Source organism: Nannospalax galili, unplaced genomic scaffold (genome assembly GCF_000622305.1).
Source record: "Nannospalax galili isolate Female #2095 unplaced genomic scaffold, S.galili_v1.0 scaffold191, whole genome shotgun sequence".
NCBI classification, from domain to species: domain Eukaryota; kingdom Metazoa; phylum Chordata; class Mammalia; order Rodentia; family Spalacidae; genus Nannospalax; species Nannospalax galili.
Window position 1 is genome coordinate 5,798,355 of NW_008331484.1, and position 131,055 is coordinate 5,929,409.

Here is a 131,055-nt window from a genome sequence, read left to right on the forward strand (position 1 = left end):
TTACTGTTGTTCAATGTTAAATGTCAACCTAAGTGGGCCACAGGGTACCCAGATTGAACATTATTTCTACATATGTCTATAAGGATATTCCAAGTGTAATTAACACTTAAATTACAAAACTCAACAAAGATTGACTTCCTCAGTGTATCTTCCAAATTCACTGAGGATTTGAGTAAAACACAGAGAATTGGAAAGGAGGATTTGTCCCCTTTGCTTTCTGCCTGCTTGAGCTGGGAAATCACTCTTTGATGCTTGGGCTGAAATTTATAAAACTAGCTAGCCCCCTTGGTCCTCAGGCTTCTAAACTTGGGCTAAAATTCCACTGTGGGCTTTTTTGAACCTTCAGTTTTCATATAGTAGATCAGAGGACTTTTTAGCTTCTACAGTATGTGTGTGTGTGTGTGTGTGTGTGTGTGTGTGTGTGATTCTATCTCTTTACCTTCTATTAGTTCTGTTTCCCTGGGGAAACCTAATAACTGGATGTTCTCCAATTGAGCATAGAGAAAAGCTAAATTAATGACCATATATCCATACTTTGAGCATGGAAAACTTTGTGATATATTGAACTGGAGAAACCAAGACATCTAAAAGTTCATTATTATGAACGGTTTTCTAGAAAGATATTTTAGAATATACCACATTACAACTTACAGTTGACACTTCATAGATATTTTATATTTATAAGTTTAAGAATTCCTTGGAAAACTGAAGATAATGCCTCACTTTAAGCTGCATGTATACCATTTAAAAGATCTCTTTTTACAATATATAACTGTCTGAACATGGGGTACAAAGTAGCATGATCATTTTTGATTGGATATGAGATTTATTACAGAACATTTTAAGTGTGTTGGTTAAATTTAGCATGGTGTAAGTTCCCATGAGTGCAAGACTTACCACATGTCCAGGGGGCCATGACTGGGGATATATTTAATCCCACAGTTATCATGGTTAAGCCACGTTTCAGCTAACATGTTTTCAAATTCGTGAGCTTTAAGCCTGGAGAAGCCCCACTTCTTTGAAATGTGTATCTTCTGGTGACCAGAGAACTTAAAATTGGCCCTACAGAAGGCCTTAATCACATGTACTTTATTTTGTAGCATGCTTCAAATGGACATCATGACCTGACAAATGTGAACCTTGATCACTGAGCCCTGGGGCTTTCCAAAGTCACACTGAACATGTATCTGGAGCATAAACTGAAATAGTAGATCGTACACTTGAAGAGCCTCTGAAAATCTTTGGCTGCAGCATGCCTTCGGGCAATCCATACAAGTAATTTGCTACATGTACTACCAAGGACACTGCTATTTAAAGTCATTGCACTCAGACCTCCCTGAGGAAAGGAACCTGCTCAGCTCATTTGACTACAGAGTGATTTTTAAATACAATATGAAATCAGTCTAGTTAACATGGCTATCATATCAAATATTTAGTATTTTGTGTGAAAATTTTGAATTTACTTTCTTAGCAATTTTGAAATGCATGCTCTTCTATTATTGGCTATATTCTCCGTCCCATGAACTTCTGTGTCCCTCACCACTATACTCCATCACTGCCAAGTCACTGGTCTACTTGGATTTTTATCATTATAAACTAGTTATATGTGCCAGAACTCTTGTAAGTGGATAATGTAGCATGTATTCTTTTTCTGTCTGGCTATTTTCAATCCACATAATTATTTTGACTTTAATTTTTTCTGTGTATTATTATTTGACTTCTGTAAATAGCTGTTGTGGATATACGATGGCTTTACCACTTAACTGTTTAAATTTGGGTTGTTTTCATTATTTAGCTACCATAAAGAAACTGTGAACATTTGTGTATATGATCAATATGAACATACACATTAATTTCTCTGGGGTTAATACTGAGGAGTGCAATGGGGGATTCTTATAGAAGGTATGTCATTTTTACATTTTGATGGACCTATTTAGGTTGATTTTTTAATTGTTTCTAATTATTATATTTGCATAAAAGAAAAATTAGGATCAGAAAATATAACAAATGATGCAAAGCTTATCCAGAAGCAGATGCTAGTAATTATTCATTTCTTTCTGTGTCGTGCTGTGGATCAGATCCGGAGCATCAGTCATGTGAAGCTGGCACTCCGCTACGGAGCAGTAGCTCTAGCCCAGCTATTCACTTTTGAATTGATGCCATCCTACACTCATTATTGTTGATGAATGTAAGTTAAACCTAATTCTATTTGGTTTGAAATCTTCCAATATTAGTGAATTATGCAATAAGAAATTTCTCCAAAACGAGAGTTTTAGTTTGCTTATTTGTTGTGATAAACACCATAATCAAAAGGAGTTTCTGGGAGGAAAGGATTTATCTGGCTTACACTTCCATACCACAATCCATCACTGAAGGAAATCAGGGCAAGAATTCTAGGCAGGAACCTGGAAGCAGGAACTGAAGCAGAGACTGTGGAAGAATGCTGTTTGCTGGCTCATTCCCACTGGCTTGCTCAGCTATCTTTCTTTTACTGTCCAGGCCCACCTGCTTAGGGATGGCACCACCCCCAGTGGGCTGGGCCCTCCTACATTAGTCAGCAGTAAAGAACATGCCCCACAGACATGGCCCCAGGACAGTCTGATCAAGGAAATCCCTCAGGTGAGATTCCCTCTTCCCAGGTGACTCTAGTTTGTGTCAAGTTAACAAAGATCAATCGGCATAAGAACCAACTTCCAAAAATTATTGACTTCCATATGGCATAAACAACCCCCACACTATACAACATAAAAACTAAGTGAAATTTAAAACAAAGGAAATTCTCCAAGAATTTCCTAACTATAGGAATCATACCAGATTCTTGTATAGAATGAATGAATCAGAGTCCTTGGAACATCTTCAGACCTCCTTATTCAAGAGCACTGCAGCGATCAACTTGAGATGCTGTAACTAGTATCTTAGGTCATTTTTGTGGTCATACAATCTAGAAAATGTGATCTGGTATAGAACCTCCTCTTTTCATTAAATGCGAAGACATCTATAAGTGCAATACAGATATTAATAACAAACTCAGACTGTGATAAAGATTTCACAACATTATGTTGACTAATTTTATAATTTAAAGCATTAGAATAATTTGAGATCCATCTCTATAATTAAAAGATGGATATAGATTGAACGGCAAATAGATGTACTTTATGAGTACATCAATATTTACTTCCTGACTTGTTTCTAAGACATTAAGCAAAATTTGCCACTACATGTATCAAAAGTTCAAATGTGTTCATAGAATGTAACTAAAAATAGTCAACTAAGCAAAGTAAAAATTATGATAAAGATGCTTTTTAGTGCATAGTACATCTCTATAGTCATGTACTATAACACTAAAATGATAGCTCATAATGACGTAAGTTATTACAAGTAAATAAATGTTTTCATCCTCGTGTAATTATTCTGATCCCCACACCAACTACTCTGTATTTCCATGTCAAAACATTGAGAAAAAGAACATATAAGGGAAACATAAGTTCATTTTCCTCAGATAGTTTCACTGTTGGCTGAAGTTTTATTCCTTGATACTTAGACCAGCTGACATTCTCAGATTTTTTCATACCAATTCCACTAACCCAGTTTCATAGCTGTTATTTAGTTCCTTGATGTTTCCCCTCATCATTTTTGTAATAAATAAATATACTTTCCCTATAAACTATCTAGAAGGAAAACAATCAAAAAAACAATGAACCTCTCTTGAAGAGTTAAGAAGTCTAAGGGGAAGCAAAAATTAAAATTGCAGAGTAAGAGTTGCAGATCAAGTTGTACAGGATACACTGAGAGAAAAGATAGAGATAAATTCATAGTCTTATATATATTTTTGGTTTTTTAATTTTTGAGACTTTATACAATATAGTTTGATGTTATTTAAATCTCCTCCCCTATCCGTACCTCCCTCTACTCTCCCCTGTCCAATTTAATGTACTCTCATATACAGAATCTGATCTGTGTCTCCAAATGCCCATCCACTGGGCCCACAAAGATTGCCATCCCCATAAGACAATGTATCTCCCCCTCCAGCAGCCATCAATTGCCAAAAGTTCCTTAGGTTGGGTTGGGATTTCTTAATCACTTCCCTGTGGCTAAGTTGGAATTGTGTCTGGTTTGAGCGTGCATAGATTTGTGTATGTTGTCACCATTGCTGTTAGTTCGTATGATATCTGAAAAACATACATACAATAAATATATGAGTGCACATGTAGAGCTGAGGAATTTATAACAAAACAAAACAAAAACAAACAAACAAACAAACAAAAACACAGTGTCAGGCAGGAGAAACCTCCCTTCGAGTCACTGGTGAGGATAATACAAGAGATCACCAGAATAACACACACTTTTGCCACAGCCCTAGATTGTCTCCCAGAACTTGAAGGTAAAACCCTATTTTGAAGACAGGACATACTTCGAGCACAGTACTAGGAGCAATGGACCGACCTGGGAACCTCCTCCCTGAAGACTAGCTCTAATAGTTTCAGAGGCTACTATGCAAGTTGCTAAGAGAGAAAAACAATCAATGATCCTACTCAGCTGTAAAGTCTTATATATTTTTGATATTTAAAATAAATAGTAAAGATAGATGAAACAAGAATTTAATAAAATAAATAGTAAAGATAGATGAAATAAGAATTTAATAAAGTATTTAGAAATTATTTTATGCAAAACAGAAAAATAATTTGTAACAAAGAACATTGAAAGGAATATACTAAAAATCAAAATAAATGTTTTGAAAATTTTAGGATAGTGCAAATTTAACAAAAATTGAGTCCTTTGATCAAGAATAGAATAGAAACTTTTAGAAAATCAAAACAAAAAATTGAGAAAGAGAAAGTAACAATAAAATATTACAAATTTAAAATATGCATACCAGAAATATTTAAATGCTACATGCAGCAAAATAGATAGAACTGGATGGCATCATGTCAGATGAAACATGCCACACACAGAAAGACAGGTGTTATACATGCTCTCTCATATGTAGAAATCCATGAAGAGGAAGAAGAAGAAAATGATAAGCTGTCAAAATATAAAATATAAAAGAGTTTTCATCACAAAATCACGATGAAGGAGAGTTAATCTTTATAATATCTCATGTTTTCCTGAATTTCCCACTTATACTTGTGCCCCTCATGAACTGATGTTCAAAGTTTTCTGGCCTTGTTCAATTGGAGTCCTTTTTATGAAACAGTGTTCTAAGTACAATTTAAGATTAGAAAATAAGTGTGAAGGCAGCTTGTAATTTAAGTATCATTTTGGTTATAATTAATCTTAATTTTTAAAATTAAAAACAAGGCTGCAGTGTCAGGGCGAGAGCTGGTGAGATTTGGTTTAACAGCCATGAAGGCCTTTAGCACTCATCATTGTGGCCCCATCACCCTCTCTGCACCACAGTGACCCTTCTCTCACACCGTCTGTATCTGACCAAGCAGGCAGGAAGAGCAAGAACAATCATCTCTGTTTCATGAAAAGAGGAAAAGTACGTACGCAATGTTCCGTGAGCATTTGTGCTTATATATTTGTGCTTGTATGTTGATTTGCATTAGCATGTCAAGTAAGAAAGCAGATTAAGCCATGTACAAGCTTATGTGTCTAGATACATTCCGTAATCTAAGTTATTCTTCTTTCATCTAGATACTGAGCTAAAGAAATACTATCTTCAAAGGATCTTGCAGGAAGTCATTAACTAAGAAAACATGGGCAAATCTCTTATTGGGGTAGCTCACAAATATTTAGAGCTCAGTAAATGTTAGTAAATATGTATACAATACCATAAAAATCAGACACTAGACTCTTCACATGTAGAGACTATAGTTATCTCTGAGCCAGCAGTATGCTAGATGCTGTAGACTATTAGTGAGCGCTGTGGCCTGAATTTAAAATAGATCAACATTACATCACAGTCACTCTATATTTCTGTCACTTTCCAATAGTATTTTAATATTTCTAACAAAAATTTTAATTAAATATTGAAAATATTTACCTGGAGGAATGTAAGTATATCAAAGAATCAGTGCTTTTAAGCAGTGATCAGTAACCATCTGCTATTATAGATAGACATTTTAAAGAAACTTTAATAATTTTTGATATTCCCTTTGCTTCACTGCTCAAAATATTTCAGTTTTTCCTTGGCTATTTGGGGTTGGTAGATTTTCTTTGTGACCATAAGATCTCGCTTCAATATTTTCTAATAATGTTATTTTCTTTGAGAATTTCATGCAATGTATTTTGATGATATCCATTCCCAGTTCTTTCCCTTGCCTTCCCAGTTTTACCCACTTCCCTACCCCCACCAACATCATGTTCTCTTTTTTGTCTTTAAAGTTAATAACTCGTTTACTGACTTTAATTTGTGCTGCCCATATAGTCACAGGTGTGGGACTATTCATTGGATGCAGGCTACCAGGAGGCACACCCTTAAAGAAAACAGATTCTCCCTCCACCAGAAGCTATCAACTGTCCATAGTCCCTCAGTTAGGAGTGGGGGTTCATGGGCTGCCTTTCCACTCCACGCTAGCAGTGGAGTAATCTTGATTTTGTTTAAGTCTTTGTTTTCTATCTCTGAGAGATATCAAAATATTTTCTGAATTTTCAAGGGTCTGAAATCAAAGTTCAAAACCAATAGTGACACAATTCAATTTATCACAAGTATTTTCTGTTATCTAGATACTACAGATTCTCTCTCTCTCCCTCTCTCTCTCTCTCTCTCTCTCTCTCTCTCTCTCTAAGTTAAATAAAAGCTAAGGATATTGACACATCACAGTCGTAATAACTTATAGTGAAACCCATTTTGATTGCTTCTCTCCTGTTCTTGCAGGTTTATTCTAACTAAACGTGTCCAGAAAAGATGAGACGCCCTAGGCCAGTAAGGGTCTAGTATCATTTTGACAGAATTTGGGAACTTATGGGTGTTTTGGTGTGTGTGTGTGTGTGTGTGTGTGTGACTATGTGTGTAGTGTATGTTTACGCATGCATGCTGATGCAGCATGATACTCATGCATGCGCCGAGGCAAGAGGAGGACACTATGTATCTTGCTCTATTTTTCTCTCTTGAGCCAGGGTCTCTCATTGAACCTGGAGGAGGCGAGTGGTCAGAAAACACCAGTGATCCTCCTGTTTCTGCTCCCGCATTGCTGAGGTTATAGGTGCGTGTAGCCATACCCAGCTTTTTATGTGGGTTCTGGAGATTCGAGGAAAGGCCCTCATGCTTGCATAGCAAACACTCTTACCCACTGAGCCATCTCCCCAGAAGAATTTAGGACCTGACTCCCCAACTTAGAAGCTTATCATCTCTAATAAGGATCACTAAATTTCTCTGGACTCTAGGCTCCTCTTCTAGAAAATGAGGATTATGATGGTGTGTCCTTACTCATGAAGCTATAGTTATGCTTTGAAAAAGGGAAAAAAAATAACTGGGGCTGGAGACAGGGCTCAGCAGTTAAGAGTACTGGTTATTCTTGCAGAAGACCTAGGTTTAATTCCCAGCACCCACATAGCAGCTAACAGTCATCCTTACCTCTGGTTCCAGGGGAATTTTACACCCACTTCTGACCTCCGTGGGCATTGCATGACATGGGTGCTCTTATGTCATGCAGGCAATTTACTCATACACATAAAATAAAAATAATAAATAAGGGGCTGGAGAGATGGCTCAGCAGTTAAGAACACTAGCTGTTCTTGCAGAAGACCCAGGTTCAAATCCCAGCACCTACATGGCAGCTAACAACTGTCTGTAACTCCAGTTCCAGGGGATCCGACAGCCTCTTCTGACCTCCGCAGGCATTGCATGGCACAAGTGCACTTACCTACATGCAGGCAATACACTCATGCACATAAAATAAAAATAAACAAAATATTAAAAAATAGTAATAATAAAAAAATATTTTCAAAAAAGGAAAATGGGAAAAAATTAAAATACAGGATATTATTGAAACATGTTGTGTTTTGTGGCAGACACATACTTTCCCCTATAAAAGTAAATATGAAGTAAGCAGCTACTACCAACACATCCTGCACAAAATTAATAATGCAATGCTAGTATCTATTGCATTCCTACTATATAACATTTATTACCTGGCTACTAAAAGCCAGAAACTTTAAACACTGGTTACTCTTTAAAATGCGACTCCTACATAGTCATTATTATCATCATTCAAGAGAATAAAAATCAGTAAAGAGCATCAATCCTGTTTCTTTTATCCCCACGTGTCAGAAAAAATACTAGACTGAAACCATAAAGCATCATTATTCCCATTTTACAGATGGAGCTTCTAAGGCTTAGAGGCTAGTAAAGATACAGGTAGAACCTGATGTTGCTTTGAGGAAGCTCTAAAGCTGCTCACCCATGGAGACAAAGGTTCAGACAGGTTAGAGAAGCTACTGTAAAGTTCCCAGAGAGTAAGAGGAAGAGCCGATATAATTCCAGTTCTGTCATCTGTAAGACTGAGTGAGGCTCTGTCTACTACAACATAGTGAAGGATCTGTGTTAGGTAAGCAAACTGCACCTCCTCATTTCACTTAATAAGCAACTGTAAAATAAACCATTTGTGTTTTACAACTTCCTCGTTCACTTTCTCCGCGCTTCCTGGCTATGATGCCTTTTCTCTGTTTTTTTCCCATTCAGTTCGTTTTCGAAAGTCAGGCTTGCTCTATTCTGTTTGCAGTGAGAAAGGTGTATGCAGCATTACTTTTTCTTTTTTCTTCTTTTTAAAATCAGCTCTCCATATTTCACTAAGAGTTCAAGGATTATCTTTCTTAACAAGCCTAGATCTTTGATGCATTAAATTTAGGTGTAGAGTTTCAGCAGAAAGATGAATTGACAAAAAATTTTTAGTAAAGTTCAAATAGAAAAAGTTTGTACAACTGGAAATAATCGGGTTTTTAGCCAATGCTCTTTGTTCAGGTGTCCTAGGTTGTAGGCTTTTCTTTACTGAACCTTCTCCCTAGGAATCCTTCCTTCTTCAAATACCTTCTCTAGGTCCCCCGTCAATGCTTTCACATCTTGTGTCTGCTCAGTGCAAACTTTTTTCATCTCTCTTTTTCTAGTTAGCACCATTGGAAACCAGATGAAGGCGGCTTCTCACTTTCCACTGAGAGTTCATCAAGATAAACCGACAAACAGAAAGGTTACAGAGATGATATTGTACAAGCCATACTAAGGTCAGGTAACCAGAAACCCAATAACAGGGATTAAGGGAAAAAATCAGCACCAATAATCTTCAGCTTCCCATGTGTTCCCCAAAAGGCTCAGTGCTAGCCTATTTCCTTTGCGCTACATAAAAGAACCTTGTTCCACTTTAGAGCCCTTCATTGTCATGAAATCAGTCATTTGAATCAAAGTCCTTAGGGACATTGTCCAAGCTGAAAGTGCTGCTTTGAAAGGTGTTTAATTATCCTGCAGTCCTAGTAGCTACCCAGCATGCCCTAGGACTTTGACAAGTTACTTTCTTTACCTTTCAACCTGATAAGAAAACTCTGGTGTCAATACTGAAGTATTATGCATAGTTTACTAACTTCTTAGCCCATAAATATTTCTACTTAACAGCAAAGAATTATTACAGCAAATGATTATACAGAAAAAAAAACACAATTAGAATGATGGGCTTAGAGTTACTGAAACAGGTTGAATCACAAATTGGCCACTTCCCAGCTCTGTGGCCTGGAGTAGCCACTTTACTATCTTGTGGCTTAGTTTCTTCATTTGCACAACAGAGTAGTAATGTCCACCCCACAGGTGAATGTGAGCATTTCAGTTTCTCCTTCTCTAAATAATGACTACATTGTGCATAAAAGCTACCCTAAAACAAAAATAGTAATGGGAGTGTGTGAATGATGTTATACAAAATATAATGAATACTAAAGAATATATGTACAGTACTTTATGCTTGGGAGGTGTTCCATAAACAATTTCAAACTGACTCCAAGCCCACCCAGTATGCACAACTCTTAGATTCTTTATTGTAGATTATGTGGCCTCCAGATCATATGAAAAACAAATCATGGATCAAGTTTTATAACATATATAGAGATTATAAGTATTTGTGTTTTAAAATGTAAAATATATATGTAAAGAATGCATTAATATTTAAAAATAGATTTCATAACACATTTAATATTTTGATACACATTGAATTCACAGTTCTTAATCCCCAACTTCCAAGGATAAAGAAGTAAGGCCTGGGGCTGGAGAGATGGCTCAGCAGTTAAGAGCACTTACTGCTCTTTCAGAGGACCTGGATTTGGTTCCCAGCACTCATGTGGCAGTTAACAACCATCCTTAACTGCGGTTCCAAGGGATCTCTCCTGGCACTCATGGGCATTGCATGTACAGTTGCACTTAACATACATGCAGGCAAATCATTCATACACATGAAATAAAAATAAATAAACTGAAAAAGTAAGGTCTTTCCTACCATATGATTGGTTAAAAACTAGACTAATGAAATCATTGTAGATTTGGATAAGAGATCTGGAAGGATTTGTATCAGTATGAGTGTATGCAGGTGTGGATAGCCATAGCATGTCTGTGGAAGCCAGAGATCAACATCAGATGTTTTCTTCAATCATTTCTCTGATTATTTTTGAAACAGGATCACTCATCAAAATTGAAACTCAGCAACTAGCTGGATTGACTGGTCAGCTAGCCCTAAGGATCTGCCTGTCTCCACTTCCCCAGTGCTGGGTTGATGTCACTCTATGGACTTAGGTCCTCATGTTTGTATGACAAGTACTTTACTGCCAAGCCAACTCTCTAGTCACCATCAGTGTAGATTTTTAACATATAATGGCAGGTAGCCACAGATTAGGCTATACAAAATATTATTTCAAGATTAATCCCCAGCTCTTGGTTTGATTAAATGCTCCATTAAATTCTTCTGAGCTATTCACTCAAGATAAACATATCATTAGAAATCTTCCCATATCAGTTGTTGGACTATTTAGGGGTAAAGTCATTTCTATTACTAAAGCAAACATGTGGATCTTCTTGAATTCCTACACCTTTCTCATATTTATGCCTCTAAACTGATTTCAGCTAACACACCAATCCCAAAGACTTCTAATTTACCAAATGTGAATTAGTGCTAATGATCAATGAACCATTATTTTTATCCTAAGTAAATATGACCATACATTCTTTTCAAACATTTATTTATTTTCATTTTATGTGCATGAGTGTATTCCCTGTATGTATGTAAGTGCACCCATGTCATTCAATGCCCATGGAGGTCAGAAGAGAGCATCAGATTCCCCTAGAACTGGATTATCAGTGCCATGTGGGTGCTGGGCGTCAAATCCAGATTCTCTGCAACAGCAGTCAATGCTCTTAACCACTGAGCCATCTCTCCAGTGCGACTATACATTCTTATTTCTAATATTTTCCATTTCCATGCATAATCCAGAGCATGAGAAGATGGATTCATATAATAGAACTACTTGCACTGGTGTCCCTTAGAGCCTGGAAATTCTAGTTAGAGAGTTTGCTGGCTACCTCTGGACTGAGATTCTTACATCGAATGCTTACAACACTTGGGATGTACCACAACACAATGCCATATTGAATATACCTTAAGGAAAATGAAAGCTATCATACCAATAATGAATCCAATGTAAGTATGCATGCTTTAGCATTAAAAAACTGTATATATTTGAAAATTGATGGCTATGACAATGCTCACGTTATTTTCATCTGCTGTCTCACTTTGGGCAAAGTCTTCACAATTAGAAAGCTAGTGTCTGGGGTTTTCCATGGAAGCCTCCATGACATATAATGACAATCTTGGAGGGAGTCGGAAAAGAGAAAAGGAGGCAGGGCGAGGGTGAGGGGTTTATGTGACTAATGAGGGCAGTGTCTGAGGTGTAGTGGCCATTCTATGCTTGGAATGCTAAATTCCAAAAGCCATCTCTTCCCTCAAGGCTTTCGAGGGGAGATTCAAAACTGGTCAAGCTCCACATAACCTCTAGAAATGGGGTCACTACAAACAGTCAGTTTCTAACTGAGGGAAAATACAGACAATGAGGTACATTGTTAACAAGTGTCTTTTATCCAAACTTGATAAGTGGTCTGATGACGTTGAAAGGAGACTTGAAAAATATGCTACTTGTCTGAGCAAGTTGTACATACACTAAGAAGAAAAAAAATTGTATCTACAATGAGTGTTTCATATTGTGGAATCCACAGGTTAAAATTCATCTGTGTGTAGCTGCCAGATCTATTCCTTATCCTCTACTGTCACCACTACCCGGAATCGCTGTTAATTTACTACATTATTTATTTATTTGTGTGTGTGTGTGTGTGTGTGTGTGTGTGTGTGTGCGTGTGTCTGTGTGTGTGTGTGTGTGTGTGGGTGTGTGTGTGTGTGTGTGTGTGTGTGTGGAATGTGTGGAAGTCACACTGAGTGTGTGGAAGTCAGAGGACAACTTTTAGCAGGTGGTTTTCTCTTTCTACCATATAGGTCCAGGAAAAGAAATTTGAGTCATCAGTCTTGGCAGCAAGAACTTAACATGCTGAGCCATCTCATTAGCCTGTTTGCAATTATTACACTGCAACCAGAAGAGTTGCATTACTTCTTGTGACAAAACTTGTCTTAGTTTGTTTCTTCATTGCTGTGACAAAATACTCTGATCAATACCAACTTGGGGAGGAAAGGGTTTATTCAGCTCACAACTCCTAGGTTGCAGTTCATCAGAGAGTCTAAGGTAGGAACTCAGGGCAGGAAGGAACCTGGAAGCAGGAGCTGGAGCACAGGCCATGGAGGAACACTGCTTACTGGCTTGCTCCCCTGGTCCCTGCTCAGCCTGCTTTCTTATGCAACACAGGCCCACCTGCCCAGGGGTGGCACCACTCACAGTGGGCTGGGCCCTCCCACATCACTCATCATGAAAATGCCCCTCAGACATGGCCACAGACCAGTCCAATAGAGGCAATCCCCCAATTGAGGCTCCCTCAACCCAGGTGTGTCAAGTTGACAATAAAGCTATCCAGCACAGAACTTTTCAAAACAAGACTGTTGTCTATGCCCCTCTATATCAACTTTTCTATTTCAATAGTCATACAGAGCAAAGTTGTCAATTAAGCAGTAAGCCATGCTCTAGACACTTCTCATTTAAATGATTCATTAGAGGACACACATTTTAAAAGTAGAATTTATAAAAGAACACCGGAACTACAAATCTCTTTTAAACTCAAATAACTGAAAATAGATAATATCATTGCCAAAAAACTACCTAAATTAATTTATCTAATACATGTAAAATTTATGAGGCATATAAAGGCTATAACTTAAAATTATGTAAAAATGTGCAGTTCAATCTTTTACATGGTAACAGAGAAGAGAGATGTGACTAAAATATATAAAAGTTATGGTTAGTACAACACATTAGATCATCCAAAATGCATGTATACAAGTCTTATATACTCTGAGAATATATAAGGGCTGGAGAGATGGCTCAGCAATTAAGAGCACTGGCTGCTCTTCCAGAGGACCTGGATTCAGTTCCCAGCACCTACATGGTGGCTAACACCTATTCTTAACTCAGATTCCAGGGCATCTGATGCCCTTTTCTGGCTCTATGTGTACCAGATATGCACATAGTATACTTACATAAGGGCAGGCAAAACACTCAGATACATAAATTTAAATTTTAAAAACTGGAGAGAGTATAGACTATAGAAAAGTGTATTCCCAGAATACACACATCAGGGAGAAAATTAATCTCATCTTTTCTTCTTTTCCAGAAATTGTTCTCTGAATAATCAAAATCATTGTCTCTTTAAGAATGAATTATTCTTGGGGCTGGAGAAATGGCTCAGCAGTTAAGAGCACTGGCTGTTCTTGCAGAGGGCCTGGGTTCAATTCCCAGCACCCACATGGTGGCTAACAGCTGTCCATAACTCCAGTTCCAGGGGATCTGATGCCCTTTTCTGACCTCTGTGGGCACTGCATGACATGGGTGGTCATGCACCTACCTACATGCAGGCAATACACTCATACACATAAAACAAAAATAATAAATAAAATATTTACAAAAAAGAATAACTTGTTCTTAAGATGGTGAGATGGCTCAGCAGGAAAATGCTCTTGCCACAAAGCCTGACAACCTGAGTTTGGTCCCAGAACCCACATGTTAGAAGGAAAGAACTGACTATCGCAAGCTGTCCTCTGACCACATGTGTGCCATGGAATGTATGCATCCACATCCATGCACACATCCATGCACACATACACACACACACACATACAACTAAATAAACAAAAGCAATTTTTAAAAGGTTCTATCACTCTTCAGGAGTGGAGATGGGGCTCAGTTGTCAGTAGCACATGTTGCTCAATTATGAACATTAGAATTCAAATCCCAGCACCCATGTAACAAGGCGGGTATCCTGCAAAACCCTGTAACTCCAGCTTTGATGGATCAGACACCTTATTCTGGCCTCTGTGTACATGAGCACACCTGCACATACATGTTAGAATATACTCACACATACATGCATACACACACATGAATAAATAAAATTTGAGAAAGAACAAATTCCTTGTTCACATGAATTATAGCAATGGTGACAGCATGCACAAGACACATGCAAGCTCAAACCAGACAAAAACCCAGCATAGAAGTATGGAAATGGGTAAGAAGTCCACGAGGAACTATTGGCAGCTGATCACTGCTGGGTGATGCAGAGTTTGTCTCTTTAAGGGTAACTAGGCTCCAGTGGATGAACTCACATGAAGGGATATCTGGGTACACTAACTTGATTTGATAGGCTTTTACATATAGGACAGAATGCATGAAATCTGGTGTGGAGGGGTTATGAGGGAAGTGCAGATAGGGGATGGGGCCTAAATATGATTACGATATATATTTTGTGTATGAAATGCATAAAATTTGATAAAAATATGTATTGAAAAAAGTGGAACAACAAAAACAAAAATATAAATCCCTATTAGTCAAGTGAGGTGGTGGATACCTAATACAGTTCTACTTACTCAGAAGGTTATTCCTTAAGCCCAGGAATTTGAAGTCAATCTAAGCAACATAGGGAAACCATGTCTCAAAAAGTTTTTAAAAAACAAAAACTTTACCTCTTTCAAGAGCAGAATGTTCACTCTTTCATCTGTACTGGAAGTCCTAGCTGGGCTGAGTTTCTTAAGTCAGGTCTAGACATACGGGCTGTACCTTCATTCCACCATACATAAGCTCATTTGGCTTCTAGTGTGTTTTTGCTGCAGATTCGTTGTGTGACTACATTTTACCAAATTTATTTTTCAGTTTTAAGAATGTATGTTCTTTAAATAAACCAATTTCTAAAATCTGTAAGAAATAGAAAAACAAACAAAACCAAAACCTAATACATTTATTGGAAGCTAAACAAAGTGATCACATTTCTTTTACCTATAAATTTTGTTAAAAAAAAAAAAACACATTTCACTTTTACTAGGGAAAAATGACATGAAGTTAGCTTTCATTAAGTGCTATATGAATGCTCTTTCTAGAATGTTCCTGTCAATTTTCCACAGCTTACTTTATTCTCATACTCAGGGGATCTTGAGCAACACCTTTTTATCCTTCACTGAACGGAGGCTTAGGCGTTACAAATTAATTTTCCCATTAACAGTTAACCTAATTAAGGTTGTAAGGAATGAACAACTATGCTGCTTCAAAGAGGAAGTGATATCTGAGCCAGGCTTTCAAGAATGAAAAGGAGATTTCAGGCAGAAAATAGAGGAAAAGCTACTCCATGCTAAAGGAACAATGTGAGCAGAGGAACAAAGGTATCAAAGAAAAACACTGAGATACCCAATATAGCTTGTTGGAAGGCAGTGGACAATGCCATAGTGAGCCTGGGGAGCTATAAATACTGTGACCGAATTGTGAGACTCTTTACATTTTATTCCCTAGGTACCAAAAATTAAAATACAGGTACAGGCAATGAAGCAGCATGGCCGGATTTTTACATGTGTGACTGCAGCTTTGGCGAAGATCAGAGACATGAAGACATTAATGGACAATGATAACAAGACAATGATATTTGGGGAGAAATTACTAATAATGTTAAAATGTTTTGAAAGTAGCCAGTTATTGACTATTGATAATATTTGCTTGGGTAAAAACAATATTTTAGAAAAATAACAATTCTAGAAAAATTTATTATTTTTATGTGAAAGTATTAAAAATATTTGTCAACTGAGTGAATTAGTGAATGAATAGTAGAAGGTTAAATTAGCACCTGAAAATTCTACCACTAAGACCCATTTCTCCAATGCACAAAGGAAGATATCCGTATTCTGACTTTAATGAAAGAGTCACAAAAGCAAAAATGTAAAACTGTAGCTGTTTGGTGTAAGAGAAGGAATTTGTGATTGAGCCTTATGTAAGAGCTAACCAAATGGAAGGGATCAGGAACAGCTTCCCTGAAAAGGGAACATAGGGTATATCTAATCAGACCTAAATGATGAGCAGCTATTTTGTTCAAAAAGATGAGAGAGTGGAACAGAGTGGTCCTAGGAGAAGCAGGAGGAGAGGGCATATGCAAATGGACTAAGATGGGAAGGAACGATGGGAATAGAAAGGCTTTCCTCTAGATAAAGGGGAGCTCTAGATAAGTCTGGGAGGCTCTGAAGGCTTTGATAAAGTTCTGAATTTTCTATGTCAGGTGTAGTGACAAGCCACCCAAGAGTCTTCAGCAGAGAAAGTTCTATAATCAGAGTGATTCTTTGCTGAGCCTGGTGGCACACATCTTTAATCCCGACACTGAGGAGGCAGAGGAGGGTCAGATCCAATCCAGCCTGATCTACATAGTGAATTCCAGGCTAGCTGGGGCGACAGGGAGACCATGTCTCAAAAAACAAAACAAAACAAAACAAAACAAAAGACTGATTCTTATCCTTTGGCTTTCCCCTCCCTAGTCTTCTAAAGCTGGAAATGGAAGCCATCCTTCTGGTTCAATTTGATCAAATAATTCAGGTTTCAGTTCAGGATGTTATTAAATACAAAGGCACATGGGCCTGGGGAGATGGTTTGATGTGTAAAATATTTGTGCAAGGATGAGGAGGACCTAAGTTCAGATCCTAGCAGCATGTAAAAACCAGGCATGGCCACATGGGCTTGTAATCGCACTATAGGAGTAGGGAAATAGGAAGATCCCTGGTGACTTGGTGGCCAGCCAGTCTAGCAGAAGCTGGTAAGCCTCAGATTCAGTGAGGAAAAAAAGAGAGTGAGACCATGTCTCAGAATAAGGTGGAAGATTCCAAACGTAGATGTCTGCACACTCATGTATGGGTGAGTGCACCTGCATACATTCTCTCTCTCTCTCTCTCTCTCTCAATAAACTAAGGCACACATAAGAAAACGTGTATGTCCAAAAGAGGATAACCACAAAGTGGTAAATAGTACAACGTAGGTTTTGTGTTCAAGATATTTATAGGTTTTATTTACTAAGTTAAATCTGCATGTTAACAACAAAAAAATTGGTGAACATGGTGGTGCTCACCTTTAATCATTGAGAGGCAGGCCCATCTCAATGAGTTTGAGGTCAGCCTAGTCTACATAGAGAGTTCCAGGCCAACCGGGTCCTCCATGCTGTAGGGATGAGAGACCTTTGGGAGATTTGGTCCTTGTAGCTCTATGAATGGATTGACCCACTAATGGATTAAATGGGTTTTCATGGAAGCAGCTTTGATATATGAGCTCTCTGACACACTCAGGGTTTAACCACACGATTGATGTTTTCCATATAAGAAAGCCCTCACCAGATACCAAACCAGTACAAATGCCATGCTCTTATACTTCTCAGTCTCCATAGCAATTAATTAAATCAATCTCTCTCTCTCTCTCTCTCTCTCATTTTAGCAATTACCCAGTCTCAGGTATTTTGTTATAGCAACACAAAATGTATTGAGACAAGAATTACAGATGAGAAAGTCAGTGATTATGTTAATGTTGCTAAAACCACAGAGTTGTAGGGTGGGAGGAAGAGACAAAGATGGTTGGGAAGGATAGAACAGAGGAGGAATGAGACTAAGAAAGCATCATGCAAGATGAATATAGTATGAGAGTGATGAGAAGCTGAGCTGGGGCTGGAGCAATGGCTCAGTGGATAAGAGCATGGGCTGTTCTTGTAGAGGATCTTGGTTCAGTTCCCAGCACCCACATGGCAGCAAGCAACTGTCTGTAACTGCAGTTCCAGGGGCTCTGACACCCTCTTCTGGCATCTTTAGGCATTGCAAGACATGGGGCACTTACATATATGCAGGCAATACACTCATACACATAAAGTAAAAATGCAATAAAAAAGAAATTTAAAAACAGAAGCTGAACTGTATTTTTGACAGATCCACTGCCTGGTTTCTTTAAATCTTGCTCACTTAATAGCCTATCACTTCCTAGTTCTCTCAAAATCAGTGTGTTCTGCCGGGGCCTTGGTAACTTTCATAACATCTTGGTTTTTGTCATATTCTTCTGATTTAGTGCTATTTGTTATTACTTTATGTTATATATTAAACAGTTTAAGTTGAGACTAAACATTTCAGTGGTGGGGGGGGTATGTATATGGTGGTTAAAGGGCACAAAGCTTCATGTAACTTCAGATGAACATGTTCTGGAGGTCTATTACTATGGTGACTATAGTTGATAATAATGCACTGCACACTTGGAAATTGCTAAAGAAGTAGATTTGAAATGTTCTTACCACCCAAATGATAAGTATATGAAATTGTAGGTATATCAACTAGTTTGATTTAATAATTTCACTATATATATATATATCATGATCTACATGATAAATATATGTAATTTTTATTTGTTAAGTATACTTCATTAAAGCTTGGGAGAAATGAAATACTGATTCCAAAAATAATATTTTTAAACATTTTTTATTATTGTTATTATTATTATTGTGTGTATGATGTGTGTGTGGGTGTATGCATGGCACCATGTGCACATGGAGAGCAGAGGCAATTCTGTGGAGTTGGTTCTGTCCTTCTACCTTTATGTGGGTTCCAGAGATTGAATTCAGATCGTCAGGCTTATACTGCAAGCATTTTACCCACCTAGCCTTATCGATGATCTATCTAAAAAGAATCTGGTTTTTAAAAGATTACCGTAATTTGTGTGTCTGTGTGTCTGCCACATACATGTGCACAGGTGCCACAGGGACCAGAAGAGGGTGTTTGTTCCCCTGGACCACCAGTTAAGTCACCGGCAATGGGTGCTGGGAAATGAACTTGGGTTCTCTGGAATAGCAGTAAGCACTCTTAACCACTGAGCTATCTTTCCAGCCACCCTAACTAATCTTAATAAAAGAAATGTTTTCTATGCCTTAGCTATCCAAATTAAGCAATTTATTAAAATCTAATATTTTGTATACTCATACTAATTCTTTTGTTTTCATTTTTGTTGTTTGTTATCTTTAGTTTCATTTTTTGAGACAGTTCCCCTGTAGCCCTCACTGACTTGGAACTTGCTAAGTAAACAAGGCTGGCCTGGATCTCACAGAGATCCACCTGCCTCTGTCTTCTTAGTCCTGGAATTAAAAGGTGTGCATCACTATGTCTGGCTCATATTTATACTAATTCTTGATAAAGACAATGCAGAAAAAGTTTTGAGCATCAATTTATAATCATTTATTATATTCTATTAATCCAATTATAATGTAAAAATGTACTTTTTAGTATATACTCACTTCATGAACAAGTTCACCAATGTATGGCCTAAAGTCATCTCTGGGTCCTTTGTGCTTATGAACACCTTCCTGTGAAAACTAGAAGGCAAGGTTCTACAAGCTACAGACAATCTGAGCGAGAACCAACCCTTCTCAAAATCATTACTCAGTGAATGATAATAAGAAATTTCAGGAACAAAGCTCTTTTGTGCAATTATATATATATGGTATTTGGAAGATTCTGTCTGACAAAGCAAAAAGATACTGAAGGGCTGGCTGTCTTACAATGAGGATTACCAGGGAGGATCCTTAGTTTAATGATTTTCCAATGTTATACTTGGTGCTGGTTTTAGCCTTCTTGCCCTCTTGTTCAAAATGGCTTGTTGGAACTTTTTGGTTGAAAGCAAAAGCAATAATCTAATACTTTGAGCTTTTTCTTTGGGTCCTTTTTCTTTTCTCAAATACTAATGCTGTAACTGATGAAAGGGCTAACCTTTCATCTGGCTGCTCCTCCAGGAGGCACAGCCACACCCTGAGATTTACCACTACTTCTGTTCTTTGAAAAACTGCTGTTGTGTGAAGTGCCCAGGGTATTAGCCCCTCCTTCCTCTAAGATATCCATACCCTAGTCCTTGGAATCTATTTTATGTTCCATAGCCCTTCCATTGAGAATCAAGGGTGTCATTGGAATTCAAACTGCCAACATTGCAATTGCCTTTAAAGTGGCGAGATTAGCCTAGATTATCCAAGAAGGCTAATCCAGTCACCTAAATCCTTAGACGCTCCACAGGGATGAAAGGAAGGTGAGAGTGGATTGATGTGAGGACCCAGTTCAGCCTTTGCAGATAAAGGTGGCTGTGAGTGTAGGAATGTGCATAGCCTTAGAGGCTGGGCAAGGCTAGGAAATGAACGCTCCCACCCAGGCTGTCTGAAGGAATGCAGCTTGCCAACAGCTGATTTCCCCTCAATGAGAATCATTTTGGACTTTTGACGCCCCCCACACACACTAAGATGAATGGGTGATGTTTTACACTGCTTAATCTGTGTTTGCACAGAGCCATACACAACATGGTGAACTTTAAATTCTTCATGGCTAAAGATTTGGTCATTTTTAACAAGGGCAACTGAACTAATTAAGGCAAATTTAGCATACTTATAAATGACTGTACTCCCTAAATTTACATATTATGCTTGCTCCAAAAGATTACTGGTGGTGATGCATGGTTAACATTTTCTTTATCAAGTTAATAAAGTATTTGTATTCTAGTTACATGTAAAAGTATTGAAACTTTTTTTGGGTGAAATCAATTACATTCTTTGATGGATTTTTTTCTTTAAGGCAGCACATCCAAGGTTTTGGATTTAAATTAGAGCTCTACTACTCAGTTATGGCTATTTGCAAAAATTAACCTCTTAACGTTGTTTTGTTTTCTGTAAAATGAAAAGTACACACACACACACACATATACACACAGAGGGATCTATCTATCTATCTATCTATCTATCTATCTATCTATCTATCTATCTATCTATCTATCTATCTATCTATCTATCTATCTATCTATCTATCTATCTATCTATCTATCTATCTATCTATCTATCTCTATCTATCATCATCTATCTACCTACCTACCTACACTCATACTACAGGATCTATATACTAGCTCCATGGAAGACATTGAATGAGATAAGTTATGTAAAGTTCCAGCACAGACCTAGTATATAATAAATGAAACTATCACTTAATGGCGTCAGTTCTTTGGACGTTCTGGTCAGTGCTTTGCCGTTCTGATTTCACAGACTTCCCCAACCAAATAGTAGAGCTTTCAAACCTCACCGGGAGTTGACAGTCTTTAAATTTAGTGACCTACACTTTTTCTTTCAATTCTGTTTTCTAAAGACGCTGGAGTAAACTATTTTCAAAACAGCACATCCCTTAGTAATACTTAACCTTGAGTCAGTAATTTCTTCAATCGTAAAGATACATTCACTTAAGTAATTGATGAGAAAAAAAAAAAAAAGAGTGGATAAGGTTATGGCTAAACTACAGATCCTAAAAAACTTTTTGTTTCCCATTTCCTCAAGGCGGGACTAGGTAAAGTCTTTGCTTGGAAGCAGGTGAAATCTCCCCCACCCAACTTCATTATAAAAGACTTGACTCTAGCTTCTGGTACCACAGGGTGCATCGCCAGTCCCCGGGTGGTGTCAGGTGAGTCTAGGGAGCCTGCGGCGGAGCAGGGACACCGCGCCAAGCCCTTTTGCGCCAGTGGCTGCAGGTTGCTAAGCTTCCCCGGAGGCGCCGGGTGCCCGCGTGGCCTCCCGTCGGTGCCCTCCAGGCTGGGGACGCTCGGGGTCCGACCCGTCCAACTTCTGGGAGGCTCTGCGCCCTCCGGTGCTCTGGGTCTCCCCTCCTCGCCCCTGCGCGCGCCTGGCCTCCCCGGGGCTCCGGAAGGGAAGGAGGCGTGTCCGGAGCCGGCGGGAGGGCGAGGTATAAAAGCGCTGGTGGCGCGGCAGCCGGAGCTTCACTCGCCAAGCACTGCACCAGGAGCGACGCGGGAGAGCACCGGCGGGGACCCACAGGGCGCTGCGCTCGGGCTACCCAATGCTGGAACTATCTGCCGCCGCTGCCCGTGCAATATGCTGGAGCTCCAGAACAGCTAAACGGAGTCGCCACACTGCTGCCTGGGCTGGATCGCAGCGCTGCCTTTCCTTATGAAGAAGACACAAGTGAGTGGGGCACGCCCGGGAGGAGCCCGGAGGCATTCCAGGAAAATCGCGGCTGCAGCCCCGGGGAGGCCGGCGCGCCCTGGGACCCGCAGCCCCGCCATGCCGGGCTGCGGCTTGTCCCGGGAGCCTGGAGGGTGCGGGGGAGGCAGGCGTGGTGTGCGAGCCGGAGCCGCTTAGCCGGTGCCGGGGAGAAGGGGAGCGCGAGGGATGCGAGGGAGCCTATGGCAAGTTTGCAGCCGCAGCACGGAAGTTTGGAGCTGTCAGTCGGAAACCGCATTTCCCAGCCGATGTGAGGGTCGGCTCTTTGGCTTCGGAGTTCCAGTTATCCCCGGAAAGGCATGTCTTTGCAAGGGAGAGATTTCCCCGTGGATGCAGGGCTATTATGAAACAGCTTCCCACGCGCCACCCTCGCTCGCTCTCGCAGCCAGATTTATTTGTGCAGTCCCCAGGTGGGAGCTGGACGCGGCGCGGACGCGGGTGCAGCCGCTGGAGCCAAGCCAGGCCGGAGCTCGGAAGGGGCCGAGCTCGGCGGGTGCAGAACCTGCTCGGCAGGCCCGGGAAACTTGGCTCCCCGCGACGTCTGCCCGGTTCGCAGCTCTGGGTGGGCCCTCCAGAAAGCTCTAGATGGAGTAGTTGTACTTCCACAATGCGTGCACCTTCTAAGACACAAAAAAGAAAAAGTTTTTTTTTAAAAATGTGCACCTCTAATGATAGTTATTGAGATAATGCCCACTGTGGCTAAACATCGCTTTATGCAGAAAGCATTGCCTGCGGGCACAGTTAAATTTTTTTTTTTTTTTCCTTAGTTGAAGCAAATGTCTCCCTGGTTGGTAAAAAAGAGCTACCGCGTTTCCCCTCGGAGGTGCTTTTCAGCCCCGGCAGTTGCTACTTCGCGGTTCTTCCTTTCAGAATTGTTCTGTTATTTGCCGCGGGTTGGGTAAGGCTGCCCTTTCACCCGCCAGAGGTCCTGTGGATGATTGCAATTTCTGAAATGTAGAAGAGGAAATTCGAGAATTTGTACAAATCATCGGCTTTGTTGAAGGCATCAGTGTGCTGCAAATAATTGAAATGACTCCCTATTGGCGTCTTATTTTAAGTAGATGTCTAGGCTTGGAGGTGGACCCATTAGGAAGCTGCAAGAAGAAAGCTGCTTTCCACAGAGTGGGAAGGGGTGGGGGAAGGGACCATGTCTGGCCGAGGAGTTGTTCTCCCTAGAGCACTCTCCCAGAACCTGTAAGATTAGAGAAATGAATGCAGGTGTACTAGCTTGCAGGCAGTTTTTGTTTGTTTGTTTGTGTGTTTTTTGTTTTTGTTTTTTTCCTTTTCTTTCTTTTTAAGCTAAGGCTCTGCACCACACCTTAGGTCACTACTGTGTCCTCCTGAGATGTAGATGTTAAAGATTCTTGCAACAAAGAAAAGTTTTGTCGTGATAGCTTGGTGTGTGTATGCCTTCTGTTTTGTGGAATAATAAACAAGGGTGGGGAACCTGTTTCTTTTTATAGTAGCATCTGCCTGCATGAATAGTTTTGGGTGGAGGAATCTCTAGTTCAGGAAGAGAACCCAAACCTTATTTAAACAAAAAATCAGGAGACAGACAAGGTTAATGTCCGGTGCTCTGAAGCCCTGCTATGTGCTATCAAGTCACTTTGAGAGGCAGTAGGATTGATGATCCTTGCACCCACTTTGCAAAACAAATATGAGCTCTGTAATCTCCTTTCTCGCTTTGATTAAATGACTGTGTAAATAGGATTACATGGAATAATTCCATTGAAAACTAGAAAGAGGTCAATCTAGCCTGCAACACTGTGGCAATGACATTAGTGACTCAGTGCTGCCAACCAGAGACATTTGAGACAGCTAAATATTTTAGAAATGTGACCTGTTCAGACCAAGTTAAAGTGCAGGCCCTTTGAGGGAAACTTGTGGTGATAAAGGATTTGTAGGCAAAAGAGGGCAGCGCTCTTGTTGAAAGAAAGCATTCATTGCCTGGAATCTAATGACCTTCAAGGTTTCTTTTAAGGATACTTCTAGCAATTCACATTCTTGTTACTGAAAAAGAAGACACTGGAAATAACACAAAATCAATAAATAATCCATGGCAATGAAGGAAAGGATTAGATTCTTTTTTTCTGGTGGTCAAATCTTCTAATCCAAAAGTCGCAAGGAAATTTCTGTGCTGCCTTGCATGAGTAGGGCATAGCATAAGGAAACCAGATGCTAAGGAGGATCCAGCCATGTTTTTAATATGATGCTATCTTTTGGAGGAAAACTTATTGTTATTAAATAGTTTAAATAGTCTGCTATAAACATAGGATCAATACTACCTTCCATTATAGACCACCTAGCCCAGTATTTTCTCATTACCCAATCTATTAAAAAGAATTTTGCAAAAACATTTTTTAAAGGACATCAATTTAAATTACACAACTGTGCAAGAATCATGAGGACACCAGACATTTTGGACTCTCAACAAGCTAAATAAGTGTGAAAACTCCGTCAACAACCACTTGGGGCTTGATGAATGATTCTTTGATTTACTTAACAGAAGTGATGGGCTTCAGTATTTGGAAAACAATTACACAAGCAGCGGTCTTGCAGAGCAATTGGGTCAATAAATTATGTCATGTCTTCAATGAAGAATGTCTCTTGTATTTTTCAGATTTCCTTTGGTAGTTTATCCATATTGTGTGAGTTGATAACATTTCAAGAAAATTGTGGCTCTAGCTTAGAAAGAATATCTCTTTCAATGGAGAGCTATTTTTTACAAATCTAGTACTCCAATATATTAAATTATAATTGAGATGCCATATTTCAACACCAGTGAAGTTTTAATTAAAAATGTGGTCAGCTTAATGTGCTCAGTGCTCATATTATTCATGGTATGCTTATGTTTTAGTTTGTCTACAGGTTACCAGAGACAATTGCTGTCGGTTTCAGAAATACTGAGAGAGTAAAGCACTATCTTGCAAACAATGTTACAAAGATCTATTTTAGGAACATTGAAGCCTTCAGGGAAGAAATGAATAGAATTGTAGCTTTCACTATTCTAGAGAAAATATCTCCCCCCCCTTCTCTCTTTTTGCCTATATGAAATATTTGTTGTGTGGGTGACAATGGAAGTTACAATCTAGAAAAAAATTAACATATTTGTGAAAAGAGCATTTGAAAATCTTGTTCTTGCAATCATTCAATTTGCAATGTGTGCTTGGAATAGTTCTAATTTATGTAGCTTTTAATTGATACATTCTGCCAAGACTTTAAAACTCAAGTGCTAAGTCGATTACATTTAACATAAAACAAGGAAAATAACCATATGGAAATCTGAAAGTCTGTGCCAAACCAATTAAAATTGCTAAATTTTATTTATGTCTAACTGCTGATTTGAAGATAACAAATTGTGAGTCAACGTTTGTTCTTTAATGATAGGTGGTTGAAATCTTATCACCACCTTAAATAACAAAAAATCCCTGCCAAAATAGCTAGTCTTTCAGCTTTGGGAGTTCCTTTCATGTTCCTTTCCTTTCCGCTTTAGTGGGAAGACTCTGGGCTCTAGCCTGTAAAGACTTTAGGCTCCAGTTCCTGTTTTACCACTTGTGAGACAAATGACCATAGGCAAATGGTTAAATATTTTAGGATTTCCGTTTTGTAATCTATGTGATGTTTGTTAAATAGTTATGAAGATTTTTCTCAGTTGGTGGCTGTAAGGACTGAAGGAGATAAACATTTCTGGTCCCAGTGCATTGTAGTTACAATATGAGTTTATTGTTCCTCAGAAGAAACTTATCTTCCCAATAACTTTTACAAGCCAGTGGAAAATGGCATTTAAGTAGAAAAGCAGAGGTCAAGGTTTCCAAATCTGGATCCTTTAATTCAATGCCCGACTTTCATTATAAGCTGATATCTGGTCATCAGTTGTCATTAATACATAACAAATCAGGACTGTGCAAAAACAAAGGTGGGAAGCTCTTTAAAGGTTAAGGTGAATGAGAGATTTGGACCAGGAAGCAACAGCAAATGGAAGTGACTCTGACTTAGTGTCCCGTTTCTACACCTTGCCTTCCAAGTTCATCCTGTGTGGCTCTGAGGGCTTGTTCTGCTTTAGACTGAAAAGGGCTGGTGAGCTTTCTTTACTGGTCTTGCCCTTGGTCCTCTCAGTGAGCCCATGCATCCATTTCTGCAGGGTGTTTTTGTTGTCTTAACCAGGCAACATTCAGTGATACCTCCCCCAACCCCCACTATCTAGGTATCCAGGTTTTGGACTGTTCCCTCCACTCCCCGCCCCCGCACCCCCAGTTACCTTAATGCTCCTTTTGTAAATTATGGTAGGACACTAGGATATAAATCTCTGAGTAGTGATCTTATTTTTTTTTTTTCTCCCTTTTCTAGTATATGAATCATAAGAAGCTGCAGGAATTGTGCTATGGGTCTTAGTCACCTGTGTAGTCAGAACCATTTATGAAACGAATTGAGAGAATACTGAGATGCTTTTATAATACATGCTGCTTTCAGGGCTGGTTTGTACAGCCTCTGTTTCGTGAGAACCATTGACTCCAGCCTTGCTGATTTAAAGATGCAGTAAGATGTTTTGCTTTTTCACTTAATTATGGGCATTCTAAAAACTGTTTACAGGGGCTGGGAGTGGGCATTATCATTACCCAATCCCTACCTATTTTTGTGTATTCAGTAAAAAAGCTGAGGGTGTTTTTCTTATAATTAGGCTTCCTGATCTCTTTTCAAAAGCATGATGTGTGTCATCTGAGAGAAGGCTGTTCTATATGTTGCTCTTTGTGTCCTTTGGCTACATTGTACTGTTTTTGTTTTGTTTTTTGTTTTTTAGTCTGTCACATTGACTTGGTTATCAGGAGACTAAGTGCTTTTATTAACCTAAATACTGAGTTGTGTGACTTTGGAAAATTATTTGGATTTTCCCAAATCTGTTCCCTCAGTTGAAAGATGAGGAAGTAGGACTAGGTTATTTCTAAGAGCCTCCCATTCTAAACATCTCTCTTTTCTAAAATGCTAGTAAGAGAGAAGTTTGAACCAGATGGCACTGAAGCTTCCTTTAGTTCTGAAATTTATGTGGCCATAGCTTCAGTGTGAATACAATGTATTATCATTGTTTTACAATGATGAATCAGCCAATGGAGAGGAGGGTGAAGGAGAATTCTATTTTGACTGTTCTACTTTTAGGCATTTTATTTATTACTTGATATTTCTCCTTAACAAGAAGGATATTTTTACTTGTAGAAGACCTTTACTTTCTCTCTTTCAATCTTCTAAGTTCTGTGAGCCAGGGAAGACTCCTAAGGCAGAGTCAGACAGCCTGAGGATGTAAGTTTTCCAAGACAGGGCTTTCCTGTGTCTGCTTGCCTTTGCTCCACAGGCTCCAACATCTGTACAGAGTGGAAACAGAAAGCCAGCCAAAGAGGAATCTGGTGATGTTGTAGAGAGCATACACAGGGAGAAGCAGAAGAAAGGGCTCTGCACTTGGTTCTGTTTCCAGGTGCATGACCTTGGGCAAATCACTGAGGCTCAGTATCCCCAAGTAGCATCCAAGAATTAATGCTGAGAAGACAGTGAAGATGAGAGGCTGTGGCTGAGGCCACAGAGGTGGACAAAGCGTGGAGCCTTAGGGTAAGGGACTTCTGCAGTTGATGCTGTGCCAAGTCCCTGCCTTTGTAGGTTTTTGCGAGGTAGAGTCCACAGACTCCAGAATGGATGCAGGTCCCATATCCCAGGCAGCAGCTTTCCCTTAGATGTTGGAAGCCATGGCGGGCCCTTTCTCCCTGTTGACACAAGAACATTCAAAGGCCAGCTGGGCCTTCCTCCAGCCAAGAGACCACAGATTCCTCTGACAGTCGTGCCATGGCAATGATAATTATGTTTTTTTCTGAGTGCTGTGAGTCTAGAGAGTTGCCCAACAAAGGAGAGTTCACAATTGAGGCAATACTCCAATCAAAAAACAAAAGCAGTAATAGCTGTCTGTCTTTTGGCTATCTGGATTTGGGCATTTAGCACTTGACTGTGCACCTGTAGCTGTTGGCTGCATTTAGGGCACTAGAGGGCTGCGGATTAGAGCTTGGTCTTATTGGGAGGGGAGTGATTAGGTTCCCTTTTCTGTATGCCCAGTCCACAGACAGCAGCTGAAACATTTCTCGGCTGCCTTGCAAAGAATGCCTGTGCTCTCTAGGGTGACCACGCAAAAGGGTGTGAAAAGACAACAGCAAACCCATCCATTCACAGTGCCTGCTTAGAAAAGCAAGTCTGGGCCACCTTTGCAGAAAGGGCATCTCCAGTGTATAAATGTGTCCCTATGTAAACCCTGGAGGGAAGAGCACAGCCTGGTGGGAGGTGGGGTTGGGGGGGGGCGCAGCACTATGTTTGTCTTGTGAACACATTACTGTTACAAGCAGAGCAGAATTTTTATCTTAAGAACAAAAGCCCAGTGGGTGCTTAGAACTTTTGCTTCTTTTTCACTTTAAGGTACATGAAATCTCTGAAGCAAATGACTTTTTCATTTCAGTGTCTTTACTAAACTCCAGGATGAACTGCATCTCATTACTGGCTTGTGTGTCTAGAGTGCTCATGGACGAGGTTGCTGCCAACACTTACAACTGTACAGTGGCTAACTAATGTGGAGGAGCCCTGTGCTGAGCTTTTTGCTATATTCTGAGGGTCCATTTCACCATTGTCCCCACCCCCCAAACAACTACCTTGTGAGAACACACTAATTTCTGAGTTTTCAAAAAGAAAGTGACAGAGGGAGTGTTCTTTGTTAGAAAGGTTGTGCTCCCATTCTGGGATGTCTGATCCATGTCCTGACTGTTAAAACCCATGTTAGCTGGATGAGCCTGGGAGGAAGGGTAGAGGTGTTTTCACATAAATTAGTTATAAAATGATCTGGACAACTGAAGACCTTCAAAACAAACCTGTCATATGCAGAACCATTATTTATGCTCCTATGTAAACCCACAATTTAACACTTCTGAAATAATAAACACATTAGACATTCTCGTTTTGATGCCCAACTAAAACCTAGGTTTCTTTGGCCTGGATCTGTGGTACTTTTTGAAACCTTCTGTGTTCTGTAGGCCTACCCAGAAATCTTTGATGTGTTGTACTGGGCAGAGAACTGACCCTATCTCACAGCCTCTTTCCTGTTAATTACCACTGTACAGGGGTAGGGCTGGTGCTTTCTGTTTCCAGATGTTCTCCAGTAGGTGCTGAAATTCAGGGACCATAAAAAGGCTAGAAAATGTTCAACTATGAAGCAGAGGTGGTTAACAAAGTTTTTAATATTTGAATGAAACCAGTTCTGTGTAGAAATATAGTTTATATAGTTTTCCACTGTTTTTGTAACAAATTAGAAGTTTTTTTTCTTTAACTCCTTCCCAAGAGAGTGCTTTAAGACTTTAGTGTATGTTTATAATGTTTAAAAGCTATAATAATCTATGCCTAACACACTTAGAAATCAGTTGAACCCTCTTTTCCATTTTTAAAATTATGTTGGTCATTTATTAAGTTGGATGTTTTTATTTCATATGAATATACATTTCACTGTGGAGAATTTTAATTTAAAAATAAAAAAATAGTTTCTAATAATTAAAGCCCGTTTTAAAATCTACCTTCACAATCATGAAGGCCTTTTCTAAGCCTTTTTTATTTATATACTTATTTACATGTCAACATTTTAAACAATTAGGTTGGCTTTAAAATACAAAGCTGATCTGGCCACTTAATGTTTGTGATTTGTACAGATGTCAAACATATGAACTACTCAGTTCTAATGAAATTCCCTTCAGGTTAAGTGTTTGGCATTAAGAGTTTCTACCAGTATTTTATAAAATCAAACCATTCTGGAAATAAATGATGGCAAAATGGCACTTAGTTGAAAGTAGTTCTAAGATTAATTAATTCATTGAACTTTTCTTCCACGAGGTATATTTTGTTAAAATCCTATCATGCAGATGAGGGGACCAAGATAAGGGCTTTCTTCTGCCAATTTCCGGTGTTGTCACCCAAAGAGATATAGTTGGCTCCAAGCAGTACATTAGTATGGCTTATTCAGCACTGCAGAGACACAGATTCTGGTTACAGGAACATTAAATAAAAAGCAAATGTGATTCAGATAGTAAAAATTGCTGCCAGTAATAGATCTGGACAACAGAAATTCATGGTTGCTGTTGCCAAGCAGAGTAGCTCATAGTAGATGCTCAATAAATACATATTGAAATGGATGCGTGTCTGATCCGGGTTGCTGACTACGGATACATTTTCTTTACAAGCTTTTCTTATTCTTTCAACAGTCAAATTGTTTAATACTACTACTAATTTACTATATATGCATGCGTGGTTGATGATTGGAAAAGCTACTTTGTTCACCACTTATAGCAATAATTTTCAGTTAATATGCAATTCATTTATTAACTAAGAAAACTAGAGACCATATGAGGGAGCATAAAATGTTGGCTAGAGCTATGGGTGAGATATACTATTGTTTCTGGCACTTCCTGGCTGTGTGATACTAAGTAAGTTTTTCTCTCTGAACTTTACTTTCCCCATCTTTAAATGGCAGAAGTAACGACAAGGTAGGAGCATTCATGGGAAAATTAAATGACAGATTGTCAAATATCTCAGTCACTGGCATTTAATATATAACTATTTTTGTGAATGGGAACAGTTATACAAAACAGTCCAAAGGACAGGCTGCCTGAGAAGTGAAAAAGCAGTTTATTGAGTAATGAAATAAGACTAGTTATTAAGTTAGTGTTGATTACATACCATGAATGAGTTCCCATGCCACAAGCTGAGCAAGTGTTTCATTAGGAAAAAGTGTTGGGAAATACATAACACTGTGACATTTTCTTTCTTTCTTTCTTTCTTTCTTTCTTTCTTTCTTTCTTTCTTCCTTTCTTCCTTCCTTCCTTCCATCCTTTTTTCTTTCTTTCTTTTCTTTCTCTCTCTCTCCTTCCTTCCTTCCTTTCCTTCCTTTCTTCCTTCCTATCTTTTTCAGAAAAGAAAACAAAAGTTTAGAGAGATTCAGAAAATTTGCTTCGAATTAACAAGAAAAGAATGCAAATCTAAGAGTTTAAATTTCAGGCCATGCCTATTAAACTCTAAAGACTACATTTCTCTTAATCACTAAAATGCAATGCATCTATATTTACACATATGCATGTAGATGCCCCCCAAGTTGTGTTCCGAAAGGCCCCTGTGGTGAAGGCTTGGTCTCTAGCCTGTAAGGCTATTGGGAGTGGAGCCTTTGGGAAGTAGAACCTAGTGGAAGGAAGTTAGATCATTGAGTGTGTGCTCTTGAAGGGGAAATTGGGGCTCTTTCCTTTTTCTTTTCGCTTTCTGGTTAGTGTGACGTGAACAGACCTCAACCACATGCTGCCACCATGAAGTGACCATGGAAACCACAAGCCAAAACAATCTCATTTTCCTTCTCAGTTGATTATCACAGGTATTTATTCACAGAGGTTAAAAACTAACAGAACTTGCCTGGTTCAGCAGCAGCAACTTCCTCCCTCCTCCTCCTCCTTCTCCTCCTCCCCCTCCTCCCCCTCCTCCTCCCCCCCTCATCCCCCCCCCTCCTCCTCCTCCTCCCTTTCTTCATTCTGAGGAAATGCTGTGGTGTTTGAACCAGAGAACGTGAGAGCAGAAGTTAAGTTGAGACTTCCAGTTAGGTGATAGTTTGCTTCTAATTTCAAATCCTCAGTGCTGTCCACAAGTGTCAATGGTTATGTTTGAATAGCGCCCTGGAAGTCAGGGATCCTGGCCTTTAGCAGCAGGTCCCCAACCCCCATTTCCGGAGCTGTCAAATGGAAGCTCCATGTCCAAGCCTTCTGACTATGGTGGGGGAGGGCCCAGAGGAAACTGTAAAAATGCCATTTTACTGGATGCATTTGAAACCTTGTTGTCAGAGGGCAAATTTTTAAATATTTTAAATTGTGCTGCTAAATAACTTCCTGGAAAAAGAGAGATGCTTCAGGGATTACTTTTTATCAGTTTTCTCTATTTGCATGCTGAATTTTCATAACTATGGCCCCAGCTGGCTTGGAATCCGCTCTGTAGACCAGGCTGGACTTGATCTCACAGAGATAGGCTTGCCTTTGCCTTCCCAGTGCTGGGATTAAAGGTCTGTACCACCACACCTGGCTTTGAAGACTTTTTATTTGTTATTTAGTTTATGTATTTTATTTATTATTTTTATTTTATGTGTAGAAGTATATTGCCTGTATGTGTGTAAGTGCACGCATGTCATGCAATGTCCGTGGAGGTCAGAAGGGGGCGTCGGATTCCCCTAGAACTGGAGTTACAGATGGTTGTTAGTCACCATGTGGGTCCTAGGAACTAAACCTGGGTCCTCTTCAAGGGCAGTGATCTTAATCACTGAGTCATCTTTCTAGCCCCTTGAAAACTTTAAATGGCTGCTATCAGATTAAAAAAAAAACTTTCATAAAAGTGTCTTTATGATTATGTCTGGCTTTTTAATTTATAAGTCATTGAATTGCAGTCAGTCTTTGCTTTGTAATTCCTTACCAATTATGCAAACACCACAGCACAAATGACTTCTAGATTTAAAACCCAGCATTATAGGTGTGCACTGCCATGTCCAACTTTTTATGTGTGTGCTAAGGGGTCCCAACTCAGGTCCTTATCCTTATACAGCAAACATTTTATTGAATGAGCCATGTCACCAGTCCAAAGTGATAACTTTTAAACAGATACCTGTTGGAACGTCTTTGCCAGCAGAATCATTGTGTAATGAATTCATTAGCAGTTTAGTGCAAGGTGAACAGAGGCTCAGCTCAGCCAAAAAGTCTGTAGTAGACAGCCTGCTCTGATAGGGTAGGCATGCATGTAAACCCCTGAGCCTCAGTTTCCCCATCTTTCAAAGAGCATTAGCTCTCATGGGAGGTTATAAAGAATAAGAGAAGTAATCCACAAAAAGCACTTGGGCCAGTGCCTGGTAAAAAGAAGTACTAAATAGGCACTCAAAGTTGTTGTTAGCATGAAACAAAAAGTAGCCTTGTGCCCATTTGTAGTGATGACTCCCTTCTTAAAGAAATTAATTGCCTGCCTGAGTTTCCATGGGACTTTTGTAAGTTGACAGCATTGTCATAGAATCATTACTGCTGAGTGAGGAAGAGCTGATTTTCCTTAAACAAAAGACTCTATATAGGCTGACTAGACCTCAGTGGATGGACTTGCACAGGGGAATGTCTGGGGACACTGACTTGACATATTGGGCCTTGAGACAGATGACAGAGTGTATGGGTTCCAGTGGGGGAGCTGTGGGATCGTGCTGGTAGGGATAGGGGTATAAAGATGATTAAGATTCTTTGAAATGTTCTGTATAAAATACACAAAAATTCAATAAAAACAGATTTTAAAAAAAAGTTAATTGCGAAGTCTCTACTGCAGAAGGATGGGAAGGCTGGAGCCATTTATATAAATAACCTCATCTTCAAATTTACTTTAGTCTTTAAGTAATTTAATCAATTCTATGTCTTATGTTTTAAGAAAAAGTATCCAAAAGCTAACTGTTTAAAAATCTCAAAAGAGTTTACCAAGAGCAAAGATCCTTTTCTATCATGTGCCCAAGGCCACAGAACTAATCAGGGATGGGCTGGCTCATGAACCAGGTGGTCTGTATCCAAAGTTCACATATGCTCAGTGCCCGGAATTGGGGGGATAGAATGTTAAGTTCTTCCCTTTTGATTCAGAGTTATTCCATCTCATTATTTATTTGAGCAATATAATTTTTAACATCTAAAGAACCTCACCTAATTGTTGCAGAAGAGAATGACTTTCGTGTTAAAAACATGTGGTTTTACCAGTGGCCCTTGACGCCAGCTTGCTGTGGGGTCTTAGGCAATGTATTTAACTTTGCTTAACCTTTCTGTAACCTTCTGTAAAACGGAGGGATGATGCTTTGCAGTTTCCCTTTCTTCCTCCCCTGTTTGTTTTCTCTCCCACTTTTTTCTTTTTATTCCTTCCCTTTCCTCCTTTTTTGAAATTTAGAAATAACATGTTATGCACCTTGTTTGTGTTGGGCATGCACAGACTTGTTCTATGATAAGAAGAATTTTGTAGAGCTGGGATGTATCTCAGTGGTAGAGTGCTTGCCTAGCCTGTGAGAGGCCTTCGTTCTATCCCTAGCCACACACAAAGAAATCTGTCAGTGTTAATACATTATTCCTACAATAATGTTAGCCACCAAATTCTGTTTTTATTGTGTTTGACCGATTTGCCTCATACAGAGTAAGAGCATGGACAGACTTTAGAGAGAGAATGGGTCTTAAATCCTAGCTCTATTATTCACTAAGACCATTGTATATGACTTGCTTTCTTTCTCTAGGACACACTATCTTTATCTGTATGAGGGGCAATCAAGACGCAGCTGAATAGTTAGTATACAGTATTAAGTGAGATAATGTAGTAAATTGTACAACCCAGATATGATGCTTGATAAGCAGTATGTAGCCTTTGAAAAGGTGGATTAGGTCAGCAAACATCATGCATTAGCGACCTACTCTGTTATTTTATTCTCTGGGCAAGATGGTCTTGATCATTTAAAACCCACTGATGTCACTGGGAAGCAAAGCAAGATTATGAGCAGTATGAGAAGTGGTATTAAGTCACTACAGACAGACTGGTAAAAGGTCTGCTATTTGTAAAGATGTCAACATCCACCTCAGCTGCTTCACAAGTTGTTGAGAGTCAGAAGAGATGGTAATGAATGGGGTATTGCTCCATAGACTGTTTTGTCCTATTTAGAGGCAGAGAGTCATGTTATCATGAGCCCAGAGTCATGTTATCATGAGTCTAGAATGACAAAAAAATTCTAACATTCCAGATACCTACAGCTCTGATGTTTATTGTCTTTCAAAATGAGCCTCAAACTACAGTTGTTCCAGGATAATCTGGAGGTCTCTGAGAGTCACTTTATTTTTCCAATATTTTGAGTGAATTTGAGTTACTCGGTTCTAATGGTTTTCTCATTTGCAAAATGAAGCTTGAGCCTAAGGTGGTTCTAAGCATTAAATGACTAAATACATAAACTAGAACCTGGCTGGCTACAAGAAACCTATCTAGGTAAATGTTTCTTCAAATTAAATATATTTTTTGCATTCTAATAATTTTTTTTTAGCTGTTACTTTAACAAATGTAAGAACAATGGTTTGAAAATGTTTCCATTACCAATTCAGATATATTTTTTTGTCAGTGAATTTTATTTAGGGGGGTGGTGCTGGAGGTTGCACCTGGGGCCTTACACATGGTAAACACATGCTCTGTAGTTGAAGTAAACCTCTTGTCAGCCCCTTGTCAGTGGTTCTGTTCAGAATTTAAGGGCTTGGTGGTACAGGTTAATCTTGGAGTAAGTTTTTTATCAGTAAAGGAAGAAGCAAGTTACTTTTATCAGTCCATTACTTCAGGTAAACAAGCATTCCATTCTTTGACAGAACATTAAGCTGTTAGTTTCTTTGATGGCCTGGGGACTTGTTCTAAGCACTTGTGAAAGAGAGAAAACAGCTCCTGTTTTCCAATCTAAATGTTGTTTTTTAAATGTTTCTTGACTGAAGCTTTGACTATAGAGACCATGGGACTACATCAAGCCAGAAATATGTAAAAAAAAATTGGGGTCAATGCAGAGTAGGGTCTGACACAAAAATTCCAAGGTGAAACAGATGTGAAATCTCTTAAATTGTGTGTGTGTGTGTGTGTGTGTGTGTGCGTGTGTGTGTGTGTGTGTGGTGGGGTGTTAGTTCATTTGTGTCCCTCCCCACCAAGGAAGAGACCAGGCAGACACACTAATACTATCATGCACATAAAGAGCTTAGGAGCCAGTTTAATTTAAAAGGGCTGAGGTGTCTACCCCTTCCTTAAAGATCTCCCATAACTTTTGAGGGAGAATACAGGAAACCAGAATAAGAACTTGCTAAATTAAAGTGTCTGAGAATAGCCTATAGTCTTGTCCCAGGGAAGATGCCTAATTCATTATCAGTAAAATGTGTGGTAGGTTCTATGATTTTAGAGATTCCCTTTACTGTACATTGTGTAGGATTGTTAATGCAAGTCTGACCATACAACTAACCCCACTAAAATCTTGTATTGACCTTTGCAATAGCTCAAATTACTTCTTTTCCAGGAAGTCCTCCCTGGTACCTGTAGACCCTTCTTCCTTGTCCTCCCTTCCTATTATGTTTAGTGATCTTACCCTAAATTCTTACAGCATTAAACCAAAAATCATATCATATAAGCACTTTACATTACCAAGTTGAAATCATCTTTTTTACTTATCTGGCTAAATTAATGTTTTTATCTCTTGACTTCTTGACAGTGACACAGGGCCAAAACTTTATGAATATTTGAACTGAACTATGATTTTAAAAAAGATTTTATTACATTTTATTTATGGTGTGTGTCTGTGTGTGCACATGTGAGTATCATGTTACATATGTGGAGGTCAGAGGACAACCTGCAGGGGATGGTTCTCTTCTTTCATTATTTGAGTTCCAAGGATGGAACCTAGGTAATCAGACTTGGCAGCAAGTGTCTTTACCTGCTGAGTTATCTCAGCAACCTTGAACTAAGACTTTAATGAATCTCTGGTGTCTCTTTGAGGGAAAACATCTACTACTTACCAGCATTCTAAGCATGGATCCAGGCATCTAATAGTTTTATACCTGCTGACATTGATGTTGGTCCAAAGAGGGTAAGTTAGAAAGTAGGAGGAGATTAGCACTGTTAACTATTATTTATTGGTGTCCGTGGAGACATAAGACTGCAGTCTCCTGTGCAAGCGCACACGTGTGGTTCAAGCATAATTCTCTTTAGAGAGAAAAATGTTAAGTGGGCTATTTGAGGCTATGGAAAACAGTAGAGCCAGTGAATTAAAAAAGAAGGGGTGAATAGTTGCTTTCCTTTCTTTAAGGAAATAATTCTTAAAGGAAAGTACCAATCAAGCTACTAGGTATATGGAAGGAATGAGTCAGAAAGGATTTTAGGATCAAAACTGTTCATTTTGTGTGCCAGATTCTGAACTATATGCTAAGTGTGTTATATACTTTATCTCTTCTAATTCATCACATCCTTGGACATGGGTGTGATAATCCCATCTTTTCAGAAGAGGCACATGGGCTCAGAGAGGTTAGCAACTTGCTCAGCATTTTCTGTCAGTCAAATCTGACCTGTTCCTAATTTCTTGCTGAGTGTTGATCATATGAGTAAGACTATTAGATGGATGGATTCCCCTCCCCCACTTTACCCATATTCGCTCACCATGCTTGCTTCAATTATTTTTCTCACAGTTTAGACTGTTAATAGGTAGCCTAGGTAGCCAGTACAGTAAGCACATACAGAATGTTGTGAATACATAAAAGTGTGAATACATAAAAGTTTTGATGCATGGACCATAAAGAATGTGGACAGGCAGGGCTGTGACAGCATGAGACAATTTAGATGGTTCCACCTGAATGATATTTATGGATAGTTAAGGCATTTAGCAGGGTTCTATTTCCATATTTGGGATTAAAGACAATGTAAGTGTGGAAGAAGAACTTTGGAGAAGGATTACTAAGAAGGGATGCTCTCAGACGTCATGTGTTCTTAGAGGACAGCATCTTATTGATGGGTGTGATGGAATATGCTACAATGGCAGTCCTTAAGAGTCTGAGGTTGGAGAATTGCTGGAGGTTCAAGACCAGGCGGGCCACATACTAAAAGCCTGACTCTAAACAAATAAAAAAATAACCAAACAAACCAAACCAAAAAGTTAACATTTCTAAAATCAGTACACTTTTTCAAGTTTTAAATACTTAGATCATAAAGAGCAGTGCCCAGGTCCTGCCTCAGTTTGTAATTAGATGCTCCAGAAAGGACCAGTAGCAAGGAAAGGAGGTGACATAGAAAACAGGATGCTGAAGTGTACGTGTGCGAAGGCCAGCACAGGCTTGGCACTCTAGCTGTTCAGCAGCTGAAGCATATCATCTCAATTTCATTTAGCTGGATGCTCTTCTCACAAGCTGAGCTCTCCATTTCCTGAGGAAGTGGATCCCCATTCTCTGCCATCTGCTGAGAGAATCTTTGCTTTGCAAACAGTCTTCTGTTTACATTTCTTCCTCCATCCTCTTTTGATTCCTCAGCAAAGCAGCTGCTTTGAGAAGAAGCCCAAAGGATTATCTTGAGGTTGTTACCCATTTACCCTCTTTCCTGTCCGCAAGGGAAAGTTCCTTTCTTTCCCCCACAGCATTATTTAATGTGAAGACTTAAAGTCTTAAAGTATATTTTCCTTATTCTGCTGGCTTCTAAACTTAGATTACCTGGTAATCTTCCTAAAGTCTCAAGTAAGGATGCATTTCAGAACACCAGGAAATTTACATTTACTAGAATATTAGCTCAGAACCTTTAAAAGCATTTCATAATGCCAGGTGTGGTGGTGCATGCCTTTAATTCCAGCACTTCAGAGATACAGATGGGTGAATCTCTATGAATCCAAGGTCATCCTGGTCTGCATAGAGAGTTCCAGGGTAGCCAGAGAGTGAGACTTTCTCTCAAAAGATGAAATTAGAGCTGAAGAGATGGGTCAGAAGTTAAGGGCACTGGCTGCTCTTGCAGAGGACCTGGGTTCAGTTTCCAGCATCCACATGGTGGCTAACAACCATCCATAACTCCAATTCCAGGTGATCAGGCACCTTCTTCTGATCTCCATGAGCACCGAATGACACATGTGCACTTAACATACATGTAGGCTATACACTCTTACACATAAAAAAAAAAAATATGTTTAAAAATGAAATTAGACTGGGAGTGGTGGTGCACACCTTTAATCCTAGCACTCCGGAGGCAGAGTTGGGTGGATCTCTGAGAGATTCAGTCCAGCCTGGTCTACATAGTGAGTTCCAGACCAGCTATGGCTACAGGGAAACCCTGTCTCAAAAAGACAAAAAAAAAAAAAGAAAAGAAAAGAAAAAAAGAAAAAAAAAAGCAAAGAAAAGAAAGAATTAAATAAACATTTATGCTGTTAAATAAATAAACATTACACTGTTATCCTGCATCCTTGGGGAGGACTAGCTATCCTGATATACTGTAAAATATCATCTGCTTTTTATTTTTGATATGTATGTTCCTTTCTCTGAATTTAGAGTCTCCTTTAGAGTCATTTTATACAAAATAGTAAGCGTAATTTCATAGATGTCATGGTGAAAAAAAAATAGAAAAGTTTTAAAAGCTTGCCACTTAGTCATGCTATTAGCATGAAAATGCAATTAGGCAGTTGTTTTGGTGTGGGGGTGAGATGTCATTGAGTTGAAACAGGAGTGTTGTTCATACCACTTTCTGTTTCATAATCACATAAGAGGGGTACATCAACACCATGCTATGCAACCTGGGTACATTAACGCTATACCATATGACCTGGGTACATCAACACCATACCACGTAACCTTGAAGAGGCTGGTTTTGTTCTTTAGCCAAGGTGAGAATCAGGCTCTCATACAAAAAAGAAATGTGTTCTCTGAGCCTTTTTTGCCAGCTTTAGTAGAAATGACAGAGAGGTAAGAGTCATCCAAGGCTTTGGGAAGAGATGTGATTAGCATTTAAAAGCTTAACCTATGTCATCACTTTTGATTAGGTCTGCTTCTAAATGTAATCTTATTTCCTCTCTGTGTGTTTCCAGTGCAGAATCACCATGAAGATTTTTTTATGAAGGGCTGCTTTAGAAATTTGGATTGAGGGCTGGAGAAATGGCTCATCAGTTAAAAGCACTGACTACACTTGCACAGGACCCAGGTGCGATTCCCAGCACCCACATGGTAGTTAACAACCATCTGTAACTCCAGTTCCAGGGGATCAGACACCCTCGTCTGACCTCCTGGGCATTGCATGGCACAAGTGCACACTTACACATATGCAGGCAATACAGTCATATACATAAAATAAAAATAAATATATAAATATAAAAAAGGGAAAAAAGAAATTTGGCTTGATTGCAGCTCATTTGAGTGATAGGAAGAAATACATAGTTGTGTAGAGCTGTAGACCACTCAGAAACTTGTAGTGTATTGCAGACTGTCTGCATTCAAGACCTGGGGTACATTTTAATCTGCCTGTGTTGGAATAATAAAAGAAAGTAGTTCCACTTACCTACGTCTCCAGAGAGAGATCTTGGGATTTTACTGCAGGTGAGCATTTAGACTTACCATGTCTTTGTACCATCTAGTGGGACAGGCATTTTTCCAACAGTTGTTTAGTGATGAAAACCTGTTAGCTTTTACTACACTGTTCTGAAGACTAAGTTACAATAATAAGCACAGCACATTTTCTGCAGTCTTCATGGAGTTTGCAGTCTACTTCTGGCTTTGCGTACTAATTTTCCATTTACTCAAACCAAGAAAAGTATTCAAGGTACAAAGAAAACTGGAAGTTCAAATGAGAAGAATTTTGTTAATTGATTAGTTAATCCTTAGAATTTAACAGCTGTAGGGCTGGAGAGATGGCTCAGCAATTAAGATCACTTGTTGCTCTTGCAGAGGACCTGTATTTAGTTCTTAACACCTACCTGACAGCTCACAACTGGCTGTAATTCCAGTTCCAGCGGTTCTGATGCCTTCTTCTGGCCTCTGCAGGCACCACATGCATATGGTACATATACAAACATGCAAGGAAACACCCATACACCTAAAATTTTTAAAAATTTGAAAAAGTTTAGCAGTTACTAGATCCAAGAGTAAGAGATATGCATTCTTTGGTTCTTAAAATACTTATAAGGGACTTTTCCATATTTGCCTCTGATTTAACCACTTTGGGCAGAAAAGGGAGAAATAGAAAGTCCTATCTTATGATGCTTATGCTCAAGTGCAGGAAATCGCTAAGAAAAACTGCTTAGTGATGTTACAACTCAACTCGTTGTGTAAAAATGAACTACCTGCTGAGGACTGAACCAAACACTATTCGGGGTTTTTCTCTGGTCATTCCACATACCTAGGTTTATTCTCAGTATAAACGATTCAGATGTTGCCACCACTGTAGTCTACATTATAAAAAAGAAAACTCAATTGTAAGATAATTTCTTTGTGTTTTGTTTTTTGATATAGGTTCTTGCTATGTAGCCCAGTGTGGCCTAGAACACATTATGTAGTCTAGGCAGCTAATATCAAACCCATGGCAATCCTCCTATCACAAGACTCCTGAGTGCTAGGGTTACAAGAGTGCACCACCACTCCTGTCATTGTAGAATTCTTATGAATAATTGTGTAGCAGTGAACAATGCATACAAGCCCTATAAAGACAAGGTTAAGGCGATGAATAAGAATAATAAAATCCTCATTCTTACACTGTTTGTACACTTCTCATAGGGATAGATGGTAAGTAAATCTACTGGGTTATCTAGATCATTTCTGCTGGGGATGTAATTCAATGGTAGAGTGTTTGCCTAGCACATGCAAAAACAAAAACAAACCCCTCAAAATCCAAAACCAAACTCAACATTTATTTGAGCTGGGTGTAACCATGCCTATAATCTAGCACTCAAAAGGTTGAAGCAGCAGCAGCATTACCATGAGTTCAAGGCCAGTCTGGGCCACATAGTAAGTTCGAAATCTGCCTTGACTACAGAGTGAGTCCTTGTCTCAAACATCTCTCTCTCTCTCTCTCTCTCTCTCTCTCTCTCTCTCTCACACACACACACACACACACACACACACACACACAATTTCTGACAATGAAAATTGATGGTAGAAATAAAGCCATGGTGTGATATGATAGAAAAGAGCTCTTTAAGAAGGTATTAAGGTATTAGTTACTTTTATGTTGCTTGACAGAATACATGAAAGAAAAAAAAACTAATAGAAAGAATGATTTGTTTTGACTCTCAATCTGAGGGTTTTGGTTCATTATGGCAGAGTAGCTCAATTCATGGCAGTGGGAGCATGTGGCAGATACTGTTCACATTATGGCCGAGAAAAGCAGTGAATGGGGCAGAAACCGACTGAGCTATAATCTTCAAACACCTGCCTTTAATGATCTACTTCCACCCTCCAGTGATTCCAAGCCTCTCAAAATAGTGCCACTGGCTGGGGACATGCACTCAAAACACTGGGCTTATGATACACATATCAGATGTGACCATTTTAGAGAACTGTATCATGTGACCATTTTAGAGAACCATATCCTGGAAGGTTTCCCTGAGAAGGTGATGTGCTGGGTGCTGAGTAATGAGAAGGGTTTACCATCTTTAGTAAGCACAGAGGCTTGAGGAAGAAGTATATTTCATGTGCTTCAGGAATATAAGGAGGCTAGCGCAGCCAGAGCATGGTCAGATGAGAAGTCTTGGTAGCATATAAGATTAGAGATGGACCATGTCTTATACAAGTTGGCAAGGAGTTTAAGTCTTACTGTACGTGTAATGGAAAGACATTGTGACATTTTAAGCGGGCAGTGGCAGTTTATATTCCCAAGGCTCCGTACTGTATCAAGCATGAAAGAAAAAAATGCTGTTTATAATATCCTTGTACTCATCCAGTAAGAGTGATGGAATTTGGTGGAAACTAGTGGTACAAGATAAAATGAAGAAAAGTGAATGTTTTGAGATTTTTGTTTGTTTACACTATTAGGAAATATGACAGATCAGATGGTAGACATAGGGGAATGGAAAAAATCAAAGATAATGCCCAGAGATTTGGCTTGAACTACCATCCTGCAAGTTTGGAACTGATATTACTGTGCATGTTTGTTCAGCAAAGGGTTGAAAAATGGTGATAGCATTTATTTGCTTATTTAGTTTTTTATTTGGTTTTTAAGACAGGGTCTCCTGTAGCCCCAGCTGGCCTCACTACGTAGATCAGGCTGGCCTCAATTTCACAGAGATTCTTCTGCCTCTGCCTCCCAAGTAAGGCTTGTGCCATCATGCCCGGCTAAAAAGAGCATTTTAAGGACATTTCTCAAGTAATGTATTAAGTGCCTTGCATATACAATTCCATCTGATCCTCAGAAAGTCTAAGTGCCTTCTTTTCTTGTGCCCATGCTACAAATGAAGAAACTGAAGCACAGAAAGATTAAGTAACTTTTTGAGCTAGGTGTAGTGGCCCATGACTTTAATCCCAGTACTCTGGGGAGGTAGAAGCAGGCAGACCTGTGAGTTTGAGGCTACCCTGGTCTACATAGCTGTTTCCAGGCAAGCTATATAGTGTCGCCCTATTTCAAAAACAACCAAACAAGCAAAAATTTTGTGAAGGTCACAGGCTAGTCAGTGGTAGAACAAAAATGTTGCAGTGGGAAATTTGGGTAGTCTGATTCTGAAATATATACCTCTTACCTTCCTCCATTCTCTGCCACTTCTCTGTTCAAGAATAAACAAACACATGGTCTTCTAAAGCTGCCTTGGACTTATCACTGAAGCTGAAGTTGACTTTTGAAACTGCTGTTTAGGTTAACATTGGGTCATTGCCCAAACAAAATAGCCTCACTTTAACCTCAGGTAGACTTAAAGCTGCCTCTTTTGAGATTGTTGATTTACATCCAAGCTCAGGGTGATTTTGCAACCTCATTTTGTCACCCTCCTGGTGTAGATCTTTAATCCTCAGGGACGCAGGGCATACAAAAGTGACAAAACCAGGATTTGACCTCTTACTTTGATGATGTTATATTTCAAATATCATTGCCTTTGTAAGTAACAAATCTGCACTTAAGTATATTGCGTGAATATATCCCAAGCATATCAGTGAACCTGACATTGAAGGGTATTATTACAAGAACGTATGCGCCCATCATGTCAAACCCTATATAATGTGTAGTTGGATTTCAGGTAGCAGAATTGTATTTAAATTCTTATGAATTGACAATCAAAAGTTGCTTTTTTAAACAATGTGATCTGTGTTTCACAATTTGAATTGTTAACTGCGAATGGAAAATTGTTAAGAAAAATTGGGACCAAACTTAGGAGAAATAAATGTTTAGTAACTGCCCTTTTCCTTCTGATTTGTACAGATAATATAATACGTGATATCTAGTGTAAAACAGAAGGGTGTCCACTGAAGTTCAGTGGATGATTTCTAAAACTATTCAAGGACTGCAGGGGTAGGGTATAAAATGACTTAGGAATAATCCCAACACTCAGAACCCAGTTAAGTTCACTGCAGTCAGTAAAGCTTTTAAAGCCTGTGTAGGAGATGTTACTACTCTGCTGCCTACAAAACCGGCTCCCGCCCAAGCCAGCAGACTACATGCCAGCCTCCAGTGTCCTCAGCTATTTCCCTTCCCATAGAAATCTTGCAGAGTCATGTCTGATTGATTGACAGAAGCTAAGTTACATCTGCAAGCCTAGCAAACTGCACAGAAGTCTGAGATAATGGCACTTTTAGATTTCTAGGCATTGCAGGACAGGATATGCTACAAGTACAGTGGGGTACGAAAAGCAAGTTCTCATTGTATCCCCTGAACCCATTGGACCTAACTTTTGTTAAGTTTTTCTAAATCTCAAACATCTAGTAGGTGGCCCTTGAATGGAATACAGCTTTGTATAACTTTTTAGACATTTGTGCTGATTTTCCCTCATCATATTATACTTAACAGCTGCCTGATTAGTGTCTCAGACTTTAGAGACTATGTGAGAATTGAAACCATGTTAAAGTACAGGCCTGAGATGTACCCTGAGAACTCTGATTCCCCGTCATACTTGGAAATCTACATTCTGAGTCAGCACCCAAATCATTCTGTTTCCTCCAAATGCAAGAGAGAGCTGGCTCCCCATTTTCCACATGGGGCACGTTCATGAGAACGGAGCACTTCAGTGTTTTATTCAATTCAGCAAAAGGCAGTTGGTGTGTCCAGCATACATTGCATTATCTGGAAAGCCAGTTTCCTGACCTCTGCATGTCAGACTTGTCATCTGATATGATGAAGAAAATGATCAAGATTGTGAATTCTGTGAGTTGATGTCTTTTACCCTGTAGGTTTTCATAATTTTTGGAAGCTTTTAAACAAATTATAAGACATTTTTTAATGTAATGGAAAACCCAGGTTAGACAACAGAAAAGATTTTTTTCTTCTTTTGAGACTGCTTGATCTGTTTCCCGATATGCTTTTATTAGTATATATTAATTATTCATGATAATGGATTTACATACATGTATATAATGTATTTCGATCATATTCACCCATTACCCTTTTAGCTCCCTCTCCCTCTCACTACTCCACTTTCTGTTCCCAACTAGTCCTCTTTCTGCTTTCATGCCTCCTCCACCTTGGTGACCAGACTGTTTAATAGGGGTTGGGCATCTTACCATTAACTACACCACTAAAGAAAATGTCTCTCCCTCCCTAATTAACCATTAACTACATATGAATTCTCAGGTCTGACATGAAGTTTTTAAAAATTAAAATGCCCCGTGAGACCCAACTGTTACAGTCTTAGCTGATCTGACCATACATCAGATTTAATTAGAACCATGGGGTGCAGGGGGAACAGATGTTCTAGGAAGGTCTGAGTGTTCACTTTCAGATTCACTGGGAACTTGTATTAATTTTTCCATTATTGAATTGTTTGGAATTCAAAAATTTACAAATTTTAAGTAATTGCAGGCTTTTGACTTACCTGAGATCACACTTTTAAAATCCAGTTACATATTTGAAAGAGTATAAGTTATAATTTTAGGATTTTTGTTGCTGTTTTGAATACTACAAGCGTCATATTTTTGCACATCATGATGGTTCAATTTGAAGAGCAGCTTCTGGTATGAGTAAGCCATTGAGCTGTGCCTTCCCTGGAGAACCAGCATCTGAGGAGTGCTGAAAGTGGTTACTAACGTCAAAACTGTCAGCAAGCTTTTGTCTAGTTTTGATTTTTACTATATTTCCATACTCTGGCCAATATTGGGTACTGAATCTTTGTATCTTTGGAATTATAGCCAAAAGAGTCAGCCATAGATACTCCATCCTATGTTCAAACTTTAAGATTCATCCTTTTTCTTGAAAGATTCCATTACATATCATCTTCAAAAAGTTGATGAGGATTACCGTGAACTAGATTCTCTAGTGTAGAGGTTGTCCCACCTCCCCATCCTTCTACAGTATGGTAGAACTAATAAAAAGTTGTATTTATGAATAGTTCGTGACCTGTACTTTTTTACTGTTGTTGCTAATGAAGTAATCTGGACACCAGCACAAATGCTTATTCTATCATGTGTGTGTCTATTAAAAATAACAATAGCACGTCTGGACCATTCAGGTCCAGCTTCTGGCCCTAGTGTTCTGCAAGTCTTTTCTAGAGTTTTTCCCTGAAGGTCAAAGCTCCTGAGCGCTGATCCTTCTCTTTAGCCATAGGTGAGTCATCCCCTCTAGGTCCTTTGAAAAGAGAAATACTGAGGTTATCATTTCTGCCAACTTTCCCCTAACTACCTTTCCCTTTTTACAAAGACAGAAGTGAACTCTGCCCTCTCAGGTACAGCTCACTGTCTGTCTTTTTATGACAAGCTGTGCTAGTGCAGCCCTGTGGTTTCTCCCACTCTGACCTCTGACTTCTGCACTGTGTTCCGATTTCAGCTCCCCCCCCCCAACTCCACTGTCCTTGTCAAGCTCTTCTGGAACTGACATTTATGTGACCTCTGTTAGTGCTTGTTTTGTTGACCATGCCCTACATGTTGCTTTTCTGTGTCTGTTGGCTATAGGACCACAAATCAACTGATTTACCTCTCATGATTTCCCCTTCTCCTTGAATCTCCTATACAGCTGAGTTCAGTGAAGAGTGCCACTTTTTACTCACTCACCTAAACCGTAACTTGGAAGTCAGTTATACCTTCTCTTTGTCCACTCACTCTCATAAGTCAGCAAGACCTTCCATTCCATTTCCATGTCAACTTGAACTTACCTACTTCTCTGTATTCTAACTGACACTGTCTCTCATCTTGCCCAAATGAGGATCAAATAGCTGGTGTTCTCCTTACTGGTCTACCTCTAAGCTTGTTTCCAGCAGCTACCAAGCCTACCTATCCTTCTGATGCCTGATAGACCTTTCAAAATGATTCAGATCTCCATACTCCTCAAATCTTGCAAGGACCACAAGCCCTTTATGATAAAATCAAAATCAGTCAGTAAACTGCCAGTCCATGCTCAGAAATGCTCCTCTCTGCTTTCACCAGAGACGTTTCTTTTTGCAGTAGGTGGTGGTTAATGTAAAGACTCATAGTAGATCAAAATGGGGAGAATAAGTGACTGGCCCCAAACTGGACATCTGTATCACCCCTTCCAAGGCTCAAGGAACATCATGGAAAAAAGGAAGAATAGAGAATATTAGAGCTAGTCATCAGGAAGGAGTGCTGCAGAACAGTGACTTCTGGACATGACATGGCCATAGAACTCATGAACTCACTGTAGCTGTGGTTACATGCACAAGATTGGGTGTTACCGTTTCATCATGTGTGAGAGAGGCCCCAACACTCACTATGGGATGATGGGCAGCTAGTGGGTACAGGGAGAAGGGGGTGTTATTTTCTTCAGGGTGGTAACCACTGGTAAGTTCTCATGGTCCAGTAAATAACTCCCCCCCACACACCCGCACACGTATTCATGTTCGTGCAAGTAACCATAATTAAGCAGTGGGCTAAATCTTATTTCCACAACATGACTTTCTGTGAACATGCTTTGTCCCCTCAGGTCTGTGGACACTGTTCCAGCTCTTTCTGACCAGGCTACCGCCTGCATACATACCTTTGAAGAAGCTTCCTCTTCTAGAAGCTTAGAGCCTCTTCCTTTAGATAATCTGCAGATAGACTGCACACCTCACTTATGAGAAGTGGATTGCCCCCATTAGACAGGTTTATCTACCTCCTGGGCCTTTCCTCCCTGCTGTTTTGTACAGAGCTTGAGTTTCCTGCTTTAGTCCCCATATCTTTTCTGCTTTACCTTGACTACTTTTCAGGTACTCCATAGTTGTTTGTTGAATAGTGGCTTTTGAGATGATTTTTAGAAGTCCAAAGCACCTACTTTCTTTGTTTTCAGAAGCAACAACTTTTCAGTTTGAATTTTGGGTTTCTCTTCCCAGTTATATGATATATAAACTACAGGTTTGTATAGCTTCATTTACCTGCAGTGCTTATTGTGGTTAAAACTGATTAAAAGGTTGGGGGTAGAGCTCAGTAGAGCACTTGCCCCTAGGAACTGATTAGGTTAAAGAACTTGTGTGCCTCCTTTTTTACATAAAACTTAATGGTTCATTACATATAAATGAAATCAGCTTTATTATCTCACTGGCCCTGTATTTTTCTTTGCAGCACAGTCTAGGTCTTGGTTAAAACCTAACTCAGTGATTTACCAGCGGTGTGGCCTTAAGGAAGTTACTTAATCTGCCTCTTGAACAGGGCAACGTCTACGTAGCAAAAGAGAACATTACATAAAATAGTTGCCAATTGTTCATCTTATGTGTAGCCCTTAGTAGTCAATCTATATTGAGTTACTTCCCCCTTTAAGTACCTTTTATATACAAGGCTGTAACTACTATCATAGGATCATTTTTCCCCAATAGATTAATACTTTAAAATCTTTAAAATTATAAGATTCTAGCAAGCCAGTTGGACTTCAAACTAGTTTGAGTTTTCACATAGTTACCTCATTAACAAAAACAGTTTCACTGATAGCCAGAATGGAATTCTGGTGTTTCCTTTGTCCCTTTGAATTGACAGCAATTAAAGAAAATTTGAATTTGTGGAGGATGACTAGCTATGTTCTTTACAATGTTTACATATCAATGGTAAATTTTTAAACAACAAAAAAATTTTGAAAAAAGTATTAAAGCTCTAAATGCCTATTCACTATAGAAGAATCCTGCTGTTGGTTTACTTGAGACCATTTTTTTTTTTTTTTTTTTACCTTTTATGACCTCAGAAGACCTGAGCTCAAGACTAATTACTATACCTGTGTGGTGGTAATTTACTTTCCTGGCTCTAGGTGGCTAAGCCAGTTGGCTGTGTTCCAAAGCACATTTGGGCTACAGGAGAACTGCCTGCTTCCATAGCGGGCATGTGAGATTAAAGAGAAGTTGAATGTTGTTTTTGGCAGCAGCTGCTGTTTTGTTCAGGGCAGCTCTAATATCCATTTTGTTAGGTCTGTGCATACAAAAAAACGAACCAGGCTCCACTCCCTTTATGATTTTGTAGAGTCTGTGACATACAGCCAAGTAATGAATACTTTAAAATTCCCTCTCCTGTACATAAAGAAGAGGGTTTTTCTTTTTTCTGAGTTTACAGAGTTGGAGTCTTCTGGTTTCTTGAGCAACCTTATGTTTCTCTGAGGTCCCTGGGCCATGTGCATGTTAATTCTACTGCAGCAAAGGAGACTATGACATGACTTCTGTGTTTCAACTCATGTTTAGATCAAGTACATAGTCTGCTAAATTTAGGGGCACTTTGCACTCCCTTTTGCTGCCTTGTGACTTTTTACTCTAAGGAAAGCTCTGTGTTGGGAGAAAGTAATGATTAGATGAATGTTTCACTGGAGTCCTTTAAGGTGGTTCTCAACAATCCTTTGCCTTCAGGGGCTCCAGCTCCATTCTCCTGTAACTTCTCCCACTTCTTTGACTTACTTTTCCAGGAGAACCTGTCACTATTAAACCTGCTCTCAGAAAAAGACTACAATCTGTCATTTTCATCCAAGTGTGAATTTGAGTTCTTTATTTCCCTTTACCAGGCCTGTTTCTATAGCATGATATGGTCCCCAACAATACATGCAGATTTTTCATGTTTTTTCCCCATCATGCCTATAATTTGAAAGCAGTCTTTAGCAATGAGAATTATTACAGAGCATTATGTGGGGGAGTGGAGGGGAGATGCTTTTGATCTTGACTCTAAATAAAAAGAAACAAGAAATGCCGTCAATAAGATTCGTTTATTGTGTCTGTGCAGTGAAAGGTTATCTTGAAATGAGAGGTTATCAAACACTGAGCTTGACCTAGGGAGAATAGTTGTGCCATACTAAAACAAAGTAGCCAAAGAAAAATGTCATGCAGATGAAGAAAGAGAATGTTACAGGAAAAAAACCAAAAACTGGTAAGATAATTACCCAAACTGAAGAGTTACATTCAGAGCAGAAATCACACACAAGGGACCATTGCTTCAACACCGTATCTCCAGGGGTGTGTGTGCAGGCATCTGTGAGCACAACTATGCAGAAAGACACCTGCACAGCCTTCTTGGAGTTTCTAGGACTTGCATAAAGAGGAAGAGAAAGAAAATGAAGATAAATATTCTGTATTCTGTTTGTATATTGACACACCTCACTGAATTGTCTATAACTGCAGCTACTGCCAATATGGTTTGGAACCTAAACCCCAAACAATGCCTAAATATCCATGTGCATCCTTCAGGTCATGCCCTCCCTACATAGGATTTTATCTGTAATTTGAAAATATATAAAGGCCATACTCTGTTCACTGATTGTTCAGTCTGTAAAATTCTCAGATTATTCAAACTTTTCTTTTTTTAAAATTTTTGTTGTGTTTTGGCAAGGTCTCCCTCTGTAACCTAGGCTTGCCAAGAACTCACCGTGTAATTTAGACAGGAACTCACCATGTAATTTAGACGGGCCTTGAACTAGCAACGGTCCTGCTGCCTCCGCCTCCTAAGTGCTAGGGTTATAGGTGTGAGCCAGCGTATCTGACTTATTCAAACATTTTCTAAAATCTTTTTCAACCTAGCCAATCCAAAGCTCATAAACTATACAATGAATGGTTGTGTGGTAGGTGTGGTTGGAATAGGTTTTCATTTGATTCTCACACCAATTCATGAGATGGGTGAGGCAATTCTTTTTCACTTTTTCATTTTATAGGCTGGTCAGTGGTACTGCAGGAAATAAGCTGATTTGTTCAAAGCCACATAGAAAGACATTCAGAAGTTTGCTGAATTCCATATTGTGCCCATGGTTTCCAAAAGTGTGTGTGTGTGTGTTGTGTATGTGTGTATGGTGTGTTTGTATGTGTGTGGCATGTATGTGTGTATGGTGTGTGTAGTATGTGTGTGGCATGGATGTGTGTATATATGTGTATGATGCACGTGTGGTATGTGAGGGGATATTTGTGTGTTGGTGTGTGTGTATGATGTATGTGTGAAGTACATGGGAGCATGGTGTGTCATGATACATGTGTACATTTCTTGCCCTTACAAACATTTGTTGAAATAAAATCTTCTTTAGAAGTATTAACAAATAAGGCAGAAGTCGGGTGTGGTGGCATATGCCTTTAATCCCAGCACTTGGGAGGCAGAGGCAGGTAGATCTCTATGAGTTCAAGGCCAGCCTGGTGTACATAGTGAATTCCAGGCCAGCTGGGGCTAATGGCGACCTGTTTCAAAAAGACGAAAATAAGTAAGACAGAACAAAAGCTGGATTTCTTTGCTGAAGATGGAGGTTTTAGGTTCAGAAAGCTGGTAGAGGTAGCTCACTTTCTTCATGCAAAGCATGTTGAGTCTCAGTTACTATGTTTTATCTTTCACTCATCAATTTATTCAGAAAGGGTGTTCATTCAAGTCTGTTCTGTTTTTCTCTTGTTACTGTGGAAAATTTTTCACAGATTCAGAGATATAAAGCAACACAAATACATTTTGGTTTTAGAGACTGTAAGCTCAAATTCAAGTATTCCTTCCCAGAAACTCTGGAGGAGAAACCATTTCTTTCCCTTTTCCAGTATCTGGAAACTACCTCAATCCTTGGCCCATTCCATGTTTTCAAGGCCAGCTGTGATGAGTCATGTCCTTCTCATGTCATTATCTTTGACTGACTAGAGACAGGAAAGAGTCTCCATTTTTAAGGACTTAGGTGAAAAGACTGGACCTCGTTATCCAAGATAGGTTTTCATCTTGAGGTCATTAATTTCATCACATCTGAAGTCCACTCGGTCAGAGAAGACAATGCATTCATCACAGAGTCCAGGATTAGGAGAGTCACCTTCACGACTCATTATGCTGGTTCCTGGAAGTGTCCATGATGACTGGGATACGTGTTGTTCACACACCATCAAGAAACCATTTGGGAGGCTAGAAATGAGGCTGTTGGCAATGAGAATATGATATAAGTCATGACTGATAATCTGTGGGAAGGAGGACAACAAGAAACAAACTCAAACTAAAATGAAAATTTAAAATAGCATGCTGTGTACTAATAGTATTCAAACAAGTTCAGTAATTTAGGAGTAGCCTCAATGGCATAACTGAGTTTCCTTGCAAGCCTTGGATTACTAGGTCCAGTATTTTCACCTATGTCCTTAATAATGAAGGCCCTTTATTAATGGACTTGAGTCATAAAAAATAAAAATAAAAAAGACCAGTTTAGCATTTCTACCCATGGTTCAAGAAATCAGGGAAGCAAATGGTCTCTAAAGTTTCTTACATAATTATTAATACTGAAAATTGCCCATATAAAGAAGTAGGCTATGGGCTAGAGAGTTGGCTCAGTGGTTAAGACCCCCGACCTCTCTTACAGAGGACCCAGGTTCAATTCCCAGCACCCACATGGTGGCTAACAACTGTCCCAACTCTAGTTCCAGGGAATCTGATGCCCTCTTCTGACCTCTGTGGGCATTGCACAACATGGATGCACTTACATACATGTAAGCAATACACTTATACACATAAAAATAATAAATCAAATATTTTTTTTAAAAAAAAGCAGGCTATGCATTTCTCTTCTCTCCTGAAAATATTAATGAAGGTGTTAGTGCTACTGTGCAGAATTCTGTCTTTCTAACTTCAGTGCTCCTCTGTCTCCATGTTTAGCCATGTTAGAATAAATTGTTAGACTTCTACAAAAGGGAGGATATGTCTTACTGGCATCAGAGTACATGCAAGATTATATTACAACATTAGTTTATTTGTAATGGCCTTAAAATAAAGTTCTTCAAGAAGTATAGGGTTTTCAGTGACATTTAAGTGAGCACAGATTTTAACCTTAATTATGTAGATTTCTATAAAATGAGTAAAAATATCTTTATAGACATTTGTATTTGACTGACACCAGAAATTGAGGCTGTGCAGGTGAAATTATTTTGCAATTGTTATAGCAATCTGTCTTAATTATATTTTAAGAAACTGCCAAAGGACATATACTAAAAAGTATGATCATCTGTAATAGCATGTACTATTCAGTTGAGCATGGAATATGGACATATGTGTCCCCATATGTTTTTTTATTTTCAAAATTATTAAAGTTCTAGAGATATGAGATTAAAGTCCTCACGAATGATCTGACAGATTTCTTGGAGTACTGGGACAGTGTTCAATACTGTCTTTTTAACAGAAGTTAGAATTGGACAGATCTGAGTTTATCTTGATTTCACTACTGTGAATTTCTTCATATTTAAAATTAGGATATGTGAAAATGACATTTGTTATTTGACATGGAAGATGTTTAATACACAGTAAATGCTTAAAAAATTAGCTTTATTCACTATATTGTTCCCCCCTCAGCCAAAAAACCTATGTCTGCACTAACATTCCAATATTTTCTAGTGTTGACAAACTATCTACATTTTCATTCACAGCTAGTTGCTGTACTTTGAAAACTTGACCTCACCTCTTCTTATCTACTCAAGGACAGCCTTGCAGTTCCCTCTCTTCTGACCCACGTTGCTAGCTGCTTCCTCTCACTGGACCATCCACCACAGATACAGGCATGCTGGTATTTCTGCCTTCTTCCAAATAAAACCCTTTCACCCCCTACTTCCTTGTTAGCCCCTACCCCATTTTGCTTTTATTTTCATACTCTGTTAATTGGCTCTCTTTTGTAAGAAAATGCTTCAAAAGAGTTTCTTGTTGGGGCTGGAGAGATGGTTTAGCAGTTAAGAGCACTGACTGTTCTTGCAGAGAACCTGGGTTCAATTCCCAGCACCCACATAGCAACTGGCAACTGTCTATAACTCCAGTTCCAGGGGATCTGACACCCTCTTCTGATTTCCGTGGGCATCGCACAACATGGGTGCACTTACATAAATGCATGCAAAACACTCATAAACACAAATAATAAACAAAATTTTTTTTTACAGTTTCATGCTCACTCTTTCTGGTTATTTTTTTCTTAATCCAACTTTAGACTGGTCTTTCCCGTGCTGCCTAAATACAAATGTTTTGTTGTTACCATGGCCTCCATTCATGTTGCTGAATACAGTAGTAAATTCTCAGTCTTTAACATAGTCTGTCCTCTTTTTTTCTAATTTGTTATTGTTTTGTCTTATTTTGTTTGTTACTGAAACAGTATGTCACTGTGTAGCCAGACTGTGCTCAGACCTCTGTCTGTAATTCACTCAAGCCTTGTGATCCACCTGCTTCAAGAGTTGGGATTTGTAGGCACGCAGTACCACACCCAGCTGTTTGCTGTGGATTTTACTTGGCTCTGTCCTACTCTGGTGTCTTCCTTTCTAGCTCCTGCATGGGTTCTCTTCTCTTGGATCTCTGAAGGCTGAAGCGCTGTAGAATGCTTGATACTTGCTTCTTTTCTGTACTTAGAATCCCTAGGTGATCTCATTCATTCTTTTTGCTCAGAGTTTCATTCATTCGTTGAAAGCTTTCATATTTTCAGCCTCAGTCCCCTCCTAAATCCAGATTCAAATGGCCTGACCTAGTACCATCACTGCAAGACTTAACAAGTTACCACACACACAGTTTAACTCTGTTTACCCCATACACCTGTGCTACCCCAGCCTCCCTCATCCCAGCTTGGTGACACAACCAACCATTGTTCTGATCCAAATCCTTGAATTTATCTTGACTCTCTCAACATTCCAGCTGTGAGGATCCTCCTGGCTCAGGACTTAGCCTTTAGAAGATGTCTATATACTAAGCACTTCTGGTCAATGCATTACTAACATCCTTTATATTATAGTGATGTCTTTTTTCTAGTATCTCTTCTTTCTTTTTAAAATTTTTCTTCCTGTTATTACCCAAAAGCAATCAAAGCGAGTTATGAATATTTATTTCATGCAGATGCTCGTGTTTTTATCTTACTATATTCTATTTTAATTATTTATTTATTCATTTATTTAGAGACAGAATTTCATGTATCCCAAACTGATGTCAAACTCCAAATGTAGCTGAGAATGATCTTGAAATTCTGACCCTTTTGAATACTGAGATTATAGGTATACACTCCCATACTTGGCTTGTGTGGTACTCGGACTCAAACCCAAGTCTTTGTGCATGCTAAGCAAGCACTCTACCTACTGAACTATGTCTCTAGCCCCTTATTTTATTTTATTATATTTTATTTTATTTTATTCTAAAGTTTGTTTATATCTCTCTAAAGACAACAACAACAACAAATCCTACAATGAATCATCTTTCATCCATAGTAAAACTCTGGTCTGTAAGCTGCAATCCCCTACCTGATTTGGCCTCCTCATTTTCTCTGATGGCATCTGCTGCTCCCTGGTTTATTCCTGCTGTTCTTGAAATAAAGATCATCCCTTCAGTATACCTGAGAGCTTTGGCATTAGCTTTTCTCTCTGTCTGCAGTGTTTTCCCTCAGATATCTATGTGGATCACCTTGTCTCTGTCAACTCCTAGGGAGAAAATGCCTACAAGGCACCCTCCAATCCTCCAATCCCTATGTTTAAAATGCCAGGCTGTTTCTACCAATGCTACAGTCTCTGGAAGGAAGCAGGTAAAGACTAGCTCTGAGGGCTTTTTCTTCAGACTCAGGAATGCCTGAGAATTCTATCTTCCCTGTAATTCTCTCTGTAGTAGGAACTTAATATATGCATTTGGTGTATCTGTATTTCACCCAAGAAAATTCAACTGAAATTACTAGGCAGCAGACTCAGTGCTTACTTACTAGTGCTCAGGTGCTGGGCTAGGTCTCGGTGAGGGGCAGCCACTCTGGAAAATGCATGGAAGCTCCTCACATGTCCCTAAAGGACTACTTAACTAGGAAGATACAGCAGAGGAGTGGTCCTACACACCTGCCATCTGTCATTGCTATACACATCCCAACTACGCAGTGATTTGCAGACATTAGAGATGGCTTGGAAGTTGTGAAGTATCTCCTGAGCTGTATCTGTTCTTTGTTGCCTGTTATGAGTCTTTCACTAAAGCTGGAGGTTCCATTCCAGATCACTATAGCAAAGCAAATATCACAATAAACCAAGTCATGAAGTGTTTGGTTTCCCAGTGCATATAGAAGTTAGGTTCACTCTATACTGTAGAGTAAGTGCACAACAGCATTATGTCTAAGTAAGCAGTATGCACTCTTAAATTTAAAATATTTTATGGCTGAAAACCAATCATCAGATGTATTACAAATGGCACTGATAGACTGGATCCATGAAGGGTTGTCACAAACTTTGGCTTTGTAAAAACTGTAATAGTTGTGAGGTAAAGTGAAGCAAAGCAAGATGAAATTGGGTGTGACTGTTCCACACCGGATGGTCATTGATTTTGGTCTTTTGTCACTGTCAATTTGAACCCCAAATGACTGTTGGTAATATCAGAATTATAGCCATTATAATGTTCCCTTTAACTGGCTCTAATAAATCTGCCCCCATAGACCCTAACACCTTTTCGCATACTATATAACCCACCTTAGTGTTTGTTTATAGTTTATCTCCCTCACTAGAAGGTGAGTTTCATGGAGGTAGAGGTTTTTGTCTTTTTATTTATTGTGTAGCCCTAGCATTTAGAGCTACACAATGTGTGTCATATACTGTAGATTCAGTTAGTATTGTTGAATGAATGAGTGAGCAATTTTCCTTCTCTCTCTCTCTCTCTCTCTCTCTCTCTAATAACAAATGAATGTACAATATGAACATTATTCTTAGTGAGATTGGCCACCTACCAAGGTCTTTGGGGAGGCTTTCCAAATCTTATCAGGATAGAGGGCCTTGGAGAAATAATTTTCAGGGGGAGTTACTTCTTAGCAACAGCAGTATAAAAGAAAGCCATAATTTAATAAATACATGTGAAGAAAGACTATGTTATTAGGAGAAAATTTATGTGTTTTCCCCAAAAGAGGTATCCCCAAACAGCTCATTTGTCCAATTTAGACTTCTTTGTGGCACAAGGGATACGGTATAATGAGGCCTGTGGCTCCAGAGTGCTCAGAGTCACTGTAGGTACATTTAAGTAGGATCACTGCTAAAGCAGACCACAAATGATAGAAGAATAAGAAGACTTTAATTGTGTTTATAAGTTCCTATATCCACAGAAGCAGCATTGTAGTGAAAACTTTTGGCAAATGAAAACCATCATTTGGTCCAGTGTAACATGAGGTTAGTATGCAGATACTCACTGAAAAGTATTTCAGTTTCTTTTAACATATGGCTAGACACATAAGTAGGAAAGACTCTAGTCATGTGTATCTATGCTTTTGTATGATTTTAACGTGCCATAGTTGAATGCTAGATTACAAAATAAATCATATGCCTTTGATTATGCTATTTGGTTTTTCTTTATTGTTTACAAACTCCTTGTCTTTCAAAGTCCAGCCAAAGTCTCATTTTCTCTTTGGCTTTTCCTGGCACTATTTTTCTGCCCCTGGATTCCCCCTTAAGAGTAATAAATTAATTGCTTTCTTCTCTGTGTCTCAAAACATTTATCACGCATTGTGGTGTTATCTATTTACCTGCCTCTGAGTTTCAATGGCAGCTTTATCATCTGGGCTTCCCTGGTGACTGCTGCACTCACTGCCTCATGATATAGGTTAAATAAATGGTTATTAAGCTAGAGTATTAGAATACGTTTTATTCTTGGCCATGGGTTAATCCAACAAACACATGCTAAGAGATTTTTATATGCACAAACTATTTTATTTTATGTGTTATGCAGATGCTTGAAAAAAGTAAATCAGATGCTCAAGCACCTAAAGTTTTATAATATAATAAAAGAAAAAAATCATGCATAAAATAAAGCTAATCCATGGTGGAAAGTGTTATTTTTCTCAGAGGGGTATGCGTGTGTGTGTGTGTGTGTGTGTGTGTGTGTGTGTGTATGTACACTTCCTGCTAGGATTAAAAAATATCTCCTTATTGCCTAAAAACTGATTCCACACAATAATCCTTTTGCTGTCTTAGAAATTCAGGTTAAATTCTGCCTTAGATATAAAGACAGACTTCTCTACCCCGTCATCCTGCTGCACTAGCGCAGAGGTTTGAATTAAAGCACTTCTCAAGGTTATGCTGCTTCTTGCCAAACAGCATTGGAAGCAGAAAGTGGTTCCTTTTGGAGCCTTAAGGGATAAATTTCATGCATTCCTAGGTTTTAGAAGTCACCCCAAGTGATAATTCCTTCACATGTTGCTACATGTTCAGCCCTAATTGCCATTAGGATATTGACTGTAGAAAACTTTAAACAGAAGGTAACAGTAAAGGCATTGAAAGAATAATTCAAATGAAGTTTTAGCTGGGAGAATTTTGTTGTTGCTGTTTTTTTTTTCTTTTTTCTTTTTTTAATTTGGTGAGAGCAGCTTGGATGCTTAGCATTTAATTATATTTAAGCCAGCAGCTTTAAAAAATTATGTGGTATATTTGCACTTTCTACATATGGCATAAAGGTGTTAATAGTTTGCATAATGATGGATTTTAACTGATGGACACCAAGAAATCTTTCTGTTTTTGTTTAGACTTGGATTATCACTTGCATTTATCTTCAACTGCTCCTATTTAATCCTCTCGTCAAAACTAAAGAGATCTGTGGGAATCCTGTGACTGATAATGTAAAAGACATCACAAAATTGGTAAGTAAGGATTTCCAGTAGCTGTGACTTTTTCCTGTGCTTTTAAAAAAATATTTTATTTGTTACTTTTACGTGTATGAATGTATTACCTGCATGTGTGTAAGTGTGCCTGTGTTATGCAATGCCCATAGAGGTCAGAAGAGGACATTGGATTCCCTAGAACTGGAATTACAGACCGTTGTTAGCTGCCATGTGGGTGCTAGGAATGGAACCCAGGTTCTCTGCAAGAATAGCCAGTGCTCTTAACCACTGAGCCATCTCTCTAGCCCCTCCCGTGCTTCTTGATCAAAGATTTAGGTTTCTCTTGCCCCAGGTTCATAGTTTTCTAAGACAAGTATCACTGAGTTACTCTGAGGGGCTTTAGGAGGGTAGGTGGAGAGATGCTTAGGTTATGGCAGATTTGTTTATAAAATCAGTCCATTGAACACCAATGCAGTGGCTTTGTTTCTTTGCTGATCTTATCTCCTCAGTCACAGGCAACCTTGGAGAGGCTACTGTGTGCTGATATGCAGGCACTAGTGTGTCTATTAATCTCCTGAGTGGGACCTTCCATGTGACTGTGTCTGCCATATCTTTCCCACTCTTGTAGAAAGCTTAGCAACAAGAGCCCTGAAATGACTATACTCCCCTATCAATAGAAAGAAAGTCATATATGGGCAGGGTTTTGCTCCGGTGAATGTAGCTGGAGATACTTTTCCCTCCCCTCACTCCCAAATATGGAATCAACTCACCTCTGTGCTTGTCACCTTGGAAGTCTTCCCTCAGCAAAAGCATTTTGTATATGTGCTGCTTGGTCACTGCTAGCCTCCTGCATTAGTCCTCTTGATGCTTCTAAGACTCAAGTCAAAGAGGACCACACAACTGAAGTACACTCTCCCAACTCTTGTGACCTAGGAGAGATCGTTTTATACTTACTTGAACACTGTGTATGATTTCGAGATCATCAAAGTTTGAGCCAGGCTTGATGATATACACCTGTAATCCCAGGACTCAAGAAGTTGAGGCAGGAGAATCATGAGTTGGAGGACAGCCTGTTTCTATATGACACACAAAATAATTCTAGATACATTTTGATAAATTTCTTAATTTATTGGCACTCAGTTATTTGAAAAACTGACTAGAGAGCACAGGTGGTGCAAAAAATAGGGAAGAAATAAGAGTTGCTATATGGAGAAAAGAAAGAAAATTGGTATTAGTATATGGAATACATTCCTAGTTTATGTTTTATTTAGGATTCATAACAGAACTTGAAAATAGATGTTGAATTCTGTAGTTGAGGTCTGGCTAGTTTAGTCTCAGTGCAAAATTAGAAACAGGCAAACACACACACACACACACACACACACACACACACACCCCACACGATTTATACAGATTCCTTAGCTTGCCAAGATAAACATTCTTGCCTAGTTTGCTCTCCAGCACTGAAAAACATAAAGTAGCTGATGATCTACTCATGTTCCCCTTGAAGGTCTGGTGAACAAAGCAATACAGCTTTTGCCTACTGTGTATCCACCTAAGTGCTGGATACCAGATCCATGCAGATGAGGAGGAAGTAGTTTTGAAAGCACAGATCACTGTCCTATACTTGAAATTTCTTGTTAGTTTGTGACCCAAGAGATGTTGAAATATGGAAAAGGCTGTATGCATTTATATTCTAAGTGCTGTACAGTGTCTCTGTAGAAGATGTTCATTTGTTGATTTTATTTTTCTTTTTGGTGTGTATGTGTGTGCATGGTAGTAGGGCCTTGTGTTTGCTAAGTAAGTGCTTTATCATTGAACTACATACATCATCAGCACAAAATTCAGATATTTTGGAGCTTTTGTTGTTTGCTTTGTTTTATATTGCTTTGTTTGAGATAAGATCTTGCTATGTAGCCCACTAGTCTCTAACAAACTTGTGATTTTTGTAATGCAGTGCCAGATTACAAGTTGTGCTATCACCCAGGCTCATCGTCTTAGTTGTCCTTCCTGTGGCTGTGATAAAATATCGACAAAGCAAAAGCAACTTAAGGGAGAAAAGGCTTACTTGGTTCACTATTCATGTTATAGTCCATCATGGGTGGGTTCCAGGTTATAGTCCATCATGGGTGGGTTCCAGATTATAGTCCATCATGGGGAAGGGGTCCAGGTTATAGTCCATCATTGGGGGGGGGGGTCCAGGTTATAGTCCATCATGGGGGGTTCCAGCTTATAATCCTTCATGGGGGGTTCCAGGTTATAGTCCATCATGGGGGGTTCCAGATTATAATCCTTTATGGGGGGGGTCCAGGTTATAGTCCATCATGAGGGGGTTCCACGTTATAATACTTCATGGGGGGGGGAGGGTCCAGATTATAGTCCATCATGGGGAAGGGGTCCAGGTTATAGTCCATCATGGGGGGGGTTCCAGGTTATAGTCAATCATGGGGGGTGGGTTTAAAAGGCAGCAGGAGCTTGAAGCACCTGGTCACATTACACCCACAGTCAGAAGCAGAAGGCAGCAAATTAATGCATGCATGCTAATGCTCAACTTTCTTTATTCTTATACAATCCAACATGCCTTGCTCAGGGAATGGTGCCACTTCCAGTAGGCAGGTCTTTACATATCAGTCAAGGCAATCTACAAAATCCCCCACAAACATGCTCACAGGCCAACCTAATCTAGACAGTCCCTCACTGAGACTCCCTTCCCACATAATTCTAGATTGTCTCAAGTTAACATTCTTCACCTAATGTTTGTTGGATGAATGGAGAAAGGACAGACTCTATTTTGATGAACATCACAGTTGCTCATGGTACTTATAAAACACCAAAGTACCTGGGTCCTAATTCAATGAACTGATTCAATAAGCCTGGGAAAGTCTCCAGGCACGTATGTTTTTCATGAATTTCTGAAATGACGTTTCAGAGCCATTGTTCTAGATGGTCTATTCTGTCAACAGTTCAGAGACCAAAAGCTGGAGATATAGTTTAGTCAGTGGCAGAGCACTTGCATGTGTGAGGCCCTGGGTTCAATCTCTAGCACTGCAAAAATGAAAAAAAAAAGTGAAGAGACCATTATTTTGACAGTAGCTCAGTCTCAGTTCTTATCATGTTATTCTATATTATATATAGATTTATAAGAATTCAGTTAAGACAGAGTTCCAAAGTATGCTTAAAGTAGGTCACTGGGGAAATTATAACCCTCCTGGAACTGCTTCTGTAGCTGTGGGAGCTGAGAGTGAGCTAGAGAGACCTGAAGATTTCAAATAAGTGGTCCATGGAGCATAGTTGGAAGATAGTAGTATATCTGACCACAGGCTGAGCATAGGAAGATTCATGTGATAGTAAGGAAAAATTCCTTGTGTTATTTTCAAAGAATTGAGAGAACATGACTTAATAAGCGCCATTTCCTGTAGTAAAGTGTTACGATTTATTTTCAAGCACCATGAGTAACATTAGAAGTGCTAAGAGTTTCTGTTCTTGTCCTTAACCACCTGATTATTATCTACCATTTACTGATGAGTTGATACAATAAAGACAGCAAGAGGCTTCAATGAGGGAGAGAGAGAAAAAAGAAATACCCAGACAGGGGTGTTTGTTAATACTGACCGTAAAATACAGTTTCTCACCCAAAGGCAAATGTCAAACCACTAAACTAGGAAAAATGGTTTTTTCCCTTCTAGCACTTGACTCAGCGGCGGGGGGCGGAGTGGTGTATTCAAAAACTGCTCTAGTAAAACCAGTGTTTTCTTGGATAATATTTTTTAATAAGACTCTTGAAAACAAGTAAGTTAGTGAAACGTAGTACTCAGAAGATCACTTTTAACTTAATGAAAACCTCTTCAGTTCACACCTTGTGTTTTTGTAGAGGAGGAAATAAAAAAGTACTGCTTTCATCACTTCTCAGGAGGTCCGAGACCACAGAGAGAAGGCCAATAGAATCAGAGAACTTTGGAAGCCCTTCTCAGCTCTATGTTACTTTATTCCATGATGGGATCTCCTTAGGGTGCATCCCCTAGAGTAAATCCACCACGTCTGAACTATAGGGGATTGTATGGAAGAGGGGAACTGGCTTCACAGGTGTAACCCTGGTACATTTTATTTGGAGGGAAGATCTTGTGCTGATAGTATGTTTTTGCTTTGTGCTCACAGCTGTTCTCCAGTGGAGGTGATTCCTTTGTAATCTGCCACTCTGCCCTTGCAGTAGCTAATAACTTGCTCTGTGCCCACAGACTAAGTATGTTTGCTTGGGGTGATTCTCAGGCCATGCAAGCACATGATTTATAGCTTTCCTTTTTTTTTTTTTTTTTTTTTTTTTTTTTTTTTTTTTAATTTCTTCTTGGACATTTTGTACTGCCTTTACAGTCCCCATGGTTTTTATTTGAAATCCTTCTGGCATGTTTACTTAGCATAATAGTTCATTTATTTACAGAACATTTTGCTTTGTTTCTAAAAAATGTTGCAAGACTTGTTTAAATGGCAAACTCAAACCTACCTAAGGAAAGAGTCAAGTGTCTGGAAAGAGGATGAACCAAATTTAAAAACTTATATTGATGGATCATTAGGATGCATCTTTTAATATTTGTCGGTACTCATGCAGGAAGGAACCCAAATATTAGAATAGTTCAAGTGAGTTCTTCCCCTTTGTTCCTGGTCCTCATTTGTGATCATCTTTTCCCTTCATTTAGAGGAATTTATTTTATTTAAGTATTTTTCTTTTTTTTTTTTTTTTTTTTTTTTTTTTTTGTCTTTTTTGAGACAGAGTCTCCTTGTAGCCCCAGCTGTCCTGGAACTCACTATGTAGACCAGGTTGGCCTCGAACTCACAAAGATCTGTCTGCCTCTGCCTCCCAAGTGCTGGGATTAAAGGCATGTGCCACCACACCTGGCCAAGTTTTTTCTTTTAAACTATATTTATCTTTCCATGTCTGCCAATAGTGATTTATCTTTCTCAAAATGTTTTTAAGGTAGATTGATGTTCTGTCCTCATCTTATAAAACTGAAGTTACTCTCCTTTCAAGGTCAGTTGACAAACTAGCAGCACAGAATTGGGACAAAGGAGTTCATGAATTTCCTGGTCTTGTGGTAGATACTTATTTTCAGTTGGTTTTATATTAATAAATGGCCCATGGAGAATACCATAATAGGAGATGATAAATATATCCTTAGATAATTTTTTTGTACTTTGAATGGACAGTTGTGATTGATTCTGATTTTTATTCTTCTTCAAATAATGTATTTTTCAAATTGAATTACCTTTCCATTAAAATGAAGGGTTGGTGTTTTTAATCTCACCACATATAGAAACATATTTAGAGGAATTAGCAGTGTTCCTTTAAATAAGCTATGCATATGTACTCTTTATAAGTAGACGTCTTATGTGATGCTTTATGACACTGGAAGAACAACGGTTTTATATATAAGTAATTTTTAAAGTTTATCTCTATTACTTTGCAATATTGAGCACTCTAATTTCTATTCCTATAGTCAGTAGAAGATCCTTTATTTAAAGCTAAATTTAAGACATTTAATATTTAAAGAAAAGACAGAAGTTTATTAAAAGTAATAAAACTGGGCTAGGTGGTTTGTTGTAATACCAAGCATATCCTGAAAAAAGGTTCACTTTATAGAATGAACCATTTAGACTCTATGCTCCCTGCTGCACACAGCTGTGGTATGCACATCCAGGTTAAACAGGTTGATGATCGATTCCCTTAGTTTTCAGTCTTTTGGAAAGACCGTGGATTGGGAGGCTGGGATCTAATGATGAACAACCTGCTCATCATTACTTGGGGGAAAGCTGAGTATGGATTTGAGCCCAAAAGTCCCTGTCTTTGAACCAAGGATCCAGTTTATAATTTATAATTCCTTCCCAGATGCTTGAGATGACTCTTTTGGCTGTAGATTATGAATCACTGGGTAATAACACTGAATTTTATTTCTTGAGTAGTATTCACCTTATCTTATTGTGACTAAGAAGGTGTTTTATTGTAGAACTAAATTACTGCCACTTAGCTGATATCATCATAAGATGTATATGTGTCCATTTTAATCTGTTTTCTGTTGCTAATAATGCAGAATCTCAGACTGAATAAGTTATAAAGAGGTTTAATTTGGCTTACAGTTCTGGTCCAAGGTCAAAGGACCTATCTGGTAGTGCTGTCCATGGCAGTCTTAAAACACTGCATTGTATCACAAAGCCAGAGACAGGAAGCAAAGACAAGACCCAGTAAAATTGGCTTATAGCAGATGTCCTCTTGAGACAATCCATTAATCTATTAGCTACACTAAGAGATTAATTCACATTCCTGAGGACGAAATCCTCACCAGCGCTTAAAGGTCCCACCTGTTTGCACTGTATTTCATAATGGAGATCAACATCATGAGGGGCTAGTACGATGGCTTAGCAAATATAGTTGCTTGCTGCCAAACCTGACAACCTAAGTTCAGTCCCTGGAACCCACATGGTTAAATGAGAGAACTGACTTCCACAAGCTGCCTACACATAGACACACAGACACACAGACACAGACACACACACACACACACACACACACACACACACAATGAATCTGTTCTATTTGAAAGGAAGCAAGGTCTGTCTTCACTTATTTAGACATTCTGTATTAATGGAAGGTGATAAAGCTTTCTAAAGTTGTCATCTTAATTTTTTAAATCATTGTATTAGCTTTTTTTTTTTAATAAAATGGAGTCAACCAGAGTTATCTTTGAAAAACCAATGGTAGTTGATTTAGTTAGGTTTTTTTAGTCATCATTAATAGGAAAAAAATCATACAAAGACAATAGAAAACACTTTCCTGAAATATAGCTGAATACTAAAAACCAAAGTTAGAGCATGCTGCTGTGTATGTGTGAGCTGAATGAGGTATTAAGCATTATTCTACCACAGCCATCATTATTAAACTTTGGTGGTTCTGATGAGACTAAAGACCATGACTTTCTTTCCCAGAAAGGTTCAGAAAGGGAAAACATTTTATAGCTAGTGTCGAGGAAACCAGGGACCACTCCTGGACTTGGGAGAAACACTGAGACCATAAAGATCTTGCCGCCAATGTCCAAGTGCCCGCTGATTGCATGACTTTTAGGGATGCCGGTGACATTAGAATCATGAGATCCAAACATTTTTTTAGATCAGTGACTTAGAGATGGAGTTAAGTGTTCTGACTTGGCATTCTTTTCTCCTGAGTCCAAATACCTGCAGGGGCTGGGAAGCAGCCAGTGCCAGCTTAACTTGCCAAGATGTTTTCTTGGCAAAGTTTCCAGCATTTCCAAACACCATTCTCCTTTGCTGTGTTTTTCCAGTGTCACTGAGTATGGTCAATCCTCAGACATCGAAAGAAGACTGCAAATGAGCCCATATGCTAAAGTTAGCCCATCATGCGGCAACTTTTTTAAATACACATTTTACAGCCTAATATCCTTGCATTCCAAATCTAAGCCTTTGATAAATTTTTCTATTAATTAAATTAATTATCCCTCTAAACTTATTTTAGTAGAATAGATTTTTCTAAGTATATAGCCTTAGTTCCTACTACCACAGGTACCTCTGTGGAATCTAGACGAGATCTCAACTCTGCTCTTTCCTCCCCTCCCTTCTTTCCCTTCTTCCCTCCCTCCCACCCTCTCTCTCCCTTTTTCTCTCTCTTTCCCTTTCTATTTTTCTCTTTTTCTTTTTTCTATCTTTTGAATACATTTCATGTAGACCAGGGTGACCTTGAATTCACCATCTCCCTAGGTAGCTACTATCTCACCATGACTTTGAACTTCTTGTCCTCTTACCTTCACCTCCCAAGTGCTAGGATTCTAAGTGTACATCACCACCATCTGCCTTTGATTTCTGCTTCTCTACAGACTCTCAGCCTCTTTGTAAATGTTGGACACATCCAACACTTTCCTTGAAATATTTTAACTTCTTGCCTGTCTCTGATCTCTCCTTGCTAACATCTGTCCCTCCAGACTCCTCTTCCTCCTTCCCTGCTTACCCCACTGAGCATTGTGCCATGGCTTTTAGGAGAAATGTTAAACCTGACTTAATTTTAGTAACTACCCATTCATCCTCTTTATTTCACAGACAAAGTAGAAGTCTATGGAGATGTGATTTACCTAAGGCCACTGTTCCTACTGAACCGTCAGAGTCCCTTAGCCCAGCATTCAAAGGCCCCTTTCTGTGGCTTTACTGGAATGTTTCTAACTTTTTTTCTGGTTTCTCAAATATACCACAAACTTTCAATTCTTTGCCTTTACTCATTATCCTTTTGTGTGCTGCAGTGCACTATACTGCATGTACTGTTCACAGACGTTTATCCCCATTTACACTCCATGCCCAAGACCCTCCTCCTCCTTCCTCTTCCTCCTTCCCACCCCCCTTTACTTTTCCTCCACTTTGGTTTCAGAGACATAATTATTACTATAGCCCATGAGGGGGCTATGGTAACTCCCTAGATACTCACTAATATAGTCCAGGCTGGTCTTAGACTCATGACAATCTTCCTGCTTCAGCTTCCAAACAGTTGGGACTGCAGGCATGTTCCACAAAATCCTTTAGCCTTTAAAATGGGTTATTTTATTCTCCATAACATTAGCCACATACACTCTAATGTCCATTAATACAGAAGGAAATGAAAGCTAAAGCAGTTGAAGAAAATGGCCCCAAACCTGAGTTTGCTACTTTCAGGCTGATAGCCAATGTGTAAGCGGTCTCTTTTCAGAACCTGTGTTTTTGGTACCAATTTCAACCTCCATGCCTTCAAGGGACATCTGTGTTTTCAGTTCCAAGGCTCCCTCTACCCTATAAAACATTCCATCATGATCAGTAGACATCAGAGATATTGAATTATCACAAGCTTCTTTGCACTTCCTCAATGCTATTCAACTTCAACATGATAGTAAGTGTAAGTGCTTAGAAAGTAATACAACAACTTACAAAGTGACCATAAATATCTACAACTCAACTTTTAAAATTTTTTTCCAAAGGTAATTGTAAAGCAAACAAGGAAAGCCAATCAAGCCACAAAGAGAACCTTCCTGCTCTGTTGCTGCTGTGCAAACACCACAGGGAGAGCCAGGCCTTCTCCCTTCCTCCACCTTCAGGAGTCACAGCTGGTGCCTATGACCTTGGAGTTGCTAGCTAACCACTCCACACTTCCCTCCCTGTCCTCATTTGTAAAATAGGCTTAATAAGACATGTCTCATGGGTTTATAGTAGAGGCTGTATATGAAAACTTATTATAACTTGTAAAGAAGTATTCAAAAATAGTATTTTTTCAGTCCCACCAGAAATCAAATAATAGTAAACCAGCTCAATGTGGAACTACATCCCCTAGTTGACACAGTGTGGAGATTTTAGTGTCCTGGTCAGAGAATTTTTGTAAGCTATCTTTGGCTTCCTTAAAGCAATTTCTATGTATTAATAACTCATAAAATGAAATTGGCCAGTATGTCCCTTACATAGTCTCCAGCATACTCTGATCCTGTTTTAGAAATACCAATTTAATTGATTATATTTTAAAAAATAATCTAATTTTGTATTTTTAATGTTTTAATGTAACTTGTATTTAAAAAAAAATAATGTAAATTAGGCCTTCAGCATAAGGGGCTAGATTGTTCAGCAATTTGTGCTCAGAATGCTGGCTACTTCCAACCACGCTTTCCAGGTGCGATGGCTTTAATCTACACGGTTGGTCCATCATGAGCTACAATGTAGCTGTTCTATCTCATGTTCCAGCTTTCATGTCTGCCACGGTGCTCACTATGTCTTTGCCAACAGGGTTTGTGTAAAATGGCTAGGTGATTTGCTTTTCAATGATAGGAATGAACTTACAGAAAGTAAAAGATATTAATGAAAACGTGGTAGGAAAACGAAGAGGAAAAAGGCTAAATGTAGAGTTCAGGGGAGTTAGCTCCTAAGATAAATAAAAAACACCACCTTCTATAGCAGCCCAGATACATTTCCAATAGCCAGTGAGGATTCTACTCTTTTATTCAGGATAGTGTAAAGATAGATAATGGTGGAGATTCTCAAGGAAAATTTTTTATCTAAGGTCTGGCCATTCAATCTCCCAAATACTAGGATCGTAGATATTGTATCCCCACACCAGGCTTACATGTAAAACGATTTGGTACAGTCCATTCTAATGCAGAAAGCGCCAGAGAGCAGATGAACTGGTGCAGCCAGGAAGGGAACTTCTGCCATCAAGAGGACTTGGATTCTAGTCTACACTTAATTCCCAGGTGGCCAAAGTGTAGAGAAAAAGAGACTGCAGAGTGCATGCCCTGGATAGGACTCCTATTAAACCCACCCAGGGCTCTTTGAGCCTCAGTTTCTTCACCTGTTAGAGATAACCACATCAGAGGGATCTGAGGATTGGAAGTGATCATGCCACTTAACACTCTTTAATGAACACAGTGCCTGCAACATTACAAATACTTGATAAATACTAGACCTCTTTACTATTTGTCATCCCATGAATGATAGCAAAAGCAATTACCAAAGCCTGTCACCGGAAGTTTGAGATGAGTGTGAGGTGGATTAATGATTGTGCAATGGCACTCATTACCACTTTGGCTCAGCTCTGACCACTTTTGATTTGCCTGGGGTCTTTTTTCACCAAGTTGTTAAAAAAAAAAAAAAAAAGCCAGGTGTAGCATGAGATCAAGGCCAGCCTGGTCAGGTCTTCCAAGCCAGCTGGAGCTACAGGGAGACCTTGCTTCCTCATCTCCACACCACCTCCTCACCCTGAAAAAAGAGAAAGGTTTTTAAAAGCTAGTGACAAGACCAAAAAAAGCATATGGCTTATGTTACAGGACACTTGTAGGAGATGACCTACTCCTGCAAACAGGCATGTGATTCCAGCTTTCTTTAGGCAAAATGATGTAATCAGAGACAAGGTGACAGCATTACATGTCTTTGAAACCTTTTTTAAAGCTAGTTTTCAATAAAGAACCCTGAGTTGATTATTTTACAATGTATTTGCCACATTCACTTAACTATTAAGTGATCATTTGACACAGGTAACTAGATCTCCATTTTATAAATGAAGGAAACCAAAATGCAAATAGTTTATATTGATTCTAGATTCTCTGGTTCCAAATCTGTTGCTTACTCACTTAAACTAGAACTGCTGCTCCAGTAACAGGTCAGACATTTTGAAAGCCTTTAAAAGTTAGCCAAATAGGCCAGCCATGTTAAGTGTCCAGCCCAAGGTAAGTGAATTGAGTGATGTCACAACACCGCACCTTTCTAAATTATTTGTTGTAAAGCATTTGTTTCTTATAAAAGTAGCTGTGTTCTTTTGAAGCTTTGTTGACTTAGGATCAGCGTATATAAGCAGCTCTCCAGCTTGAGCATTTCAAAATCACTGCAGGACTTACGAAGCAGCTCCTTTGGGGCAACCTGAGAACTCACATTCTAGCAGGTTCCTTGTTCGTGCTGAGGCATCAGTTTGAGAATCACTGAAACAAAAAGCGTATTTTATTAGTAATCCTATGGAGAACTACATTGAAAAATAGTCCTAGAGGGGAATTCCTGTACTACTGGGGGGTATCGAAATTCATATTGTGTTTCCAAAACTCAGTAGGTTATACTTGGCCACACATAGCTGAATTTGGAATACAGAAGTTTCATATCATCCCTATGTATTTGGGATTGCAAAGGAGAGTGGAAAACGAATAATATGACTAACTGACTGTATGAATTTGCTGAAGGAATTCTTTTTATTTACTCACTTACTCATTTGTTGGTTTCTGTAGGTGGCAAATCTCCCAAATGATTATATGATAACCCTCAACTATGTCACCGGGATGGACGTTTTGGTATGTAATCTGTGCATTTCTGAGTTGCGTTTTAGTAACTGAGGGAAGAAATGGGATCAGTCACCTTAAAATAAAAAAAAATCTGACCTTTGTCATTATTGGAAGAAAATATCTTTGGAATTTAGTTTATCAAATTAAAAAAATTCCCTCAAAATTATCAGTGATCATTTCAACATGTGTTTTAGATGTGTACATTAAATAGAAGTAGGATCATCTTCTTTAGACTTAGCCAAAGATTTCTGTTTCACTGAACATCTCTCAAAAAGGCTTAAATGTAAAATTATGGATTTTTTTCCTTGAGAAGGTTTCATGTATGCCACTCTCATATCTATTTATGAACAAAAAATGTTTTATTACTGAGCTTATTAACCATACAATAGGCCTTTGAATTTTATGATAAAATATGTGGCTATAATTACTTCTCTGTGAGAAGTTTTAATTATTTTTCTCATTATGTGCTGCTAGAATTCATAAATACAAAATAAATCAAATATAGAGGTTAATATAATATGTATGTGCTCTTCACAGACCTTACCAAACCTTAGCAATAACTTCAACTATATCTTCTTATAATAAAAACATTGTAACTCAAGCCCTGCACATGTGTCCCACCTGTTGCCATTATTCTCCACATTGTTGCTTAGTGGCAAAGGTTCTTCTGAGTAGAATTTTCTCTTTTGATATAAGTTTTGGGGTGTCAGGCTGTGGACAAGCCACTAGAGTTGTGTAAATCAAAAAGATGCACAGTAGTCCTGCATGCTTTTATACACACTTAAGAGAACAAGTTGTTTCTATATTGAAAGGTGTACCATTAATGCTATTCCACCTGGCACTTTCTTATATTGTCCAGCATACATTTCACATGCTGCTCCAGGGTGATTCATTTTAATTGTGTTCCTGGAGTAAATTTAAAGCCATTTGGCCTCCTCTTTTGCAGCTCTCACCTTTCACATTCCAAATACTTACTGTGTGCTGATTTTGCACAGATTGTTTTTGACTTTGAGTAATTTTGTGAATCAGTTCCTTACAATGATTACCAATTTAAGCCTATTACTATGTTCTTTAAAATGCCTTTCAAAAACTACAAGAAGTTTTCATTTGAAGAGATTGTCTATGACTGTATTTTAACTGATGAGTGGCTGAAGGAAATACAAGGAATTCAGATCTTTTCTATCAAAAGAATGATCATAGGGATATAAGCTTTGTGATGCTATTTTGTAATCTAATCTACTTTGTAAAACATTTGTTTATGCAAAGTCCCAAATGCCCAAAGTCTGTGGCATTCCGGGAACTTGATGGCCCAGAGTGGCTGACCCCTTGTGCCCATTCTTTTAAAACTAGCAACAGAAAGACTGAGGCCAGACCTCCAGCCAACTGGGAAAAAAAACTCTTCTTACACTAGGATAAGAACCTATCAAATGTTCTGAGCCGTCTCTTTGCTCTCCAGCTTCAGTGACTACGTACCCCTCTGTGTAGAAGCAAACTTTGCCTTGCCAAGATACCTTACTTTGAGTGGTGGTCTCTTGTTTTGGGACCCTGATTTTGTCTCTAACACATTTTAGCATGAACTCCCAAAATTTCTTTAGATAGATCTTCTAGGACATGTATCTTCATGCTGAGCCAACGTTTGTCTGTTAAGGTTGTTGTTTATTGAAGCGGCCAAGTTCTCTGGAGTTAGAGTTGTAAAATTATAGTAGCCTGAAAATCAGTGAATGCAGCCATTTGATCACTTAGTCAGCAAGTATTTGTTTAAGAAAGACCATTGAACCTGTACTTTCAAGTTTAAAAACTTAAAACTTTAGCCTCAGCGTTAGAGCACTTGCCTAGTGCATTTAAGGCCCTAGGTTTCATCCCCAGCTCCAAAAAAGGTAAATGACAAAATCTCTTTAATAGTAACTGCAGGAACATTACCTAGCCTTTGTAACATTTTTTGTTTTGCAAAATGATTGCACTCTCTTTGGAAGGTGAGAGAGGAGGCCTGTGAATTGGGTGGACTATTATTATTCCTAGTTTACAAAAGACACAGGGAGGGCTAGAGCCCAGACTTACTTTGACCAAGGTTCTACAGCTAGAAAGTGACCGACCTGAAAAGCCCCCCAGGCTATCCACTCTTCATCCTGGGTTGCTAAAAATGGGGATGTGAATAATTACAATGCTGAGCCTAGTGTTGGAGGGAAACTTCTAGGTAATAAAGACTCATTCCCACTCCTGACTTTAGGGTCTTTCGCCTGGTGATTGCGAGACTTGCACAAAGAAATCCTGCTGCTCTTTACAAAGCAAGTGTTAAGCAGGAAACAACTAAATAGATGATTTTGTCCTGGTCTAATCGTACAGTGCTAAATCATAAGTTTCAGTATGAGCTGGTGATAGCGAGAGCCAGGCTTGTAAAAATAAAGCCGACTTATTGCCACATATTTTGTGCGTGTTTCTGTAATTGAGAAAAGCCTGCTATTATTTGGTCTTGGCATGCTGTCCGGGAACTACTGAGAAACATTGTTCTTGGCCACCACATTTGGCAAGAAAAACCAGCTGGTGCGAAGGGCTTTGAGCAGAAACTGGGGTCTTACCCTTTACCTTCATTTTAACGTGTTAATTTCTGCCAAGACCAGAGGAGTTTCCCAGTGGAGAGGCCTAGTGGTTTTTTGTTGGTGGTCTGAGTCCCAGCTGCCTTATCTTTTGTCTTTAAACAATGGAGGGTGGAGTGGGAATGGTGCCAGACAGAGTCCCTGGGGCCAGTGCAGTAAAAGTCTGCCTGGGCACTGGGCAGGAGGAAGCTCTGCCACAGGATACAGTTTATTTTTCACTTTTGCTGTTAAAATCAGCTAAACACTCCTGAAAAGGGAAGTCTCCTTTCCTTAAGGGCTTTCTTAGAAAATGACCTGGCAGATTTTTGGTCACTGATAGCAGGTTGTGATCTAGTTAGTATTTAAATCCAAAGAAAATCACCAATTCTATTTTAAAATCTTCAGGACCATAATACTGCTGGAGGGTTAGGATGTCCTTGGATTTACAGCCTTAGAAATGTCTGGACTGTTCCTATGCTCACCCAGCAGCACTTTTATTCTGTTGTCTGTATCAACCCCCAAGCCTTGATCTACTTGAGTCAATTCCTCATCATTTTTAATTAGAGTAAATTATTACATACAGTTTTCTTCTGTTTGGAAATGCCTTTAAATGCAAAGACAAGTTGCAAGAATATTCGAAAAAATACCATATGCTCTAATTTAGGCTCAACAATTTTTCAACATTCATTTTCTTTATCTGTTTTCTTTCAATAAATACGTCTTTTATTTTTCTGAACCGCTTGAGGAAGGTCTGTATGTCATGGCTTCCATGTGTTTCCTAAGTAGAGAATATTCCTAGGTATCAGCAGCGTATTTTCAACTTAGTAAGTTTAGGAGTGTGATATTTTAATGTATCACCTGTTTTTCAATTTTATCTTTTTGAGTTTTCATTTCTCTTCCTCTAGTAAAGGTCTGTTCCAAGATCATAATTTACATTTTAATGTTATAAATAATGGCACTTCAATGTTGTTATGTCCTGTTACATTACAGGGCAAGGGGACTTTGATGGTGCAATTCGGTTAAGATTTTTGAGGTGGGAAGATTATTCTAGATTATCCAGTGCGCCCATTCTAATGGGCATGCATCCTTACGCAGGGAGTCAGGTGTGTCTGAGCTACAAAGGGAAATTTGAAAATAATACTCTCCTGGTGTTAACGGTGGAAGCAGAGGTACTAGCTAAGGAACATTGGTGGCCGAGAGGGGCTGGAAAAGGCGAAGCAAAACTCTTTCTCAGCCCCAATGAGCACCTTGATTTAGCTTAGTAAGATTATTCCCTACTTCCTTCTGACCTCAAGAACTGCAAAATAAAATTGATGTTGTTTATAGCTGTGAGTGTTGTGGGAATTTGTTCTAGCTATAGGAAACCAATAGGTTATATCTTACTGTCTTCTTTAAGAGTTCCTCAGACTCTTTTGTCTTTATGACACTGTGTTTTTGAATGAGTCAGACTTCTCCTTGGTAAAGTGTTTTCCTTCCAGATATTTGATGTTTCTTAATAGTTCTGTGGAGTTTGTGTATCACATAGTACCACATGCGCTGACACCTGCTCAGATTGTCACTACGATGTGTCTGTACCCCACAAAGCTGTTTCTATCACCTGATAAGGTGTTCAACCAATTTCTGCACAGTCACTTGTTAGCAATCTTCAAGAAACTTTAAATCCTGTTTCTTTTCAAAGTTTAGCAACTACTGACCTTTGTTTCCTGATCTAATCTTCACTGTTACATCTTTTTCAATTTTTAATTCATTTGTTTGTTTTATGGTTAGGGTAAAACCCAGAATTGTGCTTATGCTAGGCACACTGGGTCATATCCCTAACTCCTAAGGAATTTTGGAAAGGCGTGGCTAAGAGGGAAGTGACTGATGACTTAGATAGTTAAGGCCTCTGTGATAATTGACCTCCTCGCTATTTCCTCTACACCTTTCCCCAGGCATGTACTGGTTCAGTTACTTATAGGCTACTCACCTTCCTTGCCTGACACTGTACTATCTGTCCTTCATGTGCACTGAATGACTTCCCATTAATCTTCAGACATAGGAAAAGGAGCTCCTGCCACGAGGGCTCCAAGACTGTCACTACCTGGCACCTTTCCAATTTTTTTCATCCCTCGTCCTACGTGTCCCCTGCTACCACAGTTTCTTCCTGCCTTTCTCTCTACTTGAAAGTCTTATTGGTCCCCCTGTCTAGGTGTCTCCAGATTCACACTCCTCTTCAGAGTGCAGTTTTCTCTTTGTTTATAGAACTATTTATTTGAAAATATTCCCCTAGCCCATTTTTACAGGATAAGATATATCTACATATATATAAAAGAATATATATAGTGCTGTCTTGCATCTACAGTGCCTACTGGGTAGTAGGCATTTAATAAATGTTAGGTGAAAGGATGTAGTGAGAGAAAGTAGGAAACTTCCTTGATGTGTAATCAATCACTTGTCATTTCCTTGAAGTCCACAAGGTAACTGAGAGAGTGCCTGTAACTCACTCCACAGTATCTAACCTCAGCAATACTGCTATCTTCTTTTAGATATGTGCACTTTTCATGAATGGTCTTGGGTGTACGCCTTTATGCACTGAGCTTTCTAATCTGCTACTTATATTGAATCTTTTGTGTTTCAGGAACTATCTTGTTGCTCTCCTTTACTGCAGACTGAAAGCCACATTCTTAAGCCTCATGTTTATAAGACTCTCCATAATCTTTTCTTATCCTAAGTCCATCATCTTTACACCTATAACTTTCCACCACAAATGCTCCCCCCCAGAGATAAATCACTAGTGTTCTAAAGTTAACATGCTTGTTCTCAACTCTAGAACAGCATGCTGCCAAGGGTCTGAATGTATGCAGGACTCTGAGAACCAGGATTACACACCTGCCAGGTTTTCCTGTCCTATTTCTGAGTCTCTGCACATTTTCCTTAAGTCTGTGCAGAATGTTTCTTCTTTATTCCACAACTGTCTGAGTCCCCTAAATTTATATACTATGATGGTAGAACTGCTCAGAGACTATCAACTAAAGGGAGGGATTTTTCTAATGACTTTATCTGAGTCGATATCCAAGGTCATCCAATCAGTTGTCCCACAAGAAATATTACTGTCCATAAGGATTTAAATGACCCATTCTTATAATATGGAGTTCTTACTATAGAAATTAAAGTCAGCCAAGTAGATTAGTGCACTTGTCTACTCATCTACTTGTAAGTAAGGAAGGATTCCTTCTTTTTTCTTTTTTCTTTTTTTGTTGGTTTGAGAGGCTCTTGTGTATCCTAGAATGACCTCAGACTCATTGTGTAGCTGAGGATGACCTTGAATTCCTGATCCTACTGCATCTACCTCTGTATTGTAGGTGTATGCCACCATACCTGGCTTAAGAAAGTGTTTCTTTTTTAAAAAAAAAAAAAAAAAGGAGAGAGAAAACAAAAATGGATAAAAGATGTCCTTCAACACTGTTTAAGACACCTTTTCATACACTCAGATGGCAGCACTGGGACCCATCTTAAGTGGTTATATTGAGACACTATAACGTGTAGCCCATTTGTGTCTGTTAGAAATTAATGAGAGCGGCCAGTAATCCTCACTTGTTAAGTAGCCATTTGTGTGTTTGCTTTCAATTGCTATCATAAAAACACTGACCAAAACTGACTTGGGAAGGAAAGGGATTATTTTATTTTACATTTCTCAGGTCACAGTCCCTCACTGAGGGAAGTCAGGGCAGGAACCTGGAGCAGGACCTGAAGCACAGGCCGTGGAGGTACACTGTTTACTGTCTTGCTCCCCTGGCCTGTGGTTAGCCTGCTTTCTTACACAACACAGAACCACCTGCCCAGGGGTGACACCACTCACGGTGGCCTGGGCCCTTCATCACTCAATAGTCAAGAAAATGCCTTAAAGATATGCCTGCAGGACAATCCAATGGAGGAAATTCCTCAATTGAGGTTCCCTGCACCAAGGTGTGTCAAGTTGAAAACTGATACTATCCCACACACCATAGTTTTAAAAAGTGAAAAAAAGAAAAAAAGGGCCGGGCCTGGTGGTGAACTCTTTTAATCCTAGCACTCGAGAGGTAGAAGCAGACAGATCTCTGTGAGTTCAAGGCCAGCTTGGTCTATATAGCAAGTTCCAGGTCAGCTGGGGCTACAGGGAGACAGTGTCTCAGGGGAAAAAAAAAGTTAAAAAGAACAGGTGCAATTGAATATAATAAATTGTATTTAGCCTAGACTATGCCAAATATAATAATTTCCAATATATACAAAATTGTTAATAAATATTGTACCTTTCTTACATTATTAAAAATCCACTGTGCATTTTACACTTACAACTAATCCTAGTTCAGATACTAAGTTTTCATCAAGGCAAATTGTGCTTAGTAGCTACACGTGGATATTGGCTCCAGCATTTGCCAACACAGATTAGACAGGTCCCTTTACTTAACAGATGAAGAAAGTAAAGCCCTAAAGTAGTTGTCTTGCCTGAAATTACAAAGTAGATAATGGAGTTGGACCTAAGAGCTGGACCTTGGTCCGTTGGTCCCTGCATGCCCCTCCTCCTCATGATGCTTCTTCACTGCTATTTTGGGTCTTGACATTTATAGGCCCATCCCTGAAAATAATATGCATTTGTATGTTTGGGTTGATTGCCGTCTTACTCAGACTGAGGATTCTCCATCACCTTAATTCAAACAAAAACTGCAAAAATGAACACTGAAGATCCAAATGAAATTGTTCAGGGGGAGAACTAACAGACATCATCATAAAACCAGCTCGTCCAAAAGGAGTTAAGATTTTGGAGAGTCTACTTTAGTAGTGTGAACACAAAATGTTTTTTGAAGCACTTTTCTAATGAAATTTTAGATTTGCCTGTTTATGTGATTTTTGCTGATAATTAGTTGGATTAGAGACTGGATGAATACTCCCATGATTATCATTCAAACTTTACCAGCCAGGGTTTTTCTCCCTCAGAATATCTAATTGATATTCCCCTCCACACCTTCAGAGAGAGCTCTCATCACCTTCACACTAAATTTAGGCCCAGTAAGAAAGCACATAGGTATCTGTGAATAACTGCCATATATGTTTTGTCTCCTGTTGATACCACAATTCTTCTAGTATCCAAACTTAAGAGACTCTGCACCTGAAACTAATGCAGAAAATTGTGTCGTCTTAAGAGGACTGAGCATGCCAGATTTAGCAAGCCCCGGTGTTTTTAAACACACACTTTCTTCCTCTACATCTCAAATATACCAGTTCTGATAACATCGAGTGCTAAATCACATATCTGGTGGGAGTCATGTGTCTTCTCTTTAACATTTATGTTTGGCCCTAGGTGCATAGTTGTCCTTTAAAAGCTCTCATAGACCTACTTGTGTTTGAATACTTATTTGGTTTTCATTGTATCTTTTATTTAGTAATTTAGTGAAATGGATTTGGTGTCCATGGTCATCCCCACTAGGGTGCCCTTTAAAATCCTGAAGGAAGTTCACAGTTTTTAACTAAATCACCAGTGGTAATACTCTGCTCACAGTCTAAAGATGTTGGGTTAGTGTCATGGAGTCAGTTAATGTTTAGATTAGTGTATGTTGTGAATATGTAGGATGAAAGCTCATGTTGTTCCAGTAGTTTCTGATAGACCTGTTCTAATTAACCCCAAGGATGTAAGTCAGAAGCTAACAGGAAAAAAGATAAGAAATTATCTGGAATATAGAGTCAAGGAAAAAAATCTAGGAAAGTTTTCCCATTTAAAGAAATCTGTATTTCTTCTTCTGGTAGCTGTACATATAGATTTAAAAAACATTGAATTATGTGTCCTGTAGAAATATAAATACTTTACATTGTCTCAACATCTTATGTCACTGTTAGCTTTCTTAATCTTTAATTCTTCTAGTGTAAAAGAGAACATGATATCTTATGTTCTTCTAGCGAATAGTTAATATTTATTTTAAACTACTTAGGTTTTAAATGGTCTCTGAACGATAAGAAGCAGGGATAATGCCATGTATTAAGGCAAAGAAAAAAGATCCTGTTTGTGGACTTAATATTTAATCATCTATTTCATAATCATAGTCTTGGATGAATTAAAAAACAGAAAGGCCTCCTATCAACTCACTGATGAAATACATCCTTCATTGTGTTTTGTTCTCTTTGCAAATAATTGACTATATTTAATTTAAGGAAGAAAGAGAGAATGGAAAAAAAAAAAGGAGAGCAAGAGGGGGGGGGGGGGGCTTGGTGATCCTGTAGTCAAAACTGGCTTCCTCCCAGAGGTAGGAAGCCCAAAAGAAGCTGATATTTAGTATTGTTTGTTTACCTTGTTTTACCTTGGCTTTCTCTTTAATACATCCAGGAATCTTAAAAAGCTGCTGCATAGCTGGGTAAACAATTAATGAACACACAGGATTGAACTGAAGATATAACCTTTTCAAGAAAAGTATGTCACAAACAATAATGATAGTTGGATAAAATATGATAGTAAAAGTTTAGAAATAGTGAGTTTCAGTAATATGCTCAAGAAATTTATAGCAAGCCTGGCATGGTGTCATATGCTTATAATTCTAGTTCTTGGGAGACAGAGATAAGAAGATCACAAGTTGGCCAGTCTGAATTGCATAGCAAGAGCATGTCCCCAAAAAAAGAAGGAAGGGAAGGATGGATGGAGGGAGGGAGGGAGGGAGGGAGAGGAAAGGAAAAGATAATAAGGGAAGAAATGAATGAATGAATTTATGTTGGAGAAAGAAAGAACAAAGAAATTTGTGTCAGTTATCAACAAAGTGTCTATGTCTTTGAAAGGATAAACCCTAGGAAATTATTTTTTCATAATTTATGTATGCAAAAATGAGGTGAGAGATTATAACTAAAGAGAAAAGAGGTCATGAAATGTAAGCATAGACTTCACTTACACAAAAAGCTTAGCAGAAATGACAGTAAGTACTCCAGTGTTCCTGAGTGATGATAAGAAATATCAACTTTGAAAAAACAGCTGTTTTTTTTTTCAAATTTTTAACCCAAACAAAAGAATTCCATCTTCCTTAGTAGTCAAAATATTTAATTATGCAAAGTATTATTCAATTTTTATTATTGAATTTGGGATGAAATTTTTACAGAAATCCAGTCAAGAGAGTGTAGCTCTTGGGAGTTGGAGTTCAAAGCCATCTTGAGATATATAGCAAGTTCAAAGCTAGCCTGAGCTACAGGATGACCCACTGTCTCAAAAACCCAAAGGGTGAACATATTGCTCAGTGTTGAGTACTTTTCTGATATGAGTAAGGTCATAAGATTGACCCCCTAGTACTTGGAAGATAAGTATATTTTTGTGGAAGTACCTATACCCCTACATAATATCCTTGATTTTATCTCTTGGTACACACATTACTTTTTTTCCCATTGTAGAGTGTGCTAACCCATTATGTAAAGTATTTTTGTAATTAATTTATTTTTTATTCATTTATACATCTTTTAGTACATTATTTTTCATGAATCATTTTAGTATGTGATTTTTCCCACATGCCAGGGAGTGTTCTAGGCAATAGGGCATCACGGAGAAAAAGACTTTTAAACAAAATGCTGCTCTCATGCAACTCATGTTCAGGTTAGCTGTGCTATCTCCATCCTTCTCTGTCCATGCACAGGAAATGTGCAATCAGACTTTAAATAGTTTTCCTGGAGTCTCAGCTAGAACTGAATCCATTTAGTCCTGATTCCAACTTTGGGTATCTCTCTGATGGATGGACAGAACTGGCTTCGTGAGGTTGGCACCATGCTTTGTTTAATGTTCTGCTACCACAACCTTGAAGAACTAGATAATTTCAAAAAAAAATTTTGTTTTTGAGACAGGGTCTCCCTGTAGCTCCAAGCTGTCCTGGAACTCACTATGTAGACCAGGCTGGCCTTGAACTCACAGATCCACCTGCCTCTGCCTCCCGAGTGCTGGGATTAAAGGCGTGCGCCACCACGCCCAGACCTAAAACAAATTTTAAAATAATAGTTTTGAACAAGAAATACACTTTCATTTTTCACTTGGTTCCACAAATAATGCAGCTTCTATTGACACTAGGCAAAAGTGTTTCTGTTGTGTGCCCAAGCCGTGCTCCCACCCACATGAATTTATCTATAGAGAAGCCTGGAAATCAATGGAAACCTTTTGATTAGTTGGTTTTAGACTGGAAGTTCCTTCAGGGCTCTTCTCCAGTAATTTTTTTGTAATTCCCTCTGCATCTAATGTTTTTTGGAAAACACAGTGAGTAAATCATAAAAAAAATCTTTAATAAAGTCCATTAATACTTGAACTTTGTTAAGGGTTTGGATTGGCTCTGTATTGGCTTCATTTTCTTCCGTGATAGAACAAAGTCTTTACCATCAATGACTTCCTCTGATCTTGATTCATTTGTCAATTTTGAAATTGGACACTAGATCTGATTTGAACAAAATACAAGATTTAACATGTTCTGCTCTAAGAAAGTCCTTTGTCCTGCAGTTGGTGATGGAAGCATAGATGAATTTGGAGCACTCTAAATTTACTGCACTTATTAAATAGTTGCTTTGTCTCCTCTTTGAATCTCTTCCAGCCTAGTCATTGTTGGTTACGTGAGATGGTAATACAGTTGTCAGTCAGCTTGACTAATCTTCTGGACAAATTTTCAAATATTTCTGAAGGCTTGAGTAATTATTCAATCATAGACAAACTTGGGAAAATTGTGGATGACCTTGTGGAATGTGTGGAAGAAAACGCACCTAAGGTAACTTTGTGTTTATTGGAATTATTTATTATTCTACATTAATTGGTATTTGAGGAATTGAAGCCTCTTTATTTGGGTCATTTTAAACTATAAACTTTTAATTTGAAAATAGTTTGGGAAGAGCACAGAAAAATGTTTGTAGTTAGACTGAAGTGGACATTCAGACTTAAATATTGTCACTTAATATGAAACTAGAATACCTTTACACTGTAACGTAAAAAAAGTTCTGCCTTTGCCTTCATTTTTATTTCATGCCTCAGTGATGCTCATACCATCTTCCCATTAAGTTATAAACTTATTTAAACCAAATGTCCTTAATGGGCTCATAATACTTGCCTTGCCCTGTGACTTATAATGTAATTACCACACGGGTAACAACAAAAATGCATGTTCCTCGGGTCATTATATAATGGATCATCAACTTCAGGGTCTAGACATGATATCATTTTGGCTTCTAAGCCAAAAATTATGAATAAGATATTCAAATTCTAAGTCTATCACTAACTACACTTATATTTCCAACTTGTCTGTGCTTTATTTTCTTTATACCTAAATTGGGGACAGTAGCAGAATCCCTCTCCCAAGGGTCAACATTAGAGTATCTGTGATAAGTGTTTTAACTCCAGGATAGAGGTCAGACAAAATAAGCGTTGACACATTTTGACATTATTGTTACTTGTAGTACTGTCTCTTTGATGGACCAGAGCTTGGGAGATATGCTTGGATAGAGAGAGTTCAACTGGATGTTTAGCGTATTGGTCATACAGAAGTCTAAAGTTTTAAGGTCCTGAGTGCTCTCTCTCTTCTCCCATCCATATCCCAGCTATTCTTGAAGACTCAACATCAGTCCCCATTAATGCTGTCCTGTTTTGGATTTTCTGTCATCTTAATCATCTATTCATGACAGTTTACCATTTCTGTTCTTTCACTTTTTAATTTCTGAAATCAGAATGTGCCTTGAAATTCATCTTATCAGTACCCTATCTTTGTGCTACAGATAGTGTGTAACGGCATTCATAGCAAGCAGGAACCACAAAAAGCAGAGTATATCACAACCTTATCACAAAGGAATTAACAACTGAATTGAGGCTTTAAAGATGAGTTGTGTTTTATAAATGGCAATGTTGGATAAACATTCACAAGTTATGAAGAATGTGCATTTACTAGTCATGGCATTTTGACTAGAACCCAAGAAAATATACATATGTGTGATTATTAATTGCTTTTCCTTATAGATGTCCATCTATGTGTCCCTAAAATACAGTTATGATTTGCATTTTTAAATTTTATGTAAATCGATCATACCATTCTTATTCTTTTGTAATGTGTTTCTTTCATTCCATATTATTTATTACCTATGAGTAGAATTTTTGGGTCATATATTGGGCAGATATATGTCTCAATGTGTGGATAATATCAAATATGTCAAATTGCATTTTACCAGCAGTTTATAAAAGTTCCCTGCAGGACTGAAAAGATAGCTTAGCAGTTAAGAGCACTTCTGCTCTAGCAGAAGACCTGAGTTTGGCTCCCAGCACCTAAGTTGGGTGGCTAGCAGCTACCTGTAACTCCAGTTCCAGGGATGCAATGCCCTCTTCTGGACTCCACGGGGTACTTGCACTCCCACATACATATACCCACATATATGTGTACACATAATTTAAAAATTAAATTAAAAAAGAGTTGTTTTCTATCCATATCCTTAGTATCCACACCCATATTTAGTATCATCAGACTTTGAAATTCTGAGATATTGGAACATCCATTATGGAAGGAGCTTTTGAAAGTCAAAGCTAATAATTTAATTAGTATCTTTTTTTAAGTACTCAATTAGTTGTCCAGATTATTTCATTGCCCTGACATTGTATTTGATTGTTCCTTCTGCTCCCCCAGTTGCTTTGGTCATGAGTCGAGGCCCAGCCTGACCTGGTGCCATCACTATCCCACTTTGTCAATTTGAATTGTGTATATTAAAACAGCTGTCCAAAACTGTTGGTTTCTACAAGCACTTGAATCCTTGAAGGACATAATTTATACTCCATTATCTTTACTGTAATCAAGTTTATGGGTTATTTGAAATATATAATTGCTGTTTTGCTTCCTCCCCTTACCCCCCCCCTTTTATCTAGAATGTAATGAAAGAACCATTGAAGAGGCCAGAACCCAGGCTCTTCACTCCTGAAGAATTCTTTAGTATTTTCAATAGATCCATTGATGCCTTTAAAGACTTTATGGTGGCATCTGACACTAGCGATTGTGTGCTTTCCTCGACATTAAGTCCTGAGAAAGGTAAGGCATTTAAGCATTTGCCATTTAAATGTAAGTGGCAAGCTTGAACTTTACTTCCGTCAGAATCTTCTTTGAAATCTATTGCATGTGTAACTGTAGAAAGAGCATGTGTGTTTCGCTAACAAAAGAGCAAATATCAATGACTACTAATGACTATCATCTGTTGGTGATTGTATAATCATTTTAAATGAAGAGTTGTGTGTGAGTAAACGGTATATAAGATGGTGGCTCACATTTTTCTTATCTGACATTTGCTGGTAGTGTGGAATTATATTATTCTTCATGTTCAGTGTCCCTAATGTTCAATTCTCAAATCTTTTGGCCTAACTCTGAGTCTTGAATTCTGATCCTCACCAGTTACTCTGAATCCTTCCCCAGCCCCAGCTGGGTCCCTAGGACAGAACTAAATTCATTGCTTTCCTTTTATAAATGACAATTTGTCACCAACTTCTCATTATTCACATTTATTAGCACATGAATGCATGCAATAAGTCATTGTTCTGCAAGGTGATTATGGTAAATTTCTTAATAAAATTGAGCAACAGGACTAAGTATGAAATAAATAGGATCCAAATAATATAAATTTGGGAAGCAGACCTGGCACGTACTCTAATACCGCACTTCACCTTTTGGGGACTCTGTAATTCATATAAATCACCATATAACACTGACACATTATTGCTTTCTATTTAGATTCCAGAGTCAGTGTCACAAAACCATTTATGTTACCCCCTGTTGCAGCCAGCTCCCTTAGGAATGACAGCAGTAGCAGTAATAGTAAGTACATGTATCTGATTTAATACACGCATGGCTCCAATTAGCCTCTATAGGAGTATTGCATGGGCTTTAAAGGAATTTTCTACAATTATTACTAATAGTACTATTCTGTTACAGTCTTATGGTCTTCCTGACAATTAAATATCTGACTTATAGAACTGGATTTCCCTAGAGCTTAAGATAATGATAAGAGAATCAGGCCAATAAACTTTCTGCTAAGATTATTTTAAATAAGGCATGAAATTAATTATAAAAGTATGATTTAGACCTTTATCATTGTAGGCCTAAAATATATTTTGTGGAGAACGTGCCTAACCAAAATGGAATTTTTAAATTGCAAGTACAGATGCTATCTATAATTCCAAGCACATTTTCAGTTTTGTGTATTTGTGTGTCAGTATTTACTACTGTGTGTTTAGAAATTTGGTCATTTTGTTATTTTGCCATAAAACTATATGTTGGAGGAGAATATGCTTCTTTTTTTAAAGTTTCTGTCCTCTTTAGCCAAGAACCCAGGTTTCTGGAGGATTATGTCTTATTTTCGAGATTATGCAAAGGTTATTCTAAAGGTTATTGGATATTGCATACATCCTCTAGCCTCGTGGAAACTATAGGAAGAAAAAAAAATGTGATCTTAGCAGAACAGTCATCCTTTAAGACTGATCAATGGGAAAAACATTACTGTTTGTTCAGGGAAAGACAAGACTTTTCTCTGTGAAAAATATAAAAGGAATCAACTTTTTTTTTATAACTTATAATAGTCTATGCAGTTATTTTTTAATCTCTAAAAAATGTTTGTAATTTTTTCTCCCATCAAATTTTGACCTGAATCTGAGGTGACACTGTTTGTAGTCTTTTATCCTTCTGAAAATGAATATTTATATATTTCATTGTGGACCCTTGAGATGTTTGGCTATAGGATGTTGTTCAGAACTCAATGAGTAATAGTCTCAAATGTGCAATATTTGTAGGACAGAATCTTCTAAAATCTGAAGTTCCTTCTAAAATCTGAATTGCATACATAACACATCACATCTAAAAGTGTCTCTCCTTGAGACAGGGTCTCATGTAGTCCAGGCTGGCTTTGAACTCACTATGTAGTGGAATCTGGCCTTGAATCCATGACCCTTTTCCTCCATTTGCTAAGTGTATGTATTCATCTTCTGAAACCTCTTATCACAGTTCTAAACAGATAACTTTTACTTACCTGTTTTCCAGTTCACTGATATTTCCTTCTACCATCTCTAATTTGATGAATTTTTCAACCAGGTTTTATTTCGAAGTTTCTGGTTTTTGGCCTAGAATTTCTATTTGATAATTTTTTAAAAATATTTTGTGCTAAGATTTCCATCTTCATTTCTAAGACATTTTCTTTTTTGTCTAATATTTCTGCCTGACTTGAACATCTATGTCATTTTAGATATTTTTTTTCCTCTTTTTTTTTCTGTTCTGAGTTTGGGTCATAATGTTGCTTTAAATAATTGATAAGGTTTGAACATATACTAAATTTATTATTATATTGTTGAATTTCTTCTGGATTTTGGACCATTCCTCTAGAAGCCATTAAGTTTTGTTTCCATGGGCTGTTCACTTGTTGGTAGATGAACTTTATCTTCCTTTTTTATTTTTACATTCTTAAGAATTTCATATATGGAAAACTGTATTTACATCATCCCTATGCCACTATCTCCTCCCTACAGTTCCTCCAAAGTCTCCCCCCAACTTCATGACCTCTTCATTGATTATTATTGTTTTACACACACACACACACACACACACACACACACACACTCACACTATACTGAGTCCATATAATGGTGCTTATGTGTACGTATGTTTTATGAACAGCCACTTGGGTTTGGATAACCCTTCTGGAACTTGTCCCTGAAGGAAGTTGATTTGTCTTCAGCAGCCATTGATTGATTCCTATGCTTATTTTTAAACTTGATTAGAGACAGGAAGAGAATAACCCTATTCCTTTTTTTTTTTTTTTTTTTTAATTTTTCTTTTTGGTCAGGGTCTCCCTATAGCCCCAGCTGCAACTTACCATGTAGATCAGGCTAGGCTTGATCTCACCTGCCTGCCTCTGCCTCTGGAGTGCTAGGATTAAAAAGGTGTGCACCACCTTTCCCAGCTATAAGAATAACTTTATTATAAAGACCTGGGTGGACTGAGATGTCTCTAGAGTTCTGGGAATGCCAGTTGGTACATTAGAACTCCATTTTTCCCATTGCTTTGTGACTAATAGGGTACCTTCTGGGATTAGAGCTTGCTAAGAGATGTGTTCTTGCCCAGATTTTGTATGTCTCTTCCTGGGAATGCATAGCATATTGTTTGCCGAATAGCTTAAGATTTGTGATGCTTCTTATTTGCACATCACTCTTCCATCAAGTACAGCTGTACAACCCTACCCAAGTCAACAAACCTGAACTTGATCTCAAAATTCCTACTCCGTGAGAATGTTACCTTAACAGGGTTCTTTCTACCAAGCCTGTAGAACCTAAAAGACAGAAATCCAGAATAATCACTTTGTACATCTCTCTCTCAGGAATTATACTCTTACATTGCTTATGAGTTAATTTGTGAAAATAGTTGCTTCATGTAATCTGTCCAGAATTCTAATTGTGTAGGTTGGAAAGGCTACTCTGCTACTACAGTTGGAACCAAAAGTGTTTCCTACTTTCCAACTTAAAAACAAACAAATAAAAATAAACTGCGTATAAGAAACATACTCTCAATTCTCTGCTTTTTTTAAACTACAAAGTAGACTTCTCTTCTACCTGTCCCCCTCATCCTTATTTATTTTGTTTTCTCTTCCTTTTGTAAAACATATAGATCTCACACGTCATCAACCTTTGGATATGTATAATGCCACTTATAAATATGTTAGTTAGATACTAATGCACAAGAAAAGCTTTTGCGATGCTTATATTCTGAGAGATGTAGATAAAATACCTATAGCACAGTATGTAACTGGAATATTAATAGAATTTTATAAATGTTTTTACTTGTAGTATAAAGGAGGTGAAACTGTTTTGGGGATGAGTAGTCAGGAAAATTTGAAGAAAGGATTATAGTTTTTAGGGATAAAACTTAAAAGCTGTGCTCATCAGAGGACAGAGCATATGAAAGATGTAAATGTGTAGGGAAGAGCCATGGAATACTATACAAGCCTATTATTTATATGAAGGGAAGTATATTTACAAAGAAATAATAACATTCTCTGTGCCAAGGAAAAATTGGTTCAAGGATGCTTAAGTTAGAGATTTGTTCACACAGTGTTTGAGTAGTGTATCCTTAATTTGTGAATACCTGCATACCTTGATCCTCATCATAGCTTGTTGAGTGATCTTGGGCAAGTTACCTAAGCTTTCTGAATCCCCAGTCGATAGATGGTAATTCCTCCTTCATAGGGCTTCTGTCAAGTTAAATGAATTAGCATATGTACTCATGGAGTCATGCTTAAACAGTTCATCAAAATTAGTATGGGGACAGCTAATCACCGTGGGACAGTAACTTTGGTGTGCCTGTACAGAGTTTGAGATCAGAATCAAAGAGGAGAGCCCGTATGCCCATTTCCTGAGGACCAAGCAAGCCATGTTTGTTATCATGGAGTTCCAAAGCATGCTAAGCCCTAAAAAGAAGCTCAGCAATATTAGCACGGTTTTCTACATTCTGTTTGTTCACATGTTGCTTGCTATTAGAACAAATAAATCAGTCACTAAAAAATTCAAGAGTGGACAGTTTTAGTAATAATTAGACACAATTAATAGAGTAATGTCCTAGGAATTAGGATTACTTAAACTCTGTCTAGATCAGCGCTCCTTCCCAACATGGTCTCTGCAGGCAGCCTCTGCACAAAAGCAAAGCTTTGTTATCAACGTGGGCTTTGGCCCCAAATACACTTCATATGGGCTTGAGGCATACAAGTTCAAGTTGTGTAGATTCCTGGTAGTGAGCTTCAGTGCAAGCACTGTAGTCCTCCCTGGAGGTGTGGGCAAGCTTTTCTATAAAGTTGTCTTTCCTTTTTTATAAGGTTTTGTATGCTGGAGGAAATGAAGGCCTTGTTTTCAAGAATGAAACAACAGAAGTCAAGTCTTACTCACCTCTGTAGGAGATGGCACTCAATACCTTTTCTTCTCCTTGTCCTTGGGGGGGTCCCTCTCCCTTCCTCTCTCCTACTGAATGATTTTTGTTGCATTTTAGATTGGAGGAATTTTACTAGCCCATAGTCCTAAGGGTGGAGCTGTCAAAGTGGACATCAGTAGTCCCAGTAGACAGCAGAGGCCACAGCAGTTTGTCCTTCAAAGGGAATACAAACATAAAGAGCCAAATTATTTGTTTGAGAATAGTGATATTAGAATTCCTAAAATGGTAGAAATTGCTTATGACTATAGATCTGTTTTCTCATAATCCTTAAAGTATCTTATTATAATAATAGCACTACATCTATTACAGTAAATCTCAGTTCATTAAGGGTGATTTTTGTTTTGGAGAGATAAATTCATATTGAACCCCAACTTCAGTTGCCTAAAACACATTTGTCCTGGGGCTATAGGATGTGTGTGACAAGACAGAGGATGGTTAATTTTTGTCTTGAGGAAGCAGTTTATTATTACATAAGTGGGTGGCCCCACTTCCCACATCTCCACATGCAATTCCTGAACTTTGTTCTGGACACCCATTCTTCTGTGTCCCTCTGACACACACTGGTATATGAACAAATGTGCAAACATTGTATTGCTAGAATCTCTTTGGAAATATAGGAATCATAGAATTAGGAAAGTTTCTTGCTATAGTTCCCACATGCTGGAGGTGGGTAAAATTTATTTCTACCTCTTAGATGAACTCTATGAATTTCCCTTTTCCTTATCAAGATGGATGTGCATACACACAGTGGATCTGTTTCTGTATCTTATGAACATTAGGGGTATTAGATGTATTAAATAAGTGATTGTAGACTAACCTTGTGACCAAATTCTTGTTACAAGATTACTAAAAGCAGTCACTTTCCCTTGATCAGATTTTTGGTCATGTAATTATTGTAAATTTATAATTTCTTTCAATGGAAACTGCAAAATTCACTCTTACAGACTAACAAATATATGTCAGTATTTCCAAATAATTACATTGTTCCCTATAAGGAGTCATATAGAAAAATATGTCTAAATCAGTTTCACATTGGTGCAAAGAGACCCTTGTGGAACTCAGTCCCTTCCTCATGGTTGAGTGAAGCAGGGTGGATATCAAGAGTCAATGCACTAGTTGTTTTGTTACTAAGGTGCTTATTTAGGCTTACTTAGAGCAGGGTGACATTAATGAAAAATACTGCCCCCTGCCCCAGAGTGTACTGAAGGTGTGAATGAGCCAAAAGCCACAATTTTAAGCAACTTAAAGTACCATTATCTGTAGTGTGCATGTAATCACTTACTGTTTGCAACTGGCCAAACCTAGCAGAGAACATACAGGACCTGATCCAGCTTGCAACACTGGGGGCAGAAAGTCAAGTGTAAGAAAGTAAAAAGACATTAGACAATAAAAACATAGAAGAAAGGTTTGTTTTCAGTAGAAATCATTCTTCCTAGCAATAGCCTAACCCTGTATTCTACATATGCATGAACATTAACTGTGTTAAGTCTCTTTCTGTCTGTGGGGTTTCTTTCTTTTTAAATGCCTTCATCTTTTGGAGATTATATGGACTTACATTGCTTGCAAAAACAATAGTCAACAGAAAAGCTAGCCTTTTGAAAACTCTAGAGATTTACGTACATCAAAAGCACACTATGGAAACCGGTTGGAACAATCACAACCTAACAGGCAGACTCCTAGGATGGAGCTGCTGTATTCACATGGTGCTCTTTAAATTTCAGGGAAGGCCGCAAAGTCTGCTGGAGACTCAGACCTACAATGGGCAGCCATGGCATTGCCAGCACTCATTTCTCTTGTAATTGGCTTTGCTTTTGGAGCCTTATACTGGAAGGTAAGTATTTCTGTTCCTCCCACCCGCTTCATCAACTTTACATAATTGTTTATTCATTATATACATATACATATGATCTCTTTCCAAAAAAGGATTTTGTTGAGAAAACAATGTTAACTTACAGTCTCAGCAAAGCTTAAATTTTAGAAACGTTTCTATCATTCCTCATTGTACTTTGGAGAGAAGTCCTGTAGTGGAGAAGGCACATGTAAGAAATGAGACATGGTTTAATAGTCTGAATTAATTTAAAAAGGAAGACAATATGCTAAGAATCATGTGGTATGCTTAAAAGTAAAATAAAGGTATCATTTGTATTGCTGCTTTTTTGAATATCTGTTCTTCTTTTATTGATACCTGCCTAAAATTTAAAATGTGCTAAATCACGATATCTCAGGTTTTAAAAGTACCTTTTAAATTCGGTTACTGTTTCTATCTGATGGCTTTGTTTTTATCCTTCCGCCTTCAACATCCTAAAAATGTTGAGTTGATAATGCATGCATTTTTTGTCATTATTTTTGCAAAAAAATGTATTTTGCATGCTAAAAAACCTGCGATGAGAGCTAATTGATGTTAAAGAGAAAACCACTAACCTCTCAAGCATTACAGCAGTCATCGATGTTTCTGTAGTACATGTCATTGTTTTTTTTTCCCCCAGAAGAAACAATCAAATCTTACAAGGGCAGTTGAAACTATACAGATTAATGAAGAGGATAATGAGATAAGGTATTTCATTTTGCTAAACATGTTTTCAAACAAGCTTGGAGTTCTCGTGCTGTGCATTCTCAGGCCTGTAACATCTTTAAGACATTGATCATGATTGGGCTGCAGCTCTCATCCAATGTGCTCCAAATCTTTTCCTGTTTCTGACCTTTCACTGTCTCTTTAATCCTACGTCCTGTAAAATACATATGTATAACTGTCTCTGAAGGTGCATTTGCATATACTTTCTACACTATTACTGAGACAAACTGACTCCTTACATTGCTTGGAGACAATCATCTTCACCCATGTCCATATCATTATTTGTTGGCTGAGTTACTGCTATTATATTCTTTCTTAAATCCTTGTTTGTGATACTACTTCCTGTTTAAAATACCTCAAATGACTTTCTTTTGCAGACTCAATATAATTACTTCAGTCTGGTTATCACAGCCTTTAGCTTTTCTCTGACTTATTTAGTATTTTCTCCAAAGCTAAATACAAGCATTGTTCTAAGATGTTCTTCACCTTCCTATAACTGGTCCAGATGACTTTTCCATCTCTTGCCCTAGCACACTAATATTTTCAGTTACCGTTTCTTATCAATTTCAGCACAGTATTTTCTCTTATCATGTCTGGTGATGTATATACACACATATTAAATGCACATAAGCATTTGAAGTACATACAGTATGTACAGGAATATTTATAAACTACTTGAGCTGACTGTGTAGAGATAAGTCATCTCTCTTCTCTATGGAGGTACTCAGGAAGATAAGCTTGCTCAGTTTTGTAATGCCAGGATCATGATGTACTTCAGAATTTCCATCCAAAAGCAAATAAGCATTTTTCTTGTTGTGTTTCAGTATGTTGCAACAAAAAGAGAGAGAGTTTCAAGAAGTGTAATTGTGGTTTTTATCAACATTGTTACCTTCATACAGTGGTAAGTGTTTAGACCTCAAGCTGCAAGAGCTTGCAAGAACTATATAACATCTTAGAAGCTGGAATTTAGAAACAAGCTTTATTGTTATGCCCTTGATGGAGCAGATGTCTAAATGTTAACCAAAGTTGTTACAGAATTGAACTGTGCATATCTCACCCATTGTATATTGTCAGATTTTGAAAGGTAAGCAGTTATTTGTCCAGATTAGTGAACTCATTTTGGATGGGAGATATTTAAAAAAATTAATCATTGTTAATTAACCATTGTTTACTTGGAGTAAAAGGAAACAAACAGAAAATTAGGAGTAAAATTTTTAACATATTTTTAAAAGACCAATTTCATCTATGTATGACCACTATCAAGTGTCAGTGGCCCATTTGTTAGAGGCTGAATAAAGAGAAAATCAAAGCTATTTTTCTGTCACTTTAAGAAAAAGAAGACAAAAATCAAAGTATCTTAGAGTCAAAGTATAGCTACCAGGGCAAAGTGCCACTTGCTACAGGACTGCTCATAAGTGCCTCACTCCAGACTGGAGACCAGGATGTACCAAGTGTTAGCCAGTAACACACCCTGGTTGTGATTGTGTGGTTGGGGGAGGTACTGTATAAGAAAGGATAGTGCAACCTCGTCAGAGGGATTGTGCGTTCTTTCTCTTCCTTCCTTCCTTCCTTCCTTCCTTCCTTCCTTCCTTCCTTCCTTCCTTCCTTTCTTTATTTTTTTGTTTTTTGTTTTTTGTTTTGTCTTTTTGAGACAGGGTCTCCCTGTAGCCCCAGCTGGCCTGGATTCACTAGGAGACCAGACTGGCCTCGAACTCACAGAGATCCTCCTATCTCTGCCTCCCGAGTACTGGGATTAGAGGTGTGTACCACCATGCCTGGCCGGGACTGGTGTTTCTTATCACTCATCTCTACTTTCCTTGCTCTCAAACTCAGACATGTTTGGTTGAACACCCAGCATGGCATCAACCTTATCAACATCAGTTCATTTCTTACTCACGTTTACTTTTGCTGTGTAGAGGTTAATTTTAACTCAGGTTATTGCTCCCTGAGTTTTGAATGAATTTTCCACAGACTAGGAATATTTGTTCTCTCCCTGAACACTCAAGTTTTCTCCGTATTCCCTCTGTCAGAGTCACTTGCTCGGTTATGTTATTACTGGTAGAGGTTCCGGTAAGCTCTTTCCTTTCCCTACAGGGTCACTGTCCTTCCAGCTTTCACTTCTGTCCTAGATTTCAAAATTACCTCCTTACTGAACCTTCCCTGGGGAAGCTGGCCCTAGTCTTTTGCCTCTTGCTCTAATGATTCACTTTGGTTGGTATAACAGATTATTTTTCAGCAGCCTGATGTACCTTGAGATAATAACTACTCCACATACATTTTGTTTTTGTGTTCAGTCATACCCTTGAACAACCACATCCAAAGCCTGACTGGGACTCTGTTCTGCCCCTGCCCTAGCTTCCCCAGGCTTTTTTTCTTCTATCTAATAATATAAGTAGATGGGCTATCTCTTATTTTCTGGAGCAGTATTCTCTAAGGAGAAATCATTGTTCTTCCTAGAGATCTTTTTCTCTGTCCTTCAACCATAGCACAAACCTCACTGTTTCTTTTCTGTCACTTCAGTTCCCTTAAGTCAGACATCTACATACCACACATTAAATGGTTAATTGAATCGTAAAAGTCCAAGTGACATCCTCTGTTTGGTTTAGGGATTGCATTTCAGGGATCCTGTTTTGGCACATAGCTCTTCAATCATGTGGCTTTGACTGTTGCATTTGTCCTGTGACATTTGGATTACGATGGGGAACCCAAGCCATTTACTTAGGAGGAAAAGAATTGATGACATTTTAAAACAAACATAGTCAGACAGCTTACGCATATTTCTAGTCCTATAGCATGCCAGGACAGGAGCCAGGTCTGTCTGGTTCTAACTATATTGCCAGCACTAAATTTTTTACTTGTACAACATTGATAAATGTTAGAATGAGAATGACTGAATCAATGAGCCCTGAAAAAAACTTAAGCAAGTAATAAGGTGATATACTTATTTTGAGGTTGGACTTGTTTTTATTTTGTGTCCTGCATAGATATATGGGCTTAATGTGCTGGTTTTGATCACTGGCACCCAGATGTGCACAGCAACGAGGATGATAGTCATATTGGAAGGCTTCTGTTCATTCATTTCAAGAGTATGAAATGTTATTCATGTATAAAACTGAGAAATGGTGCGTGTCTCTCATCCCAGCCCAGGAGGGTGAGGCAGGAAGAGCAGAAGTTTGAGACCAATCTGGGCTATATGGTGAATTCCAGGCCAACCTGAACCACCTTGTAAGAGTCTGCCTATAAATTAACTAATGAGTTAATTAACTAAAAATCACACAGCCAAATAAAAGAAACTCAGAACTGTTTAGAAGTAAATTCATCATACTTCTTGAATAGTCACTATGATGTCAGTGATGGCATGAGTGAAGAAATCAGTTACAAGTCTCTGTCGTGGAGTACTTTACTGACCACTATATTCAAAATCTGACTTTGTTAAACTGATCCCTGTTTCTTGCCCTCTAGTTACCTATCATACGCCTCTCAATAGTATATCACAGTAACTTATATAGACATTTTTTGTCTTTTGTGAATGTATAAGTGCTCAGAAAGTAGTATTTGTGCCTGCTAAACTATATTACCTATGCTTTGTACATAGAACTGATGAATAAATATGTCAAATAAATCAAAATATGACTCAATATCTCAAAGAACTTATGTCACATGAGAATAAAACTTATTAAGATAATGATGCAAGTAATCTTGAGTAGATATAAGAACACAAATATTGAGGAAATTACAGAGTAAAAGTGAGGGAGGGTCAGTTTGTGTCCATTAATCAAAATCCCAAAGTCAAATACACATCCCATGTAATAACACTGATTATCCATTACACAGAGTATAAAGCCTTATCCTTGACCCTGTACCAACAGAGGCTTAAAGCCCTCCAAGAGGCTGGATATAATGGTATAGCACTGTAATTCCAGCTGTTTGGGAGGCTGAGGCACTTTGAGGCTAGCCTGAGCAGTTTACTAAGACTCTTATCTCAAAACAAAAATAGTTAAATAAATAAAAGTATGAAAATGTAGGTTAATAGGACAGTGTTTGCTTAATGTACATAAGGTATGATTTCAGTCTTCAATACTGAAGAAGAAAGAAAGAGAAAGAAAGGAAGGAAGGAAGGAAGGAAGGAAGGAAGGAAGGAAGGAAGGAAGGAAGAAGGAAGGAAAGAGGAAGGAGGGAGGGAGGAAGGAAGGAGGAAGGGAGGAAGGAAGGGGGAGGAGGGAAGGGAGTAAGGGGGAAGGAAGGAAGGAAGGAAGGAAGGAAGGAAGGAAGGAAGAAGGAAGGAAAGAGAGAGACAGAGAAAAGGAAAGAATGAACCTCTCCCCTGGCAATTTTAAGTATATTTTCATAAGAAGTGTGTAGTAGCAGGAAAAATTTAGGGGAATAAAATACAACATGGAAGAAAAGGATATGTTAATAATAACCATAGAAAAAAGTACCAGTATATAAAAAATGGAGAAATGTAATAATATAATTTTTAGTTTTTGATGTAATTTGGCTTGCAGTCTCTTTCTTGGTTAACAGAAAAGAGGAAAAGGGAGGAATGACTCAGATTTATGGATGGGATCTCTCTCTAAAATGGAAGGTTCGCCAACTAAAGCAAATTAAATCAACTTGTATTAGAATAATAGAATAAAAAAAACATAAGGAGTGTTAATTTTCCAGAGGAAATAAAATTTGTAAACAGAAAGTTATATGTCTTAGATATAAGGGAATAACATAGGAGGAATTAAATGAAGAACAAGAAACAGAAGAAGTTTCTTAAAAAATATCTTGAAGTTGTGTTTATTTGACATCAAATATGAAAGCATTTACATTACGTTAAAGGTCCGCTCTGTCACCTAGCCGAATGCAGCTACCTATATACATCAGTCTAGGAGAACTCATGGATTGTGTTGAATGGAGTAAAAGTTAAAAGACAGAAATCAAACAGATAGTTTACATTAAAAGCTTTGCTTACCTGGCATATTATAGGAGAACTTTATGCCTTATTCATCTCACAATCAAATCCCAAGAAACTCTCAAAGATACATTAAGTGCATGTGGAACATATAGCCTAGTTATGTCCTCACACTGCTTATAACCTACAAAAGGAAATAATACAGAATAATTTTTAAAGGTAAATAAGTTTGTAAAGTTCAGAAATATCAAATGGAGTTTCTGAAGTAAAAAACTCAGTAAGAAGTTAAAGTTGAGGTCACTGCATATCAGTGTCCCTGGATATTGCCATGGATAGCATCCCTTGTGGCTGTGCCAAGCCCACCCCACATGCAATCTCTTTAATTGAAAGGATGGAGGAAAGCTTGGTTCCACAAGCAACAGAAGTGGCTTTTGTATTAGATATGCCAGATACTGGGTGATTGGTACTATTTCATTAATAAAAATGGTTCATCCAAATACTGTGCTGGCATAAGCAAAATTAGGAAGACCCTGGAGTATAAACTGGGTTCCACAGGCATACAGCTTATATGAATGGACTCCAGAGGAAGTCATGCACACAGGATTAGTGTTGAGAAGAGTGAGCATCAGTTTGAAAGAGGCTTTGGATTCTAGGAACATAACTTATGTTCCTTTAGGTAATCTAAAGAGCTGTTGGAGGGGTTAGATAATAGCGATGATCCAGTCAGAGCAGAAGCTTGGGAAAAATAGGTATTGTGGCCGTTAGGACAGAAATGTTGAACTGGAGATAGGGTTTTAACTAGGAGAGCTGTCTTCCAGTCAGTTGTGAGAGAATGAGAAGTCAGGGCCATGGCAGTAGTAAAGTGCAGACCACTTTGCAGTAAAAGAATTGACACATCCTTATTACTGGTGCGACTCCTTGATAGGACTTGGGGAGGGGTGATTTGGAATTTAGGAAACAGCGGGTGGTGGTGCTATTAACTGAAAATGGGAAATCAGAACTGAGAAGATGTTGCTAAATACTGGTATTTCTGAACAACGGCCACATGCGGTGAGATGAAACTATGGCAGATAGTTAGGGCTGCAACTGTAGATTGGAATTTGAGCGTCATCTGCACAGAATTCTTAATTGAGACCTTGGGAGAAAGACTGCTGAGTCACAGAGAGGGCCCAGGCTAACTAATAATAAATAGCATGTTTGTAGCATGTGTTCAGTTAGTGTCAGTTAGCTACCCCACCATGGTGAGAGCAGAAAGGAATGCCCACGACGCAGGCATGCAAAGAGAGTAAAAACAGAAACTCAACCTAAAATTCTCCTATCGTTCTGAGCTACAGTGGAAGAAAATAGATCTTAGACATCTCATGAGGAAAAGGACAAGCCAAGCTTGAGCACTTAGGCACAGGCCTGGAAATGGTAGGACCCCAGTCATCAAGCTTTCTGATGCTTTACCGGTATTCTCTAAAAATTTCCAGGGTTTGGGGACTTTTGTTTCTGGGCTTTCTTTCTTCTGAGCCATGTTGTAAAACAAGCTTGGACAGGTTTAGACCTGGGTTCAAGCCTCAGCTCTGAAACTTAACTAGTTGCAGGATCCTGGATGAGTTAGTGTCTTTTAACCCTTGTATTTTCATATACAGTTATATATAACATCATATACATGATGTTTCAGCCAGCGTACAGCACATGTGATGGTGGTCTCAGGATTTATAATACAGCCTAGGTGTGTAGCAGACTATACCATTTGGATTTAGATACGCACACCCTATAATGTTTGCACAAGAAAATCACCTAGCAACTCATTTCTTAGAAGGTATCCCCATCATTAAATGACACACCACTGTGTAATGAGGGGATAATAATACTCATCCTGCGTATTTCATGAGCTTATTGTAAAATTCCAAGGTGTCATTATAAAAAATTGTAGTTTTATTCTCTGAAAAAACAGTTGTCAGCCTTCAGTTTTATTTTCTTTGCTAAGTAACCGAGGGACAAAAATCCAAAATAGATTTCTAGTCTTGCTTCTCTACAGTTAATTAAGTCAAGAATTTTAAATTATGCATAGCTGCCTAGCTTTAACAAAACTATTTTTACTTTTCATGATTCTGTTTTGCTTGCCTAACCATGCTTTATTTTTAAACTATATGTGTGTGTGTATGTATATGATTTCTGAAATTTTCTTTTAATATCTCTTTATTTATCTGTCTGGATTTAATTACTGGAATGTTGAAATATCTGAGATTCAATGGTTTAAAACCAGCATTGAAAAACTTTGTGGCTGTCATGTTTTACCAAGTACCATAAGCTGTAGTGAGACCAAGTGAAATTCTCCAGGAAGTGTCAGGATTTTAGTCTTTCTTCCGTTTGAGAGGAAATACTGAATGAGAATTTGCTCTGGTTTGGTGGGGGTGGGGTTGAGGGAAAGGGGGTGATTGCTTAGAAGCTTGCTAGACAGGCAGGATACTGGAGCTGCTTCATGGTGACTTGACTGGTACTTGGTAGCCTCTGAACAACTTCTCCACTGTCCCAGATATATCTTCCATGCCTCTCCATCTGGGCTGCCCTTCCGCACGCTCTAGGCCCTGTGCCTCAACCTTTCCTCCCTCACCATCTGTCTACTCTGTATGCTGGAGAAATTCAAGGCTAAATCGATTGGTAACCCTCTTGTCACACAAATTAAGATAAATAATGGTTTGTCTGGGGACATGTAAATCACAAGGTATTCATCTAGCCATTTTTTTCTTGTGTGTATATGCATAAACATTCATGTATATGTAGGCGAACATGGGGAGGTATATATGCACGTGTGTGTACATGTGGAGGTCAGAGGGCAACTGTGGCTGTCATTCCTCAGGTGCCATCTATTTTGTTTTGTGAGGCAGTGCCCTCATGGGCCTGCAGGTTGTCAAGTCAGTTGACCGGCTGGCCAGCAAACCACGGGGATCCACCTGCCCCACGTCCCCTCCAAGTGTTGGGATTACAAATACATGCTACCACAGCTGGATTTTTAAAATAATATTTTGTTTTTTTTTACTTTACATGTATGAATATACTGCCTTCATGTGTGTAAGTTTACTTGTGTTGTGCAATACCTGCAGAGGTCAGAAGGCTTCAAATCCCCTGGAACTGGAATTACAGATGGTTGTTGGCTGCCATGTGGGTGCCAGTTCCTCTGCAAGAGCAGCCAGTTCTCTTAACTGCTGAGCTATCTCTCCAGCCCCCATATCTGATCTGGATTTTTAAAATACATTCTGGTGTTCAAACTCAGGTCCTCATGCTTGAGTGGCAAAAACCTTACCAGTTAAGCTATCTCCCCAGTCCCATTTTCCATTCTTTTTTTATTACTTTTTTAATTAACATACTGATATTAGATATTATGACCTTTTCTAACAAAATGTGTTTTAGTAGATTCTCCTCCCCCTCATCTCTCCCACCCTCGTGCCACCCCGTCCCCTCCTTGTAACTTCCCACACTCAGTGTCTTCCTCTGTCATGTCCTGTGTGTCTTCCACAGCACCCCATCCTTCCTCAGTGCCTGTTCTTGCCCACTTTTGGTTTCCTTTCTAGCTTTTAGACTTTATCCACATTTATACTCATTCATATACATGCATGTGTACATTTCATGCTAGGACCCACACTTGAGAGAAAACATGCAGTTTTTTCTTACGAGTTTGCATCACTTCACTTTATAGTATACTTTCTATGTCCATCAATTGTCCTGCAAATTTCATTTCTCCTTATAGTTGAATAAATTCCATTGCATATATGTACCATATTTTCATTATCCATTTATCTGTCACTGTCCATCTAAGTTGGTTACCTTTCCTTGCCGTCATGAATAAAGCAGCACTAACCTTTATCCATTCTTATGTTTAAGAAATATTTGTTAAGCGTTATATTATACTTTGTGTCAGGCACCATTATAACGGTTGTGGTGCAGCAGTAAAAGAGAGAGAAAGTTCTCCAGCCTTACGGAGTTTATACTGTAATCAGAGGAGACAGACAATAGACAATAAATAAGATCATTTGATATCATATTGAGTGTTCCTAGGGAGATGGTGACTGATCAGAACCTGCCCAGTTCTTTAAGGTTAAGTGTAACACATATTAAGTCTGTTACTCATTCAGGGGTTTTACATGAAGTCAACTATTGAGAACGAAAAGAAGGCAAGAAGCAGACACATCATAATCTCTCTCTTTTTTCCCCCTTCCTCTCTAGGCTGGTAACAGTTCATGTTTGCTTCATAAATGAAGCAGCTTTAAACAAATTCCTATTCTGTCTCAAGTGACAGACCTCATCTTTATCTGTTCTTGCTACCCATGACTTTGTATGGATGATTCAGAAATTGGAGCACGGTGTTTAACTGTGAAACTGGCGCTGAACTCATCATCTATAAAGAAGAACCTTCATGGAGCAGGACACTGGGCGTCTTGCAAGTGATGATGGGGGAGAGAGCATGTGTTTAGTCCACTTGCGCCATTTGCATGGCTCTGGAAATGTCTAAGTGCTGAAAACCCACATAGCTCACAGCTTTGTACTTCGGTTACAACCTGCAGTCTGTAGTTATTCTGGTCCCTGCAAGTAGATTTCAGACTGGATAGTCGGGGGTGGTAATAATTTCTTTTTCAAAGGGATGTAGAAAAAAATTTTTAAACAAAAACTCAGTAGCATCAGCCACTATATGGAGTTGAATGCTGTGGGGACTATTTTGGGAGCAGGCACATCAGCTCTGTAGTTGCTGATTAGCTCTCCCTGACATAGACCATGCACACCATATCCCAGTAGGAAAATGGACTTGACTGGCTGGTTCTATCCATGCATGAGAGTTAGTGCTGAATTGAAGAGTGATGCTGTGGCATAGGGAAGACTCTCCAAACAATTCATCACAGGAGGAAGCTATCAACATGGACCAGTGGAAGAATATGCCAAGCAGGACATTTGGCCCCTAGTGAAGCTGGTCTTTTCCCTTGACCACTCATGTTTTCAAAATCTACTACAAAGTTTATATTCTGAAACCACTACAGAGCTGTGCAAACAGACTTGGGAGAAAATGCTGAATGTATGAAGGTCCCTTTTTTTTTTTTTAATTTCCACCATGAGAGAGAATACAAATAAATTATGATATTTAGTATCTAAGGTTAGAAATCTACACTTTATGCTAATATGGATGTTGAAAACTAAGTAACTTGGATTATGTAAGAATGCAAGGAATCAGGAAACATTAGTTATTTATAGTATAACAACCGTTATCTCTTTAAAGGAACCATTTATTTAAAATCAGGCAGTCTATATCCATTATGGTTTATAAAATAAAAATAAAAAGAGAGCTTTATGTAGTTATGCATGTCAGTTTGCTATTTAAAATACGTGACAGCATTTCTCGGACTGAATTTGGCAGGAATTCCCAAGATGGACATTGTGCTTTTAAACCAGAATGCATATGACTTTGTGTAGATTCCCCTTGCCCATATGTTTTATAGTGTAAAAAACAATTGGCTAAAATCAAGAAATGATTTCTTTTTATGAAGGCTCTTTTAATATACCATGAACAAATAAACTTCATTCTAACTTAATCCTTGCAATAACTTTATTTGCCACATGTTATAACCACAAGACAACCATTTTCAGTGTAGTTATGTGAAAGCACACAAGAAACTACGAGTCCAAGACTACGAGTCCAAGAAGTCGGAGCTTATAGTCAAAGCTAGTGCAAGTGCAGCTCCAGTATGTGGCCTTTGCACTTCTTTATCCCAAAGAGCTCAAGTGGTTTCTACAGCAGCTTCTTTAAAGGGCTGTGACTCCCCCAGTACTAATCATTCCTGCAAGATTAATCCAGGTTCATTGGGAAGCTGCATTAACTTGGTCCAGCCCTTAGATATCCCGTGGTCCAACTGATTTGTAATAAAACTAGTGATTGGTTTAATTGCTGAAAGGAGCTATCTTGTGTGGCATTGATTGCTTTGAGATTATAGATATAGGCTAACATGAGTCCTATTCATAGGTGTGTATAAATTGAAAATATTGTCACTTCTCAATTTTATGGCTTGCTTTATTTATCTGATGTTTTCAAGTTGCTTGGTCTTATGAAAATGTTGTTTACTGAGCTTGAGAGTACAAGAACGATACATTTGTTCTCAAAGCTAGCAATTGGGTTTTAATACTCAAGGACATGGTCTTAGTCAGTAGAGCCAGATAAACAAATTTAACAGGTTATGAAATCTGACAGGATAGGGGAGGAGAGATGTGTCCTGCCTAGTAAATATATTGGTTCATTGGGAGTTACATAGATTGCCAATTTTTTAAAACACTAAGATTCAATAAAATGCATGAACAGTAGAAAAATGCTGAACATTATTTTGGATGCTAGCTGCTTGGATATTAACTATGGCATATCTGCTTTCAGATTAAAAATACATATCATTGCATATTTTATTCCATATATGTTCTGAATATTTTATCTTAAATTATGAAAAACTCATAACTGAGAAAGTATAAAATCTCCTTTTAAATTGGGGCCATGTAACTGAAAGTTCTCTTTTGTAATGTTTTTAAAAATGCTTTTTAATTAAAATGACCTAAGAAATCTGAAGAATCTAAATTATATGGAAAGCTTTGTATCTCCTTGGTAGAAACCAAGACCATAACAAAGCTGTCTGTCTGATCAGTAGGGCCTGTGCAGTGATAAAGATGACCTGGGTGTTGTTTGTAATCTAATGTGCTTACCACACTGCCACATCTTTAATGAGTCAGAGATCAATTGATTTTTTCAATAAAATAATAGAACAAATAACCTGTACTCCAAAAAAAATTACTGCATATGTAAAAAAAAATGCTAAAAGAATGTGTCCACAATGAAGTACATGTGTTTAATTAAGAATTAAGCACATTTCACTGAACATTCATATATCTTTTAAAAACAGTATGGCACATTTTTGTACTTTAATTCCATCAAAGTTATAAATGCACAGAAAAATTCATTGTGGAACTGTAGATATTCCTACTGTCTTCCTACAATAGGTTTTTATTATGGGATATTAACCATTCTCATACATTTTCATGAAGAAATATATTCTTTAAAAAAGGCAGTTTGGCGTAGTCAGATGAATATTGAAAAAGACTGTTAGGACCCTGTACTTTGCCACAAACAAATCACATCCACCCTCCTTTGAATCTCAGTTGTGTATTTGTGTGTATGGTAAGGTCAGAAGTCACCCATCAAGAGTGAGCCCTTAGGCCAAGTGATTGGCAAAGCAGATAAAATGGAGCAGAACTGGTCCCACACAAATATCCAACTCTAGCCTCTGAATAAGCATCTGGATGATGGAAAGTTTTTGCTGTTTTAGTTTCTAATGTAAATAGGGTCCATTAGTAAAAGTGAAATTCAGTCTCAAGAATGGAGAATTGGATAACCATTTACACAAGAGATTGCTTTTAACTTTGCTTAAATAAACATCTGGGATTATCTCTGAAGAAACCAGTAGTGCGTTTTCACCAGAAAGAGATACAAGATGTGTTATATTTGGAAATGTAGCAGAGTAAGCATTTAAATGTTCTCAATTTTATTGAAAGCTAAGAACAGAACGTGTAAGATGCTACTAAGCATTTTGCATGCCAAAAGCTATTTTAGAACAAATTTATAAAAGTATAATCCATAAATTACATTTAAAATTGGATAATAGGGCAAAAATTTTAGAGTAAACCAGCTTATCTTTGGAACACTATTGTAAAATTGGCTTTAAAATGCAACCATTCAGACCAAAATTTATTTATGGAATCTGATCACACAATTCATGTTTCTGCCTCAAGATGCCTTTGTCAGGATAAAATAATGGTACCTCTATTTTATAATACCATACTGAAGTGGGTATTTATGATCCTAAAATGTTTGCTGAACATTTTAAATGCGCAACTGCCACCTCCAAATACTTTCTTATGGTATTTTTAGAAAGAAATTTGTTTAAACAAAAAACCGTGGTATTTTTATTTTCTCAATTTCTAGGGTATAAGACTCACTAAAAATAATCTTCCAATCAAATTTCTTATTGTCCTATTCTCCTGTATTCTAGGGATTGATGTGTGATTATTGTGTCCACCTGCCACTGTTTTTGAAGTCAATGGACTTGAAAAGTATTCAGACATTTAGATGGCTACACAGATATATTGCTAGTTCAGTCATAGATTGGAGTTTGCATATTATAATGTAAATGTATGTCAACACTATTCTAAATAGTTTATTATGGCTGAAGTTTAAATAAAAAAGGTTGTAAAATGTGATGTGTATGTGTATATACTGTATGTGTACTTTTTAAAATAGGTATGTGTCCTGACCCTTTTTTATACAGGTTTGAATTTGAAATTACATTATATATACATATACTTTATTGTTCTAAATAAAGAATTTTATGCACTGTCATAGATTTGCACTCTCATTTGATATCTTAAGGTTATTATATATTCACAACTTGGATCAGCATTTATTAAGCTAAAACCTATTTTTCTGTGAATATTTGTCATCAGTCACATCAGCATTTTATAGAACTATGGAAGTGAATGAATAAGAAATTTTAATTCAGTAGTATTTTTAATCATTCAAATGGGCAAAGGTGATCAAGGAAGAAAAAGGTGAAATGACATATTGATTTCAAGAGTTGTATAACTTAAATTGGAAAAGATAAATAAAAAGCACTATAACGTGTACAGAGTTATGTTGAGATAACTTACCACATGCTTAATTAATTGAGGTCCAATTAACATGTTCCTTAATTGAGATCCAATTAACATGCTTATCACACAGGGAGAAATGGATACACAGTAGGGGAGGCTCTTGGAAGAGTTGATTTCAGGGTTAGAACTTGTAAGAATAAGAAAGAATGAGACAGAATATCATACTTCAAAGCAAGAAGTTGTAAGGTTTCTTAGCTTACTCCATTTAGTCAAACAGATATGTCCTTAGTGTATAGTCTAGGTGTACAGAGACGTAAGACCTTTGGATGCCACAGCAGGTAATGTATCTACATTCTTGGTGTCCACATTCATATGAGTTTTGGAGTTTATAACCATCCTGCTTAACTCTGGACTGACACTTGGCTCGAGACCATGATGGTTAATCTTCATTCTCAACTTGACAGAATTAAGAATACCTAGGGAAAAAATACTTCAGTGTATCTGTAAGGATCTCTCAACACAACACTTTTAATTGATGCTGGAAGACCGCCCTTGAATGTGAGCAGCACCTTCCCAGTGCCTGGCATCCCTGACTAAATTAGAAGGAAAACTTGAGTAGAGCACCAACATTCCATCTCCTTTTGCTTCCTGAAGACAGAATATGATCAACCACTCAACACTCCCACCACCATCGTTTCCCACCATGGTGGATTGCACTCCTCTAAAGAACTAAGATAAACCTTTCCATAAATTGATTTCATCATATATTTTTTCATACCCAAAAATTTATTAATATAGAAAAGTAGTATTAAAAAGCAGTGTTTCCCATCCCAGGAGCTAGCTGAAATAATCCTTGATCCCCTTTCTAACTGCAGTGCTGGGCCTGAAGGAGATAACATTTATGAATGAAGGTTGACTCTACTTGGCTCACCAGGTTTTGTATATGAAGGTGGTGGTTTTTTTTTTTTATGGATACATTTTCATCAGATTATCCATTTAAGCCACCGCCACCAAAATGTTACTTTTCCCGCCAAAATTATCACTACAACAACAGTCAGGGAGTCATCTGCCTGGATTTTCTAAAAGATAGCTGGAGTCCTGCTTTAAGTATTTCCAAAGTTTTACTCTCTATTTTTTCCCTTTTGACAGACTGCAATCCTGCTGATCCCCTGGTTAGAAGCATATCCACTCAGTATTTGACCAACAGAGCAGAACATGACAGGATAACCATCAGTAGATCAAGAGATATGCAACATAATTCACATAATTTGTATGCAATGTGAAGGAGCAAAAGGTCTCTTCCCATTGTGCTGCAGATCTTTATAGCCTTTACAATACAGACTTCTGTGTATATGTTATACCAATTCTATTCTCTGCTTTTATCCTTTGGAGACTTGGAGACTCCCCCAAAAGGTAAATGCTATCAAAAGCAGAACTTTGTAGCTGTAGATTAGTTACATTTAGAACACCTACTTGTAAGTCTTGCTTCTTTAGGATATCAAAATGTATTTTGTGATGTACTAAGGATACTGGTCCTGGAGTCTATCAAATACAGTAATGCATTTTATCCTAATTCATTGTCTGTATGAAGTTATAGAAGTAGTTGTAGATGACTAGGAATTATGTCATTTGTATTAAGCCCAGATCTCTTTCTGAGTGTGTGGTTCATACTGTTGTGAAAAATGTTTTACTTTTACCTTTGTCAGTTTGTAATGAGAGAATTTTCTTTTACCCTGTGTAGCTCAGAGAACACTGATGTATCATCTCAAACACAATAAATATGTTCCTGAAGGCATTAAAAAAAAAATAAGCAGTGTCATTGTTGTGATAAACATAACTGATTCTTGGGCTTTTTTGTTGTTGTTGTTGTTGTTTTGAAACAGAGTCTCCCTGTAGTCCCAGCTCACCTGAATTCACTGTGTAGACCAGGCTGGACTTGAACTCACAAAAATCTGCCTGCCTTTGCCTCCCAAGTGCTGGGACTAAAGGCGTGCACCACTACGCCCTGCCAATTCTTAGGCTTTTTGATATGATTTATGGGAAAAATGTTGAACCGTTTGGAGGTATGAGTTATAGAAGCCCTAGGGTGCGATCAGCTGAACTTAATGGCTCATTCTGATGGGAATTTGTAATACCAGAAGGCTGAAAGAAATACAGATAATAGAGGCACAGTTTATGAGATTTCGGAGGGAGATAAGGACTATCAGGGACTAGGGTACAGGACATCTGTGTTATATTCTGACAATCTGGTTACTTATTACTATTCTTAGTCAACTCTACAGTGAAAGAGATCAGAAAGATATTAAAAATGTACACTTTGTGAGGAGTACAGTGTGAATTAATGTAGAGATGCAGCCAAGGTAGGTGTGGAGAAAGAAACTGTAGTTATTGGAGATTTAGTGCCATTAAAGAGAAAACCTGCATGCGCTGAGGTAACAGGAAAGGCGTCATGGGGGTAAAACCACACCCATCAAAGGCTCCAAGTTGTAAATGTAAATTCACTTGAAAGAAGAGAACTTGAAATGAGAATGCCACTGAAGGGGTTTTGTGCACTCAAACAACTGCCCAGGAGAGTGTTTTCCCAGATTGAGCCAGCTGAAATTATCCTTGATCCCCCTTCTAACAGCAGTGCTGGGCCTAAAGGAGATAACATTTATGAATGGAGGTTGACTATACTTGGCTCATCAGATATAGCACACAGTGGCTACTACAGCTGTGGTAGAAGGGGGTAAGACCCCCCCTCAAGCTGGCTGCAGAATATGGCAGCAGCATCCACATGGTGCTGGTTTGCAGGAATACAAAATAAGAATTATAAAGTTATGGAGACTTTTACCAGAGTTCCAGAAAGCTGGGGCCAGCCAATAAGTGGCAGTTTCAGGTTCCATGTAAGCAGGCTCTGAGAGGCAGCCCAATGAAACTGTGAAGATGAGGCCCAAGATGGAGACCCCAGGATATTGGAAATGTGATGATGGAGAGATGTATGGTGAGTGAAGTTGCTGGCATGGAGTGGAGCTCTCAGGAGAGAGTCTAGGTGCACTATAGGTAATAGAACTGAAGAGGCGGGACTAAAGCTCTAGAGTCTGGATGATTGCATCATGAGTCCTAGATGCCAGACATGAAGCTTCAGTGTTTGGTGTTTGTCAGCTGAGGCTTGTTCTTGCTCTGGCCCAACCTTTCCTTCCTTTGCCTCATCCCTCACTTTCAGAATGGGAAATATTTTACTATTCCACTGTATGTTGGAATTATGTAGCTTGTGTTTTGATTTTACAATTAAGAATTTGTCTTAACTCTCAGAAGATACTTTAGACTTCGAACTTTTGCATAATATTGGTGCTGTTAAGACTTTGGGGAGTTTTAGAAATGAACTACATGCATATTGCATTATGAGATGAACTTGAGGTTTTAGGGGCCAGGGGTAGAATGCCATGATTTAAAGTGATATGTTTGGGTATCAAATTGGTAAGGGGAGGAACTATCATGGTTACTCTTCATTAATCTTCATTCTCCTAGAATCAACAGGGGGTGTATCTCTGGGTGTATCTCCAAAGGTGTTTCCAGAAAGATCCAACTGAGCAGGAAAGACCAACCTCCATGGATGGTGGGCAGGACATTCTGTAGGCTGGCAGACAGACTGAGTTAAAAGGAGAAATTCAGTTGAGCTCTAACGTTCATTGCTCTCTGCTTATTTACTGAGGACACAATGTGACATACCAGCACAGGCTTCTCCCACCATGCCTTCTCAGCCACAATGTACTGTATTTCTCTGAACTGTGAGCAAAATAACCCCTTTTTCCTCAAGTTGCTTTCACTAAGTATTTTGTCACAGCAATGAGAAAAGTAACTAATACAGACCATACTCAGCAGCTTTATGACAATCCCCTTGTTCACCTTTCATGTCCTTTCAGTTATTTGCTATTCTCCCTCCTCTTTCTAGCCTTTACAATTCAAACTTCTAATACTAACCTAAATGACTTAACAGTCATCTGATTACACTTATGCACTTTAGGTGTTTTTCTATCCCTTCATGTTACGGTGAATTATGCAGAGAAATCTGGTGATATTTTTCTCTGGTGAAAACACTTAAATGGCTTCACATTATTTTCAAGCTAAAACCCAAACTCCAATATGGCTCACTAGTCCTTCAATGCATCCCATATATTTTGAAGAAGTTTGTCTTGCTGATTATCTGTCTTCTCCTTAAAGACAAATAACATGAAAGCTAAAGCCATGAATCCTTATACCTCCACACCCCTCAAATTTAGTGCAAGTAATTGTGTAATTGAAACAAATTTGACTAAGTATGTGTCACCTATTGCACTGTTTGATAAAAGTTATTTGAACAATTTTAAATGGACATAAAAGTAGGCATGATAGTATACCTGTAGGACAATATGGACAGACTCTGAATAAATGACTTTTATTTAAACTTACACCAAAAAGCTACTGTTTATAATGTAAACAGGCTCACTGAGCCCTGTGTAGGAATAACCTGGCCACCTGACCCTAATCTCTCAGGACCCCACCTTACCCTCTACCCAAGATAGTGAATGAATGTGGGTGTGCTTCTTTAGCATATCAAAGTGCTTGAAAGAGCCCATCATTCTCATCACTGTGAGAGTAATTGAGAAATCTGCTTGATATTGTATGTGATATTCTAGACCTCAAAGGGCAGGATTCTCAGATAAGGGCCGATGCTAGCTTCTACTTCATCAACTGATGTTGGAAAGACTGCTTCAATAAAAGTATGATTGAGGTCTCTTGGAAGCACAGTTAGTTCCATGAGATATGTGAAGGAATAAGTGGTTCTCAAGTCCACTCTTGGCCTTAAAACTAAAAGCTCAGAATCAGGCTATTTCTTTATTCAGGTATAACTGCAATGTCACATAGAAGCACCACAAAACTGAACTCCTATGTAGCCGTAAAGTACAGATCAAAGTTGTCCTTCAACAGAAGAGTTGCTTATGCTGAAGCATCACTTCTAACTACATCTTGCTAACTTTTAGAGTATTTTTTGCATGTATAAAGTATATATAAATCTAAATGTAGTATCAGTCTGTACTTTGACTTTTCTACTTAGAAAAATATTCGTTAGCTCAGATAAACCTTCCTCCACTACCCGGTAACAGGCAGGAAATTATAGGTATGCATTAAGGGTGTAACATAATGTGTGTCCTTTGACATTCGGCCCATGCTTAGCACGATACAGCATACCCTCCCCTCCAAACCTGCCCTTCATTACCTCAAAATTAAATGTAGCTCCTTGTGAAGACATATCAGCCTTTTCACCCTCACACCCTCCAAACCCCCCACCAACTGTCACAGGGTCTGAAGATGGTTCTCACTCCTCATTGCCACTTCTAGGTCATGTATTCCGGTCTTTGATTTGAACCTCCTGTTACCAGGTGACATTCAATGTCACTCATTATTCCTCATGTGTATTAACAGACTTTTTTCAGTCACTTTCTTGGCAGTTTCTGTGCCTGGATTGTATCACTTTATTTTTACTCTTGTCTTAATGTCTGATCTTATGCATCTGCTTCATAGGCTCCGAGAGTGGACCTCACAGTCTGTTCACGTGGTCACATATTTTTGTAAAATTGCAGCCACACCCATCTATCAGTAGTCGTTCTGATATAGGGATGATTTCCAGTGACACAATGACCACTGTGTCAACTCACTAGCACATTATGACTCAATGGTGCATGACCAGATGCTATATCACAGTAGAACCGTGTTCCATGGACCTGGTACCAGATGTTTATGTACAAGAGATACGCTTGAAATTCATGGAACCAGATGCCAGTTTGTCAAAAAATTTCATAACTATCAGTTACCTATTATGTAAAATTATAAGTAGAGACTGATTAAATTGAAGTCTGACCAAACTGGATTTTCTCCATGACAGGAAAAAATCAATGCAGATCAGTTGTCCCTTGATTCAAGAGGACTAGCCCAAGGACCTTCTCCCCATACCCAAACCCTCAGGTGCCCAACTTCTTTATAAAAATGGCATAGCAATTGCATATAACCTATGCATACCTCTCACACATTAACCATCTCTAGATTTCTTATAATAAAATGAAAATACTATGTTATATGTATTAAACTGTATTATTTAGAGAATGACCAGGAAAAAAAATGTAAGTATCCAGTACAGACACTGTTTTCTAAAAAAAAAAAAACAAAAAAAAAAACCCATTTTTTATCTAACATTGATTGAATCCTTGGGCATGGGACCTTGTGAACATGAGGGCTGATTATATGAAGTTATAAACAGACATTCTTTTTCTTCTCTTAATGGTAAAGAAACAACAAAATTTAACAAAACTATTTTTTAAGGAATTTTTATTACACCTATTATTTGTGTGTATGTGTACATGTGCATGCATGTTCACATTATGTACACAGAACACTGTATGCATGTGGAGATCTGAGGGCAATTTGTGGAAGTCTATTCTCTCCTTCAACCACTTGGTCTTAGGGATTAAACTCCGGTCATCAGGCTTAGAGGCAAACACCTTTACGCACTGAACCATCTCTCTGGCAAATTGGCCTCTTTATGGAGGTGATATGTTGTATGCTCCTCAATGTAACATCATACAGCCTTGTTCAAATACCCTAAAAGTCTCTTTCTCGTGAAGGCAGTGAGCCTCCTTCCTCTGAACCTCTAGAAACTACTGAAATTTCAAAAACTGTCTTTGTAGCTTTTATTTTTTGCAGAACATTACAAAATTAAAATCATATATGTAAACCTTTAAACCTTTTCTTTTTTAATATGTATTCAAGATTCATCTTTCTTTTGCATTTCGATAGTTCATTTTTTTCCCCTGACTGAACAATGGTCCAATGTACAGATATATCAGTTTATCCACTCACTAATAAAGGGCATTTTGGTTGGTTCCAGATCTTGATGATTATTAGTGAAACTACTTTCAGGATTGCTGTGAATGTTTTTGTGTGGAGCTAAGTGTTCAGATCATTTTGATAAATACCTAGGAGCACAGTTGCCTGATTATGTTGTGAAACTATGTTTAGGCTTGTAAGAAACTTCCAAACTGTTTCCCCAAATCGTGGGGCCATTTTGTATTCCCAGGAGCAACAAATGGGACTTCCTGCTGTTCTTTGTCTTTGCCAGCAATTGTTATTGGCAGCTTTTTTTATTATTATTTTGTGGTAATAGTACATTATTGTTTAGATTTGCAGTTCCACAATGACAAATGGTGTTGAGTGTCTTTTCATATGCTTATTTGCCATCTGTATATCTTCTTTGGTGAAGTTTCTGTTCAGATCTTTTGTCCATTTTTCAATTGCATTGTTTGTTTTCTTATCTTGAGTTTTAAGAGTTCTTTGTGTATTTTGGATACAAGTTCATTGTCAGATAGTGATTTGCACATATTTTATTCCAGTCTGTGGCTTGCCTTTTCATTCTCCTCATGTTTTCTGCAGAGCAGCTGCAACCATTTTTTAAAAACATGTAAGAATAGAGAATGTTTCTCGTGATCAATTCATTCCTTAATCTCATTAGACAAAAGGCAGTCTCCACAGTACCTATACTTCATTACTCCAGCATTTTACACCTGCCATATGTTTTCCTTCCTGGTTTTTCTTGATAGAGTATTTTTAACCCCTTGAAAATTTGGATTTTTAAAGGCATTTTTGTATCAAGATGTTGTATGTGGCATCTTAATGACACTAGAATGCAATGCATTCTAAACACTTCTACAAAGTCGTTTTTAATGTTTTCTTTGTTTATAAAAAAAACTATGCCATGCAATGCCAGAGGAGACTGTCGGATCCTTTGGAACTGGAGTTACAGGAGGTTAGCTACCCTGTGAGTGCTGAATGCCAACTCATACTCTCTGCTAGAGTTGTCAGTGCTCTTAACAGCTGGGTCATTTCTCCAGCCCAGGTCTAGAATATCATTTTAATATGTAAAATTAAAAAAAACTAAAGCATATAAGACATAAAATGCCCCCAAAATTCATATATATTTAAATTGAGTTTGGAAAGATGTTTTGAATTTTATCATAAAAACAATTCAAAAAATACAAATCCCTGATTTGCACATATAAAATAGACATAAAACATCCATTTCTGTCATCTTTATATTTATTTGCTTATTAAATAACTGAGATAATATTTAAATATATAAATATCAAGTAAAAATGATTGAAAATGACTGAGAAACAGATTTAAGTTATACTGGCACTGAGAATCAAATTAGAGCAAAAATATATTGTATAAAACCCAGAATTTGCCTGACATGGTGACACACACCTTTAGTTCCAGCATTCAGGAGGCATAGGCCAGCCTGGTCTACATAGTGAGTTCCAGACCAACTGGGCCTATAGGGAGATCTTTTCTCAAAAAACAAACAAAAAGCCCCAGAAATTTGTCATTATAAAAAGGTAACCTTACATATAGAATAATGAGTAAACACTTATATTGATTTATAATCAAATCAGTTAAAGAATAGGCAATTGAAATACAATGGAAAATGGATTAAAGATTTTGCTGATTTGATATAGTACTAGATTTTCTGAATGTGGGAGTGCACACCTATATCAGCACACATGAGGATTGTGAATTGTGGGCCAACCTGTATAGACCCTATCTCAAAAAAAATGTTATAAAAGTACAATATTGAGGGAAATAACATAAAGCTCATAATATATTCTCCACAAGGTATTAACTATAACTGCCAAAGACGTGTCATAAATTTAACAGGTTTAAAGTTTAAAGTTAATCACTGTTATGGTTTAGATATGAAGTGATATCCACAGCTCCTTGTTGAAGGCCTGATCCCCAGATGGTGATGCTATTTAAGAGATGATCTGATCATGAGGATGATTCCTTTATCAATGGATGAGTTCATTGATGAATTCAGAACTGAATGAGCAATTGGGAGGTGGGGTCTAGTTGAAGGAGGCAGGTCATTGATGAGATTTCCCCTTCTTCCTCTCCTTTTACTGTCTGTGTCTTGTCAGGTTTCTGGCCTGTGTGAGATGAACCGACTTCTCTACCACCTCTCCCCACTGAGATGATGTTCTTCCTCACCACAGACCTAAAAGTAGTGGAGCTTCCTCAACATTAGTGGAAAACATGAGCCAGAAAAATCTTCCTCTACTGAAGCTGTTTATCTTGAGCATTTTATCACAATGACAAAAATCTAACAATCACAAAAAAAAAAAAAAAAAAAAATCCAACCTCGGCCCAAAATAAATCTGCCCATGGCTCCAGCCAGGCCTCTCAATTTGAAAATTCTACACATTTACATGGCATTGTGAAAATGAAACTTTCTGTATAACTAATTTTAAGAGTTCATCAATTATATCAGCCACACTGTGGGGTTAATTGTGGAAAGATTGGGTTGTCTTTGTATATAAAATATAATTTTCATTAAAAAGATATAATAAAAGAATATGCAGCCAGAAAGCAGGTAATGCCTTTTATACTCCATCCTTACTCAGAGGGCAAATATACTTCACCCATGGAGATCACTAGACTAAAAATCTTCTCCACCTCAAATTCTCTGTCAAACATAGTCAGGTTTTCTTTTACTTCTACTACTCCTGAAATTGTTGAAGATCTCGATGGAATCGATTCCAGTGACCAGTTCTCAGTCCTCAATTGCTGTACAGTTGCCACTGCAATCTATTTTTTTCCTCATCTGCCTTACCACGTACTTGTTCTCATTCTCATCCTGCTCCCTCTTTTTTCTGTTCTATCCAACTTGGTATCATCTAGGACTCAGACTTTAGCCATCTTCTGTTCCCAGCATACACTCATTTCTTGGCGACCTCATTCAGTGCACTGTCTTTGAAAATAATACAGCTATGATGAACTCAAGCTGACTCTCTCCTCTTGGATGAGTGTCATCTTAAATTTAGCATCCAAAACTCATTGACTGAACTTATCTTACTGCAAAAGAACAGAACATAACACCATTCTTTTAATATTTATATCCAAATGACCTCTTAGAAATATTAAGAATTATAGCCTAAATTTATAGCCCTTAAAGGAAAAATGTTTTGGGTTAGTGTTGGACGCAGGCCAGATGTGGTGGTGCACATCTTTAATCCCAGCACTCGAGAGGCAGAGACAGGCAGATCTCTGTGAGTTCAAGGCCAGCCTGGTCTATATAGCTAGTTTCAGGCCAGCTGGGGCTACAAGGAGACCCTGTCTTAAAAAAAAGACCGAAAAAAATAAAAGACCAAAAAAACTGTTGGACCTGGAGACATGGTTTAGTGGTTACAAACACTTGCAGTTCTTCCAGAGGACCCAAGTTCAGTTCCTACCACCCATGATGGAGAGTTTGTAACTACCTATAACTCCAGCTACAGAGGATCTGATACCTTCTAACCTCTGTGGGCACCCAGATATCTCTCTCTCTCTCTCTCTCTCTCTCTCTCTCTCTCTCTCTCACAGGCACACATACACATAAATTTAAAAATTAAATACAAATACATGTTTACATGAAAATGGGAAGGGTTGATCAATGGCATTAAGTTAGGATTACCTAGGAGTGAGAAGTTCTGGTGTGTACAATAGAGTGATCATATATAATAATCATGTACTATAAATTTAAAGAGCTTAGAAGACATTAAAATTTTTACTGTAAAGAAATTATTAAAACGGGGTGGGAGAAATGACTCAGCTATTAAGGGCACTAGCTGCTCTTGCAGAGGACCCAGGTTCAATTTTCAGCAGTCATACAGCAACTAATTACCACTTGTAACTCCAGTTCCAGGCGCTCTGATGCCCTCTTCTAGCCTCTGTGGGCATTGTATACATAGTGCACTTATAGTCAGGCAAACACTCATACACATAAAATAAAAGTAAATGAAACTTTAAAAAGAAATGATAGCAATATAGCTATGTTTAACTTGGTTTAAACATTATTCTACATATATTATTGGACTATTACATGACATTTTAACTAATATGTGAAATTTTTATATAGCCTTTAAAATTAGCTTAAAAACATTTAACAAAATGCTTATGCAAGCAATATTTTTACTGTGACAAATATATCTGGATATGAACAACACCAATTTTAGTTCTTATTTATCTATAGATTTCTTAATTTTCATTCTAAAATTAATTCAAAATATAGTTTTTATGTGGGGTCAGGAAGATTGTATAGCATTTAATAGGCAAAAGGAAAAATCATATAGGCAATTAAGAATATCCATGTTGGGGTTAGAGAACTGGCTCAGAGGTTAAGAGCACTGGCTGTCTTACAGAGAACCAACAGTTCAGTTCCCAGCACCCACATGGCAGCTAACAACCATCAGTAACTCTAGTTCTAGACAATCAGTCATCCTCTTCTGATGTTCACAGGCATTGCATGTACATGATACACTACACACAGGCAAAACATTCATACACTTAAAAAATAAAAATAAGTCATTCAAAAGAATATCCATGTTGCCATTCATGTAAGTAAATTGCTATATAAAAATCTTTAAAAATATATTAGTGTAAATTTCTTTCCTAAAGCTTTCAGAAAGTAGTGTAACAAAGGCAATTAAAAATTACTCATTCTACCCCGTTGGGCTGGCTGGCCTCTTCCCACCAAACTGTGGACCTTGTCACTCAATACAGTGCTCCAGTCCCCAGAGGAGCCTGTGGTGGGCTGAGGGCTCCAAGCCCTCCTGGGTGTCACCTGGACAGCTCACCTTGAGTGCCCTCACTTCTGTCTCCGCGCAGCAGTCTCTAGCGACACTATAAGAAGTGGTACGGGAAGTCCCACAAGGAAATTAGCACGAGTTTCTGAAAATGGTGGCGCTGCAGATCAGCCTGAAGAACTATGACCCTCAGAGGGACAAATGCTTCTTAGGCACTGTCAGACTGGCATCGCTCTGACCCCACTCAGCCCTCAGTGTCCCAGAATCTCCTCCTATTGAGGTTCTAGCCAAGTCAGAGGCCAGCACCTGGGCGCTAATGAGCTTGGATAGTTCAGACATCCTGATCTGGCCAGGTTAGCTGGAAGAGACCTCCATCCTGGGTCTTAAAACAGGAGGGGCGCGTTGGCCTTGGCAGAGCCTGCCAGCTAGCTTGGGAAGCTAAGCTAGCGTTGGTGAGCAGATGTACCTGAGCTTAAGTCTACGCCCCCCCCCCAAGTTTTATGTGTGTTTCCTGAGGGACCAGCAGCACTCTGATGAGGCCAAGGCTGTCACTATCCCCTGTATGCACATTGATGTGCCTGTATTAGGGCACATCCTAGTGCTGAGATATAGGAAGTTCCAGGCCAGTCAGGGCTACATAGTGAGACCATGTGTTAATTAGACAAAAAAAAAAAAAAAAAAAAAAAAAAAAAAAAAAAAAAATCTTAGTGCTAACGGTGACAACAAAAATCTCACTCACTGTAATTCTTTAGACATTTGATGATGAAGACTAACAACTACTGAAAAGAAAAATAATTTTCTTTTACTCTATGAATTTTTTTATATAAATTTAAGATTGAGCACTACTATGCTAAACTCCCAGCAAGTTTGTTTTATAAGGAAGAGTCGGGGAGGGAAGGAAATACCTGCTTGTACCCTGTAGCCCTCCGAAGAATGCTAAGCAATGGAGCCATTAAATGATTCACTCCAAAAGTAAAAGCTAAGTATTCTAAGATGACAAGTACATTTATTTATATAAAATACATAAATTCTGAAATACATAAATAAAAATTCAAACATTATGCATTTTAACTCTACCTGGCTTACAGTTTATTAAGATAGAAAAGACTGAAATGTTGCTTTGGTTTTTGTTGAGGTATGATCTCACTATGTAACACAGCTGCCTTTGAACTTATGATTTTTCTGCCTCTGCGTTGTAAGTTCTAAGATTATAGATTTGTGCCACTATACCCAGCCATGTGCTGGTTTTAAATTATTTATTTATGTTTATTTTATGTGTATGGGTGTTTTGCCTCTCTATGTGTAAGTTCACCACTTAAGTGCAATGGTCATGGAGACCAGAAAAGGGCATCACATCCCTGAAATTGGAGTTATAGATGGTCAGCCACCATGTGGGTGCTGTGAACCCAACCCAGTGCCTCTTTAAGAGCAGCCAGTGCTCTTAACTACTGAGCCTTTTTTTTTTTAATTGTATGTGTTTGATTGTTTTGCACACATGTATGTAAATGCACCGGTGTCATTCAATGCCCAAGGAGGCAAGAAAAAGGCGTTGGATGCCCCTAGAACTGTAGCTAAGGACAGTTGTTAGCTACCATGTGGGTGCTGGGAACTGAATCCTGATACTCTAGAAGAGTAGTCAGTGTTCTTAACTGCTGAGCCATTTCTTTAACCCCCACTGAGTCATGTTTAATTAAACTAATGACCATTTGTTCATTTGAACTCACAAACACACACACACACACACACACACACACACACTTTAAAATACAATGACTATATCCTCTCAGAGCAAAAGACAAAGTTCTTTAGTGAACTGAGTGACTTGTCTCCTTGCCCCCTTTGAGTCCCTCTACATCTCCACATTCCCTTTGACTCATTCTTCTCCAGCAGGAGAAGCCTCCTTGGATGCTCTGAGCACACTCCCTTTTGGGGATTTTGCACTGGCTCTGCTCTCTGCTTGGAAATTCTCCCTTCAGACATCTATATAGTTCACAAACCTTTTTTGCCAAAATTCTGCTTGAATATCACCTTTCCAGTGAAGCTCAACATAAATGAAATAGAAATACATCCCTTCCTATTCTCCACAACTAGTGTAGTACATTCTTCTTTCTTTTGGCATAGCATTTATTCCTCTACAGAGGGAAGTTCTCAAACTTTATCACTTCATGATGTTTTTTAATAATCCTTTAACAACACCCCCCAAATATAACAATTCCATCTCTGAACAAATTTTTAAATATATTTTATTTTATTTTTTTATTATATTATGTGTATTGAGTGTAAGTGCACCCATGTCATGCAATGCCCATGGAAGTCAAAAGAAGGCATCAGATTCCCTGGAACTGGACTTACAGACAGTGGTTAGCCAGCATATGAGTAATGGGAACCTAACCTAGGTCTTCTGCAAGAGCAGCCAATCTCAGCAGCCAGTCTGAGCCATCTATCCAGCACCTGTTAAATAATTTTTTTAACTTTTTATTATATTTAAAATTTTATTTATTTATTTATATTTATTTATTTATTTGTGTGTGTGAGTGTGTGTGTACACAACTTGTGGGAATTAGTTTTTGCCTTCTACCATGTGAATCCCAGGGATTAAACTGTTTGTCAGACTTGATGGCAAAAGTTTTTATCCATTGAGCTATATCCTCTGCCCATGTTAAACAGTTATTAGTAAGTCTAATTGTTATGTTCTAATAATTCAATAGCCATTTGAAAAAATAAAGAATACAGATTAAATATAGCAATATTTATATTTAATTCATGTATAACTACAAGTGTGTACTATTAAAATGTATGGACCTCCTGGCACTTGGAAAGATTAGGAAATCAGCCTCTACTGTGTAATAAGTTTGAGGCCTGCCTGAGCTACATGAGACTTTGTATCAATTGAAAAATAAACAAAAACAAAGAAATATGAGCCTCTTGGGTTCCAAATGGTTTATTAATAATTAGAATTGTAAGTACCACTCTCTCTTCTTGATGTGTGTTAGTTTTCTGCAATCTTTTTATTGTCATAGCACTGAAAGTTTAGTTTGGAAAAATGTTACTAAAAATACTCTGCATGATCTATGTTGCAAAGCTCAGTTGCCTTAGTAAGTTGTACACTGTCTGAGAGATGATGTCTCATGTCTGTCTCCTTCCACTGCTGCAAATATCTGTGCGATTTAGCAATAGAAATTTATTGCTCACTTGTCTTCAGGTTAGGAGGTTCAAGGTCAAATCACTAGTAGATTTGGTATCTGGTAAAAGCCCATTCCTCTTAGATAATGCCTTGATGTGATTTCTTCTATATATAGAAGATGTAAAAGGAGTTGGCATGTTTCCCTTATATTCTTCCAATCCTTCTACCACCTTGCACCAATCCCATTTGTGAGGGTGGGATCCTTACTTCATTGTTTCCCTAAGAGCCCAATGTCTTACTACCATGACACTGAGAATCCAGTTCCCACATGTGTATATGGGGGGATACCAGATTTTCAGACCCTTAAAAATTTAGCATACAGTTTGGAGAGGAAGGGTCAAACTATTGTACAGTTACTTCCATATTATATTTGTTATCAAATGTCTTCTATCACCTCCCATCAGGATTGACCCAAGTGCAGACAAGTTGTACCTGCTTTGTTCTGTCCTGTCCCAAACACTTCAGGAGTCATGGTTTCTAGCACTTACTTGTCAAATGAATGACTACTAGCCATTTATGTTTTTTTTTCTGTGAATTCTCTGTATATTTGCTATTTTTTATTAAAATTTATTGAGCATTTCATACATACACATAAGGTGTTTTAATCAAATCCACACCCACTCCCTCCCCTCCAACTCCTCCCATATCTCCCCATCACTATTCTCTCAACAACTTCCTGTACTCTTTCTTTTTTTTTAATGGGGCTTTTGGCTACTCTAACATTCTCCCCTCTGAAGAGGTAACCCTAAAATCTTTTAGGGATTAGATAAGTGCTCCCAAATACTTTTGACATTTTTTGGCCTTTGGAACAGAGTATATTGCTACGAGGCCCAAGGACATTTTAATTTTTAGCCAAGAAATTGTCTACTTTTCTTTGGGGTCTTGTTGCCCTAACTGCCTAGCCAATTCCTACCTCCTATTCTTTCTTTTTTTTCTCTCTTTTTCTTTTTTAACCTTGAAAGGGAATAAGCATTGCTTAATATCCCCAGGAAAAGAAATCTCACAATAGATGGAAAATTTATTTGTTAATGCTAGTATGTCTCATAATTATTTTTTAAAAAAGAAAATGAAAATGTAAAAGATGCTATCTGTCTGCCTTCTCTGATGGCTTTGCAGATCCTTCCCTGAGGCTCGTCTGATTTTCTGTATCTCTCCATCTCTCTGATTGCCTGTTTACGTGTCTCTCAGTCTTCCTGTCCTTCTCCCCTTCCCCTTGTATTTTCTTCCTGATGATCATTCCCTCTCTATCTTGATATCTGCCCTCTCTGTGTCGCCCACATCCTGTCTTTCTTTTTAGTCTCTGTGCCTTTTGCTCCTTTCCTGCCTCTGCTATGACATCTTGGAGTCTCTGGAAAAATGTTGGTAAGAGATGCTAAACACCCGGCATGAAGAAATAAGGTGCTAATAAAGGACTATGTCACCAACATGTGTATTACTAGTCAATTAGTTTAAGGAACAAAATATATATCTAGTCAATGTATATCTGAGAATATTTGTTTTTTTACCCATGCCTTATCTCCATAGCACATGATAATTAAAAGTACCAGACTAGTGGAACTAACCTTATTGGATGTTTAACAGCCATCCTTTAAGACCTATACTAATGTGGTCAGAGGGACTTAAAGGACAGTTTTTGCCCCTTGCCCTCCAAGGTCGACTAAGTTCCAGGGGACTATGGAACATCTCTCAACTGTGGTGAGTCACCTGTCCTCTTGTTCAGGGAGGACATGGAGACCCCACAAGATGGACTTGAACCAGTGTCCATTCTACAAAGAGGAAGGGTCAACTTAGAGGAAATATCTCTTTCTTGCTTCCAAGTGAAGCCAGACATGATTGAGCAGGACCTCTGACTTATCTTCACACAGATGGAACTGGTAAAAGAAAGGAGCGAGGAGCTCCTCCCAAGCCTATGTGACCCCTGAGGAACAGATCCTCAAATGACCTTAAGTGTAAAAATAAATTGATTTATTTGGGCCAACTGTATGGTCTTAAACTACCTCCTATTCTTATCATGCCATCCTCTGAAGAGGTTACTCAAATTGCCAATAGGGAACCGGGACACAGACTGCTCTGGTTTCTTCCATGCTGAACAGGGACGCAGGGTGAGGCAAATGGGTTATCCCTTCAGTGGGTCTATCTAAAAGACTCCCAAATTGCATAACTCTTAACTGTAGGGAGAAAAGAAAGTCCTTGACTAGTGCCTAGGAGAAGTGAAGGAGAAGTAAAGACAAAAGAAGTTAGCATTACAAGTTCTAGATAGGGAACCAGAAAAAAAGTCAAAACAGCAAATTTCAAATGTTCATATCAGCGTCCATTGACATTTCTTGATGAGAGCTTCCAAAAGCATCCCTCCGTTGGGTTCCTCTACATTTTTTTTTTTTTTCTTTTTTGTCTGCCAAGGCTGGACTCAAGAGTAATGGACTTAGGATTTGTTTTCAGGCTCTTTGATAGCTGTTGGAGTGAGTAGTGTCAGTTCCCTCACCAAGGCTTCTAGATAGGGAGAGAAAACAAATTTAGCCATTGTTTTAGAACAATACTGGCCGTTAGCTACAGATGGGCACTACAGTATTGCAGACCAAGATTTTTTTTTTTTTTTTTTGAGCAGCGCTTTCTAATTAGGAACAAAATCATCAATGAGAAATAATTGTATAAATAACTTTTTATATGGACTTAAGCCTAATGCCCGTGAAGTGTAATCCCTTGAACTCTTAAAGAGAGATACTGATGACTTTACTCTTTGGTTATACTTTCCTTTTGGGTGTTTAGATAGGATGAGAAAACAAATGTATCCATCATTTTAGAACAATAGCGGGTTGTCTCCCTTAGCTACAGGAGGGCACTACAGTATTGCAGACCAAGATTTTAAGTCTTACATCTGATCAGCACTTTCTGCTTAGAAACAAAATCATGAATGAAAAATAATTGTCTAAATAACATTTTGTGTGGACTTAAGCCTAATGTTTAGGAAGTGGTTGAACTCTTAAAGAAATATACTGATCACTTTAATCTTTGGTTATACTTTCCTTTTGGGTGTTTAAGACCATATAGTTGGCCCAAATAAACCAATTTATTTTTACTCTTATGGTTGTTTGAAGATCTGTTCCTCAGGGGTCACATGGGCTTGGGAGGAGCCAAGGGTACATCTTTTACATTCTCATTTTCTTTTTTTTGTTTCAAGTATTTTCTTTTTATTGGTTTGTAAATATTTTTGATTATATAGAAATTTAATCCTTTGTTGTTATATGTTCAGTTTGCCTTTTTTCTTTTGATATTCTTATAATTTTTGCTATATGATCACTTTTTGTATAATTTCATGGTATGAAATTTCAAGTTCTTATGTTGTCAATTCTGTCCTTAATTCTGTGTGTTATATAGGTGATATTTTATGTTTTAAAAAACTTTGTTTCATGATAAATAAAAATTATTTTTAAATGTTTATAGTTTTCTAAAGTTTATAGCTCCTTTTATTACTGTTGTTGCTGCTGTTATTATTGTCATTGTTATATTAAGGCATTTATCTGAGCTCCACGATATAGATTCCACTTGAACTTTAACCAAATGGCTAGCCAGCTGTTTCACCCCTGCTTATTAATAATTGATTTTTCCTCACTGTGCTGAAGTAACAGCATTGTCACACATTAAATTCCCATGTGAATTTTGTATTTATTTCTGTAACTGTCAGTTCTATTTTATCTGTCATTTTTATTCCTTCTCAGGCTCCAATTATTCAACTCACTGTAGTTCTGAAAACCATTTTTAGTTTAGATTGCATACTAATGAATCTCTAAATTAAGGGTTGAAAGCACACTAATGAATATCTAAGTTAAGAATTCAAAGCATAAAATATTACCCTTTCAAACTCTCTTTAAAAAAGCTAATTCCAACAAACAACTTAGGAAGAATTAGAAATCACAATTATGTAATCTAAACAAAAGTTCTCCGGGAGACTCTTTTTTCATCCATTTAAGCATTTATCACAGTTCCGGGCATATTGTCAACACATAGAATTTCAGTGACTCAAGTAACTTCTAACACTGGAAACAGCATGAATGGACTTCTTATAAATGAAGCACAAGAAAGTCTAACAATGGCTGAGTTTTCTGTAAAGCCATCCACCTGATTAGCCCCTGTGTTAAACACAGGACAATGATGTCATGAATTGCTGTTTTAAATGGCATTTCTGAATGGAGAATGAACTTTGCTTGTACTGATATACTTGAATAGTATACACAATCACAGCAAAATAACAACATTATTCTCTAAGGACAGCCTGTAAAAACTCAAGTGAAACTTGATGCATCTACATGAATTCAAAGAAAATGTATATGCATACATATGCAAATAATTTAAGGTAACTTGGGCAAAGTGGATGTATGTCAACAATCATAACATCAACATCAGCCTTAAAAGTTTTCAGTCATTGCAACACTAGATCCTAATGTTCTCATAAGTAATTATTCTTCCCTTTTGCTGGTTGCTCTGTATTAAGTGCATGAGAAGCAGGAAGGACCTAAAAATAGGGATTATATGCTTCCCTTCCCCTGACCCCCTCCTCTACCTTCAGATGTATATGAGACTTGGGCTTTTGGCTAATAGTAAATGCAAAGACAATTTTCTTTAGTTTTTGCAATACAACATGCTTTATTAAGCTGATGGAAAGGTATTCCTTGGAAACCAACTATAACAACACTTCTTAATTATAGCAAATAATGAACAAAATAAACATGTATATTTATATTAATGGACAAATGAAGGTAACAAGAATAGAAACAGAAAGACCCAAGTGCAGTTTCATCAAATGTAAATGGCCATATCCCAAACACCTTTTTGAATTTCTAAGGATTTTTTATTTAAATAACTTACACGGTCTCATGGGGATGTTTAAGACTAACTGTATTATATGTTATTTTGTTCCCATAGTTGTCTCTGAAATGTCTGGAGCATTCAAACAATTGAAAATATAATTCTGTCAGCCTAGTCAGGTAGAAGAGTTTCCAACTTCTGTAGAAAACAGACAAAGCTTGGATGTTTCCTGTGCCAATTAGCAGTTTTGCTGAGCAAGAAGGAAGTGTGTCTAAAGATGCCTGAATAAGAACCCAGCAAGCTTAATATTTGAATGAGAACAACCCAGCAAGCTTCCTTGGGCTTTTGGCACCCATGCAGACCACAGTAAAGAGTTCCCAGGAAGTCATCCAGTTCCACTGAACCATAGGGATTATGTGGGAGGGAAGCAGTTGTGTGGCTTATCCCTTCAGCACATGTCCAGGGGAGGACATTTGCCAATGTCTGGCACCACGCAGCTTACAAACATTTCCTAGTGAACATGTGAATACAGCTTTTCAAATACCAAACAATTGGTGCTAAAGAAAAAGTTCGGTGAAACCTATGAATTGTTTGAAAATTCAAAGAAGTTGCAAATTTTTACTTGGAAGTAACATACATGCTTCAAGCGCACAATTCAATTTAGATTCAGAATACAAGTTTATTTAGTTGTGGGATACTTGCACAGTGATTTGTCTATACTGCTCTTCAATACAGTCACTTGAGGAACATCTATCTTTCCAGACTTTCATTAACAGTTTCAACAATTTCATTAACAGTTTTGAAAGAAATAAGCTGCATTATAAGTTAGTTATCATTTGAGATGTTTAATTAATATGCTTACTTTGCTAATCCTCTTCTTTTACATCTTAATTCCTTTTGACATCTAAGAAGAGCATTTTATCTTATTCTTCATTCAAAAATCCATATTTGTTACTTTCCAATATACAAGTTTATTTTGCTTTCTTCTTTTTTCTTCTTATAGCCTCCTGCCTGTGTCAATTTTGTTTTCCTCTTCTATGAACTGAGGTTTAACATATCTTTCAGATTCTATTTCCTGCATACATATTGCTTATGCCTGATTAAGAAGTGCAAAAATTCAATAAATTTATGATCACTTAGTAAGTCAGTCAAACACTTGACATTAACAAGCACATTAAGATGAACAAAGTTCAGTCTTGATAAAGGAAGAAATATGCTAGACATAAACAACTAATAATTACAGTGTGAGAAATATCTACCTGAAGTTAGTTATCAAACCAAGAGCCAGAGTGAGGCTTTTAAAACAGAAGTCTGATCTTGTTAGTATTCTGTCCAAACTCAAAGTGTCATCTAATTTGGCTTCTGATTTTGGGTTTTTTTGTTGTTGTTGTTGTTTTTGGTCTTTTTGAGACAGGGTCTCCCTGTAGCTCCAGCTGTCCTGGAACTCACTATGTAAACCAGACTGGCCTTGAACTCACAGAGCTCTGCCTGCCTCTCCCAAGTGCTGGGATTAAAGGCGTGCACCACTGCGTGGCTTCTGTTTTTAACGTATTCCCCTTTTCCCTTTCCCATTCTTACTCCTTCATTTATTTGTTTGTTTTTGTTGGTTTTGTTTTGTTTTGTTTCATTGAGACAGAGCCTCAGCTGGTGTGGAACTCACTATATAGACCAGTTTGGCCTTGATCTCAGAGACCCACCTGCCTTTGCCTCCCAGTGCTGGTATTAAAGGCTCGTGCCACCATGCAAGGCACCTGGCCCTTCTTATTCCAGTCCCTCCATACTAGTGCATTTAAGCTCTTGCTGTCTGTCCAATAACGTCTTGCTATTGAACACAACAAATGTGTTCCTGCTTCTTTTCCCCAGATATCCACCTTTCTCTTACTTTTTTTTTTTTTTTGAGAAAGAGCCTTGCTCTGTAGCCCAGGCTAACCTCAAACTCAGAGTACAAGGCCACTGCACTTGACCCTTCTTTTATCTTTTAAATCTTTGGTTAAATTTCTTCTTGAGACTTTCCTTAACCATTCCACTTCATATTGTAGACACTTTCCAGAGCTACCTGTCCCTTTCCCGGAGGCTTATTTATCACCAAACGAGTTATATATCCCCTCATCATGCTTTTTCATTGGTATTTAGATTCTGTTTTGCCACCTAGAATGTAAGATCCATGAGGGCTGGGAGCCATGTCAATTCATTTATTTTATGTGTTTATTGTCTATTTGAGAGATTGGTATATACAAAATGCTCAGTAAAGATACGCTGGGTGAATGTAACCAGAAGTTTGTGTTAGACTTCTGCAGAAAATAGAACCAATTATGAGTGTGTTTTCATAAGCATTGTTCTAGCTTGGTTTCCTGATGCTGTGATAAAACACTGACCAAAATGAGCTTGAAGAGAAAGGGGTTTATTTGGTTTACAGGTTGCATTCCATCTTGAAGGAAGTCAGTCTGAGGAAGGAACAGAAACAGAAACCATGGAGGAACATTGCTTTCTGGCTTGCTCCCCTTGGCTTTCTCAGCTACCTTTCTTATGTACCCCAGGCCCACCTGCCCAGGGTTAGAACAACCCATAGTAAGGCGAGCCCTTCTACATCAACTAACAATCAAGAAGATGCCCCACAGATATGCCCATATGCCAATCTGATTGAGGAAATTCCTCAGTCTATGTTCGCTCATCCCAGGTGTCTCTAGTTTGTGTCAAGTTGACAAAAACTAACTAGCACAGGTATACACATGTATGGAGAAAGAAGGAGGGAAGAGAAAGAGAGAGAGAGAGAAGAGAACGAGTGGAAAAGAGACATATTTATTATAGGAAATGGCTTATATGATTATTAAGGCCAAGAAGTCCACAATGTGGCATCCACAACCCAGAGTCACCAAAAAGCTGATGTTGCAAATCTGTTCTGTTCAAATTGAAGATCTGAGAGCCAGGAACACTCATGTCTGAAGTCAGGAAAGGCTGTATGCTCAATTCAAACAGAGAGTGAATTTACTCAGTTTCCTTTTGCTTCTTTTTCTTCTGTTTAGGACTTCAGAAGAAAATGTCTCCCCCTTCAAGTGTTATCCATTCAAATACTAATCTCTTCTGGAAACATCCTCACAGGAACACATAGGAATAATGTTTTATCAATTATCTAGACGTGCCTTAACCCAATCAAGTTGACACATAAAATTAGTCATCATAAAGTCAGAAGAAAAGCCATGGAAAAATAAAAACATAAAGGATTCTTGTTCATGGGCTAAGGAAGGCTTCCTGGTTAATGTAGCAATTTAGTTTGGCTTTAAAAGACAGTAGATGCTTTCCAATTTTATAATGGTGAGAAAGGAATATCTTAATCATAGTGAGCAATGCACTAGGGCGTTCTGATTAAGCTGATAATAGAAGTGATTCAGAGTGATTTAGTGAGTGAGGAAAGGCACTGACATGTGTAATGGGAAGTCTTGAAGTCAGGGAGGCTTGTAGTTGGCATCTTCCAATAGGCCCTGTTTTCTTGCCTATGTATCTTCGTGTCTAGAGTGGCTTTCTCCTCAGATTGGCTGTGTTCACAGGAACAAAAGAGCTCTAATAGTCCAAAGATTCAAAGCCTCACACTACAACACTCAGGAGATAAGAGAAAGGTCTTAGAAAAGTGGGCACACTTTTTCCTCTGATTCGTATCCCTTTTCTAAATCAGTCACTTCATGCACCAGATTCAGTAGAGCACTCATGATCAGCCTGGTTTATATGAACTAGCCACTAGGAAGTGGAAATTGATTACTATGTTCAAAATAAGATGATCATGGGCTAAAAAGAAAGATATATAAGTAGAACAAGGCTACTTGAGAAGGGTTGAGAGCATGCAACGGGATGAATATGGACACAGTACATTATATACATGCCTGAAAATGTCATAATGAAACATTATTTTGTACAGTTAATTTTTTCCACTTTCCTTCAATTCATACCATTCCTTCAAACTCCCAGCCTACCTGACTCCAGGTCCTTTAGAGCCTTTCAGCTTATCTCAAAAATATTTGATTTTGTTCTTTGCTTCTTCTGATATGTTCTTCCCCAGATATTGGGATGTCCAGCAGCTTTACTTTGTTCTTGATACTTCTGAGATGTCACATTGCCCCACGGTAGGATCACCATAGGGTAGGCTCCACCAGTACAGAGTGTTTTGACCCTTCCTGAAACTTCCTCCTCACAACACTGACTGATTCCGGACATTATAGGCTTATTCATGAGTTTTCTTTCTTATTTGTAGCCTCCTCATTGGAAGACAGGCACCATGAGGGTAGAGAGTTTTAGGACAAATATATACTCTGGCTGACACTGAGTAATATTATCAAGTTGTCACATTTCGTAATGCCATTGGCTAGAGTTCACTGAGCACATTAGCACAATCAATGTATCCCATTATATAGGGATCCTCCACCAAAATGTAAAAGAAGTTAATATCAGCACCAGTGATTGGCCCCTCTGCTTCAGAGGGATGACGTAGGAGTCTATCGCAACATCCAAGACTGGGAAAGTTGGGCTAAGCCTGCTTGGAGGACAAGTCAACCTGCTGGACCTCTTTGCTGTGACCCTGGAGGTTCTGTGCTTTCAGCCACATGTGAGACCTTGACATCTCAGAACTTCATGCCAGAGAAACCAGTTACTGCACCAGGGCTGAGCCCCAAAGTCTGCAGCTTGAGGAGTTTGTAGCTGCAGAGGCCGCCATCGCTGCTGCCATGCCTCTGTTGGCATCTGTGCTGCTTTCCACCATCCCACCTGCCAGTCAAGGAAGGAGAGGAGAGAAGGAAAGAGGACCCTTTGTTTCCTACCCAAGTTAATAGGAAGTAACAGGCAAATACTCTGATTCTGCCATGCTCCAGGAATCATGCCGCAACCCATTACCTGCCTTGAAAAAATCAAGTTTAAGCAACCAGTTTCCAAGTGCACACATTTTGGAGTGTGACGTGCTTTCCACATCCTTATGACTGTAAAGTACTTGGCACACTAATGCTCCTCAGAGGGCTTTTTAAAAGCATGTAACAGTTCTGCTACAGAGTTTTAAGAACAATTAAACTATTCACAAACTGAAAAGTAAAATTGGGATACTTCCAAAAATACTAGCTAATACATCATTATCATTACAAGAAAGAATTGGACCACAGTTCTCAGAACTAATATTCTTTAACATTGATTTAGCAATTTTTAGGTGCCAAATACTATCTTGAATACATTTATTTGTTTTATTGAAATATCTCAATGATTCAGAATTTAGATACCACTCTTAATCTTCATTTATGCATGAGGTACAGAGAAGTTTGATTCTTGATTAAACTCATGTAACTGAAAAATGAATGCAAGGGAGGAATTGACTAGTACCCTCCAAAATTTCATGTTTAATTAGAACCACAGACTATGATCATATTTAGAAATAAGGTCTCTGCAGATGCAGTTAGGATGATAGCATATTGAACTTATGTGGCCCCAAATCCCACAACTCGAGTCCCAAAAGAAGCTGCAGGAAGACAAAGGCAGAGATGAGATGGCTATGTGGTGATAGGGGAAGAGATGAATTTACTACAGTCACCAGAAATTAGGAGAGACTTGTGGAACTGATCTGCCCTCAGAGCCACCAGAAGGACCTGACCATGCAACTGCGTTTCTGACTGCATCAGTCTCAGAAGATCTTTTATATGTCTCTATAAGTGGCTACCTATAATTAGGGATAGTGAATATTTATGTATTTATTTATTTTTCTAAAAGCAGGTATTTTAACATATATTATGGAACAAGCTCTACACTGAATTATTTACATGTATTAATTCGTTATACAATCACTCTGAAAGATAATAGCAAGCTAGATCTAGGACTTGTAGCCTTGGCTACAATTCTGTAATGATTCTGTTGGAAAAGAAAAGTTGGCCCTAAAATATTGGTTCACATATCTTG

At 38.3% G+C, this 131,055-nt stretch overlaps 1 protein-coding gene and 1 non-coding gene across 3 annotated transcripts; one reads left to right on the top strand and one right to left on the bottom strand.

The window, feature by feature from the left end:
* Window positions 1-1,239: 1,239 nt before the first annotated feature.
* LOC115068619 lies at window positions 1,240-1,373 on the bottom strand. The gene has a single exon (XR_003847951.1). It is a non-coding gene; the product is annotated as a small nucleolar RNA SNORA70 (small nucleolar RNA).
* A 20,809-nt stretch (window positions 1,374-22,182) lies between these two features.
* Kitlg (KIT ligand) lies at window positions 22,183-107,304 on the top strand. Of its 2 annotated transcripts, XM_008824063.3 has the most exons (10): window positions 22,183-22,387; window positions 58,976-59,089; window positions 70,822-70,884; window positions 82,001-82,171; window positions 84,301-84,460; window positions 85,154-85,237; window positions 91,108-91,217; window positions 91,873-91,940; window positions 92,783-92,859; window positions 101,071-107,304. In XM_008824063.3, the coding sequence occupies exons 1-9, from the start codon at window positions 22,373-22,375 to the stop codon at window positions 92,820-92,822; spliced, it is 825 nt and encodes a 274-aa protein (XP_008822285.1). In that variant the 5' UTR covers window positions 22,183-22,372; the 3' UTR covers window positions 92,823-92,859; window positions 101,071-107,304. The 2 variants fall into 2 exon arrangements, with proteins under 2 accessions (XP_008822285.1, XP_008822294.1); XM_008824072.3 differs by lacking the exon at window positions 85,154-85,237.
* The last annotated feature ends 23,751 nt before the right edge of the window (window positions 107,305-131,055 follow it).

Bases quoted from the DNA above. Each gene is read 5' to 3' on its own strand.
- Kitlg (XM_008824063.3), top strand. The intron at 59,090-70,821 runs GTAAGTAAGGAT...TGGTTTCTGTAG, and splicing joins TAAAAGACATCACAAAATTG to GTGGCAAATCTCCCAAATGA. The intron at 91,218-91,872 runs GTAAGTATTTCT...TTTTTCCCCCAG, and splicing joins TTGGAGCCTTATACTGGAAG to AAGAAACAATCAAATCTTAC.